The sequence below is a fragment of the Littorina saxatilis genome, linkage group LG17, assembly GCF_037325665.1.
Source record: "Littorina saxatilis isolate snail1 linkage group LG17, US_GU_Lsax_2.0, whole genome shotgun sequence".
NCBI lineage: Eukaryota > Metazoa > Mollusca > Gastropoda > Littorinimorpha > Littorinidae > Littorina > Littorina saxatilis.
Genome location: NC_090261.1, coordinates 63283852 through 63420536, shown reverse-complemented (window position 1 = coordinate 63420536; position 136685 = coordinate 63283852). Strand labels below are relative to the sequence as shown.

Below are 136685 nucleotides of genomic sequence, written 5' to 3'. Positions count from 1 at the left end.
CATTAACTTCAGTTCATTGCTAAGATATTGAAGTAGTACTCGACCCTGGTAAGGGGGGAAGTAACTCCCTAAGAAAAACAATCCGTAGTCAAGGACGGGAGTCACCTCCCCTACCGGTAACCCGCACATGCGCGGTCCTGCTACCGGCCTTCATTCCCCCACGGAAACACACACCTGTAACACATATAATGTTAGCGGGGATGGATGGGAGGGTATAAACGATGTGAGTTGAGTAAGTATATTAATTAAATGAAAATTTAGTTTTGAAATTTTCGATTCAATCACATATTCTTACCTCAACTCACATAAATGGCAGATTGCACATAAAGGCGGTGGGATACTCACATTAAACTCTTGGAAGTATCTGGCCTGCGGCAACCATGGCTGGGAGGCAGTTGGTACCGTCCGGGTGAGTGCTGGCAATGTCCCGGAGGTAGTAGCTGAGGAAGACATCTTGAGACGTCCAGTATGCAGCTTTGAGGACGTCTGACATCCTACCAGACTTGAGGACAGCTAAGGAAGTTGCCCACGCTCGAGCCTCGTGAGTCCGAGGTGATCGAAGAGGAAGGGCTGACTGCCCCCCCCCTTGTGTCTGCCACCACTGATAGGCATGCCTTATAAGTGTGGAAGACCATCTGGTAAGCGTGGTTTTTGCAATGTCTTTATTTCGGGCTGTATTAATCGAAATAAACAGCAACTTCTGAGCTGATGCTCGAATCGGAGCGGTACGCAACAAGTAAGCCTTAAGCGCGCGTACCGGACAGTTAGAAAGATCCGGATCGCCGGGGGCTAAAATGTCCCGAAGAGGCCGAATGGAAATGATCGGTGAAAGTTGGTCAGGTTTTTGATTTTTGGCGAGAAAATCGGGACGGAAACGCAGTGCAACCGAGCCGTCTCTTTCAAAAGTGATATCACGGTCTAAGCCTGAGAGGCCGTGGATCTCGCTGCCCCTTCGCGCAGAAGCGAGCAGTATGAGCATGAGAGTTTTGCGCGTAAGGTCAGAAAGACTAGCGTCTTGTAAAGGTTCAAAAGCACTAGAACGGAGAAATTCGAGTACTAGCAGAACGTCCCAAGCCGGAACAGAAGTTCTCTCCGTTGCAGAACTGAGGGCCGCGCCCTTTAGCACACTCGCGATGACTCCCCCGAGGGAGATGGAGCGACCAAGCTGCTTGAGAGTAACCGAGATGGCTGAGCGGCGAACGCGCAAAGTGGACGCGGCGCGTCCCTGAGCGGAGAGCCATGCCAAGTGGTTTGCGACCTGCATTGACCGCGGGGCGACCGGGACAACATTGTTAGCTGCACACCATCGAGTCCAAGCTAGCCAGTGCGATGAATAAACAGAGGAGGTGGAACGCCTGTGAGCCTTCTGGACTAAGTCCAAAGTAAGATCTGAGGCGCCTGAGCGCTTCAGTGATCGCCGAACAGTCGCCAGGCGTGAAGATCCAGGAACTCGGGACGATCGTGAAGAATGCCCGTCCTGGGCTGTAGAAGCTCCCCTCGCCGGAGGCTGAGCGGAATTGGCGGGCCGCTGGCGAGCCGCAGGAGGTCCGGGAACCAATGCTGACTGGGCCAGCGCGGTGCCACGAGAAGAAGACGAGGCCGCTCTAAGTCGGCTTTCCGCAGGACCCTTCCGATGAGTGGAGTGGGAGGGAAGGCGTAAGCCACTAGACCTGTCCAGCTGATCGTCATCGCGTCGATCTTCCACGCTTCCGGGTCCGGAAACGGGGAGACAAAGATCGGAAGGCGACGCGAAAACCTCGTGGCAAAGAGGTCGACCATCGGTCGCTCTACCTGAGCCCAAAGGCGGAGGAGCGCCTGATGTGCGATGGTCCACTCTGTGTGGAGGATCTGAGAGGACCGGCTGAGTGCGTCGGCCAGGACGTTCAGGCAGCCGGGTAGGTAGCGAGCCGAGACCAGAATCTGATGGCGAGCGCACCAAGAAAGGATCTCGCATGCTCGGCTGGACAACAGTTGAGACCGGGAACCGCCCTGTTTGTTGAGGTAGGCAGCAACTGTCGTGTTGTCGGTATGAATCAACACATGGGTGCCCTGAAGGGCGGAGAGAAAATGCTGAAGCCCCAGAAAGACTGCCTCGAGCTCGAGGCGATTGATGTGCCAAAGCCGCTGCTCTTGTGACCACCGACCGGACGTCGTGTGTGTGTCCACGTGAGCCCCCCAACCCTTCTGGGACGCGTCCGAAAAGAGATGCGTGGAGGGAGGAGGAAGCGCTATGGGCACTCCCTGCAGAAGCCAAGGGGTGTTCATCCACTGAAGCGTGGTCTGCTGAAACCAGACCCCGAGCGGGACTGAAACGTCCCAGCCTTGTGAAGTCGGATTCCAGACTGAACTGAGCGCCGCCTGAAACGGGCGCTTGTGGGATCTGCCTAGCGGAATAAGGGACGACATGGACTCCATCTGGCCCTGTACAGACGCAAGCGTCCGGGCTGGAGCTGACAGAAGCCCTAACAGGGAAGACAGAAGAGCCTGCAATTTGTCCACCCGGCGTTGAGTGGGACGGACTGTCCACTCCCGTGAATCGAACGCCATGCCCAGGTAAGTAAAGGTCTGCGACGGAGTCAGCTCGGACTTGGTATGGTTGACTCGGAAGCCGAGATCCTGAGCCTGGGCAAGGACAAACTGGGTATGCTGAAGGCAGAGCGCTTCCCGCTGATGAAGGATCAGCCAGTCGTCTAAGTATGCCCTGAGCCGAACCCCGTGCTGCCGAACGAGGGCACAAAGTTGGCGCACCACCATGGTGAATACCCAGGGAGCAAGTGACAGCCCGAAGGGAAGGGCTCGAAACTGGAAGATTCGGTCCCCCCACAGAAAACGCAACCACTTCCGGTCCGCCTCGTGCATGAGGATGTGGAAGTAGGCGTCCGTCAGGTCGACGGACGTCACCCAGTCGCCCGGGCGAAGCGCCTCCCTGACGGTCGCCGGCGTTTCCATAGTGAACCGAATTTTGCGCAAAAAGCGGTTCAGTGGAGAGAGGTCTAAGACTGGCCGCCACCCCCCGGAAGCCTTGGGAACAACGAAGATTCTTCCGTAAAAACCCAAGGAGGAGTGGTCGAGAACCTCCTCTATAGCCTGCTTCTGCAGCAAGAGAAGGATTTCCGCCTGAATTGCCTCCCGAGCGTCGAGGCTGGCCGGAAACCGGAAATTGGCCGGCGCTCTGGACAAAGGGGCCTTGCCTTCCTGCCAAGGGAGGCGGAACCCCGATCGAATCACCCCCATGATCCATAGGCTGCTTGTCCGAGACAGCCACACTGGAAGGGCCCGGGAGAGGCCGCCTGCTACCGAAAGGGTAGAGGCTGGGGGGGTGACTGGATCGGGGGGGTCTCATTGGGGGTTGGGCTTGCGCCCAGACCCCCGCTTCCCAAAGGAAGGTTTACGCTGGTAAGGGCGGGAACGTGAACCACCCCTACCTGCCTGAGACGACTTCTGCCCCGAGGACTTGCCTGCAGCTGGTGCAGAACTCCGTGGTTTGTTACCGTGCTGCTTAAGAGCGAGTTCCGTCAGTTGCACCACATGATGGTCACGAGCCTCCTCCGTTTGCTGCCGGAGGGCATCCAAAGAGCGTGATCCCAGCAACGCACCCTCTGAGAAGGGAGAGACTCTCAAAGAGTCTATGGTGGCCTTATCCGTCAGGCGTGAGCCGTTAAGAAAAGCCTCGCGCCTCCAAAACACAACCTGAGAGTAGAGCCGAGCAGCAAGAGTCATCTGACTGTCAGTGACCTTCGCGAGGGCCGCCAAGAGCATGGCAGCATCAGCCTCAATGGCATCGTCACGGAACCTAAAAGGTTCGATGGACGAAGCGATGGCTCTCGTGAGAGACCGGATGAGCGTTTCCGCTAAAGAGGTCAGTTCGAGGGAAGAACGCCCGCTCTCCTCCAGCCCGAGTAGACTCTGTTCCGTACACACGGCAGTCCTATCTCGGCTATAACCGTCCTGCCGTAAGCGAGCCAGTTCCGGAGTCACCGGAAGTGGAGCTGTGGGCAGTGAAAACGAGGAGAGAAGAGAATGTGGCCTGCTAGGCAGCCGCGATCTTCTTGAATTAGCTGGGAGGCCGCCGCCTGCCTGAGCCGAGGCTAACCAAGGCTGAGCAGACGGGGGGGCTTCCCCATGAGCAGCCAGGAGAGGGTAGGGTGTGTTAGCGTCCGCCAACACCTGAGCCATCACAAAAGGGACGGAAGGAGATTCCATGAACCGGAACTTCGCCTTCGTGTCCCCCGCGCCCGCAAAATCTGCCAAAGCAGAAGGAGGGGGTGCGACCACAGTAGAATCGGCGGAGACACCCTCAGGGAAATACCGTGAGGTTATCTCCGCAGCCAACTCCAGAGTAGGGCCCAGTTTATTGGGAATCCGTAAGGGGGTAGCAGATTCAGAGCAATCCTCATCCCCTTCCTGTTCCTCTCCAAAACCTTCCTGATCTCCATCAGAAGGAGGGTCCGGCAAACCGGAAACCCACCCGTCCACGGAAGCGGAAGTGGCTAGAGTCGGTTGAACAATAGACGGAAGCGCCGCAAACTGTCCACCAACAGCACCGCCGACAACCGGAACCGCCGCGGCGGAACCGGAAGTCGGGGCCGGAAGTCGATGCGTAACCAGGGACGGGATAGCAGGGACACTGCCACCGGAACCACTAGCCCGCTGTCCTCCACCGGAAGTGCCTGCCACAGCACAACCGGAAGTCGAGGACGACAATCCGCGGGCAGGCCCGACCGGAAGCCCCGAGGGGCAACCAGAGGAGCCTACCCCCTGCGAACTCCAACCAGGAACGGCGGCAGCCGAACCAAGAGCTACAGGTCGATGACCGCCGACAGAATCTTGTAGGCCAGAGCTGGGCAAACAAGACGCTGCTGCCTGCCCCCCAGAGGCCGGGACAGCCGAAACTGATCCCAGGGGGGGCAGGCTGGCGCGCTACGCCGCTCCCTAGCGCACCCGCCACGTGATGGACGGTGTACTGCCGGGGAGGAGCCGTCTGCGAACCCGGCGACGCAAGAGCGTAACCCGGGCCCGCAGGCAAGTGTGAGCCCCCAAAAAGATGGGGACTCCCACAAACGCCGCCCAACGCCGAAGCGCTGGAACCGGGCGGCGCTAAGGACGCGAACCCCCCTGAAAAGGCAGGGGAATCCGCGACCGAACCAGAAAAATCCGGCCCGAGATCAGCCGACGTGATCGTCGCGGACGGCCGCAGCCTAGAAAGAGAAGCCACCCCCCCCACGCCAGGCGGGAGGGGAGCGACAAGCCTTTCTGCCGAATGCAAGGCAACTAGGTCATGTTTCAGAGTTGCAAACATAGCCAGAATTTCTTCCCGCGACACGGACTCGCTAGACCGTGGCGTCTGCGAGCGCGAGAGAGGAGAAGTAGAACGTTCCCGCGTAGGGAAAACCGGTGACGGTGACGTAGAGTTGAGCGACACCCGTTCTGTCTTCTTAGTCGCCGGGTCAGTGACCAGAATTAAAGAAGTAGGCTGTGAAGAAGACACAGAGGCACGCGCCTTTGATTTAGACTTGGGCTTGTCTTTATCCTTCTCTTTTCCCGGTGAAGAGAGTAGGGAAACAAGTTTGCCCTTGCTTTTTGAGTTTTTGTCCGCCATTTGCAATATCGAACACGCGCACGTGGAGATGAATTACAACAGCGAAAATACTCAAACGAACGAAAAAAAAACTCGAACGAAAGCAGCGAAGAGATTGAAACGATCTTACCTAAAGATAGCAACGCGAAAACCAGGGTCAAATGGCCTTCCACAAAGGCCAAGGCAAAAAAAATATGCCGGAGTACAACAACACGTCTGTGCAGTAGTGTTGAAGTGGGTGGAATGAAGGCCGGTAGCAGGACCGCGCATGTGCGGGTTACCGGTAGGGGAGGTGACTCCCGTCCTTGACTACGGATTGTTTTTCTTAGGGAGTTACTTCCCCCCTTACCAGGGTCGAGTACTACTTCAATATCTTAGCAATGAACTGAAGTTAATGCCATTTATGTGAGTTGAGGTAAGAATATGTGATTGAATCCATGTCAGAGTTTAGTGGGTTATAGAAACACGAAAATAACCAGCATGCTTCCCCCGAAATCGGCGTATGCTGCCTAAATGGCGGGGTAAAAAACGGTCATACACGTAAAATTCCACTCGTGCAAAAAAAAAACCACACACGAGTGTACGTGGGAGTTTCAGCCCACGAACGCAGAAGAAGAAGAAGAAGAAGAAGTCTCTCTATTAGTGGTTTTTTTTTTATCTGACTAGGTTTAGTATGTGACCCGCATCGGCTTGAAATACTTGCGGGATGTCGCTTTTTGGGCTCACAAACTGATCAAAATGAAGAAATGATAAGCAACGGTATCATGTTATGGCTTTTCTGTATCATAAGTTTGTTCTATAGTTTCTTGCTGCTATGCTGATGCATTTTCCTGAACCTGCTTTAAGGCGTTGAGGCAAGAGAAGTAAAACCAAAACCCATGTCAGTCGAGTTTCGTTCCGCGCTGGACACCCATGTGTTCCGAGCTGGGACATCATATCACTTCTTAGATGAGATTCGCATTTCTTGTAGCCAATTTTAACGCGTTTTGAGGGATTTTCTCTACAGATGGAGCTGTCAGCTGCTACCCTGGATAGCTTTCTGAATATCAGCAGTGAAGTAGAGGTTGCCTCAAGCACAAGTGCTGGTCTGCCACTGACGTCAACCCCTAAGCGGTCACAGCCGGAACGTACTGGCCATCTTTGTCCGCATTGTGGAAAGAGCTACGGTAACACCAGAGCTTTAACAAGACATACAAGACTGCACCATGAAGACAATTGTTGTGTTGAGTGCCAAATCTGCCACAAGCGCTTCAGAGAAGCGAGTAATTTGCACTCACATACAAACTCTGTCCACCTAAACACCAAGCCATACTCTTGTTTTCAGTGCAACAAGAAATTTGCTGACAAGCGTAATGTCAACCCCAAGAGGCACAGGTGCACAGCTATAGATGCTCGGACCGCTTGTGAACATTGTTCCAAGACCTACAGCAGCAGAAAAAGCCTGCATGATCATGAAAAGCGCGTGCACTTTAATCTGGGGTATTCTTGTGCCAAATGTTCGGCACAGTTCAAGTTTAGAGCACAGCTGTCGCGTCATGCCAGGAAATGCACGATCTGACCTTGTGTGCTAAGATGCCGTGATTCTTAACTTGACTCTATTCCGTGTGTGTGGAGGAGGGATGGTTACACTTTTTTATGGCAGAAATACTATGATCTGATTGGGAAACATTCTTTATTCCCTGGTAAAGAAATAGAAAAATGCTTTTACGTGAGTTACATGTTGCAATTACAGAAGAGTTCATTCAGTTGCTGTCCAAATGTGGTCGATAATTAAACATTTTTTCGTGTGTTTTTTTCTCCCTGTTGTTGTGTTTTATTCTCTACATTTTTGAACAACTTGATGCTACAATGACTAGATATCGCAATAATTGATCACTTATGTCAAAAAGTGGAGATTTTTGTGCATTTTCGTGGTTATGCTCGATACAGACCAAAACAGACCATCCACACCCTAATGGGGAGCTGAAGCAATGCAAAAGCAATGTTTTGGCGTCAACAAAAATTTCAGATTGCTCCTAGATTTCTCTCAAAATTAATTAACTCGTTTAATCGATGTGGCAGCTCTGAGCAATAGCGAAATGGGTGGAGCTTAGGCTTGTTCCAGCTCTGACGCGATTCGCAAAACGGACAAAATAAGGCCCGTAAAGATGAAATATGTACTCGTGCTGATAGAATAGCATATATATGTATATATTTAACACTTCCTAACAGTGGATGCATTCAAAGTGGTGAAATCTGCATGTTATGCGGCAAAACCAAAATGTTCCAGCTCTGAGGTGTTTGATCGGCAAAATGTTCTAGCTCTGAGCACATGTTGAAAATGTTCCGGCTCTGAGCTTTTTTTTTCGACTGCTCTGTAACTGAGCATTGTGAAAGATGTAAATGCAAAATCAAGATAGAACATTTCATATACTTCGTAATGAGGTATTCCTTAAACTTTTAATGTACGTTGCTGTTTTAAAGCAATTTCCAATTGTTCTTTACAGTATGTTGCATCCTCTCAATTTGAAATATTCCGTTCAATACCAAGTCAAGTCAAGTCAAGTCAAGTATTTTATTGTTTTGGGCCCTGAGGGCTTTGAAACAAAGATATAACTTTAGGTAACAAATTAGACAGTTAATATATGTATACAGCTTGAGCGGACAAATACAACAATACTATACAACCAAAATAAATTGGCAATATACACTTCCGTACATATGTTCTGCGCGAACTTAGAATCCGGTTTCATTCTAGAATGGACCGGGTCCAGGTTGGAATTCTAACCCTGCGCAAGTACAGGGGTGCCATTCTAGAATGAAACCCTTGAATAAAGGAGGCCGTAATGTTTGTAGGTAAGACAGAGTTGTCTTCCCTTGAATTATCTCCACCTGCACCTTCCCTTTGATAAAAATGGGGCTGATTTGTCTACCCCTGAAAAAAATCCTTTGGCGATCTTGCGATGTCATGTCATGTCAAGAAAGTTGACACTCCTGAGTACGCAATAAACAAAGGCAGACCATAGCAAGGGGGACTACCAGGGCGGTAATGTTTGCAGGGCAGTTGTTTTTGTGATGAGAGCCGGTTGCGGCCGCTTGCAATGTCAGCGCTGTCTCCCTCTCGGAAATGTCCGGTTTTTTGACAATTTTTTTGACAGACAGACAGACAGACGGTCAGACCGACTAACCGACAGACAGACCAACAGAATCACAGAGTGAGTTATAGAGCTGTTGTCACAGGTTTAAAAAAAAGTTGACATTATATCTTCACAATTCAGAAGACCAACTTCATGTATATGAATAAGATTAAAAGTTACAAGCGAGATCGGCAAAACACTGTCAGTCCGGAAATTTCCGTTCGTAGCGATCAGTGCTGAGTGTCTCTCAAAATCGTAATCACTTTCAGAACATCACAATCCCAATTCACGATGTCTTTGAGTAAAGTGTAAAAAACCCGAAAAAAAACCCAACCAAACACACAAAAAACAAAAACAAACAGAAAATCCACATTTGTGGCTTTGGCTGTGTGATAGTCTGACTGAAACTGATGACTATTCCAACTTGGACCCAAATTCCAACCTTGCGCACGGCCGATTCTAGAATGGACCAGCAACAAGGGTTTCATTCTAGAATGGCACCCCTGTACTTGCGCAGGGTTAGAATTCCAACCTGGACCCGGTCCATTCTAGAATGAAACCGGATTCTAAGTTCGCGCAGAACACATACAATCAAAAATAAAAGAAAAATAGGTTTAACAAAATCAGGTAAGAGATCAGACAGATAATATGTATACATGAAGCGGACAACGATAATATACAGCCGAAATAAATTGGCAATACCATCATGCCATGCATCTTTAGTAAAAACACAAAACAAAACCTAAGCATGTATTACATACATATACATACCAATAAAGAAACTAGATGTAACGCTAACATGCTAAAATCATAACGTGGGCTACAAATCTTGCTAGCTTCATTAGTTTTATCTTAGATTTACAATTCATTAACTGTTCATATTTTAAACAATTGGGGTGAGATCGGTAATAAGGACTAATTAATTTTCTTCTTTCAGACACTTTACTTTCGTCGGTACAAATGAACAAATGTATACACCTAATTCATTTTTATCGCACATATCACACAATCTTTCATTTCTAGGAGCATTAAAAAATCTGTGCTGATGTATTGGCAACTTATGATTGCTTGTTCTAAATTTTGCTAATTTAACTTGGAATTTCCGAGGCAACCAAAGCAAATACCTTTCCAGACAAAAATCCTTTTTATATATTCTGTAATTAAAACACAGGCTGTTGGCATTCACGTCAGTGTTCCATTCCTGCACGAATTGATCTCTTAGCCTTTGTTTTACAACGTTTTTAAAACCTGAGACGGCAAGACTCTGAGTTGTCCATAAATATGATAGACCCAACTTATTTAACATAGTATTGACATGCGACAACCAGGGCAATTTAACGTTTTGTACATGGTACAACTTCAAATGTAGTTTTAACATTAAACAAGACATCTTATTCGCACCATCGTTCATTTCTTTCATCAGTTTATACCAATAAACCAGTAACTGACATTGTACCTCAATTCTAATTGGATAACGACCAAGCTCTCCGTAAACCATACAGGTGGGTGTAGTTTTATATACATCAAGAAGCATTTTTAAAAATCGCAATTGAAACCTTGATAATATGTCTAATGAATCATATCCCCACACCTCACAACCATACAGCAAAATTGGATGTATACACTTCTCAAAAAGACCCAATTGCACATCAATTGGCAAATTTAGTTTTCTACATCTTCGACTGAATTAACGAGAACATTGCACGGTTACCAATCAAACATTGACGTTTCATGGCATTATGAAATTTGTTATTATAGTTAAATAGTACACCTAAGTACACATAGTCCCAAACTACTTGGACAGGCACTCCATTCAAGACAAAATTTGGGATATTCCGTATTTTCCACAGGATGTATTCCGTATTTTCTGCCAGATTTGCTTGACATGACCTCATTTACATGATATACACACGTGTGATTTGAACGATTATTATCTCACGGGTGTCTCTCTCACGTATGTAGGATAATGCCAAGTTCCACATACCCCAATGGGAAAGGCTAATTACACACCGGTGACACTGTGACGGTTCCCCTACGCTTTGTGTTCGGTGCCCTGACCCTTTGTGTTCGGTTCCCACTCGGTTCCCACACGCCAAAATTCGCGGACAAAACATCCATTTATGGTAGTATTACGCAATGTTGCTCTCTGAGAATGGTCTTGTTAGATCTGTGAGTGTTTACACTACATGCCTAGGTGCTGTTGGATTGAAGGTTTTGGATATTTTAGCCGTTATTAGGTAGAATGCCTTCCACTTTACTGCAAAACTGCATAATTCGTAGCATCGGCAAGAAATATCCTACCAAAAAATGCCTGCTTGGAACTGTCGTTGGTCCAGCAAAAAGTTCAACATGTCTGTAGCAGACAGCCCAAGTTTCAAGATTGTAGGGCCATCCAAACAGCCGTAATAATAAAAACAACAAAAGTAGTCAGTGAAATTGGCTGTGTTCGGTCCCCACACAGTTTTGTGACGTAGGCGTGACGGTTCCCATAATTCATTGTGTCGGTCCCCACTTTCTGTGTCGGACCCCACTTTCGACCTAATTTCTCTGTGACGGACCCCACAACCAGCCTATTTTGTGTCGGTCCCCACACCTTCTTGGATTTATGACTTGCCGGTTACTTGTATCATTGTATTCATTGAATCTAATTGTCTCGGAGTTATTTTTCAGCAAAAACCGGCAAGGCAGCACCTTTTGTGATACCAAGTAAGTCAGATGACATCAGTATGTGTGTGTGTGTGTGTGTGTGTGTGTGTGTGTGTGTGTGTGTGTGTGTGTGTGTGTGTGTGTGTGTGTGTGTGAGAGAGAGAGAGAGATTGAGAGAGAGAGAGAGAGAGAGAGAGAGATTGACACCTTTCCAGATCACTCGGGTTATGCGACACTACCGCGAGCGTCACTACCGCGTGTCACACTACGGCGAGTACGACACTACCGCGTGTAACACTACCGCGTGTCACACTACCGCGAGTACGACACTACCGCGAGTATAACACTGCCGCGTGTCACACTACCGCGCGTACCACAACCGCGAGTACCATAACCGTAGAGAGAACGCATGCAAACTTACTTCTTGTGAGTTTGTGTTCTAACGGCTTTGATTGGAAGCAACCCATTCTATATGTATTCTGATAGTGTGTTCTGATCGTTTTGAGTTCTTGGTTAGCATGACAAACATTGAATTAGTGTTCAGAGAACAGACCAGGGCTCGTATTCTTGAAACAGCTGCAACTCATATACCGGCCTGTAAAACCACTTCCGCTCGATAAGTCCGCTAAGTGTTATTCATGAAACTCCGGGAAAGACTTACCTGGGTGTCTCCGAGCTGTAAAGTTGGAGGACCCATCCCCCTCCTCTAAAACCGTCAATTTTGAATAAATCTTGTTAAAATATTGTTTGTAGATTTATGTCCCTCACTGGACACACATTGGTGTCATTTAAGCACCAATGCATTGCGGACAAATACGAGATACCGCTCGCGAAAGATTTCAACCGATGCTCGATCATACCGGCTTGTGGTGAAAGCGTGCTAGCGTCTTCTTTAATGCATTACAGTGTCCGGTTATTTTCAACTGTTTCCGTGGTCGAACGGTTCTCTCGTTCGCCTGATGCGTAATTGAGTCGAGTTCAAATCTCCAAGTGCCCGTAATTTTTGGCTCACGTAAGTGTAGCCTATGCGATCGTAACTTTGTCTGTCTGTGCGTGCGTGCGTGCGTGCGTCTGTGCGTGTGTATGTCTGTGGTAGAAACTCTAACATTTGAAGACGTCACATTACATTGACGTCACATTATGACGTAAGAGGGTTAGACGTCACGCGAAGGAAGTACTGACAGTCTCGGTCATTATTATTTTGAGCGCGCCGAGACTAGTTGGCAGTCGTGTAGGCTACAGTCATGCAGACAGACAGATCTAGATCTAGTGTCTCGCTTTCTTGCACAGTTTCACCTATGCTGAAACTATGCTCTTTCTGTGTGTGTGTGTGTGTGTGTGTGTGTGTGTGTGTGTGTGTGTGTGTGTGTGTGTGTGTGTGTGTGTGTGTGTGATTGAGTTTGTGTTACTGTTTGTCGATTTCTTACGTGAGCCTTGATGGCTTCGCCTCTTGTTTTTTTTATTCTTTGGTTTTTTTGTTTTTTGTTTATTTTCTTCATGTGCAAAAGAGTACGTTATAATAGCAAAATTGATTTAAAAAAATTTTTTTTAGGCTGCAATGTTGTTGTTTTTTAAAATCTTTGGTTGACATGATATTCGTTTATTGATAAAGTTTGTTAACTTTAACATGTAAACATTTGGATTAAAAAATTTAAATAAATAACCATGAAGAAGGATGCTTCCCGCTTAAAAAAACAAAGGTGAGAGAGAAAAAAAAACCACCTAAAATGCGGTAGCAGCCACCTGCATGCAACTGAGATTAAAAACAAAAAAATAAAAAATAAATAAAAAGGGTCTCCCTGTGTTTTTATTTCATTCAGTTTGTTTGGGTAGTTGCTATTGACTTTGAAACTGACACGCTGGCTAAAAAGCTGCAACATTGTGTCCTTCAAAGTCAAACTGTCGTTTAACTACCGCCCGGTATTTATTTTTACTGCCCAGTAATTATTTATTTTTCCCCGGTATTCATGTGTGTCTAGCGGAAGGTCGGCAGCTACCAGTTGGTTATTTTTAGAATTGAAGATTCCCGATGCTTGCTCTTCTCTGCGCACGCGTTACCGGCGTTTTCGCCGGTGTGTCAGTTTCAAAGTCAATAGCAACAACCCAAACAAACTGAATGAAATAAAAACACGGGGAGATTTTATTTTTATTTTTTTTATAAACCTCAGTTGCATGCAGGTGTACATGGTATAGTACCTAGTAAACGCCCACCCCCCAGTTTCGACCAGTGGACTAGTAGACAAGGAAAATAAATAAAGATTATTCAGTCTGCTGTTATTGTTGTTTTTCAATTGTTTCCTTTCCTTAGACATGCTTCGGGGATTGGACAGAAAAAGGTTTCTGGAGTGGCTAGAGAATCGCAATACATTTTTGACTGGGAGGAAAAAGAAGAAACGAAAGCTTCATAAGTTTATTTCAACAAATGTTACAATCATGACATGTATACAAAAGACACAGGTAACAGCAACAAGCTAGAAGCTTATAGTGGTGTTCCTGCATGGATATTATAACGTAAGGCGGTAACGGCTGAACAATTTGTCTAAATAAACCAAATTGGAAATCCAAAGCATCATCATTATAATCATCCTCATCTGATTAATCATCCAAAATTATCATAACATAATAAACGTTGCATAATCATTATAAAGAAAGACAGTAAGAGGAAGGAAGGAGGGGAAGAAAAGGAATAAAAAGAAGAGGGATGGGTAGGAGTTGTGCAGAAATTAAAGTTGTTGTCCGGCTTGTGGAGCATTGATTCTGGTTTGCCCAAAGCGGCCTGAACGTTCAATGAACGAGTGTACTCTTGAAAAAATGTTCCTGTTCAAATCTAGAGAATACTGTCTGTCTCCATTTAGAAGGTGGGGGAGGTGAATACTGTGGTTAGGGAGAGTATGTATGGTTTCTTGACGTGCTTCGCGATAATTTGGACAATCCAATAGGAAGTGTTTTACGGTTTCGGACGGAAATCCGCAGTCACAAGTTGCATCTGTAGCAACGTGTCGTCTCACTAGATCGTTATTAAGATGACTTATACATAGCCTAAGCTTACAGTGAATTGTTTGTGATATGCGATCTCCAGAATACCAATAACACGGCAGACTTAAATCGTTTTTTGACAAAAAGTGCTTGAGGGACTTACTAAGTTTTATGTAGTCTGGTAAAGAATTCCAGAGTTGTGTTGTAGATGGGAGAAATAAGTTTTTGTATAATTCAGTGTTAAACGATGGAACTTTCCTATCTAAAGGTCTGCGCTGGCGATACGGATTATTAGTTGATATTAATGGTGGCAATATCGCAAGTAAGTAGTTTGGCACCTTACGGTGTACAATCTTGTGAAATAATACCAATTTTGAACGTTTACGCCTCTCTTAAAGTGAAATAAAGCCTGACTCGTCGTACAGTTGTTGATGGCTTGTACCGCGGACTGCTCCAACAATGGTCTTCATCTTCAAAGCTTCATCTTTGGCGGGAAGTGATGTCTGAAGAGGTTGATTTTGTGTGTTAGTGTTAGTGTTAGTCTGTGTGTGTGTGTGTGTGTGTGTGTGTGTGTGTGTGGGGGGGGGGGGGAGTTTTGTGCTATAACGCATCCTTTGAACACTTCTATGACAAATGACCAAAATATCGTTTTTCTAGCTAAGGACCCGCTCCTGCCAAGGGTATAGTACCTAGTAAACGCCCACCCCCCACTTTTGGGCAAAACTGGTACATAGGGTGGGTGGGCGTATACAAGGTAGTTAACGGTAATATCATGTTAACCATCAATTTTTAAAAAAAACTCATTCTCGCCTAAAATTAATTTTTTAAATCCATTTTGATATTACAACGTACTCTTATGAACACGAAGAAAATAAACAAAAACAAACAAAATTAACGACAAAGAGTAAAAAAAGAAAAAAGTAAGGCCTGATGGCGATTCGTACTCGACTCAATTGCGCATCAAGCGAATTCGACAACCGTTCGGCTACGGAATCAGACACCAAATGCTCGCCACTGTAATGCATTAAACAAGACGCAAGCACGCTTTTGCAACACGCCGTTATGATCGAGCATCGGTTGAAATCTTTCGCGAGCAGAAGCTCGTATTTGACCGCAATGCATCGGTGCTTAAATGACACCAATGTGTGTCCATGAGGGACATAAATCTACAAACAATATTTGAACAAGATTTATTCGAACTTGACGGTTTTAATGGACAGTGTTGGTGAAGTTACTGACAGGTAGCGACTTTACAGGAGGGGGAGGGGTCCTCTAACTTTACAGCTCGGAGACAACCCGGTAAGGACTTACCGGTGTTTCAAAAATAACACTTAGCAGTTGAGTTTTACAGGCCAGTATATGAGTTGCAGCTTTTTCAAGAATAAATCTTGTTCAAATATTGTTTGTAGAGAGGAGCAAGCATGAGGAATCTCCAATTCTAAAAATAACCAATTCTGGTAGCTGCCGACCTTCCGCCAGACACACATTAATACCGGGGAAAAATAAATAATTACTGGGCAGTAAAAATAAATACCGGACGGTAGTTAAACGACAGTTTGACTTTAAAGGACACAATTTTGCAGCTTTTTCAAGAATACGAGCCCAGGCCTTTTTGTTTTATATTTCAAGGAAACATTTCAACCTTTGCCTTCAGCCATGGAAGTCATAAAATGACACGCGGTAATGTTATACTCGCGGTAGTGTGACACGCGGTAGTGTTATACTCGCGGTAGTGTCGTACTCGCGGTAGTGTCGTACTCGCGGTAAGTTCTGTTTCCGTACCCGCGACAGCGGCAGCGACAAAAGAAAACGCGCGCAAACGCGTGACGTGTTTCCGTACTTGCGTTTTAAACATGCGGTAAAATCTGTAAACTCCCGCGTTGCCGCGCGACAACGCGAAAAAATCGCTCCAGGACCCTTTCAAAAAAATCGCGTCGCTTGCCGCTTGTCGCGCCGCTAACGCGTCGCGCGTGTGGAAACACTCCTGGTCATTTTCTATGTGCTTGATTTTCGTCGCACCGCTGGAAAAACGCTATCGCGGGTACGGAAACACAACTTTAGTGTGAGACGCGGTAGTGGTACTCGCGGTAGTGACGCTCGCGGTAGTGACCAGCACCCGATCACTCCACATAAACGCTGGTTCTGGTTGCATTGTGCCGCTGACATACAGCTAATAGGATTTTTACACCCCCGGTATAGGGGTGTGTATAGGTTTCACTCGATGTGTTTGTGTTCGCAAGTAGATCTCAAGAATGAACGGACCGATCGTCACCAAACTTGGTGAACAGGTTCTATACATTTCTGAGACGGTCCTTACAAAAATTGGGACCAGTCAAACACACGGTTAGGGAGTTATTGGTGGATTAAAATTATACAAGGCCTGGTATAGACGGACCCCCCCCCCCCCCCCCCCCCCCCCCGTTGGTCAAAGGGAAATAACCATTCTCACTGCCACCAACTGAGAAGGTTATTTCCCTTTGACGGGGGTGTAGTTCCTATCGGAGGAATTTCTTGTTTTAATCCTTTTGTGGTATTGCTGATGATGCTGAACATGTATTTTACTAGTTTACCAATATGTATCTTTGACCCTGATAGCCTACGAAAACGGAGCAATCATGGCCCAACATTGGCCCAATGCTGAATTTATTGGCGCGGTGTTGAGCCTTAGTCGGGCCGTTGTCGTAGGCTGTCAGGGTTTATGTAGCCTTGTTCCATTGTATTCTGACTGTCATAAAGTAATTAATTTTAAGAGAAAGCAGTCATGAACACAAGGAGCTGGGAAAAGTTGCCTCTTACAACAAGCGTGGATAAAGACACATACTTGACACAGGCAAGTACTCTTTTTTTTTCAATCACCACTAGAAGTCCCTGGGCAGCATTTTGCTCTGAAAACTGAATCTCACATACGATAGGTGGATCTTTTATTTTAAAAATGTGCCAAATTGCATATCTCCAAGGCCGTAAGACTAAGAGTAGATATTGGGAAGGCCAGTTCAAGAAGGTGTGGGTGGATCAACACATAATTTGCTGGTATACTGGGAACCGTCCCAGAGATAAATAATGTTATATATTATTTGTGGCATAAACTAATAAAGTTAGTCTCTCTCTCTCTCTCTCTCTCTCTCTCTCTCTCTCTCTCTCTCTCTCTCTCTCTCTCTCTCACACACACATACACACACATACTGATGTCATCTGACTTACTTGGTATCACAAAAGGTGCTGCCTTGCCGGTTTTTGCTGAAAAATAACTCCGAGACAATTAGATTCAATGAATACAATGATACAAATAACCGGCAAGTCATAAATCCAAGAAGGTGTGGGGACCGACACAAAATAGGCTGGTTGTGGGGTCCGTCACAGAGAAATTAGGTCGAAAGTGGGGTCCGACACAGAAAGTGGGGACCGACACAATGAATTATGGGAACCGTCACGCCTACGTCACAAAAGTGTGTGGGGACCGAACACAGCCAATTTCACTGACTACTTTTGTTGTTTTTATTATTACGGCTGTTTGGATGGCCCTACAATCTTGAAACTTGGGCTGTCTGCTACAGACATGTTGAACTTTTTGCTGGACCAACGACAGTTCCAAGCAGGCATTTTTTGGTAGGATATTTCTTGCCGATGCTACGAATTATGCAGTTTTGCAGTAAAGTGGAAGGCATTCTACCTAATAACGGCTAAAATATCAAAAACCTTCAATCCAACAGCACCTAGGCATGTAGTGTAAACACTCACAGATCTAACAAGACCATTCTCAGAGAGCAACATTGCGTAATACTACCATAAATGGATGTTTTGTCCGCGAATTTTGGCGTGTGGGAACCGAGTGGGAACCGAAAACAAAGGGTCAGGGCACCGAACACAAAGCGTAGGGGAACCGTCACAGTGTCACCGGTGTGAATTACTACATTATTTTATGAGCGAATGTCACGTGTTTGATATATATGTGAGCATGATATCAAATGAAAGTGCTGGGTCTTAAGAACACAACGGGTACCATTCTACCAACATTAAGACTGAGCATGACCGACAAGGTCAACCTCCCCACACTTCGAACGGCCGAATCCCCGCACTGTCTTTGTACCATCTACACACAGTTTGTACGATTTGTCAGTGTGTTGTGCTCTGAAATTGTCAAGATTCAACAACATTAGACCCGGTTTTTGGCACTCAGCTTTTTCAGTCTGTAAAAACTTTGCAACATCTGAACGTCAGTGCATGCACAAATGATGACGTCACCACATGTCATCGCAGCTTCACAGACATCTGTATTATTCTGGTTAGTGTGTAACTTTGTATCCACCCATGTTATACAGAAACATCTCATGGAAGAGTTTATAACCAGCGGTCTAAAATTTCATCATGGTTGATTTGAACTCCAGATTATACCATCGTACAGTATCAAGGAAGAGTTTGTAAAAAATGATGTCAAGTGCAAATGAATCGCAGTAGACATTTCTCAAAAACTTGACACACGCATCAGCATCACCTTTTTGATTTAAAACCGAATGTACCTTTTGTAGGATACTAACCAACTCGTCAATCAAATCATTTTGTTCTGTATGTAGAGAAGATGGTTGTGGCTCAACAGCCGACCCTGATAATTATAGAGGAATCAGTGTACTAAGTTGTTTTGGAAAACTTTTTACAAGTGTGATAAATAAAAGATTGCATGCATTTCTGGATGACAATTCTGTGATCGGCAACGAACAAGCTGGATTCCGAAAAGGCCACTCTACTGTAGACCACATTTTTGCACTACATTGCCTTATTGATATATTTTTACAACAAAAGAAAAAGTTATATTGTGCTTTCATTGATCTGCGTAAGGCTTTTGATTCTGTGCAACGCAGTCTCCTGTGGCAGAAGCTGATGCAACGGAATATTAATGGTAAGGTATTGAATGTAATTAAGGACATGTATGATAAGGCAAAATTGTGCGTGAAGGTGAATAGTGTATTCTCCGAGGCGTTCACCTTAAACATCGGGCTTCTTCAGGGCGAAAATCTATCACCGATTCTTTTCTCACTATTTTTAAACGACCTGAAGCAGTTTTTGGTTGAATATGATGTCAGCCTAGAGTTGCCCCTGAAAAGAGCCCAAGAAATAGATGTTGAACGCATTAATGACTATATGTATTTGTTCCTGTTAATATATGCTGATGATACTGCTATACTCGCCGAAACACATGGAGAAATGCAAAAAGCCCTGGATGGACTAGATCGTTATTGTAAAAATTGAAAAGACAAAAATAGTTGTTTTTTCGCGGGGGAAAATACGGAATAGCCTATCCCAAATTTTGTCTTGAATGGAGTACCTGTCCAAGTAGTTTGGGACTATGTGTACTTAGGTGTACTATTTAATTATAATAACAAATTTCATAATGCCATGAAACGTCAATGTTTGATTGGTAACCGTGCAATGTTCTCGTTAATTCGAAAATGTAGAAAACTAAATTTACCAATTGATGTGCAATTGGATCTTTTTGAGAAGTGTGTACATCCAATTTTGCTGTATGGTTGTGAGGTGTGGGGATATGATTCATTAGACATATTGTCAAGGTTTCAATTGCGATTTAAAAAAATGCCTCTTGATGTATATAAAACTGACTACACCCTCTTGTATGGTTTACGGAGAGCTTGGTCGTTACCCAATTAGAATTGTTTGTTTGTTTGTTTGCTTAACGCCCAGCCGACCACGAAGGGCCATATCAGGGCGGTGCTGCTTTGACATTTAACGTGCACACACAAGACAGAAGTCGCAGCACAGGCTTCATGTCTCACCCAGTCACATTATTCTGACACCGGACCAACCAGTCATAGCACTAACCCCATAATGCCAGACGCCAGGCGGAGCAGCCACTAGATTGCCAATTTTAAAGTCTTAGGTATGACCCGGCCGGGGTTCGAACCCACGACCTCCCGATCACGGGGCAGACTCCGCCTTACCACTAGGCCAACCGTGCCGGTCCAATTAGAATTGAGGTACAATGTCAGTTACTGGTTTATTGGTATAAACTGATGAAGAAATGAACGATGGTGCGAATAAGATGTCTTGTTTAATGTTAAAACTACATTTGAGGTTGTACCATGTACAAAACGTTAAATTGCCCTGGTTGTCGCATGTCAATACTGTGTTAAATAAGTTGGGTCTGTCATATTTATGGACAACTCGGAGTCTTGCCGTCTCAGGTTTTAAAAACGTTGTAAAACAAAGGCTAAGAGATCAATTCGTGCAGGAATGGAACACTGACGTGAATGCCAACAGCCTGTGTTTTAATTACAGAATATATATACTGTTCAAAAAAAGAAACGCATAGCTTGTAATATTTGGTTAATTTAGTTATATGGCTACAAGGATATCCACCAAACTGCAGAAAATGTTTATCTGGTCGTCGACCTTTCGTCCATTGCCACAAGTGAGCTCTGCACGTGACGCATGCGTTATCAGTGGCTACAATGTCAAAATTGCTCATTTGGCATGACCACTCGTCATGCTTCAGTGTAATCTCGTGAAACTCGGGGAATATTGAGCTCTCACCATGTCTTCCAAAACCCATAAAAGCGGATTGTTCGCCACAAAGAAATCAGACGACAATTCAGCGACGAAAGATGGTCCGATTGAGCAGAGAAGACCGCCAAATTGCATTGGGTCGTTTACAAGCAGGCCAAAGTCAAAGTGCAATCGCCAGGCACTTCCACGTGTCCCAGAGCACCATCAGTAGACTGTGGGTCAGGTTTCAAGCCACTGGCTCCGTTGCTGACTTGCCACGAGCGGGAAGACCAAGGGCGACAACTGCTGCTCACGACCGCTTCATACGGCTCCGCCACCTCCGGAATCGTTTCCTGTCGGCCTCATCTTCTGTCCAGGCTCTCCCCGGGCCACACCGATTATCGGACCAGACCGTGCGGAACCGCCTGCATGAAGCTGGTTTGAGAGCTCGCAGACCTCACAGAGGAGCTGTCCTCACCCGCCGCCATCGCCAGAACCGAGTGCAGTGGGACAACCAGCACCTTCGCTGGACCGTCCGGAATCACTGGAGACACGTGTGGTTCAGCGACGAGTCCTACTTCCTGCTCCAGCGACTTGATGGTCGGAGGAGGGTCTACCGGAGAGTAAACGAACGTTACGCGCCCAACTGTGTGGATGAGGCACCCGTTCATGGTGGTGGAGGCGTCATGGTGTGGGGGGCGATCAATACCGCTGGAAGGAGCACCCTGGTGCACGTCCAAGGGCGCATAACTGCCCAGCGATACGCGGAGGAAATTCTGTGCCCACACGCCCTTCCTCTTCTGGCTGACCAGGATGCCATATTCCAGCAGGACAACGCTCGCCCGCACACAGCACGACTCACCACCCAGTTCCTCACCGACCACCATGTCCAGGTGCTTCCCTGGCCATCCATGTCGCCAGACATGAACCCGATAGAACACCTCTGGGATGAATTGGACAGACGTGTGCGCAGGCGAGAAGAAGCGCCGGCAAATCACCGCGATCTATTGCAGGCACTTCAGGAGGAGTGGGACACCATCCCACAGCAAGATATCCGGCATCTGATCCAGTCCATGCCCAGAAGGTGCCGGGCAGTTGTTGCTGCTCAAGGCAGTCACACCCCCTACTGACTTGACAGCCTCGGCACCCAATCGTATTGATTGACTGATTGATTTGAAGATGCAAATGAACTGTGTGTGCATTCAACTGTGTCCATACCAAATTTCAAACAAATAATCTAAATATTGGATTTTCTGTTAATTTTTTCGAAAAATAAAACAAATTTGGCAAGTAGCAACTATGCGTTTCTTTTTTTGAACAGTATAAAAAGGATTTTTGTCTGGAAAGGTATTTGCTTTGGTTGCCTCGGAAATTCCAAGTTAAATTAGCAAAATTTAGAACAAGCAATCATAAGTTGCGAATACATCAGCACAGATTTTTTAATGCTCATAGAAATGAAAGATTGTGTGATATGTGCGATAAAAATGAATTAGGTGATGAGTTTCACTATTTGTTCATTTGTACCGACGAAAGTATAGTGTCTGAAAGAAGAAAATTAATTAGTCCTTATTACCGATCTCACCCAAATTGTATAAAATATGAACAGTTAATGAATTGTAAATCTAAGATATAACTAATGAAGCTAGCAAGATTTGTAGCCCATGTTATGATTTTACTATGTTAGCGTTACATCTAGTTTCTTTATTGGTATGTATATGTATATGTAATACATGCTTTTGTTTTGTTTTGTGTTTTTACAAAAGATGCATGGCATAATGGTATTGCCAATTTATTTCCGCTGTATATTATCGTTGTCCGCTTAATGTATACATATTATCTGTCTGATTTCTTACCTGATGTTGTTAAACCTATTTTTCTTTTCTTTTTGTTTGTATGTATGGAAGTGTATATTGCCAATTTATTTTGGTTGTATAGTATTGTTGTATTTGTCCGCTCAATTTGTATACATATATTAACTGTCTGATTTGTTTCCTGGTTATGCAACCCTCAGCATCAAAATCAACATTTTCTACCCTTTTGTCTGGTTTGACTTGATATTGACAATTACGAAGGTGGTCCCTCCTTTTGCCTTCATTTTGACTAAGAAAAGGTTTGTACACTTTAACAGTTTCTCCTGGGTGTTCTTTTTGACAATGTAAGGACGCATTAATGATGCTGTCTTCTCGTTTCTAGCAGTTTCCACATCTCACATATTGCATATTCCATTTTGTGTGTGCATTTAGCTGAAAAAAGAAACCATATTACTTAAACTCTATATGGGTGAAACAACATATCATCAAAAAGGTAATGGGGAAAGAACTAAATTTTAAAATAAATTGGGTCCCAAATGTTAACTGACTTAGAGGCGCCAACAAACCTATCAGCAACTGTTTTGAACTCGCTATTTCTTTATTACTTTCTATATTTATTTTGTTGTTTTTAAAAATGTATTTCCAATGCAGTATGAGATACACCTGGTAATATTTGCTCAGAGCTGGAACATTTTTTCAACATATGCTCAGAGCTAGAACATTTTGCCGATCAAACACCTAGAGCTGGGACATTTCGTTTTTGCCGCATAACATGCAGATTTCACCACTTTGATGCCATTCACTGATACGAAGTGTTAAATTAATATATGCTATTATATTAGCACGAGTACCATCCTGAACTCAGGTCTTCTTCTTCTTCGGCGTTCCAGGATTTTTGGCCTCGAACTCAGGTCAAAATGAGCCTGGTTCGGCTCATTCTCTCCCTGACCGGACGCTGTACAGTCCAACGCGAATCTATCAAAACAAAAATACAGAGTTATCTCCCATATGGTTTTCGCGAGCACTGATCTAAATTTGAGATCAGACGGTGTTCGCGAGACGAAAATGATTGCAGATTGGCCGACTTCGACAGTACGTGATCTCCGTTCTGTTCTTCACAGTTATGATAAAGACATCGTTCTAAGGTCAAAACAAGTCAACATTTTGGGACTGCTGCCGGAAGGAGACCGTAATAGGCTTATATGGTTTCATCACTGTCAACTGGTTACAGAAAAATCGTCTGCTCCAGTTAGCTCCGAAACCAAACGGTGGATTATCACGTGACACTTTTGCCATATTTAGAGTTGTTTGCACAGTAAATACAGCCGCGAAAAATAGCTCGCTTGAAACTGTCTTACATATCAATTCTTTTGTAATTTTAAAATTACAAAACACCATGAAAAATCATTATCGACGATCGCGAATCTGCTTATACAGTATCAATAATACATTACAAAAAGCTCTAAATATGTTATAAAAAAAACCTCAAGGCATCCTGTCAGGGAGAGAATGAGCCGAACTCATTTTGACCTGAGTTCAGGATGCACGAGTAGGCTACATATTTCATCTTTACGGGCTTTATTTTGTGTGTTTTGCGAATCGCGTCAGAGTTGGAACAAACCTAAGCTCCGCCCATTTCGCTACTGCTCAGACCTGGTGTATCGATTAAACGAGTTGATTAATGTTGAGATAAATCTAGGAGCAATCTGATTTTTTTTGGGACGCCAAAACATTGCTTTTGCATTGCTTCAGCTCCCCATTAGGGTTTCGATGATCTGTGTTAGTCTGTATTGAGCATAACCACGTAAATGCACAAAAATCTCCACTTTTTGACATAAATGATCAATTATTGCGATATCTAGTCATTGTAGAATCAAGTTGCCTACATTTGATAATACCCAATGCATTTGTGAACGTTACAAACCAAAAATTATAGTGGAACTCTGCCTTAGACACCTACATTTGTGATCGATCTGAGCCGACTGCGAAAAAGTGGCGCATCAGAGCTGGAACACTTCCGCCTCAGAGCTTTTTACGCATGGAACGTCTCCCACACCGTGGGAACGACACTCTCTTTATGCCCTTTACAGTTAGGGTATACAGTTCACCACGAAGAACCGATAAGGATCATCCCTATATTGAATGTAGGGCTATATTGGCAACTCACCACTAAGAACCGATAAGGATCATCCCTATATTGAATGTAGGGCTATATTGGCAACTCACCACTAAGAACCGATAAGGATCTTCCCTATATTGAATGTAGGGCTATATTGGCAACTCACCACTAAGAACCGATAAGGATCATCCCTATATTGAATGTAGGGCTATATTGGCAACTCACCTCTAAGAACCGATAAAGATCTTCCCTATATTGAATGTAGGGCTATATTGGCAACTCACCACTAAGAACCGATAAGGATCTTCCCAATATTGAATGTAGGGCTATATTGGCAACTCACCACTAAGAACCGATAAAGATCTTCCCTATATTGAATGTAGGGCTATATTGGCAACTCACCACTAAGAACCGATAAGGATCTTCCCTATATTGAATGTAGGGCTATATTGGCAACTCACCACTAAGAACCGATAAAGATCTTCCCTATATTGAATGTAGGGCTATATTGGCAACTCACTACGAAGAACAGATAACTTGAGAATCTTCCCTTTATCAAATGTAGGGCTATAAATATAGTTCATCACGAAGAACGGATAAGGATCTTCCCTTTATTCAATTTAGGGATAAACAGTTCACCGCGAAAACCTCAGGACTGATCTTCCCCATATTAAAGTTCGGGGAATACACTGAGCCAGTTTCACCACGAAGAATGGATCTAGGGTCTCTGCCACCGTTCACTGGACACGTGAGATGTGTGGGACTGAGTCTTTGTGTGCCTGGCGGGGTGTGGAGTGGACACGGCTACAGGTGAGAGATGTGGGACTGAGTCTTTGTGTGTCTGGCGGGGTGTGGAGTGGACACGGCTACACTGAGGTGAGAGATGTGGGACTGAGTCTTTGTGTGTCTGCGGCGGGGTGTGGAGTGGACACGGCTACAGGTGAGAGATGTGGGACTGAGTCTTTGTGTGTCTGGCGGGGTGTGGAGTGGACACGGCTACAGGTGAGAGATGTGGGACTGAGTCTTTGTGTGTCTGGCGGGGTGTGGAGTGGACACGGCTACAGGTGAGAGATGTGGGACTGAGTCTTTGGTGTCTGGCGGGGTGTGGAGTGGACACGGCTACAGGTGAGAGATGTAGGACTGAGTCTTTGTGTGTCTGGCGGGGTGTCGAGTGGACACGGCTACAGGTGAGAGATGTGGGACTGAGTCTTTGTGTGTCTGGCGGGGTGTGGAGTGGACACGGCTACAGGTGAGAGATGTGGTACTGAGTCTTTGTGTGTCTGGCGGGGTGTCGAGTGGACACGGCTACAGGTGAGAGATGTGGGACTGAGTCTTTGTGTGTCTGGCGGGGTGTGGAGTGGACACGGCTACAGGTGAGAGATGTGGGACTGAGTCTTTGTGTGTCTGGCGGGGTGTGGAGTGGACACGGCTACAGGTGAGATGTGTGGGACTGAGTCTTTGGTGTCTGGCGGGGTGTGGAGTGGACACGGCTACAGGTGAGAGATGTGGGACTGAGTCTTTGTGTGTCTGGCGGGGTGTGGAGTGGACGCGGCTACAGGTGAGAGATGTGGGATTGAGTCTTTGTGTGTCTGGCGGGGTGTGGGGTGGACACGGCTACAGGTGAGAGATGTGGGACTGAGTCTTTGGTGTCTGGCGGGGTGTGGAGTGGACACGGCTACAGGTGAGAGATGTAGGACTGAGTCTTTGTGTGTCTGGCGGGGTGTGGAGTGGACACGGCTACAGGTGAGATGTGTGGGACTGAGTCTTTGTGTGTCTGGCGGGGTGTGGAGTGGACACGGCTACAGGTGAGATGTGTGGGACTGAGTCTTTGTGTGTCTGGCGGGGTGTGGGGTGGACACGGCTTCAGGTGAGATGTGTGGGACTGAGTCTGTGTGTCTTGCGGGGTGTGGAGTGGACACGGCTACAGGTGAGATGTGTGGGACTGAGTCTTTGTGTGTCTGGCGGGGTGTGGAGTGGACACGGCTACAGGTGAGAGATGTGGGACTGAGTCTTTGTGTGTCTGGCGGGGTGTGGGGTGGACATGGCTACAGGTGAGATGTGTGGGACTGAGTCTGTGTGTCTGGCGGGGTGTGGAGTGGACACGGCTACTGGTGAGATGTGTGGGACTGAGTCTTTGTGTGTCTGGCGGGGTGTGGGGTGGACATGGCTACAAGTGAGATGTGTGGGACTGAGTCTGTGTGTCTGGCGGGGTGTGGAGTGGACACGGCTACAGGTGAGATGTGTGGGACTGAGTCTTTGTGTGTCTGGCGGGGTGTGGAGTGGACACGGCTACAGGTGAGATGTGTGGGACTGAGTCTTTGTGTGTCTGGCGGGGTGTGGAGTGGACACGGCTACAGGTGAGAGATGTGGGACTGAGTCTTTGTGTGCCTGGCGGGGTGTGGGGTGGACAGCAAGCTGGAGTCAGTTTGGCCAGGGACTTGGGGGAGGTGTCAGAGAAGCGGTATTGTGACCGTCGGGCTCTGTCACGGGCAGCAATGGCCGCCTCTGCCTCGCGCATGCGCTGCTCGTGTCGGGCCTGCACGCGGACGATGGTCATGACGGCGTGGTGACTGCGCCGCGCGATGTTCGCTGTCCCGGGAAACGGGCCGTACACTGCTGTCCTGGGCACGCCGCGCGACTTACCCCTGCAGGAGGTGGTAGCGGTCGGCAAGGCAGCTGAAGCATCCAGACATCCGGAGTGTGTACTAACTGTGTATGTTCCAGCAGTGTGTGTTCCAGCAGTGTGTGTTCCAGCCGTGTGTGTTCCAGCAGTGTGTGTTCCAGTGGTGTGTGCTCCAGCAGTGTGGGTTCCAGTGGTATGTATTCCAGCGGTGTGTGTTCCAGCGGTGTGTGTTCCAGCAGTGTGTGTGCCAGCCATTTGTGTTCCAGCGGTGTGTGTTCCAGCAGTGTGTGTGCCAGCCATTTGTGTTCCAGCGGTGTGTGTTCCAGCAGTGTGTGTGCCAGCCATTTGTGTTCCAGCGGTGTGTGTTCCAGCAGTGTGGGTTCCAGCAGTGTGTGTGCCAGCCATTTGTGTTCCAGCGGTGTGTGTTCCAGCGGTGTGTGTGCCAGCCATTTGTGTTCCAGCGGTGTGTGTTCCGGCGGTGTGTGTTCCAGCAGTGTGTGTGCCAGCCGTTTGTGTTCCAGCGGTGTGTGTGCCAACCATTTGTGTTCCAGCGGTGTGTGTTCCAGCGGTGTGTGTTCCAGCAGTGTGTGTGCCAGCCATTTGTGTTCCAGCGGTGTGGGTTCCAGCAGTGTGGGTTCCAGCAGTGTGTGTGCCAGCCATTTGTGTTCCAGCGGTGTGTGTTCCAGCAGTGTGGGTTCCAGCCGTTTGTGTTCCAGCGGTGTGTGTGCCAACCATTTGTGTTCCAGCGGTGTGTGTTCCAGCGGTGTGTGTGCCAGCAGTGTGTGTGCCAGCCATTTGTGTTCCAGCCGTGTGTGTTCCAGCAGTGTGTGTGCCAGCCGTTTGTGTTCCAGCGGTGTGTGTTCCAGCGGTGTGTGTTCCAGCAGTGTGTATGCCAGCCGTTTGTGTTCCAGCGGTGTGTGTTCCAGCGGTGTGTGTTCCAGCGGTGTGTGTTCCAGCAGTGTGTGTTCCAGCGGTGTGTGTTCCAGCAGTGTGTGTGCCAGCCGTTTGTGTTCCAGCGGTGTGTTGAGACTGGACAACCCGCCCATACCTGTCAGCACGCGCCACAGATCTCACGTGCGGGGTCAGCCTGTGTTTGATGACTCCTCTCTGGGTGATGTCGGCCCCAGTCCTTGCTTCGTGCGACTTCTGTGAGCTGTGCCCCACACCTCGGGTTGCTGGTGTCTTGCCGTGTCTGCTTTGCACACTTTCTTCACTAGTCCCTTCGGCGTTCAACAGCCCGTTCTTAGAGACCTCTAGGTCTGCGAGCGGCATCTCGCCATTTGCCCCGACATCAGTGCACGGTGAAGGAGAATGGCTCCTGTCAACAGAGGTGGCTGATGGCTGGGACGAGTTCTCCGAAAACACAGCGAGTCTCAATCTGTCTGGCTGGATCCCCGTGGTGCTGTCTTTCACAGTGTGGACAGGGGAGTGAGAGTGTGAGGGGTGGTGAGGACCGTGCTTGTGTTGATGAGGGCTGTGTCTGTGTTCCCGCAGCGTCCTGTGGAAGGCGGGCGTTCTCTGCACGATGGTCTTCAGCTCTCGCCGCACTCTGCCCTGCTCCCAGGACGCCCGCTTCCAGCTCACCGCCTTGGCCTGCTGCAGTTGCTCCCCTTGTTGACGCAGGAGGCGTTCCTCACGCGCGTTGACCTCACGCGCCTTCATGCGCTCACGTGCCTCCATCGCCCCGCCCGTCAGCCCCCCCCGCCCCCCAGTGACTGTCGTGGTACAGGTGGCTGACGTCACCGTTCATCTTGTGCTGAGGATGGGGACTCTTCGCCGCCTGGCTTTATGCTGGATAAGTCTCCAGTTGTCGTGGCGGATGTCGGAATACAGCTGAGAGGTCGGGCGGGTCAGGCAGGGGGAGCTCTCCGCCAGACACTGCACAACAAAAAGCGTACGGTCAACAGTCTCTGTATATACTGACGGCAATATCAATCTGGGATGATGTCAACTATTTTAAAGTGCCGCCAAACCTTAAATGTAAAAAAAAAAAAAAGTTTTTAAATCCACAGTGCAAAGGGAGAATAGGGCAAAATAGTTTGTCGAAAACCAAGCACGAAAGCCATGATATGGGGCCCGCTTATCTCGGGTTATGATCTGTAGATATTTGTGTAAAGTGTGTCTGCGTACGTTGGCCAGACTGTCGTCACGGTGCAAGTGTGGGAGGTGTTATTCCAGACCCATAGGTCTCATTTGATTGTTTTGTTTGTTTATATGTCTCACAATCGTGCTCTTCCAACTTCAAAACAAATGAGTGTAGCGGCTTTGTTGTTTCTTTCATGCACAACAAAATAAGAACACCCAGAGACTTCGTATAAATACCCCCCACACACACACACACACACGCACACACATACACACCCCCCCACACACACACACACAAATACCAAATTATGAACATAGACACGCACAAACGACTAAATGTATCAGTTGCTGACTACTTAGTGTTACAGTGCTCACCGTTGTGTCCCCCTGGCTGTTTGCTGACACTGATCGCTGTGATCTCACAGAGTGGCGTTCAGTGTCCGTAGCACGAGGACCGAAGCAGCACGTGGTGACGATGCGACTGCAGTCACATTATATTCACATAAAGTCTAGTCGCGTGTTGTGCAAGGAACTGCTAAGAGCTGATCGTCTCTCGCTAACTGAAGCGTGAAGGTATCACTTTAACAAAATAAATAACCAACCACTGAACTTATAACAAGCTGTCTATGTCCGTGTTCAGCCTTTACAATGAACTGCTGTGTTCCGAAGAAATGTCCTTATGGCCGCACCGAAGGCGCCCTGGCTTGGACCCTTGAAAAGCAAAGGTACTGAGAACTGGGGTAGCCAAGCACGAAAGAATGGCGTTAGGACTTAGTCCGGCCCCTATATATCACAGTTTTATTGCCCATTAAGTTTGAAGAGTGCCCAGCTGTCTTCGCTGTGCGCTGAGCTACAGAGATCTATGTTCTACTAGTGCGAGTCGCAGACACAGCGGTATAAGCGTCAAGAAGAAGGTCCCACTCAGCGACACAGCAATGCATTTGACAAGCAGGAAGAGGTCCGCCACCCTTCCATATCACGAATAGCCCTCCACCGCTGGATGAAGACGTACAGGTTGGCTTCTTGCAGAGACACGGAGTAAGCCCTGCAAACACACTCACGTCAAACACATCACTGGGAACGGCAAGGTAAGAGCGAATTGCTCACACTTCAACACTCTGAGCTGTCTTCACCGAGTGTTTGTGATTTATGGCGGGCAGAATGGTTCCCCATTACAGCCAGGCCCTCGGTGCCTGCAGTTTACGATCGGTTTGTCAGCACGTGAACAATAGGGTTAGGCCCTATAATACTAAGTGCAGGCCGCTAAATCAATGCAAGACGAAAGAGCTGAGGTTTGCTCCTACCTTGCCGCCATTGTCAGCATCTCTACTCTCCTCCTCACTCCACATTGACTTCACGCACATGAGACAGAGGACCATAATGGACGTGACCGGCAATGCAGGTATCAATGTTGTCCCAACAAAAAACTGTAAACCGGTCACTATAACACCATTGTCCTCGAGAAGAAAAAACACAGTAAACGTTACTATGACAACATGGTCCTCGAGAAGAATAAACAAGTCGCGTAAGGCGAAAATACAACATTTAGTCAAGCTGTCGAACTCACAGAATGAAACTGAACGCACTGCATTTTTCACGGAGACCGTATACTCGTAGCATCGTCAGTCCACCGCTCGTGGCAAAGGCAGTGAAATTGACAATCCAGAATAGCGCGCGGTAGTGGTTGCGCTGAGCAGGATAGCACGCTTTTCTGTATCTCTATTCTTTTTAACTTTCTGAGCGTGTTTTTAATCCAAAAATATCATATCTATATGGGGTTTTTTTAATCAGGAACCGACAAAGAATAAGATGAAATTGTTTTTAAATCGATTTCGAAAATTTAATTTTAATCATAATTTTTATATTTGTAATTTTTAGAGTTTGTGTTTAATCCGAATATAATATATTTATATGTTTTTGGAATCAGAAAATTATGAAGAATAAGATGAAATTGTTTTTGGATCGTTTTATACGAAAATAATTTTAATTACAATTTTCTGATTTTTAATGACCAAAGTCATCAATTTAACTTTTAAGCCTTCAAGCTGAAATGCAATACAAAAGTCTTGCCTTTGTTGAAGATTGCTTGGTCAAAATTTCAATCAATTTCATTGAGAAAAAAAAGCCGGATATGACGTCATCAAAGACATTTATCGAAAAAAAAATGAAAAAATCATCTGGGGATATCATTCCCAGGAACTCTCATGTAAAATTTCATAAAGATCGGTTTAGTAGTTTACTCTGAATCGCTCTACGCACACACACACACAGACACACACAAAGACACACATACACCACGACCCTCGTCTCGATTCCCCCTCTATGTTAAAACATTTAGTCAAAACTTGATTAAATGTAAAAACAGTAAACGTTACTATAACAACATGGTCCTCGAGAACCCAAAAAAACAGTAAACGTTATTATAACAACATGGTCCTAAAGAAGAAAAAAACACCACAGTAAACGGTCCTCGAGAAAGAACAAAAAACAGTAAACGTTACTATAACATGGTCCTCAAGAAGAAAAAACACCCAGTAAAAGGTACTATAACAACATGGTCCTCGCGAAAGAAAAATACAGTAAACGTTACTGTAACAACATTTTCCTCGAGAAAAATTAACCCCAGTAAACGTCACTATTAGAACACGGTCCTCGGGAATAAAAACCACCAGTAAACGTTACCATAAAAACATGTTCCTCGAGAAAAACCACCAGTAAATGTTACCATAAAAACATGTTCCTCGAGAGAAAAAAAACACCAGCAAACGTTACCATAAAAACATGTTCCTCGAGAAAAAACACACACCAGTAAACGTTACCATAAAAACATGTTCCTCGAGAAAAAACACACACCAGTAAACGTTACCATAAAAACATGGTCCTCGAGAAAAAACACACACCAGTAAACGTTACCATAAAAACATGGTCCTCGAGAAAAAACACACACCAGTAAACGATACCATAAACACATGTTCCTCGAGAAAAAACACACACCAGCAAACGTTACCATAAAAACATGTTCCTCGAGAAAAAACACACACCAGTAAACGTTACCATAAAAACATGGTCCTCGAGAAAAAACACACACCAGTAAACGTTACCATAAAAACATGGTCCTCGAGAAAAAACACACACCAGTAAACGTTACCATAAAAACATGGTCCTCGAGAAAAAACACACACCAGTAAACGTTACCATAAAAACATGGTCCTCGAGAAAAAACACACACCAGTAAACGTTACCATAAAAACATGGTCCTCGAGAAAAAAACCACCAGTAAACGTTACCATAAAAACATGGTCCTCGAGAAAAAAACACACACCAGTAAACGTTACCATAAAAACATGGTCCTCCAGAAAAAAACACCAGTAAACGTTACCATAAAAACATGGTCCTCGAGAAAAAAAAACACCAGTAAACGTCACAATATCAACATGGTCCTAGGGACAAAAAACACAGTTAGCATCACCATAACAACATGGTCCCAGAGATAAAAACAACAACAACAGTAAACGTCACTATGTCTACAAGGTCCTAGCGAGAAAAACAGCAGAAAACGTCACTTTAACAACATGGTCCTAGAGAACAATGGTAAACGTTAGTGCGTGACATCGTGGTCCTATAGAACAACACCTTAAACGTTAATATTGTCCTAAAGAACAGCAGAAAATAGTAAACTTGGCCAAAAAATTATTGCAACAATTTTCGCACGCTAAGAAAAGCATTAACACGCGCAATTTATTTTAGTTGAACGTTATATGCCCCAAAAGGTAATTTCCTGTTCAGAACATTTGTTGTATGCACCTGACTTCTCAAGTCTTTATGTAGCCTTTTGTCAAAGGCGGTATGTGTCAACCGTTTCAGAGGCCAAAAAGGCACGTTTTGCGGCCATTTTTGAGGGGGTCCTCCACCCAAAGAGCCATATCTGCTCAAGTTCTCAATGATTCGCTTTGGAAAGTTCAGAAGTTATGACCAATAGGCTGACCAAAATGTGTGTTGCGTTTTGCGAATGTGTATACTTAGCGTGTCGTATTACGTAACTTTTCCGAAAGAACTAAACAAATATTCATATTAATTCAGGGTTTTAGGTTAAAAAAAATCGTGACTTTGCATGCTAAGCAAAAAATGAATGAGGCAATAGGTGCCAAAGTTTGAGGCAGATCCGAGTGCTGGTTTACATTTGCTGGAGATGGGAACACGCATGAAAAATTATCAATCACCGTCAGTGGTACTAAGTACGTGGGCCTGTGCTTACTATCCTGTTCCGGCGCGCTGTGCTCGGTGAGTTGCGCTTTTGTGACCCGCAGCGAAGGAAGCACAGGCCAAGGTCAGTTTATCTCCACAGCTACTGTACGCATTACCAAGGACGGTGATCGATAAATTTTCTTGCGCGTTCCCATCTCCAGCAAATGTAAACCAGCACTCGGATCTGCCTCAAACTTTGGCACCTATTGCCTCATCCATTTTTTGCTTAGCAGGCAAAGTCACGATTTTTTAACCTAAAACCCTGAATTAATATGAATATTTGTTTAGTTTTTTCGGAAAATGTACGTAATACAACACGCTTATTATACACATTCGCAAAAGTAAACACCGATTTAGGTCAGCCTATTGGTCATAACTTCTGAAATTTCCAAAGCAAATCATCAGATATGGCCGCAAAACGTGCCTTTTTGGGCCTCTGAAACGGTTAACACCTACCGCCTTTGACAAAAGGCTACATAAAGACTTCAGAAGTCAGGTGCATAAAACAAAATATTCTGAACAGGAAATTGAATGGCCTTTCCAATGGTTGTCACAAGTGTTTGGTTTGTGCATATTCTGATTTTTTGCAGATTTTAAAATACGGGGCTATGGTTTTTGTCAGGTCGATGTTAGGGGTGACCTTGTTTGACAGGCTGTCACGGGATGCCTATACAAAGTACCACCAATCGGACAAATGATATGTACAGCTGATATAATTACCTTTTCCAGCATATAAAGTTTAACTAAAATGAATTGCGTTTTAATGCTTTTCCTAGCGTGCGAAAATTGTTGCAATAATGTTTTTGCCAAGTTTATTATGACAACGTGGTCCTAAAAACAAATCAAAACGTCACTTTGACGACGCGGTCCAAAAGAAAACCAGTAAATATGTAAAGGTAAAAATAATATAACAGCACTTGTGAATGCTCACTCTATTGCCTCCCAACAGTCAAAGTGAGTGGTCAGGGGTCAGGTGGAAAGCAAACTGCAAGACCGCCACGAATACACGTGGACTGTTCCGAGTGGAAGGTGTGTGAGAATGTTGCAGAAAAACGGTGACCATGCTCATTCTTTGCTCTTTTCATCTCTCTTTTTACATTTAGTCAAGTTTTGACTAAATGTTTTAACATAGAGGGGGAATCGAGACGAGGGTCGTGGTGTATGTGTGTGTGTGTGTGTGTGTGTCTGTGTGTCTGTGTGTCTGTCTGTGCGTGTGTGTGTGTAGAGCGATTCAAAGTAAACTACTGGACCGATCTTTATGAAATTTTACATGAGAGTTCCTGGGTATGATATCCCCAGACGTTTTTTTCTTTTTTTCGATAAATGTCTTTTATGACGTCATATCCGGCTTTTTGTAAAAGTTGAGGCGGCACTGTCACACCTTCATTTTTCAATCAAATTGATTGAAATTTTGGCCAAGCAATCTTCGACGAAGGCCGGACTTCGGTATTGCATTTCAGCATGGAGGCTTAAAAATTAATTGATGACTTTGGTCATTAAAAATCTGAAAATTGTAATTAAAATTATTTTTTTATAAAACGATCCAAAATTACTTTTATTTTATTCTTTATCATGTTCTGATTCCAAAAACATATAAATATGTTATATTCGGATTAAAAACAAGCTCTGAAAATTAAAAATATAAAAATTATGATTAAAATTAAATTTCCGAAATCGTTTTAAAAACAATTTCATCTTATTCCTTGTCGGTTCCTGATTCCAAAAACATATAGATATGATATGTTTGGATTAAAAACACGCTCAGAAAGTTAAAACGAAGAGAGGTACAGTAAAGCGTGCTATGCAGCGCAGCGCAACCGCTACCGCGTTAAACAGGCTCGTCACTTTCACTGCCTTTTGCACTAGCGGCGGACTACGGTCATTGTGAAAAAATGCAGTGCGTTCACTTTCATTCTGTGAGTTCCACAGCTTGACTAAATGTAGTAATTTCGCCTTACGCGACTTGTTTTTTTTTTAAGGGGGGGGGGGGTAACACAGGGTGCGGGCAGGGGTCTAAAACAGCAGTGACTTCGGCTCTAGGGCTGATGTGCACCAGAAAGGTACTAGCTGGGTGGGAACCAGAGTGGGAACCAGCCACGTAAAGTGTGAAGCGAACACCAGAAAGGTACTAGCTGGGTGGGAACCAGCCACGTAGTGTGAAGCGAACACCAGTTTATGTGAGTGTTTGCTTTCATCGTTGCGGTGTCTTCACAAACTGTACTGTATTATCATGTATCATGTGAAATGTTTTTCAATTTCGCCAGATGAAAGTAGCGCTTATGGCTGTGACACGGTTATTTGACAACAAACAGCGACACTGACATCAGTTACAGGTAAAACAAGACTGTTGGGCTCTGCAGGCAGTGTATCTTGCATGTTTCAAGTCAAACGCACACATAGACACAGACATGCACACACACTGTCACAGACGCACACAGGCATTAACGCAGACACAGACAAATACGCAGACACTTAATAGAGAGACAAAGAGCAGTACATTTTTACCACAATTTATTTCTGTCAAGTCTTAGAAAGTATATTCCACTGCCGTGCCCAACACACACAATTATTAATGCTGCCACAGTATGAAGTACCGGAAGCCACTTGCTGCCACAGTGTTCACGTTGAACAATGCAAAAGAATACATTGACTTGCACACATGTATGAGGATTATTATGATGTACTGGAAGCCACTTGCCCTCGTACTATGCAATTCTGTCTTTTCCTCACTCTACATACAATTCTGTCTTTTCCTCACTCTACATACAACTCTGTCTTTTCCTCACCCTACATACAATTCTGTCTTTTCCTCACTCTACATACAATTCTATCTTTTCCTCACCCTACATACAACTCTGTCTTTTCCTCACCCTACATACAACTCTGTCTTTTCCTCACTCTACATACAACTCTGTCTTTTCCTCACTCTACATACAATTCTGTCTTTTCCTCACTCTACATACAATTCTGTCTTTTCCTCACTCTACATACAATTCTGTCTTTTCCTCACCCTACATACAACTGTCTTTTCCTCACCCTACATACAATTCTGTCTTTTCCTCACTCTACATACAATTCTGTCTTTTCCTCACTCTACATACAATTCTGTCTTTTCCTCACATACAATTCTGTCTTTTCCTTGTCTTTTCCTCACTCTACATACAACTCTGTCTTTTCCTCACTCTACATACAACTCTGTCTTTTCCTCACTCTACATACAACTGTCTTTTCCTCACCCTACATACAACTCTGTCTTTTCCTCACTCTACATACAACTCTGTCTTTTCCTCACCCTACATACAATTCTGTCTTTTCCTCACCCTACATACAACTCTGTCTTTTCCTCACTCTACATACAACTCTGTCTTTTCCTCACCCTACATACAACTCTGTCTTTTCCTCACTCTACATACAACTCTGTCTTTTCTTCACCCTACATACAACTCTGTCTTTTCCTCACCCTACATATACTGTTCAAAAAAAGAAACGCATAGCTTGTAATATTTGGTTAATTTAGTTATATGGCTACAAGGATATCCACCAAACTGCAGAAAATGTTTATCTGGTCGTCGACCTTTCGTCTATTGCCACAAGTGAGCTCTGCACGTGACGCATGCGTTATCAGTGGCTACAATGTCAAAATTGCTCATTTGGCATGACCACTCGTCATGCTTCAGTGTAATCTCGTGAAACTCGGGGAATATTGAGCTCTCACCATGTCTTCCAAAACCCATAAAAGCGGATTGTTCGCCACAAAGAAATCAGACGACAATTCAGCGACGAAAGATGGCCCGATTGAGCAGAGAAGACCGCCAAATTGCATTGGGTCGTTTACAAGCAGGCCAAAGTCAAAGTGCAATCGCCAGGCACTTCCACGTGTCCCAGAGCACCATCAGTAGACTGTGGGTCAGGTTTCAAGCCCCTGGCTCCGTTGCTGACTTGCCACGAGCGGGAAGACCAAGGGCGACAACTGCTGCTCACGACCGCTTCATACGGCTCCGCCACCTCCGGAATCGTTTCCTGTCGGCCTCATCTTCTGTCCAGGCTCTCCCCGGGCCACACCGATTATCGGACCAGACCGTGCGGAACCGCCTGCATGAAGCTGGTTTGAGAGCTCGCAGACCTCACAGAGGAGCTGTCCTCACCCGCCGCCATCGCCAGAACCGAGTGCAGTGGGGCAACCAGCACCTTCGCTGGACAGTCCGGAATCACTGGAGACACGTGTGGTTCAGCGACGAGTCCTACTTCCTGCTCCAGCGACATGATGGTCGGAGGAGGGTCTACCGGAGAGTAAACGAACGTTACGCGCCCAACTGTGTGGATGAGGCACCCGTTCATGGTGGTGGAGGCGTCATGGTGTGGGGGGCGATCAATACCGCTGGAAGGAGCACCCTGGTGCACGTCCAAGGGCGCATAACTGCCCAGCGATACGTGGAGGAAATTCTGCGCCCACACGCCCTTCCTCTTCTGGCTGACCAGGATGCCATATTCCAGCAGGACAACGCTCGCCCGCACACAGCACGACTCACCACCCAGTTCCTCACCGACCACCATGTCCAGGTGCTTCCCTGGCCATCCATGTCGCCAGACATGAACCCGATAGAACACCTCTGGGATGAATTGGACAGACGTGTGCGCAGGCGAGAAGAAGCGCCGGCAAATCACCGCGATCTATTGCAGGCACTTCAGGAGGAGTGGGACACCATCCCACAGCAAGATATCCGGCATCTGATCCAGTCCATGCCCAGAAGGTGCCGGGCAGTTGTTGCTGCTCAAGGCAGTCACACCCCCTACTGACTTGACAGCCTCGGCACCCAATCGTATTGATTGACTGATTGATTTGAAGATGCAAATGAACTGTGTGTGCATTCAACTGTGTCCATACCAAATTTCAAACAAATAATCTAAATATTGGATTTTCTGTTAATTTTTTCGAAAAATAAAACAAATTTGGCAAGTAGCAACTATGCGTTTCTTTTTTTGAACAGTATACAACTCTGTCTTTTCCTCACTCTACATACAATTCTGTCTTTTCCTCACCCTACATACAACTCTGTCTTTTCCTCACTCTACATACAACTCTGTCTTTTCCTCACTCTACATACAATTCTGTCTTTTCCTCACTCTACATACAACTCTGTCTTTTCCTCACCCTACATACAACTCTGTCTTTTCCTCACTCTACATGCAATTCTGTTTTTTCCTCACTCGACAATCTGCCAAGTTAACCCACCAACCACACAAACCATCCATCAGTCAATACATCATTCAACCAATCAATACATCATTCAATCAATCATTCAATCAATCATTCAATCAATCATTCAATCAATCATTCAACCAATCACTCAATACATCATTCAACCAATCAGTCAATACATCAGTCAATCACTCAATACATCAATCAATCAATCAATCAATCAATACATCATTCAATCAATCGATCACTCAATACATCATTCAATCAATCATTCAATACATCACTCAATACATCATTCAACCAATCAATCAATACATCATTCAATTAATCAATACATCATTCAATCAATCGATCACTCAATACATCATTCAACCAATCAATACATCATTCAATCAATCATTCAATACATCATTCAACCAATCACTCAATACATCATTCAAACAATCAGTGAATACATCAGTATCACTCAATACATCATTCAATCACTCAATACATCAGTCAATCAATCAGTACATCATTCAATCACTCAATCAATTCAATCACTCAGTACATCATTAACTAACCAGGACATCCATCAATCAGTCAATACATCATTCAATCAATCAATGAATGTGTTTGACGGCACACAGCAATGTCACACTAAGACAGGTAATCCTATGCATGCAGTAAAAATCATTCACGTTTAACGAAGCACACACTGACAGATGTCACCTACAGTATACAACAGGACTGACTAACAGTAACACACACACACACACACACACACACACACACACACACACACACACACACACACACACACACACACACTCACGGAGTAACAACCCACTCCTCGTCCTACACCTAGCAACTCTTTGTCAACCTTAACAACAATGGCAATTTACTCCATACACACACTCTTTAATTTGCAATACGAGGCAGGCAGATTGAGAGGACAGCCTTGCTCACAATTCACTGATCACTTCACTCGCTCACCACCGCAAGGTTTCCATTTTTCTCAGTATAAATAACTTGACGTCACTCATTGTGCAGGGTAGAGTAAAGACACCATGCCACAAGCTGGTGATAGTGATAGCCAACACACCAAACCTTGTCACCTTTTTTTTAGGCATCTGTGTGTGTGTGTCACTGTGTGTGTGTGTGTGTGTGTACTGTGTGTGTGTACTGTGTGTGTGTGTGTGTGTTTGTTGGAGCATGCTTGCATGTGTGAGAAAGGCTAGGTGCTCAACAAGTGATTGTGTCTGGTTTTGTTCCTTCAGACCTACATCCACACCGATGTGACCTGGATACCATACTGCTCTGTGCAGACAGATGCCTGGATACCTCATTGCTCTGTGCAGACAGATGCCTGGATACCTCATTGCTCTGTGCAGACAGATGCCTGGATACCTCATTGCTCTGTGCAGACAGATGCCTGGATACCTCATTGCTCTGTGTAGACAGATGCCGGGATACCTCATTGCTCTGTGCAGACAGATGCCTGGATACCTCATTGCTCTGTGCAGACAGATGCCTGGATACCTCATTGCTCTGTGCAGACAGATGCCTGGATACCTCATTGCTCTGTGCAGACAGATGCCTGGATACCTCATTGCTCTGTGCAGACAGATGCCTGGATACCTCATTGCTCTGTGTAGACAGGAGGGCCATGACGTTGCTTGTTGTGCTGTGGCTCCTCCTAGAGTCCCCCAATCCACATCGTTACATCATTGTGGCTGGTACCTCTCCTCCCATCACAGTCTTGACTGTTGCAGCCCAATGACATGACTGACAAAGCAGTCACCTCAGGTGCTATCAACGGGTCAGTGTTGTCGGTCAAGCTCCTCTCAACAAGTCTAAATACCTTGCTGTTCACAGTTCACAGAGGTATGATCTTAAGAAAGTAACCACCGAGTCTCCATAGATAGCTGCCTGCACACAGTCACACTTCACTGAGACAAGGATTTGATAGAGAAACCCCTGTGTAAGCTGTCATACCCAGAGTGACCACACTGGCAATGTACAGACAGCCCCGCCTCAATGTTCTGTAAACAGCCCTGGTAGTGTGTTGACAGGCACACCGTGACCATTCTATAATCCATCACAAGGCTCCGAGGCCCCTGTCAGTGGTTAGAGAGGTGTGCCACCAGCATGTCGATCTTGCTGGCCAGGTTTCGACCCTCCAGTTTCTCCAGGTTGATCTCGCTAAAGGCCCCGCCCAGCTCAAACCAGCGGCTGTCCGTCACGGCGGGAGAGGGGTGGGCGTCCGCCTGGCTGTGGACGCTCTTGACCATCAGACGCTGACCGCTGGTCGGACCGCTGCGGAATGAGATTACCCTGCAACACACGGCAACCCTTGTCGTGACAACTGGACACATTATGTCAGCAACCATGGGCTTTCAACACACAAGCTCACACAAAATCTCTGTCACAACTCATGTAAAAAAACCACAAAAAAACACTCTCTCTCTATCTCTCTATCTCTCGCGATTGCTTTTTTTGCGGAAATGTGTAAGAGAATGAACACCACCTTTTATTACACTCTCCATTGTATTCTGATTTGAGAATGAGATTTCTTAATAGTTTTGGAAATATGCCACTCTCTTCAGTATTAAGATGTAGAGACTCCATACGGTGTAGATCCCTTGCAAAATGTATATATTATGCAATCAGACGAAGACAATTGTTTTCTTAGGTATATTGTGAATGAATATGTTGATGTTTAATGTTTCAGAAGTTCAAGTAGCAGCAATGTTTTCCATGTATTTATTTCATGGTTGTTGTTGTTGTTGTTGTTGTTGTTTAGTTGTTGTGTTGTTTCTGTTTTTGTTCTTCCCCCATCCCCCTTGGTTTGTATATGGGTCTGTGGCCTTAGTACAATACACCATTCTGAGCCCCCCCCCCCCCCCCCCCCCCCCCCCCCTGGTTTGTATATGGGTCTGTGGCCTTAGTACAATAAACCGTTCTGAGTTCCCCTTGGTTTGTATATGGGTCTGTGGCCTGAGTACAATAAACCGTTCCCCTTGGTTTGTATATGGGTCTGTGGCCTTAGTACAATAAACTGTTCCCCTTGGTTTGTATATGGGTCTGTGGCGTTAGTACAATAAACCGTTCCCCTTGGTTTGTATATGGGTCTGTGGCGTTAGTACAATAAACTGTTCCCCTTGGTTTGTATATGGGTCTGTGGCCTTAGTACAATACACCATTCCCCTTGGTTTGTATATGGGTCTGTGGCCTGAGTACAATACACCGTTCCCCTTGGTTTGTAAATGGGTCTGTGGCCTGAGTACAATACACCGTTCCCCTTGGTTTGTAAATGGGTCTGTGGCCTGAGTACAATACACCGTTCCCCTTGGTTTGTAAATGGGTCTGTGGCCTGAGTACAATACACCGTTCCCCTTGGTTTGTATATGGGTCTGTGGCCTTAGTACAATAAACCGTTCTGAGTTCCCCTTGGTTTGTGGTCTGTGACCCATATGGGTCTGTGGCCTTAGTACAATAAACCGTTCTGAGTTCCCCTTGGTTTGTGGTCTGTGACCCATATGGGTCTGTGGCCTTAGTACAATAAACCGTTCCCCTTGGTTTGTATATGGGTCTGTGGCCTTAGTACAATAAACCGTTCTGAGTTCTGAGTTCTATCTCTGGCTTTTGCAGAACTTGTGACCACAACCACCACCAGTAGCACACTATTCACAATTCACTGTGAGGGGAACAAAAGACAAAGACAAAGCTGAACACTCACTTGTCTCCCTTGGGTGAGGCGATGGTGATGGCAGACGACGTGGCGAAGGACTCAGCGTCCCCGCTGCCGATGGAACTGTTGGCCGTTAATACCTGCCAGCCCTGGTAACGAGCGATCTGCTGTACCACTGACGTGTGGTGTTGTGCGATCTGTAACACACACTGAACTGTTAGATACACAACGCTAGTGATCGATCTGCTGTACCACTGACGTGTGGTGTGCAATCTGTAACACACACTGAACTGTTAGATACACAACGCTAGTGATCGATCTGCTGTACTACTGACGTGTGGTGTTGTGCCATCTGTAACACACACAGAACTGTTAGATACACAACGCTAGTTATCGATCTGCTGTACCACTGACGTGTGGTGTTGTGCGATCTGTAACACACACTGAACTGTTAGATACACAACGCTAGTGATCGATCTGCTGTACTACTGACGTGTGGTGTTGTGCCATCTGTAACACACACAGAACTGTTGGATACACAACGCTAGTTATCGATCTGCTGTACCACTGACGTGTGGTGTTGTGCGATCTGTAACACACACAGAACTGTTAGATACACAACGCTAGTGATCGATCTGCTGTACCACTGACGTGTGGTGTTGTGCGATCTGTAACACACACTGAACTGTTAGATACACAACGCTAGTGATCGATCTGCTGTACTACTGACGTGTGGTGTTGTGCCATCTGTAACACACACAGAACTGTTAGATACACAACGCTAGTTATCGATCTGCTGTACCACTGACGTGTGGTGTTGTGCGATCTGTAACACACACTGAACTGTTAGATACACAACGCTAGTGATCGATCTGCTGTACTACTGACGTGTGGTGTTGTGCCATCTGTAACACACACAGAACTGTTGGATACACAACGCTAGTTATCGATCTGCTGTACCACTGACGTGTGGTGTTGTGCCATCTGTAACACCCACTGAACTGTTAGATACACAACGCTAGTGATCGATCTGCTGTACTACTGACGTGTGGTGTTGTGCCATCTGTAACACACACAGAACTGTTAGATACACAACGCTAGTGATCGATCTGTTGCACCACTGACGTGTGGTGTTGTGCCATCTGTAACACACACAACGCTAGTGATCGATCTGTTGCACCACCGACATATGGTGCTGTGCAATCTGAAGACACAAGTACACACATAGTCACAAGCAAACACACTGAAAGACTAACACACACACACACTGACCTGCCACAACAAGAGGTCCTGTAGTTCCTTGTCCTCAAAAGACAGCTGACAGGTACGGCCGTCTTTCATCACCACACGTATGGTGTCCACGCCGATCAGAAGAACAATCGACGTGCGGGATAGGGTGCTGCAACAGTCAATAATTATACACTGAATATACCCAGATAATTATGGCCAGGGGAGGTAACTGCTGACAGTAAGCGGTGCGTTGGAGCACACACAGTGTATGGAAGATACATGTAGATGGAAGATACATGTAGATGGAAGATACATGTAGATTCTTCTTCTTCTTCGTTCATGGGCTTAGACTCCCACGTTCACTCATGTTTTAAGCACGAGTGGATTTTTACGTGTATGACCGTTTTTACCCCGCCATTCAGGCAGCATACGCCGATTTCGGGGGAGGCATGCTGGGTATTTTCATGTTTCTATAACCCACCGAACTCTGACATGGATTACAGGATCTTTTCCGTGCGCACTTGGTCTTGTGCTTGCGTGTACACACGAAGGGGGTTAAGTCACTAGCAGGTCTGCACATAAGTTGACCTGGGAGATCGGAAAAATCTCCACTCTTAACCCACCAGGCGGCAGCGACCGGGATTCGAACTCACGACCTCCCGATTAGGAGGCCGACGTCTTACCACCACGCCACTGCGCCCGTCGTACATGTAGATGAATCGTCTGTGAACTTGCCAAAATCTGATCAGTTCAACTTGGCTGTCTGGGTTCTGTGTCCCATTTTTTCTTAAATAATTTTTTCTCCAACATGAATGTCCGTATTTTGAATATATTTGATCAATTATAATGAAAAACCTTGCACGAGTGTATTAAGTCTTTTACAACAGAGCTCATTCCCCTGTCCACATCTTTAATTCCCCCCCCCCCCCCCCCTCACACCCACTTCCCCTCCCACACTTAACGACAGGTAAAGGAGCCACAAAGTGACCACAACTGACTTGAGGCTTTCATATCCGGCGGATGTGATGAAGATCCTGACGGATGACTGGAGGGCGCTGTTGAGGCATCCCCAGTGGGCGGTAATCTGCGGGTCCTGGATGGACACCGCCATCTGGTCGATGACGTGCATGCACCGGATCCTCAGCACCGCGTGCTTCGTCTGCTTGATGATCTGCGACAGCAGCGACTCGCTGGGAGAAAACACACACAGACACATAATTACTGAGTGATTAGCATGATATCTAGTTAATGATCCGCGACAGCAGCGACTCGCTGGGAGAAAACACACACAGACACATAATTACTGAGTGATTAGCATGATATCTAGTTAATGATCCGCGACAGCAGCGACTCGCTGGGAGAAAACACACACAGACACATAATTACTGAGTGATTAGCATGATATCTAGTTAATGATCCGCGACAGCAGCGACTCGCTGGGAGAAAACACACACACACACATAATTACTGAGTGATTAGCATGATATCTAGTTAATGATCCGCGACAGCAGTAAATTGCCGAAGGAAAACACACACACACACATCCTGACTAATAGGCATAATATCAGTGCACGTCTGTAATACTGGTTAACAGTTACAAAATCAGTGAGTGACTAACTTTGCTGCTCTATGAATTTGCTCTCACAAAGCGTTGGACTCAGTTGATGGTTTCATGTGATGTACGACAACTTTGTCTGATGAAATAAAACGTGTTTGCCAAAAAAGTGTTTGTGAATTTTTTAAATATGTTTGTTTATTGAAGTATGGTCTCAAAATGGCGCTTGAAAATGGGACATGAACAAGCTTCTCACTTCTACGCACTGGTGTTTTTGTTAAAAACACCAAAGATCATTTGTTGGGGCACATGATTTTAGGTTAGGACACATTTTTCCAATAAAAACACAGAAAATAATATAACACTTGGTTATTTCAAATTTAGATGGAATTGAAAAAAGCCTTGTCGTAAGTTACTTTTGTTTCCATAAACGCTTTTTTTGTATGCTGGATTATAACTTACTTAATTAATTGAGCAATAGATCTTTCAAAAATGTCAATGATCGGCGGTAAACACTGACGATTTTCCGATCTCACCTGGTTTCGTTTTATTCTGTAATGTAGGCAAAGCACACTAACTGAGTTCACGCAGTCGACCCCACCCAATCGTCAATGTGTTGTGACGAAATAGATGCTCGAGAACCTTCCATTTTTTGTCCTTGGAAGATCTGATTGAAAACAGGTCTTTTGAATGTGGACAAGCCTGTTGAAGTTTGATTATGGACACTTTTTGTCACAGTGCTCATGGCCCCTAACTGTTACCCAGTATCATGTCCCCTAACTGTTACCCAGTATCATGTCCCATAACTGTTACCCAGTATCATGTCCCATAACTGTTACCCAGTATCATGTCCCCTAACTGTTACCCAGTATCATGTCCCATAACTGTTACCCAGTATCATGTCCCATAACTGTTACCCAGTATCATGTCCCATAACTGTTACCCAGTATCATGTCCCCTAACTGTTACCCAGTATCATGTCCCATAACTGTTACCCAGTATCATGTCCCCTAACTGTTACCCAGTGGACGTGCACATCTATTTGTTCATACATATGTCACAGTAAAGCCAGTGACATACAAACACTCTCCCATCCCCCATAAATCATATTACCTCCACCAGAAGTGAGTGACTGAACACAGCACACACACACTTGTTTACTGACAGAAACCAAATGCCTTCATACAGTGACAACTGTCTTACGCACACAAACTCAATGATAACAACACAAGTAGTGATGTACTGACACAAGTCATTTAATCTGCAGCAGCAATGACTGACTGCAAGCACATACATCTAACCATGGAGTAGAGACACACACAGACAGAGAGTCAGAAAGACAAGAGTCAGAAAGACAGTGTCACTGGTGTCATTGGAGTGGCCACAAAAGACAGACCTAGTCTACCCATTGCACACAGTAAACCAAGCGACACACAGTAAACCAAGCGACACACAGTAAACCAAGCGACACACAGTAAACCAAGCGACACACTGTAAACCAAGCGACACACAGTAAACCAAGCGACACACAGTAAACCAAGCGACACACAGTAAACCAAGCGACACACAGTAAACCAAGCGACACACAGTAAACCAAGCGACACACAGTAAACCAAGCGACACACAGTAAACCAAGCGACACACAGTAAACCAAGCGACACACAGTAAACCAAGCGACACACTGTAAACCAAGCGACACACTGTAAACCAAGCGACACACTGTAAACCAAGCGACACACAGTAAACCAAGCGACACACAGTAAACCAAGCGACACACAGTAAACCAAGCGACACACTGTAAACCAAGCGACACACAGTAAACCAAGCGACACACAGTAAACCAAGCGACACACTGTAAACCAAGCGACACACAGTAAACCCACACAGTAAACCAAGCGACACACAGTAAACCAAGCGACACACAGTAAACCAAGCGACACACAGTAAACCAAGCGACACACAGTAAACCAAGCGACACACAGTAAACCAAGCGACACACTGTAAACCAAGCGACACACAGTAAACCAAGCGACACACAGTAAACCAAGCGACACACTGTAAACCAAGCGACACACTGTAAACCAAGCGACACACAGTAAACCAAGCGACACACTGTAAACCAAGCGACACACTGTAAACCAAGCGACACACAGTAAACCCACACAGTAAACCAAACGACACACAGTAAACCAAGCGACACACAGTAAACCAAGCGACACACAGTAAACCAAGCGACACACTGTAAACCACGCGACACACAGTAAACCAAGCGACACACTGTAAACCAAGCGACACACAGAAAACCAAGCGACACACAGTAAACCAGGCGACACACAGTAAACCAAGCGACACACAGTAAACCAAGCGACACACAGTAAACCAAGCGACACACAGTAAACCAAGCGACACACAGTAAACCAAGCGACACACAGGAAACCAAACGACACAGTAAACCAAGCGACACACTGTAAACCAAGCGACACACTGTAAACCAAGCGACACACTGTAAACCAAGCGACACACTGTAAACCAAGCGACACACAGTAAACCAAGCGACACACAGTAAACCAAGCGACACACAGTAAACCAAGCGACACACAGTAAACCAAGCGACACACAGTAAACCAAGCGACACACAGTAAACCAAGCGACACACTGTAAACCAAGCGACACACTGTAAACCAAGCGACACACTGTAAGCCAGACATGTCCTCTCACCTGTCGGCCATGTGGATCATATCCTGGCGGGTGAGAGCGGCCGGGCCAGCAATGCGCCGTCGCTTGGTCATGCCGTAGGTAGCGTTGACAGGGTGCGGGGCGTCGATACGCACGTTGCGGTGGTGAACCTCATGCAGCAGTTGATGGAGAGAATGTTCCAACACGTGGTTGTGTTCCAGCTTGGTGTTGGAGGGGGGAACCTGGCAACACAAATACAGACATCTATCACCATGTACACAGTATTGAGACATCTACATGTACCTTCCTGACAACACAGTATTGAGACACCTACATGTACCTTCCTGACAACACAGTATTGAGACGCCTACATGTACCTTCCTGACAACACAGTATTGAGACATCTACATGTACCTTCCTGACAACACAGTATTGAGACATCTACATGTACCTTCCTGACAACACAGTATTGAGACGCCTACATGTACCTTCCTGACAACACAGTATTGAGACATCTACATGTACCTTCCTGACAACACAGTATTGAGACACCTACATGTACCTTCCTGACAACACAGTATTGAGACATCTACATGTACCTTCCTGACAACACAGTATTGAGACACCTACATGTACCTTCCTGACAACACAGTATTGAGACGCCTACATGTACCTTCCTGACAACACAGTATTGAGACATCTACATGTACCTTCCTGACAACACAGTATTGAGACACCTACATGTACCTTCCTGACAACACAGTATTGAGACGCCTACATGTACCTTCCTGACAACACAGTATTGAGACATCTACATGTACCTTCCTGACAACACAGTATTGAGACACCTACATGTACCTTCCTGACAACACAGTATTGAGACATCTACATGTACCTTCCTGACAACACAGTATTGAGACACCTACATGTACCTTCCTGACAACACAGTATTGAGACACCTACATGTACCTTCCTGACAACACAGTATTGAGACACCTACATGTACCTTCCTGACAACACAGTATTGAGACACCTACATGTACCTTCCTGACAACACAGTATTGAGACACCTACATGTACCTTCCTGACAACACAGTATTGAGACACCTACATGTACCTTCCTAACAACACAGTATTGAGACATCTACATGTACCTTCCTGACAACACAGTATTGAGACACCTACATGTACCTTCCTAACAACACAGTATTGAGACATCTACATGTACCTTCCTGACAACACAGTATTGAGACACCTACATGTACCTTCCTGACAACACAGTATTGAGACGCCTACATGTACCTTCCTGACAACACAGTATTGAGACATCTACATGTACCTTCCTGACAACACAGTATTGAGACATCTACATGTACCTTCCTAACAACACAGTATTGAGACATCTACATGTACCTTCTTGACAACACAGTATTGAGACATCTACATGTACCTTCCTGACAACACAGTATTGAGACACCTACATGTACCTTCCTGACAACACAGTATTGAGACGCCTACATGTACCTTCCTGACAACACAGTATTGAGACATCTACATGTACCTTCCTGACAACACAGTATTGAGACACCTACATGTATCTGTGTCAAGTGTCAGGCTGAGAGGGATGATGAATGGACTAGGCTGAGTGTTACTCCCAACACAATCTGTCACATGCTACATTCCTTCAGCATAGTGTTTGTCTGGCTTATTGTCTGAGCACATGAAGAGTTTCAGTACAAAACACATGTACAACATCTATGTCATTTTGACAAAAGCGACAACAACCAAGCAACCTTCTGAGTGAATACAAGTTAAGGGTGGCAGTGAACCTTCTGAGTGAAGACAAGTTAAGGGTGGCAGTGAACCTTCTGAGTGAAGACAAGTTAAGGGTGGCAGTGAACCTTTTGAGTGAAGACAAGTTAAGGGTGGCAGTGAACCTTCTGAGTGAAGACAAGTTAAGGGTGGCAGTGAACCTTCTGAGTGAAGACAAGTTAAGGGTGGCAGTGAACCTTCTGAGTGAAGACAAGTTAAGGGTGGCAGTGAACCTTCTGAGTGAAGACAAGTTAAGGGTGGCAGTGTATACGTGCCTACTCATTATTCAGACAACCAACAGTGTAGACCACTTCTCACCCCCCCCCCCCCACACACACACACGAGTGACCACTCACCCTTTTCTCCTTGCCAGTGAGGTGACACAGCACGATGGACAGCTGATGACCTGGAAACACCTTTAACCCCCCCCCCCCCACACCAGTGACCACTCACCCTTTTTTCCTTGCCAGTGTAGTGACACAGGACAATGGACAGCTGATGACCTGGGAACACCTGTAGCATCACACAGAGAAAGGTAACCACGTTATTACTCAAAGCATTTGCACAACTTAATACAACACTGTCATGACTCCTTGGCATGTCACTAACGTAATTTCTCCAAGCCATTTGCACAACTTGATACACCACTGTCATGTTTTCCTGGCATTTCACTAACTTAAATCGAAAATTTTAATAATAAATTTTCATTTGATTAATATACTTACCCAATTCACATATATAGCAATTTACTTCAGTTTAGTGCTAGAACGCTGAAACTACGCTCCACCCTGGTAGGGGGGAAGTAACCCTAAAAATAGAACAGCCTTGACGGTCACATGACAACGCCAGGTCAAGGTTACCTCCCAACATGCATTGCGCACGCGTGCTCTCGCCGCCATGTTTTATTCATTCGCTCGAAGCGCCCTTTTAATTTTAGGGAATCTAAAGCGGGGTAGGCGGGAGGGACTTTAATGTGAATTGGGTAAGTATATTAATTAATCAAATGAAAATTTATTATTAAAATTTTCGATTAAATTACATATCTTATCCCAATTTACATATTATAGCAGATTGCTAATTAAGGTGGTGGGGTGCTCACCTATGAGCTAAGCAACAATTGCCCTGCTGCTCCCTCGCTGGTAGCGCCTTGGTACCATCCTGTCGCGCACTGGAAATGTCGCGCAGGTAATAGTTGATGAAAACATCCTCTGATCTCCAGTAGGCAGAATGGAGGACCTCGGATAATCTTCCTGATCTTAGCACAGCTAAGGAGGATGCCCAGGATCTTGCCTCGTGCGTCCTTGCCGATGTTAGAGGGAGAACTGACTGCCCCCCCCCCCTTCTTTTTGCGCCACCACTCATACGCTTGTTTGATCAGCGTTGAGACCCATTTAGCAAAAGTTACCTTAGATATGTCTTTGTCTCTAGCAGTGTTCAGAGATAAGAAAAGAAGCTTCTGCTGTTTAGCTCTGCTAGGAGCCGTGCGGGACAGATAACTGCTAAGAGCTCGAACTGGGCAGTTAGACAAATCGGGATGTGCGGATGTTAAAAAGGAGGACTGTTTGGATGTGCGGATGTTAAAAAGGAGGACTGTTTGGATGTGCGGATGTTAAAAAGGAGGACTGTTTGGATGTGCGGATGTTAAAAAGGAGGACTGTTTGGATGTGCGGATGTTAAAAAGGAGTACTGTTTGGATGTGCGGATGTTAAAAAGGAGGACTGTTTGGATGTGCGGATGTTAAAAAGGAGGACTGTTTGGATGTGCGGATGTTAAAAAGGGGGACTGTTTGGATGTGCGGATGTTAAAAAGGAGGACTGTTTGGATGTGCGGATGTTAGAAAGGAGGACTGTTTGGATGTGCGGATGTTAAAAAGGAGGACTGTTTGGATGTGCGGATGTTAAAACGGAGGACTGTTTGGATGTGCGGATGTTAAAAAGGGTTCCACTGTAGCAAACAAGTGGACGACTCACGTTGGTGATGATCTGGTTGCCGATGACCATGTGAGGTGTGGCCGACTTGACCTGTACCGCCTCCCTGGCCAGCTGCACACACACCACACATACATCAAGGTCTTGACACACACCACACACATACATCAAGGTCTTGACACACACCACACACATACATCAAGGTCTTGACACACACCACACACATACATCAAAGTCTTGACACACACCACACATACATCAAGGTCTTGACACACACCACACACATACATCAAGGTCTTGACACACACCACACATACATCAAGGTCTTGACACACACCACACACATACATCAAGGTCTTGACACACACCACACATACATCAAGGTCTTGACACACACTACACACATACATCAAGGTCTTGACACACACCACACACATACATCAAGGTCTTGACACACACCACTCACATACATCAAGGTCTTGACACACACCACACACATACATCAAGGTCTTGACACACCCTACACACATACATCAAGGTCTAGACACACACCACACCCATACATCGAGGTCTTGACACACACCACACACATACATCAAGGTCTTGACACACACCACACACATACATCGAGGTCTTGACACACACCACACACGTACATCAAGGTCTTGACACACACTACACACATACATCAAGGTCTTGACACACACACCACACTACATCAAGGTCTTGACACACACCACACACATACATCAAGGTCTTGACACACCACACACATACATCAAGGTCTTGACACACACTCTACACATACATCAAGGTCTTGACACACACCACACACATACATCAAGGTCTTGACACACACTACACACATACATCAAGGTCTTGACACACACCACACCCATACATCGAGGTTTTGACACACACCACACACATACATCAAGGTCTTGACACACCACACACATACATCAAGGTCTTGACACACACACCACACTACATCAAGGTCTTGACACACACCACACACATACATCAAGGTCTTGACACACACCACACACATACATCAAGGTCTTGACATACACTACACACATACATCAAGGTCTTGACACACACACCACACTACAATCAATCAATCAATCAATATGAGGCTTATATAGCGTATTCCGTGGGTACAGTTCTAAGCGCAGTGATTTTTTTATTTTTTAAATTTTTTTAATGCAATTTATATCGCGCACATATTCAAGGCGCAGGGATTTATTTATGCCGTGTGAGATGGAATTTTTTTACACAATACATCACGCATTCACATCGGCCAGCAGATCGCAGCCATTTCGGCGCATATCCTACTTTTCACGGCCTATTATTCCAAGTCACATGGGTATTTTGGTGGACATTTTTATCTATGCCTATACAATTTTGCCAGGAAAGACCCTTTTGTCAATCGTGGGATCTTTAACGTGCACACCCCAATGTAGTGTACACGAAGGGACCTCGGTTTTTCGTCTCATCCGAAAGACTAGCACTTGAACCCACCACCTAGGTTAGGAAAGGGGGGAGAAAATTGCTAACGCCCTGACCCAGGGTCGAACTCGCAACCTCTCGCTTCCGAGCGCAAGTGCGTTACCACTCGCCCACCCAGTCCACTACACCAAGGTCTTGACACACACCACACACATACATCAAGGTCTTGATAAACACCACACACATACATCAAGGTCTTGACACACACCACACACATACATCAAAGTCTTGACACACACCACACATACATCGAGGTCTTGACACACACCACACACATACATCAAGGTCTTGACACACACCACACATACATCAAGGTCTTGACACACACCACACACATACATCAAGGTCTTGACACACACCACAAATACATCAAGGTCTTGACACACACCACACACATACATCAAGGTCTTGACACACACCACTCACATACATCAAGGTCTTGACACACACCACACACATACATCAAGGTCTTGACACACACTACACACATACATCAAGGTCTAGACACACACCACACCCATACATCGAGGTCTTGACACACACCACACACTACATCAAGGTCTTGACACACACCACACACATACATCAAGGTCTTGACACACACCACACACATACATCAAGGTCTTGACACACACTACACACATACATCAAGGTCTTGACACACACACCACACTACATCAAGGTCTTGACACACACCACACACATACATCAAGGTCTTGACACACCACACACATACATCAAGGTCTTGACACACACCACACACATACATCAAGGTCTTGACACACACCACACACATACATCAAGGTCTTGACACACACTACACACATACATCAAGGTCTTGACACACACCACACCCATACATCGAGGTTTTGACACACACCACACACATACATCAAGGTCTTGACACACCACACACATACATCAAGGTCTTGACACACACACCACACTACATCAAGGTCTTGACACACACCACACACATACATCAAGGTCTTGACACACACCACACACATACATCAAGGTCTTGACATACACTACACACATACATCAAGGTCTTGACACACACACCACACTACAATCAATCAATCAATCAATATGAGGCTTATATAGCGTATTCCGTGGGTACAGTTCTAAGCGCAGTGATTTTTTTATTTTTTAAATTTTTTTAATGCAATTCATATCGCGCACATATTCAAGGCGCAGGGATTTATTTATGCCGTGTGAGATGGAATTTTTTTTACACAATACATCACGCATTCACATCGGCCAGCAGATCGCAGCCATTTCGGCGCATATCCTACTTTTCACGGCCTATTATTCCAAGTCACATGGGTATTTTGGTGGACATTTTTATCTATGCCTATACAATTTTGCCAGGAAAGACCCTTTTGTCAATCGTGGGATCTTTAACGTGCACACCCCAATGTAGTGTACACGAAGGGACCTCGGTTTTTCGTCTCATCCGAAAGACTAGCACTTGAACCCACCACCTAGGTTAGGAAAGGGGGGAGAAAATTGCTAACGCCCTGACCCAGGGTCGAACTCGCAACCTCTCGCTTCCGAGCGCAAGTGCGTTACCACTCGCCCACCCAGTCCACTACACCAAGGTCTTGACACACACCACACACATACATCAAGGTCTTGATAAACACCACACACATACATCAAGGTCTTGACACACACCACACACATACATCAAGGTCTTGACACACACCACTCACACACATCAAGGTCTTGACACACACACCACACACATACATCAAGGTCTTGACACACACACCACACATACATCAAGGTCTTGACACACACCACTCCATCAGCCACAACACACAACAAAGTCTTAACACACACACAACACATCCAGTCAGTCGGACACACACATGCACACACAAACAATCTTGCAACTTCCAGCAAGTTCTAATTATTTATCAGCCACAAACACTGGTGCAGCAGACCAACCCCACACATAATAATAATAATAATAATAACTTGATATTTTTAAGTGCCTAACCCTATGGCTCTAGGCCCTTTACAGAATGCTGTGTGAGATGGAATTTTTTGGGCCAGTAGATCGCTGCCATTTCGGGGCATATTTACCTTTCAAGGGCCTATTATTCCAAGTCACACGGGTATTTGGTGGACATTTTTATCTTAAGCGAAAGACACAGACATGTTATCTTAAGCCTAAACAATTTTGCCAGGAAAGACCCTTTTGTCAATCGTGGGATCTTTAACGTGCACACCCCAATGTAGTGTACACGAAGGGACCTCGGTTTTTCGTCTCATCCGAAAGACTAGCACTTGAACCCACCACCTAGGTTAGGAAAGGGGGAAGAAAATTGCTAACGCCCTGACCCAGGGTCGAACTTGCAACCTCTCGCTTCCGAGGCAAGTGCGCTTACCACTCGGCCACCCAGACCATGTTACATCCTGCATGTTACATCAAAAACTGCCTTTAATTTTTTTTATTATCTATCACACATGAGTGAAGGATAAATCAAACAAACAAAACCTTATATTCCAGTAACCTTCGATTTCCTTAATCCTTCAACTGAACACCACAGAGGAATAGCACTAGCACCAGACAGAAAAGCAAAACAGTTTGTTGACCCCCTTATCCATGAATAAGCTACAGCAACTTGGTGTGCTAGCAAGCAACCAACCTGTGCGAAGAGCTCCTTGCAGAAGAGGACGTTCTGAGCGGACTCTAGCTTGGACTGCCAGTAAGCGTTGGTCGGCACAGCGCTCAGGCCTGGGGGCATCTTTAGCGCTGAGCTGGTTAGGTCCATCATGTCTGTACATACACACAATTCACAGTTAGATTAACAGCACTCAGATACATCATGTCTGTACACACACACCATGAACATCATGTCTGTACACACACACCATTAATAGATTAGCAGCAGTACTTCTAGCTCCGGGTCACAAAAACGTGGCAACATACATTTAACAGTTTTTGGTATAAAGGAACATATGTACATGGCACACACACACACGTACAGAGAGACACACACAGGTAGCAACCTACCTGGGACAGAGACACACACAGGTAGCAACCTACCCGGGACAGAGACACACACAGGTAGCAACCTACCTGGGACAGAGACACACACAGGTAGCAACCTACCTGGGACAGAGACACACACAGGTAGCAACCTACCTGGGACAGACACACACAGGTAGCAACCTACCTGGGACAGACACACACAGGTAGCAACCTACCTGGGACAGAGACACACAGGTAGCAACCTACCTGGGACAGAGACACACACAGGTAGCAACCTACCTGGGACAGAGACACACACAGGTAGCAACCTACCTGGGACAGACACACACAGGTAGCAACCTACCTGGGACAGAGACACACACAGGTAGCAACCTACCTGGGACAGACACACATGTAGCAACCTACCTGGGACAGACACACACACAGGTAGCAACCTACCTGGGACAGAGACACACACAGGTAGCAACCTACCTGGGACAGAGACACACACAGGTAGCAACCTACCTGGGACAGAGACACACACAGGTAGCAACCTACCTGGGACAGAGACACACACAGGTAGCAACCTACCTGGGACAGAGACACACACAGGTAGCAACCTACCTGGGACAGAGACACACACAGGTAGCAACCTACCTGGGACAGACACACACACAGGTAGCAACCTACCTGGGACAGAGACACACACAGGTAGCAACCTACCTGGGACAGAGACACACACAGGTAGCAACCTACCTGGGACAGAGACACACACAGGTAGCAACCTACCTGGGACAGAGACACACACAGGTAGCAACCTACCTGGGACAGAGACACACACAGGTAGCAACCTACCTGGGACAGAGACACACACAGGTAGCAACCTACCTGGGACAGAGACACACACAGGTAGCAACCTACCTGGGACAGAGACACACACAGGTAGCAACCTACATGGGACAGAGACACACACAGGTAGCAACCTACCTGGGACAGAGACACACACAGATAGCAACCTACCTGGGACAGACACACACAGGTAGCAACCTACCTGGGACAGAGACACACAGGTAGCAACCTACCTGGGACAGACACACATGTAGCAACCTACCTGGGACAGAGACACACACAGGTAGCAACCTACCTGGGACAGAGACACACACAGGTAGCAACCTACCTGGGACAGAGACACACAGGTAGCAACCTACCTGGGACAGAGACACACAGGTAGCAACCTACCTGGGACAGACACACACAGGTAGCAACCTACCTGGGACAGAGACACACACAGGTAGCAACCTACCTGGGACAGAGACACACACAGGTAGCAACCTACCTGGGACAGAGACACACAGGTAGCAACCTACCTGGGACAGAGACACACAGGTAGCAACCTACCTGGGACAGAGACACACACAGGTAGCAACCTACCTGGGACAGAGACACACACAGGTAGCAAACTACCTGGGACAGAGACACACACAGGTAGCAACCTACCTGGGACAGAGACACACACAGGTAGCAACCTACCTGGGACAGACACACATGTAGCAACCTACCTGGGACAGAGACACACACAGGTAGCAACCTACCTGGGACAGACACACACACAGGTAGCAACCTACCGGGGACAGAGACACACACAGGTAGCAACCTACCTGGGACAGACACACACAGGTAGCAACCTACCTGGGACAGAGACACACACAGGTAGCAACCTACCTGGGACAGAGACACACACAGGTAGCAACCTACCTGGGACAGAGACACACACAGGTAGCAACCTACCTGGGACAGAGACACACACAGGTAGCAACCTACCTGGGACAGACACACACAGGTAGCAACCTACCTGGGACAGAGACACACACAGGTAGCAACCTACGTGGGACAGAGACACACACAGGTAGCAACCTACCTGGGACAGAGACACACACAGGTAGCAACCTACCTGGGACAGAGACACACAGGTAGCAACCTACCTGGGACAGACACACACACAGGTAGCAACCTACCTGGGACAGAGACACACACAGGTAGCAACCTACCGGGGACAGAGACACACACAGGTAGCAACCTACCTGGGACAGAGACACACACAGGTAGCAACCTACGTGGGACAGAGACACACACAGGTAGCAACCTACCTGGGACAGAGACACACAGGTAGCAACCTACCTGGGACAGAGACACACAGGTAGCAACCTACCTGGGACAGACACACACAGGTAGCAACCTACCTGGGACAGACACACACACAGGTAGCAACCTACCTGGGACAGAGACACACACAGGTAGCAACCTACCTGGGACAGAGACACACACAGGTAGCAACCTACCTGGGACAGTCTTGACCTCCACCTGTATGTAGGCCACCCCCTCCAGTTCGCTGGGCACGGTCACCTCCAGACTGGTGGCTCTGGCCGCTCCCCCCTCCCCCTCCGTCTCGGCCTGCTCCCCCTCCACACTCTTTCGCACCTCAAAGGAGCCGCCCTGCCAGAAGCGGGACCCAGCTGCACACAATGAAGACGGGGCTTAACATGCAGCGTCTACACAACTGGCTTTTAGCACCATTATTACTGACAGACTACTCAGCCTGTCCTTAATTGAGCGAAGTCGACTTCATGAAGCGCAAGGTTTGCTTCCATTTGAGTACTTTACGTCACCAATTGACGCAAGTTTAATTGAAACACAAAGTTCTTTGTTCTATTTTGGCCCGTCACGTGAATACTGGGATTTCAAGTTTGATTCGACATGTCAAAGCGTTGCAGCATGAAATAATACCGGTAGATGGTTAGTTTAGGCACTTAGGGTCAACCAAAACCAATAAACACATCCTTCACTTGGGTTTGGAGTGTGATTTCTACGTCCATCTTGAATCAAAAAGGCACTCTTCTGACAAAAAGAACAACTTCGCCGCAGAGCTACGGCATAGCTTCGCATGTCAAAACTTGCGAAGCGAAGTAGGGGACGAAGTACTTCGCCATAGCTGCAGGTTTTTGGTATGAAGACTTGAAGAAGACAGGCTTTAAGGTATGAAGACTTGAAGAAGACAGGCTTTAAGGTATGAAGACTTGAAGAAGACAGGCTTTAAGGTATGAAGACTTGAAGAAGACAGGCTTTAAGGTATGAAGACTTGAAGAAGACAGGCTTTAAGGTATGAAGACTTGAAGAAGACAGGCTTTAAGGTATGAAGACTTCAAGAAGACAGGCTTTAAGGTTTAACATCCTCTTAGACCAGTTGACATGTACTATGACAAGTATTGCTAATGCGCTGATGATATGGTGTAATAAATTGACTCCAACAAGCTAACGTGACTGTCTTCTTCAACACACAGGCATTGAGCTTGGCACGTCAAAGTATCGAGGTAGGATCATGATACGGAGAGATGAGAGATTATTATGCATGTGTATCTTTGTGTTTTCCAAGCCCTGAGACTTTCACTGTGAACTTGGGATCTTTTTCGCGCACACACTAGGGAGTTCCGACACCGAAGAGAGTCTGCACAGAGTTGACAAGTGACACTTTAGAATGCACTCAGAATAGTTTTTTTCAGGCTAACTAGTGACACTTTACAATGCGACAAGAACAGTATTTTCAAGACGACTAGTGACATTTGAGAACTCAAGAAGCAGAGAGGTGACACTGTGCCAGGGTGCAGACTGTATTGACACCACATTGACCTGACCCACCTGATCGGTAGCTGAGGTCGCCCACGATGTTGGTGCTGACTTTCTTGAGACGCCAGATCTTGCGTAGTGTCGACAGCTCTGTGTGGAAGTCGTTCGTCTTCTTGCTGGCCTCGCAGTGAGACTTCTTCAGCCTCTCCGCTCCGGACAGTAACACCGAGGATGCTGCCACCAGGCTCTGGGGGATACACAGTGGTAGATGGATGGATTAACAAGGTAGCTCTGGGGGATACACAGTGGTAGATGGATGGATTAACAAGGTAGCTCTGGGAGATATAGATAGACCAATGAATAGCTAGACAGACAGATACGAGGCAGAAATAAAATCATTGTGAGTCTTGTAACACTATCACAGTATCAGACAGCCACAAGGATCACAACAGAAAATTAAATGTGCTAATAAGTCCACCATTCTACAATCTGCATGACACACTGGAATGGAACAAGCAGAGAAGTGAAGTGAAGGGAAGTGAATGGGGTGTGCACTTCAAACCGGGACCACTGCAATACCCTAGACAATACCACTGCAATACCCTAGACAATACCACTGCAATACCCAAGACAATACCACTGCAATACCCAAGACAATACCACTGCAATACCCTAGACAATACCACTGCAACACCCTGGACAATACCACTGCAATACCCTAGACAATACCACTGCAACACCCTGGACAAAACCACTGCAATACCCTAGATAATACCACTGCAATACCCTTGACAATAACTTTAGCTTTCAGTTGAACAGGAGCGCCCTGGTGTGGCACACGACCAATGCCGACGGCACAGTGTTAACTTGCGTCTGCCAACAACCCGCACAAAGGACCATGCACTGGCCACTGAGGGCACTCTCTTCTTGTGTGTAAGTGTGTGTTCAGAAAGGACAGTTATTCTGAGGCCACAGGAAAATGTAACCCTCATAATATGCTTCTTAACTCTTCTGTGGTTCTGTGGGAAATGGACCACAGAAACAATGACCTTGATCATCCTAACCTGTCAGGTGGATGGGGGACAACTGAAGGACTTACCTTTTTCTTGGCCAGGAGCTGCACAGCGGGGCGGGTGTCGGGAGTGTCCTGAGACGCTGGGTCAGCCACCAGGTATTGTTTCTCCTTCACCAGGTTCAACACGTCTAGCAACACGCTCATCTCCGTCAGACCACACCTGTACACACACACAACACACACAGCCCACCTGAACACACACAGTGACACTGACACACACATAACACATGGGTACACACACAACATACCTATTTACACCTGTACACACACACAACAGATAGGTGTATGGAGCATCCTGTGACATCCATGTCACACAATCACCACCACAGAAAGAAACATCCAATAGCTCCTCTCAAAATCGCAGCAACAGGAGAACATCAACTTGACACAATTGCTTGCAACAAAACAGAATCACTGACAACAACAACAACATCAGCAAGAAGATGAGACTGACTTGAGGTGGTTCCTGACGGTGTCCCACGGCCACAGCGACGGCATGAAGGGGGCAAGCTGTTTGTCCTCCGCCACCTCTTTCTCCCCCTCCGACGCCGGCTTGCCCTTGCCGTCCGACTCGTCCTTGAAGAAGTCGATCTTGTGCGCCAGCTTGGTGAGGTTCTCCGACATGGACAGCTGCCTGCAACACCAAGCACCTCACCATCAGCCTTTTCACAATCATCAGCTGCCTGCTTCTTTACTCATTTTCTTCTTTCTTTTATCTCTCTCAATGCATTGGTCAACGACAAGAAGAAGAATCTCTCTCAATGCATTGGCCAACGACAAGAAGAAGAATCTCTCTCAATGCATTGGCCAACGACAAGAAGAAGAATCTCTCTCAATGCATTGGTCAACGACAAGAAGAAGAATCTCTCTCAATGCATTGGCCAACGACAAGAAGAAGAATCTCTCTCAATGCATTGGCCAACGACAAGAAGAATCTCTCTCAATGCATTGGCCAACGACAAGAAGAAGAATCTCTCTCAATGCATTGGCCAACAACAAGAAGAAGAATCTCTCTCAATGCATTGGCCAACGACAAGAAGAATCTCTCTCAATGCATTGGCCAACGACAAGAAGAATCTCTCTCAATGCATTGGCCAACGACAAGAAGAATCTCTCTCAATGCATTGGCCAACGACAAGAAGAAGAATCTCTCTCAATGCATTGGCCAACGACAAGAAGAAGAATCTCTCTCAATTTTTAGTATTTTAGCTGACGAAGACATACGTCAAAACCGGTCCTTAGTCGTATTTTTATTGTTTGTTTTTCCGGTGAGTACATCTTCATTATTATCTTGTTCAAGATGTCTTAGTCAAGGCATTTGGACCAAAACATGATTTTAATCCAGGTGGAACTGACTATTGTTCTCTGTATCAGGAAAGAACAGTGCACATGTACCTGTGTGAGCAGAGTGGCACCTGTAAACATCACTTACTGTAAAAAGCTATGGAAAGTACAAACATCACTTACTGTAAAAAGCTATGGAAAGAACAAACATCACTTACTGTAAAAAGCTATGGAAAGTACAAACATCACTTACTGTAAAAAGCTATGGAAAGAACAAACATTCAGGCAATGCGTACTTCAGGCACTACATACGTAAGCAAGTTGAAGTAACACAAAAATACAATGACTGAAGTTTGATATTTTTCACCATATACAGCTGTTGCCTTAGTGCTTGTAAAGTTGTCTTCATTCAAAATATCCCCCTTAGTCACTACAGTTCTGCCAGAACCGTCGGTTCCCCCTTTGTAGTAAACAAGTTTTGAGGTAACAGATGTTAGCCTTTTAGAGCCTTCATTTGACAGAGATAGACTTTATTTATGTGATTTGTAAATAATTTAGTTTTAAACACAAAGACTGTCGTTTCTGGTGCTACTTAAAACCTACAAAAACCAATCTACTTTAACTAAATCTATCTTCAAAGTTAAGTTTTTGACATGTCCGTGAGAAGTTATGCCTGCTTCATGCTACATGCACCCTTATTTTTGTGTTTAGAGCCGGATTTCAACAAAATCGATGCATCAATTTCAATGCAAGGGAGGTAACTCTTGTTACTCTAAAGCACAAGTATTGATGTCATACACACATGGAAACATAAATGCGCGTGCATGCAAATAGATATTCATCAGTGATAAAACAAAAGATTCTCTTTTTATTCTGTCGAAAACCATGTTCAAATCATAAATGGAAACAGCAATGACGCTCACATTGTCTGTTTTCAGTGTTTTCATGCATTAGATTTTACTTCCTTCAATTACTTCCGCTCCTTCGTAAATCCTCACACAAACACAAAGCCATGGACGGTGAAAGTTGTAGAAAATTCAAACATGTCAACAAAACACGATCTAAGGACAAATTTTCCTTAATTTCTGAGGATGTTTTCAGGGCTTATCGGAGGTTTTTGGAGACAAGTAGTACCGGCCGTGTCAACTGAGGAAGAAAACGAACTTGCATCGGTGCCACATCCGTGGAAGGGACGTTTAAAACCAACTACCAACCAACCCTTTGTAGTAGTACTGTACCCTTCCTGTCTTATTAAAAATAAGTTAAGGTTATCTCGTGCAACGATGAATCCTTGCCCCATGTGAGGAGGCCTTTGGGAAGCTGAAGGAAATGTTGAATAAATCCAACAGCGCCTCGGTCTAAGTCTTACAAGTAACATGAAATTAAGGGCCGCAATCGGTCGGCTACGTATATATATATGACGGCAAGGAGCAGCTGGTAGTGGTAAATTTACCGACACAGCAAGTGAGCAACACGCCTGCTGCCTTCATACGAGTTCTCTTGATGCGCTCATGTGACTGTGGTGTGTTTCGCCCATTCATTTTCTGCATTTTCCACTAAATAATGACACTGACAGAGTGGACGAAACGGACAGAAAAAGAGCCAAAAGCTTATCAAACCCGCACATCAATGTACAACGCTTCCATGCTACAGTGCATACATGTATAAAATACTCACTGAACGTAGATTTCTTGTCCATCAAGGGTTACTTCTTGAATCTGATGCTCTTGAAGAGCCTCGACGCTTACTTTGACGCTTGAGCCAGCCATTTTGTTTCCTCCGTAGCTTTCAGGGGTGATCTGTAGTTTCGAATAAAAAGAAAATATGATTCACATTTGTACCAAATGTCATTTTGTTGTTGTAAATAGATTACAGATGGATTTCGTACTTTTGTAAGATATTTTTAATGCTTTTATATCGAAATTTGACCGAGAGTAAAGTCGAAACTAATAAAGCTACAGCATAAATGCCTCGAGTACAATGGCTTCTGCTTGCCTGAGAGATCTCTGGCATCGATACAGACAGACGACACGGCCAGAAAATCAGTCATACTTCTTCAGATAAAATGGCAGTAAGTAGACTAGATGAACAATCTAATAGTGTTCGGAGAATCTTTGTTTTTGAATGATAATGATGATAAGGGAAAAAAAACAAATCTTCCAAATTTTATAGCAGACCATTTCATAGTGACTGTGGGTCACGAAATGACCTAAAATTAGTGAAACTATGTGTGTTCTATGTTGAACAGTAAAACAAAGACAGACAGTGATTAGCTACAGAATGTGATTTGTTGAACATATCTGAAAGATATAAGAGAGATACGTTTTGAATGTGAATTGAAACACCAAATCGATGAGGACTGTTTTCACGTTTTAATAGCAGGATCTGATTGTTTTTGTTGTTGTTGTTAGGGCAAGAAAGGTTAATGAAAGTACCGTCGTTGTATTATCTTCCCGGCATTTCATTGTCTTTTTTTCCTTGATGAAAGTATCTTCTAGCCTTAAGCCCTATGGTACAGCTGATGGGTAATCAATAATTGGCTTGGCGCTCCTGGCAGTCTTGAGACCCCTTTGTGCCTTTCTTTCAGCAGGAGTTTTCTGGGTCAGGCAGAACTAGGCCAGTCAGTCAGTAGCCCACCTCAGGAGAGCGGTATAAAGCAGCAGCAGCAGCTGAGGAGGAAGCAGTGTTCCACTTTGTCTGCTGGTCATCATGGGTGGTGGAGTGCCGCTGCTCAACGAATACAAACAGGAGTTTGTGTGGAAGAGACTGCCACAAACCATCTTTGGTGGGCCCAAGCTGAAGATTGGTTATGATGCACCAGCCTACGTCTACTGCACACAGGTAGGTTTTACCTGACACTTTCATTAATGTCACACTACCACCAACATCTTTTAGTCTGGTAGTATTTGTACAGGTGCAGCAAGACTTTAATCTGGTTATAAATATTAATATTTAAATGATGACCAGTGCTGTACTAGCTACTCGGGAAAAGACTCCATGATTGGAGAACATGGGCTTCGTTTGACCCCCAGTGTGTGTGCGTGTGGGTATGAGTGGTATACAGGGAGGCAAAAATACACTTGCCAGGGATGGCCAGATGTCAAAAACTTAACTTGCCAGCCAAACCAGTAACTTCAAGAAAGTCACTAGCCCGCCATCTTTTTCACAAGCTCAGTACATACCACACAAACAAATTATAACAGTGTTTGTATGTGTGATGGGGTGGAAGGATGTGGATAATATTGATTGTTGACTCTTGATGTAGTAGTTGGGTGAATGTAGTCACCTAGTAGAACTTAGAAGTAAACCCCGAAGTTCAGGAGTACACCATGTGGGTGCCTCTTTAGTGTCTTGCACTGAACGAACATCACTTGCTCTCGTAATGGACTTTCACTCACATGTAGAGAATGATAGACAAGAGTTCACTGGCACAGACCGACGAATCACTTGATGCAACATGAAACTCTGGAAAACCATGTCTGTCGATTCACATTTCTCTTTATTTTCTCTTCTTCTCTTCTCCTCACCAACCCAGCTCCCAGCCCGAAGGCCGGGAGGCCACACCAATACAGCAGTCCCTCTCATGAACGGACACCCTTGGGCCATAGCAAAACTGTCCGTACATTGCAGGTGTCCGGTCACGGGAGGGGTGACCACACCACCCCCTCCCCCATACACACACAGAGACACACAAACAACAGCATTGAGTCTATAGATGCTAATCACTTCTTGTGGCTGCTAAACAATAAACTCCTAATACTTCTTTAAACGTTCTGTAAAAATGATTTGTATGAAAAGTGTTGAAAAGAAGAGATAAAATAAATCCTCAAGGCAGTGAACACACTCACCATGCACTGACATACGAAAGCAGCCACACAAACACAGCACAGAGGAGCGTGTGCAGATGCCTTGCAAGAATAAGCTTGAAGACCAGTTTGAATAAATAGCAGCAGATAGAGCTGCATGTCATAATCATGTAATTTATTTTCATCTTGTCTGGCTTTATTGACTGCATGCCGATCATGTGGCATGGCAGTGACTTTTCACTCTTCAGTCGGAAATACACTGTACATAACACAGCTCTCACTCTCCCTCACTAAATGCCTACCCCAAGCCGTGACAACTGATGCTTGGAAATTGTGTGGAAGAGTACACCTCTCTATTTCTCTCCAATGCTCTTCCTGCTGACATGCAGTGACACCGGACACCCCACCGAGTTTAGCCAGCTACCCCTCCATCCCCCCCCGCCTCCCTCCCTCTCTCTCTCACTCCCTCCAGCCATGTACTGTTTGGGGCTGTGGCCAGAGAGGTCAGCTCCAACTGTTCACTCAGAGCAAAACCAGTTGACTGTGTCGTAACTTTTGACAAAGCAAGACAACTGAAGGGTTCACAGATTAGGCAACCGACTCATGGTCAAGGCTGAGGGGAAACAAGAGTATCTTGTCAATGAAAGAGGTTACACACAGACACACGATGCTGAGAACTGTGGCCGGTTTTTCACTCTCTTTCGCTCAGGACCTTCATCGACTGTGGTTTCTGTTGTTTACGTCAACAGACAAGAATAATGAGCACAGTGCAGTTTCATGTTGGCATCTTCGCATGTACTCCACTTCTGACCAAAACTACCCCCCCTCCTGATGGGTACAGGTGCACTCAAGTTACCAGTGACTGTCGTCACGCCATTGTGGCTGTGATCTTTGTACCAAGAGCCGGACTGCTCTGTTATCGATTTTGTTGTGGTGAAAATTTGACGATGGTCTGTCCGTACATTGGAGGTATGACCTGCTGTTGGGACCGAAAATGAGTGTCCGCGTCCACGTTTTGCAGGTGTCCGTTTAAGGGGGGGCAAATATAGAAGGAAAACACTCCGTGCCGAGCAAATGTGTCCGTACATGTCAGGTGTCCGCTCACGCCGGGGGCCGTACATTGCAGGGACTGCTGTAGTACAATGCAATCTACATCAGTATGTCTCCATGATAACAAAGTACAAAAACAAGTACGTCCTCTCTCTCCGAGATAGTTCTCAGTTCTCTCTCAAAATCTCAAATGCTATCAGGTACATGGGGATGGGTGGCGTCAAAAGCCACCAATCAAGAGTTAGCTAACAAAACTGACATCACTTCTCATTGGTCAGTAAAGACAAGGAAAGGGGGGGGGGGGGGGTAAGAGACTAAAACCTCCAAGCCACCTGACATCTTCTATGATCTACCCTGTCAAAAGAAATGACACCCACTTGACAAAACGCCGAGTCCAACAATACCCAGACAGGCTGGCGGCACATTGCATAACGACCACCTGGGGCCCAAGGTACCCAGGCGTCTCTCTCTGGGAGGGCGGCTTGACGTCAAAGGAAAACATATTATGTTCCCTTGTGGATACAGCCGACTGAGCGAGTTTACGACCTCCAGGTGTCTGAGCATATCAAAATTTAACTTAGAACAGATAATGACATTACACAAAACATAAAGCGATGGGCAAAACTTACACAAGACAGGAATGACATAAAAACATTATAACGAATTAGTAGCCAGTTTAGCACTTGGCTACATATGAATGACTGTAAGATTTATTTATACACACAAAAAAGTGTGATACTATCAACAACTTAGCCGCAGTCAACGATGAAAATGCTTTCTCAGCTAACAGTAACATCTTGTCTGTTTTTCATTGACAAAAGTTGCACAATTTGTGCTATCTTCGTTTTGTTTCAAGGAGAGCAATGTAGTTCCAAAAAAGACTGCGTTATTTTTTGGGGGGTCTTTCTGTGGTTTTGAAAATTTTCAACAAAATAAAGGTTTTAAAACCCACCGTTGTCTTCCCATCCAACTTGAACATGCCACTCTCATCTCCATTATCAGCAATCACTCGCCAGTGTTCTTTGAATGGTCGATCTCTTCTGTTAACTCTTGACATTTACTTCCCATGTCATAAGAACTGCACCGGATTAGGAGACAGTGTTATGTATATGGTAGGCAAAGGGTTGATTAAAAACTGAGTGCAATAACCATGTTACAAGTTCTCTTAGAATTGATCTAAAAAGAGTTAAAAGTAAAACTAGCTAGTGAAAGATACAAAGCAAAACAACTTGTGTTTATTTCTTTGCCTGTTCAATGTTCAAACTTAAAAATGTGAACAGTTTTTACTTTTCTATCTTTTTAAAAGGCAAAGATAGTGTCAACTTTCTGTTTTGTTTTATTGGGAATTTACTGCAAACAGTAACAGTGTCTTTTGACATTTCTGTTAAAGAAAATCATGCCTTTTTACAGGTGTTAAAGAGAAAAGAAAATCCTGACTTTTTACAGGTGTTCAATGTTCAAAACTTAAAAATGTGAACAGTTTTTACTTTTCAATCTTTTTAAAAGGTAAAGATATTGTCAACTTTCGTTTTTGTTTTATTTGTAATATTATTTACTGCTAACAGTAACAGTGTCTTTTGACTTTTGACATTTCTGTTAAAGAAAATCATGCCTTGTTTCAGGTTTTAAAGAGAATCGTGACTTGTTACAGGTTTTGCTGTGGGCGTTGCCATGGATACTCGGTGGCATCTTCACGCTGGTGCTGGAGCTGGCGTACAGCAGCGGAGAGACCACGGACTACCTGCTGCTGTACTGCTGCCTGTACGGCGCATGCATCACCATCTTTGTGGTGGTGGTGCAGACCATCAGCACCGTGGTGCACATCAAAGAGAAAGAGAACACCAAGGTCATCACTAAGAAGAACTTTCTGGCCGAGGAGGACGAGGTCGACTTCCAGAGCTGTTGCGGGGCAGAGACCATCGAGTTTGTCGTCCCCCCCAAGCGCTTCAAGCTGAACATCCTGGTGCACGGCTTGATATCGGGTGGGATGTGCGGTGTGACTCTGTGGTACCTGTTGCCGTGGACGCTCAACAGTCTTTATGGTGACGATGCCGGGGCCACGGCGGTGCTGTTTTTGTTTGGCTGGTTCACGCTCAGCATCGCCCAGTATTCCCTGACAGCGGCAGCGCCCCCTGAACCGGCCATCTTCCGCACCATGGACGTGTACGAGATGTCGCCGCTCAGCCGCCCCTTCTACGTCCTCGTCTGTCTCGCCTTCCACATCCTGCACTGGTGAGTGACGCACCACGCTCTGTCTCGCCTTCCACGGTTGGCCTAGTGGTAAGGCGTCTGCCCCGTGATCGGGAGGTCGTGGGTTTGAACCCCGGCTGGGTCATACCTAAGACTTTAAAATTGGCAATCTAGTGGCTGCTCCGCCTGGCGTCTGGCATTATGGGGTTAGTGCTAGGACTGGTTGGTCCGGTGTCAGAATAATGTGACTGGGTGAGACATGAAGCATGTGCTGCGACTTCTGTCTTATGTGTGGCGCACGTTAAATGTCAAAGCAGCACCGCCCTGATATGGCTCTTCGTGGTCGGCTGGGCGTTAAGCAAAAAAAAAAAAAAAAAAAAAAAGTCTAGCTTTATGATGTCATTCACTGGTTGCTAGACCAGTCTAGCTTTATGATGTCATTCACTAGTTGCTAGACCAGTCTAGCTTTATGATGTCATTCACTAGTTGCTAGGCCAGTCTAGCTTTATGATGTCATTCACTGGTTGCCAGACCAGTCCGGCTGTATGACTTTTGACATGTGGTTTTATTTTACAGGAACCTGGAGGAATTCAAGGGAACTAATCAGGCTCTGCACATTGTGTTTGCCTGCCTGCCGCTGCTGTGGCTGTTGGGGGTGTTACCTCCCCTGGAGGCCCTCTTGCTGTGGGTGGCTGAACAGGTGCACGTCTTCATGCTGGGTGGATCTCCCATGGCCTCAAACCTCAGGTACTCCAGTGGTAGATGTGTGTGTGGCTGGGAGTGTAGTGCTTGGGGGAGGGGAGGGGGGAACAGGTGCACGTCTTCATGCTGGGTGGATCTCCCATGGCCTCAAACCTCAGGTACACCAGTGGTAGATGTGTGAGTGTGAGTGAAGTGCTTGGGGGAGGGGAGGGGGGAACAGGTGCACGTCTTCATGCTGGGTGGATCTCCCATGGCCTCAAACCTCAGGTACACCAGTGGTAGATGTGTGAGTGTGAGTGAAGTGCTTGGGGGAGGGGAGGGGGGAACAGGTGCACATCTTCATGCTGGGTGGATCTCCCATGGCCTCCAATCTCAGGTACTCCAATAGACATTCTTCACGTTCCTGTCAGGGTGACATAAGGGGGTGGAAATAGTATACATGTGCGAGTGTCATGCTGTGGGTTTGGGGTGGAAGGGAGAAACGGCTGCTTGTGACTGTGGTGTGTTTCAAACTGGTACTGTTGGTAGTTTGATGCATGTGACTGGTGTGTTTCAGACTGGTGCTGTCGGTAGTTTGATGCATGTGACTGGTGTGTTTCAGACTGGTGCTGTCGGTAGTTTGATGCATGTGACTGGTGTGTTTCAGACAGGTGCTGTCGGTAGTTTGATGCATGTGACTGGTGTGTTTCAGACTGGTACTGTCGGTAGTTTGATGCATGTGACTGTGGTGTGTTTCAGACTGGTGCTGTCGGTAGTTTGATGCATGTGACCGTGGTGTGTTTCAGACTGGTACTGTCGGTAGTTTGATGCATGTGACTGGTGTGTTTCAGACTGGTGCTGTCGGTAGTTTGATGCATGTGACTGTGGTGTGTTTCAGACTGGTGCTGTCGGTAGTTTGATGCATGTGACTGTGGTGTGTTTCAGACTGGTGCTGTCGGTAGTTTGATGCATGTGACTGTGGTGTGTTTCAGACTGGTGCTGTCGGTAGTTTGATGCATGTGACTGTGGTGTGTTTCAGACTGGTACTGTCGGTAGTTTGATGCATGTGACTGTGGTGTGTTTCAGACTGGTACTGTCGGTAGTTTGATGCATGTGACTATTGTGTGTTTCAGACTGGTGCTGTCGGTAGTTTGATGCATGTAACTGTGGTGTGTTTCAGACTGGTACTGTCGGTAGTTTGATGCATGTGACTGTGGTGTGATTCAGACTGGTACTGTTGGTAGTTTGATGTATGTGACTGTGGTGTGTTTCAGACTGGTGCTGTCGGTAGTTTGATGCATGTGACTGTGGTGTGTTTCAGACTGGTGCTGTCGGTAGTTTGATGCATGTGACTGGTGTGTTTCAGACTGGTACTGTCGGTAGTTTGATGCATGTGACTGTGGTGTGTTTCAGACTGGTGCTGTCGGTAGTTTGATGCATGTGACTGGTGTGTTTCAGACTGGTGCTGTCGGTAGTTTGATGCATGTGACTGTGGTGTGTTTCAGACTGGTACTGTCGGTAGTTTGATGCATGTGACTGTGGTGTGTTTCAGACTGGTGCTGTCGGTAGTTTGATGCATGTGACTGTGGTGTGTTTCAGACTGGTGCTGTCGGTAGTTTGATGCATGTGACTGGTGTGTTTCAGACTGGTGCTGTCGGTAGTTTGATGCATGTGACTGTGGTGTTTCAGACTGGTGCTGTTGGTAATTTGATGCATGTGACTGGTGTGTTTCAGACTGGTGTTGTCGGTAGTTTGATGCATGTGACTGTGGTGTGTTTCAGACTGGTGCTGTCGGTAGTTTGATGCATGTGACTGTGGTGTGTTTCAGACTGGTACTGTCGGTAGTTTGATGCATGTGACTGTGGTGTGTTTCAGACTGGTGCTGTCGGTAGTTTGATGCATGTGACTGTGGTGTGTTTCAGACTGGTGCTGTTGGTAGTTTGATGCATGTGACTGTGGTGTGTTTCAGACTGGCGCTGTCAGTGACGGCGTCAACGTGTGTGTTTCTGGGTGCCTACTACATTCCCGTGTGTTTCGGCACGGTGCTGCTGTCAGCCGCCATGGGCTACGTGCTGAGCTGCGACCTGTCCCTGCTGTGCAGCGCCGTGCTGCAGGCGTGCCGTGCCAACAAGGTGTCCAGCAGTCAGTTCCTGCACGACTCCACGCAGCTCAGACTGCAGCAGGGGTTCGGCTGGACGTGGGGGGCCCCCACCCTGCTGTACCACCTGGCAGTCCTCTGCGTCACCGTGGCAACAGCTGCCGCCGTCAACTACAAACATGACAGTGTGGACGGGGCGGTGGTGGGATGGGTGGTGGTGGGGCTGTGTGTGGCCGAGAAGTGCCTCAGAGACGTGCAGAGCGTCTTCATCGTCTTCGGTCTCTTCAGGAACTATCTCTTCCCTCACGCCTGTCTCCATAGCAACAGACCCTACACCAGGAGAAAAAGGCAGCTAGCTGTGCTGGGGATCATACGTCGCATCATCTTTAACTGGGGTGAGTGTCACGTCTGTAAGGGTCAACATTGACAGTGGGGAAAGCAATGAGAGTGGCCTTTGTAACACATTATCTGTGGCTGCTATTTGCTCCTGTAGGAAACTAGCCGTGCCAGATAAGACTACGAGAAAGTTTTTAGTTTTATTTTGGGTTTGTGGTTGGCTGAAGGTTAGGGTGAAGTTGGCTGAAGGTTAGGGTGAGGTTGGCTGAAGGTTAGGGTGAGGTTGAGTGAAGGTTAGGGTGAGGTTGGCTGAAGGTTAGGGTGAGGTTGAGTGAAGGTTAGGGTGAAGGTTAGGGTGAGGTTGGCTGAAGGTTAGGGTGAGGTTGAGTGAAGGTTAGGGTGAGGTTGAGTGAAGGTTAGGGTGAGGTTGAGTGAATGGGACAAGTCAAGCATGACTGACGTGTGTTTCTTTTGATGTACGCTGTTAAGTGTGACTGTTGAACTTCTCTATCTGAGTGTGACTGTTGAACTTCTCTGTCTGAGTGTGACTGTTGAACTTCTCTATCTGAGTGTGACTGTTGAACTTCTCTATCTGAGTGTGACTGTTGAACTTCTCTATCTGAGTGTGACTGTAGAACTTCTCTATCTGAGTGTGACTGTTGAACTTCTCTATCTGAGTGTGACTGTTGAACTTCTCTATCTGAGTGTGACTGTTGAACTTCCCTGTCTGAGTGTGACTGTTGAACTTCCCTATCTGAGTGTGACTTTTGAACTTCCCTATCTGAGTGTGACTGTTGAACTAACTTCTCTATCTGAGTGTGACTGTTGAACTAACTTCTCTATCTGAGTGTGACTGTTGAACTAACTTCTCTATCTGAGTGTGACTGTTGAACTTCTCTATCTGAGTGTGACTGTTGAACTAACTTCTCTATCTGAGTGTGACTGTTGAACTAACTTCTCTATCTGAGTGTGACTGTTGAACTAACTTCTCTATCTGAGTGTGACTGTTGAACTTCTCTATCTGAGTGTGACTGTTGAACTAACTTCTCTATCTGAGTGTGACTGTTGAACTTCTCTATCTGAGTGTGACTGTTGAACTTCTCTATCTGAGTGTGACTGTTGAACTAACTTCTCTATCTGAGTGTGACTGTTGAACTTCTCTATCTGAGTGTGACTGTTGAACTTCTCTATCTGAGTGTGACTGTTGAACTAACTTCTCTATCTGAGTGTGACTGTTGAACTAGCTTCTCTATCTGAGTGTGACTGTTGAACTAACTTCTCTATCTGAGTGTGACTGTTGAACTTCTCTATCTGAGTGTGACTGTTGAACTTCTCTATCTGAGTGTGACTGTTGAACTAACTTCTCTATCTGAGTGTGACTGTTGAACTAATTTCTCTATCTGAGTGTGACTGTTGAACTTCTCTATCTGAGTGTGACTGTTGAACTTCCCTATCCGAGTGTGACTGTTGAACTTCTCTGTCTGAGTGTGACTGTTGAACTTCTCTATCTGAGTGTGACTGTTGAACTAACTTCTCTATCTGAGTGTGACTGTTGAACTAACTTCTCTATCTGAGTGTGACTGTTGAACTTCTCTATCTGAGTGTGACTGTTGAACTAACTTCTCTATCTGAGTGTGACTGTTGAACTAACTTCTCTATCTGAGTGTGACTGTTGAACTAACTTCTCTATCTGAGTGTGACTGTTGAACTTCTCTATCTGAGTGTGACTGTTGAACTAACTTCCCTATCTGAGTGTGACTGTTGAACTAACTTCTCTATCTGAGTGTGACTGTTGAACTAACTTCTCTATCTGAGTGTGACTGTTGAACTTCTCTATCTGAGTGTGACTGTTGAACTTCTCTATCTGAGTGTGACTGTTGAACTTCTCTATCTGAGTGTGACTGTTGAACTTCTCTATCTGAGTGTGACTGTAGAACTTCTCTATCTGAGTGTGACTGTAGAACTAACTTCTCTATCTGAGTGTGACTGTTGAACTAGCTTCTCTATCTGAGTGTGACTGTTGAACTAACTTCTCTATCTGAGTGTGACTGTTGAACTTCTCTATCTGAGTGTGACTGTTGAACTAACTTCTCTATCTGAGTGTGACTGTTGAACTAATTTCTCTATCTGAGTGTGACTGTTGAACTTCTCTATCTGAGTGTGACTGTTGAACTTCCCTATCCGAGTGTGACTGTTGAACTTCTCTGTCTGAGTGTGACTGTTGAACTTCTCTATCTGAGTGTGACTGTTGAACTAACTTCTCTATCTGAGTGTGACTGTTGAACTAACTTCTCTATCTGAGTGTGACTGTTGAACTTCTCTATCTGAGTGTGACTGTTGAACTAACTTCTCTATCTGAGTGTGACTGTTGAACTAACTTCTCTATCTGAGTGTGACTGTTGAACTAACTTCTCTATCTGAGTGTGACTGTTGAACTTCTCTATCTGAGTGTGACTGTTGAACTAACTTCTCTATCTGAGTGTGACTGTTGAACTAACTTCTCTATCTGAGTGTGACTGTTGAACTTCTCTATCTGAGTGTGACTGTTGAACTTCCCTATCCGAGTGTGACTGTTGAACTTCTCTGTCTGAGTGTGACTGTTGAACTTCCCTATCCGAGTGTGACTGTTGAACTTCTCTATCTGAGTGTGACTGTTGAACTTCTCTATCTGAGTGTGACTGTTGAACTTCCCTATCCGAGTGTGACTGTTGAACTTCTCTGTCTGAGTGTGACTGTTGAACTTCTCTATCTGAGTGTGACTGTTGAACTTCTCTATCTGAGTGTGACTGTTGAACTTCCCTATCCGAGTGTGACTGTTGAACTTCTCTATCTGAGTGTGACTGTTGAACTAACTTCTCTATCTGAGTGTGACTGTTGAACTAACTTCTCTATCTGAGTGTGACTGTTGAACTAACTTCTCTATCTGAGTGTGACTGTTGAACTTCTCTATCTGAGTGTGACTGTTGAACTAACTTCTCTATCTGAGTGTGACTGTTGAACTAACTTCTCTATCTGAGTGTGACTGTTGAACTTCTCTATCTGAGTGTGACTGTTGAACTTCTCTATCTGAGTGTGACTGTTGAACTTCTCTGTCTGAGTGTGACTGTTGAACTTCCCTATCTGAGTGTGACTGTAGAACTTCTCTATCTGAGTGTGACTGTTGAACTTCTCTATCTGAGTGTGACTGTTAAACTTCTCTATCTGAGTGTGACTGTTGAACTTCTCTATCTGAGTGTGACTGTAGAACTTCTCTATCTGAGTGTGACTGTTGAACTTCTCTATCTGAGTGTGACTGTAGAACTTCTCTATCTGAGTGTGACTGTTGAACTTCTCTATCTGAGTGTGACTGTAGAACTTCTCTATCTGAGTGTGACTGTTGAACTTCTCTATCTGAGTGTGACTGTTGAACTTCTCTATCTGAGTGTGACTGTTGAACTTCCCTATCTGAGTGTGACTTTTGAACTTCCCTATCTGAGTGTGACTGTTGAACTAACTTCTCTATCTGAGTGTGACTTTTGAACTTCCCTATCTGAGTGTGACTGTTGAACTAACTTCTCTATCTGAGTGTGACTGTTGAACTAACTTCTCTATCTGAGTGTGACTGTTGAACTTCTCTATCTGAGTGTGACTGTAGAACTTCTCTATCTGAGTGTGACTGTAGAACTTCTCTATCTGAGTGTGACTGTACACGGCTGCATCGTAGCTGACACAGAGTTTCTGTGCCTGCCAGCGCTGAGCGCGCCAGTGCAGAGAGCTTTTCCCGCAGAGCCAGTTGCCTCCATAAATAACACAGCTGTGGACAGCGATAAGTCCCTGGCGGATACGCTCCCGCTCAAAACCCATAAAGAATGATAAGTTTTGTGTTTCACTATTTGTGCTCGGCGCGTTCATCACATCGTAGTAAAATACACATAACTGGAAAGTACACACTCTGGCCTACATGCACATATGCATTTTAATAGCATTGACTGGATATGTGTTTGTCAAGATGCATGTGAATAAAGGTACGCACCGAACCAAGCATTGCGTTTTTCATTGTTTATGAAAATTCGGTCAAGTTCCATCACTCCTCGACAGCGCATCGCAGTTCGTACATCAAGGAAATAACACACACTTTAAGTTCAACATGCCTAGAACAAGTTCAGCTTGCCACATTGCTCAAGCGGTGAAGGGGGTGACAGCAGGAGGGTGGGGAATGCAGCCAGTAAAGCTGACGCGTCGCGGCTTGTACTCCATTGAAACTACATTGTTTTGGCTGCGCGCGCTGTCCGTGCGGGCAGTAAACAGCGCAGGGAGAAAGACACAACACAGTTCGGACAGGCCTACACAGTATGTCACTAGAATGAGTAATCTTGCTGCTGATACTCCACCTCACCTATTTTGTCACTGACACAAGCGCGATCTGTATGATTTGCTGGCTACAAAATAGTCCTTGTCAAAACAAAGATATAAAGTGAATCAATCACTGTTTGGGTACATACTGATACACCTCACACTTAGACGTGGCTGCGTAAGTGTGAAACATACTGTTATTATGGAGCATAAATTGTTTCAAAAACACAGAAAGTTTGCAGTCACATTTCAAGAATCCGATGCAAAGCATTGAATTCTCGCATCGGTTTTGCGATAACATAATACATTATATCCGAGGCAGTTACACACACAGTTTGTGTCAGTGTCATCTAACACGCACACGGGTCCGAGCCTTGTGATGCATTTTTTCCGATTTTGTTTGTTCGTTCATGGGCTGAAACTCCCACGGCTTTTACGTGTATGACCGTTTTTACCCTGCCATTTAGGCAGCCATACATTATATCCGAGGCAGTTACACACACAGTTTGTGTCAGTGTCATCTAACACGCACACGGGTCCGAGCATTGTGTTGCATTTTTTCCGATGAAGGCATTGCCTCGATTCTTTTCATCCGTCTATAACAGCTCCTGCACATTCTTTTTGAATGTTTTGTGTCAACATCTTCTTCAATGTTCAATCCATGAACCTGCTTGATAACACGTGTGTGATAGCAACATTTCATTGAGGCAGATGCGGCTTCATCCCTTTTAATAGATGTTCTGCCACACACTCTACAAAGAGAATGTAGTCTCTGTTCATGTAACTGTTCTGTATGCACTTGGTCCGCTTTATTTGCCATTACACGGGTGGTTACTCACTTCACTAAACCGCGTAACATTTCACTACACGCTGATAGCAGTCTTCATGAGACACAGAGAATGAGAAAAGAAATAAAACATACGCAATCAAAATCATGTGTGCCACCTGAGATACTGACACTAGCATCGGATTAACACTGCTGGCTTAGCGGAGGTCAAATCAAACACCGAGTCACTTTTGAGTCAATAAGAAACATTATGAAGCAGTCATCACATATTCTGGTTTTACTTTTATTCAGAATACATGCCCAGTGAACAACGTCCACGATGGAAGTGATATCGTTAGCGGGCCGGATGCGCCGCTTTTTACTTAAAAACAATTTACATTCCAGAGATAAACTCTGGCCCCTGCAGAGACAAGCGAGCTGACGAGACTATAAACATTAGCCGAGGTGCGCGGCGCCACGTTGACCCTTTATCGCACCTCCCTATCAACACCCTTTCACCGCTTGGGAAAATAATGAGGCTGTGCTTGTTCTACACATGCTATGCTTTGCGGGGGTGTACACATTTTAATTGTGTTTTTTGTGATGCGATGTCCACGGACGATGGAAGTTGATGATATTTTCAGAAAACGAAGAAAACACAACACGGTCGCAAACATTTACCTTTATTCAAATGCAAGCTTACGCACACAACCATGGTCAATTCTTATAAATTTTATATGAGCGTGTAGGGCAAAGGGTGTACTTTAAGATTATGAATGTTTTAGTACTGATTAATAAACGCATAGAGCAACACAAGTGAAAAACAAAGCCAATCAGTTTATTCACAAAGACAGCGGGAGATTGCCTGTAGCATTAACGCAGCATGACTCATCACAGTGCGTGCCTCCAGCCGCGTAGAGACTGGCACACAGCGCAGCATACAGACACGGCTCGGCTGTGACTGTTTGAGATAGTTGTGTCATTTAACTCCTTGCTGTTTACAGGAGCGCCCGTCACCATGGTGATGTACCTGGCGGTCAAGATCTCCCAGCCGGACGTGATGGACCAGGCGGCCACACATGGCCTCAACACCGCTCAGGCCGTCTGGTACACGCTGGGCGTGGTCAGGGCTTTCAGGGGGGTGAGTGTCACTGACTGGTGTGTGTTGTGTATCTGACAGGTGTGTTACGTCTGACTAACGGGTGTGTATAATGTGGGACGTACAGGTGGTTTATATGTGAATGACAGGTCTATATAACATTTATACTTGTGACTGACAGGTTTGTGGATTGTGTTACAGGTGTGGCAGAGCACGGTGCACTCGTTGCTGGAGGTGTCGGTGGTGCACGTGGTGGTGACGGTGATGGGGGACAACTCCACGGTCCAGTGGCTTGGCGTGCCCACCTTGTTGTTGATGGCGGGTGTGGTGCGTGACCGCGGCGCTCAGCTGGCCAACAAGCTCTACTTGTTCCTCGCGCTCCTGGTCTCCTCCTGGACCGACAAGAAGCAACGCCGGGGCTCCACTGCACTCACCCTCTTCCTCTCCCTCGTCCTCTTCCCCCTGGTGCTGGTCGTCATGATCACAGCCGCCCTCCTCTCCGCCCCCCTCCTGCCCCTCTTCACCCTCCCCGTCTTCTTCATCGCCTTCCCGCGACCACAGCGCTTCTGGCCCGAGCCCGTCGGTGCGTCCGCCAACGTGTGCGGTGACACAGTGTACTACCGACAGCTGGCTCCCATGTTGGCCACATCTCTCAGGGCCAGCTTTGCTGCTGGCAGTCTGGGTGAGTGTGTGTGTGTGTGCGGGGTGTGTGGAGAAGGGGGGGGGGGAGGACACAGTGTACTACCAACAGCTGCCTCCCATGTCAGCCACGTCTTTCAGGGCCGGCTTAGCTGCTGGTAATCTGGGTGAGTGTGGGGGTGGGGGGGCGAATGTCGGTGCATTTTTAGGTCAATCCAATTGTCATTGGTCCATTTGGTGAAGATAGTCTTTAATGTTTTGATCTGACACTTCTCAAGACGTTTGCTCACTTGAGGTGAAAGCATTTGGCAGCTTTGTGTCTCCTCAGTCTCTCTGTTCTGTTGACTGCCAGGCAGTGTCCACGAGGCGGTGGTCTGGGCCTTGCATGTCTCTCCCTGTACCACAGGGGAGCACAACCCCACCAACCACTGCCAGTGTGCCATCACGACTGCTTAGTGTGGCTCATCTTGTTAGAGTCTTACCTGATCTCACCTGTCATACCTGTGTTTACCTGTGCCTACAGGTGAGCCGCACCCGGGTAACCACTACCTGGTGCGCTACCAGGACCGGCTGGTGTGGGTGGTGGTGTTGGAGCGCGGCAACGCGTACGTCACGCTGGGCATCAAGGGGCTGGAGCTGCAGGAGACGTCTTGTCACACGGCCGAGGCCGCTCGCCTCGACGACATCTTTGAGACGGCCTTTCAGAACGAGAACGGCGTGTCGTGCTGCGAGGTCAACCAGTACCCCATGCACTCCCTCACCCCCGTGGACGTGTGCCGGGTCAAGACGTATTCCGACGCCCGCAACGTCTTGACGGGTGTGATCGATCAGCCCGGGGCGGTGGACATGACGCTCAAGTTCTTCGTCAAGAGTTTGGTCTGGCTGGTCCTGCACCACGTCAACAAGGTCAAGGTCAGGGAGGAGGCCCAGCGGCTGCAGAAAGAGAAGCAAAAGAGGGAGGAGAAGGCGTCCACCAAGAAGTCGCTGTCGGCGGCGGTGGTGACCAGGTCTGAGTCACAGGGCAGTGGGGGGAGGGGGAAGGGTGGGGGGAACAAGATGGAGATCAACCACAATCACCGTGTGTCCAACTTCAACTCTGGGGCTGCCCTCAACAACAACGCCGCCTCCTCCCTGCCACCTCCCCCCTCCCTCCCCCCAATCAGGGACAGCAACTCCCTGACCCCCATCTCCGTGGACACGAGGGCCAAGAACACTTTTGCCTTCCCTCCCCTGGAGGAGGCCACGCAGCCTGTGGGCCGGTCCATGGAGAAGACGCGCAAGTCGTCCTGGAGCTCCTCCATCAACAGCTTCACCGACAGCCTCTGGTCCGACGACGACCTTGACAAGCCCAAGGGCAAGAAGAAGTCGCTGAAGCCGGCCAAGGTGGGCCACTCCGCGGCGCAGCACCTCACTCCCTCCGTCACTCCCGTGGTGCCCAAGTTCCAGCACGCCAGAGAGAAGACCGACTACGACGAATTTCTGGACGACTTTGACTTTGGGCTGCCAATGGCGGACGTGAACCGTCCCAAGCCCAACACAGCGGGTTCCCGCGGGGGGTTCCTGGCCAACCCCCTGCACTCGTCCAGCCGGGTCAACGGGAACCACATCTACAAGCCGGTCACCAACCTGGCGGGGTCGCCGGACTTCAAGTGTCAGTACTCATCACACATGAGCCTGCCGGCCAAGTGGCGCGAGCTGCCCATCGAGCACTCCCAGCTGTCGCGCCACATGGCCGCCTTCCCCGCCGACTGGTACCGCCACGTGCTGTCGCTGCTCGACTGGTCCGCCACCGGCCTGCCGGGGGAGAAAGTCGCCATCGATGTTGGGGCTGATGATGCTCTCACCAACTGCTACTCTCAGCTCATCATGGCGTGCTACTCGGCATTCGACACACCAGGTCAGTTGTTTGTCTCTCTGTGACACGTCTTGAGCTCATTCTCTGTCAACTTTATATCTGTTGAAACGTCTTGAGCTCATTCTCTGTCAACTTTATATCTGTTGACACGTCTTGAGCTCATTCTCTGTCAACTTTATATCTGTTGACACGTCTTGAGCTCATTCTCTGTCAACTTTATATCTGTTGTTCAGATGGTGGTATTGAGGTTTGTAGATTTTGCGTCAATTCTACTCAGTAAAGATATATGTTGACTTTGTTGTATTACCAGACCTGATGCACACAAACAAAGATTCTTTTTACGAATGACATGACTATTTCTAGGAATACTGACCTCAATTTAACTAATAGGAGTGAGCTTACCTACCGGTGCTAGACTGAGAACATGAGGTAACTCCAGTAGTTAAATTGAGGTCATGTATTTGAAAGAGATACCAGTTAGTAACACAGGTGTGTTGTATGTGCAGACAAGATGTTCGGGCCGAGCTACCTGTACAAGGCGTATAACGGAGACGTGCCGTGGAACGCAATGCTGGACTGGCTGTCGGAGGACAAGGAGCTCTTTGCCATCGTCACCAAGGCTTTCAGGTTGGTACATGTCTGTCGGGGAATTTTCTCTATTGGGTTGGGACTCGGCTGTTGTGTTGGTGTCTGGTGTGCGAGTCATGGCCTAAAGTCTCTCTTGCTCAGTCAGCTACATACTCAAGTACACATAGTTACTGACAGACGTGCTTGGGGAGGGATGTTTTGCTCCAATGGGACAGTCAGATGATGTCTGTGCACTATCAGTAGAGCGGTAGCGCCATTGTCACCAATGCTTTCAGGCTGGTACCTGGCTGGCTGCACTCTAAGTGTTGTAGGTGATGTCTGTGCACTATCAGTAGAGCGGTAGCACCATTGTCACCAATGCTTTCAGGCTGGTACCTGGCTGGCTGCACTCTAAGTGTTGTAGGTGATGTCTGTGCACTATCAGTAGAGCGGTAGCACCATTGTCACCAATGCTTTCAGGCTGGTACCTGGCTGGCTGCACTCTAAGTGTTGTAGGTGATGTCTGTGCACTATCAGTAGAGCGGTAGCACCATTGTCACCAATGCTTTCAGGCTGGTACCTGGCTGGCTGCACTCTAAGTGTTGTAGGTGATGTCTGTGCACTATCAGTAGAGCGGTAGCACCATTGTCACCAATGCTTTCAGGCTGGTACCTGGCTGGCTGCACTCTAAGTGTTGTAGGTGATGTCTGTGCACTATCAGTAGAGCGGTAGCACCATTGTCACCAATGCTTTCAGGCTGGTACCTGGCTGGCTGCACTCTAAGTGTTGTAGGTGATGTCTGTGCACTATCAGTAGAGCGGTAGCACCATTGTCACCAATGCTTTCAGGCTGGTACCTGGCTGGCTGCACTCTAAGTGTTATGCTGACTGTTGTAGGTGATGTCTGTGCACTATCAGTAGAGCGGTAGCACCATTGTCACCAATGCTTTCAGGCTGGTACCTGGCTGGCTGCACTCTAAGTGTTATGCTGACTGTTGTAGGTGATGTCTGTGCACTATCAGTAGAGCGGTAGCACCATTGTCACCAATGCTTTCAGGCTGGTACCTGGCTGTCTTGCTGACTGTTGTTGCTCAGATATGAGAATAGAGTTGACGCGTGATAAAGATTGGAAGTTGATGCTGTGCTCTGTACATAGCTGTTGATAAGCCAGCTGACCTTGACCTTGACCTGTGTGCAGACTGGGGTTCAAGCTGATGCTGGACGCGGCGTTGCTAGGCGACATCGAGGAGCATGAGGAGCTGGAGGAGAGCCTGCGTGAGTTCGACAGCCAGTGGTACGTGGGGATGGAGGGCGATGCCCACTGGAAGGCCGCTGTGCTGGAAAACCGTGCCAACCTCTTCTCTCTGGGTCACAACAACGTACAGGTGAGACATGCACTGTGGCCTGACCCTTAAACTAACACTAGTGTCTGTGGTCTTGTACCCCTTAAACTAACACTAGTGTCTGTGGTCTTTTACCCCTTAAACTAACACTAGTGTCTATGGTCTTGTACCCCTTAAACTAACACTAGTGTCTGTGGCCTGACCCTAAATCTAACACTAGTGTCTGTGGCCTGACCCTTAAACTAACACTAGTGTCTGTGGCCTGACCCTTAAACTAACACTTGTGTCTATGGCCTGACCCTTAAACTAACACTTGTGTCTATGGTCTTGTACCCCTTACACTAGTGTCTGTGGTCTTGTACCCCTTGATCTAACACTAGTGTCTGTGGTCTTGTACCCCTTAAACTAACACTAGTGTCTGTGGTCTTGTACCCCTTAAACTAACACTAGTGTCTGTGGTCTTGTACCCCTTAAACTAACACTAGTGTCTGTGGTCTTGTACCCCTTAAACTAACACTAGTGTCTGTGGTCTTGTACCCCTTGATCTAACACTAGTGTCTGTGGTCTTGTACCCCTTAAACTAACACTAGTGTCTGTGGTCTTGTACCCCTTAAACTAACACTAGTGTCTGTTGTCTTGTACCCCTTAAACTAACACTAGTATCTGTGGTCTTGTACCCCTTAAACTAACACTAGTGTCTGTGGTCTTGTACCCCTTAAACTAACACTAGTGTCTGTGGTCTTGTACCCCTTAAACTAACACTAGTATCTGTGGTCTTGTACCCGTCCTAAGTTTAACACACATGCCTTGTTTTATTTTGACCTGAAGAAGTTTCTTTGCAGTGAGCTCAGAAAGTAGGTGATGCACTTTCCCCTGGCCATGAACTCCTGTTTTAGGATCACGTTGTCTTACCACATTCTTAAAGTTTAGTTTCTGCCTTTTCGTTACCCTCATCATGGGAATGTTTGGTCAAAGGAAATATATTTTCCAAGAAAGTGTCAGTCATATCGCTGTGTCTGCCGAGTGCTTACACCACTCATAATTGAGCGTCATTATGTCCACTTACTATGTACACCAATTGTATGGCGGTGTTGCTATGTCAGCCATGTAAATGAATTCACAGAGCATGTACACCAATGGAATGAGAGCGTCATTATGTCCACTTGCTATGTACACCACTTGTGTGACAATGTTGCTATGTCAACCACTTGTATGTCAACCCTGTAAATGAATGCACACGACACGTGCACCACTGATGCCATGTGTTTGTGTGTGTACAGAGCACGTACACGAGTCGCACGCTGACGATGCAGGACGTTGCGGTGAGCGTGGGGCGACTGAACACAGAGGCTGTGCGCGGCCAGTGGGCCAACCTCAGTCTGGAGCTGCTCTTCATGACCAACGACGACGAGGAGCGATACTCCATCCAGGCTCACCCCACCGTCCTGAGGAACCTGACAGTGCAGGCCGCTGACCCCCCTCTCGGCTACCCCATCTTCTCCTCTCAGCCCATCTCTGTGCCCACCCTGTAAGAAAGACACCCACGACAGTGCATTCACGTGTGGCAGTGATACAGGACTCCAGAGAGAGTGCATTGTGTGCGTTGAACCAAGGTTGGCAGTGATACAAGACTCCAGAGAGAGTGCAGTGTGTGCGTTGAACCAAGGTTGGCAGTGATACAAGACTCCAGAGAGAGTGCAGTGTGTGCGTTGAACCAAGGTTGGCAGTGATACAGGACTCCAGAGAGAGTGCAGTGTGTGCGTTGAACCAAGGTTGGCAGTGATACAGGACTCCAGAGAGAGTGCAGTGTGTGCGTTGAACCAAGGTTGGCAGTGATACAGGACTCCAGAGAGAGTGCAGTGTGTGCGTTGAACCAAGGTTGGCAGTGATACAGGACTCCAGAGAGAGTGCAGTGTGTGCGTTGAACCAAGGTTGGAAGTGATACAGGACTCCAGAGAGAGTGCAGTGTGTGCGTTGAACCAAGGTTGGCAGTGATACAGAACTCCAGAGAGAGTGCAGTGTGTGCGTTGAACCAAAGTTGGCAGTGATACAGGACTCCAGAGAGAGTGCAGTGTGTGCGTTGAACCAAGGTTGGCAGTGACACAGGACTCCAGAGAGAGTGCAGTGTGTGCGTTGAACCAAGGTTGGCAGTGATACAGGACTCCAGAGAGAGTGCAGTGTGTGCGTTGAACCAAGGTTGGCAGGACTCCAGAGAGAGTGCAGTGTGTGCGTTGAACCAAGGTTGGCAGGACTCCAGAGAGAGTGCAGTGTGTGCGTTGAACCAAGGTTGGCAGTGATACAGGACTCCAGAGAGAGTGCAGTGTGTGCGTTGAACCAAGGTTGGCGGTGAGGCCAAGATCTGTGTTGAGAGCTGAAACAAAACTCAGTGTGTCCCCACCTTGGTTCTGCGTATAGCTCCCATGCAGCTGTGGTGATTACACTGACGTTCACACTGATTTCATCTGTCGTTATTATCACTCACCAAATGAGTGTTGGTGGGATCAGAAGTTACAAACGATGGCTTCAGCTTTCAGTGTGAGTAATCAACAGCATGTTAACAGGAAAAGAAGCTATTGGTCATCATTTTAGCCTGTTGCACAAGTTATTTTGTGGAAGGGGGGGGGGGGGTTCATTGGAATGTCACAAGTGAGATTTTGTGGGTGACATTTTGTGGGTGACACATTTTGTGGGTGACACATTTTTTTTAACAAATGTCACAAGTTACATTTTGTTGTTTAATTTTTTTTAAAGTTTGTTATGGCTGGTTAAATGCGTTCATGGCTTTATTGTTGTTTTATTGTTTGGTTTACCTTTATGTTTGATGAGGGACTCACTAGAGATATTTTGTTAAAACAATATGCATTCCATTTGCAGATATTGCATGGTGACTGACAGTCACGTGTGTTTGATGTTGACAATTCACAGTATTCAGTCAGAGATACCTGACTGACAGACTGTGTCAGTGATGTCGTCGGAATCTCATGTTGTCTGGTTTCTCATGTTGTCTTGTTTTCACCATTCTACTCAAACCCCGTGCAGCCTTTTTGTGCAGTTTTTGTGGGGAGGTTTTTATCTGAGGCAGGCGGTTTTGTAAAATGGAAGCTGGTGAGATATGATTCCAGCAAGAACAAAAGTAAATCAGTGAAATATCATTGGAACAAGATCTGTTGTGGGTGTTTTCTGTAAAATATCATTGGAACAACATCAGTTGTGGGTGTTTTCTGTAAAATATCATTGGAACAACATCAGTTGTGGGTGTTTTCTGTAAAATATCATTGGAACAACATCAGTTGTGGGTGTTTTCTGTAAAATATCATTGGAACAACATCAGTTGTGGGTGTTTTCTGTAAAATATCATTGGAACAACATCAGTTGTGGGGGTTTTCTGTAAAATATCATTGGAACAACATCAGTTGTGGGTGTTTCCTATTCATGAGAAGCGTTCTGCTGACAGTCTCATGGAACGTTTTCCATCACAGCACAGTGTTTGCTTTCTGTTTCATAGATCTGATGTAATCTTATTGCTTCCTCTCTAATACTCTCATTTATATATTTATTATGTATTTATTTATCATTACTGCACAAGTTTTTTGACAGTGCGAAGATGTTGCCGTCCGATACCGAGTTGCCAGCTGTTGCTGCTGACTTTTGAGTGGAGTTTGTTTTATGTTGGTTACCTTGGCGACACAACTATGGGAGTTTGTTTATGTTGGTTACCATGGCAAAGCAGAATAGTGGACTTGATGTGACGGAGTAGGTTGGTATGCTGTGTGTATTTGAGCATCATGGTCACCATGGTTTTAGTTGCCTGTTCTGGATATATTTTCTTGTTCATTCTGATTTCACCTTTGTGCTTTGCAGAGCACTTGAAGAACAAAGCATTGCATGTGTTTCATGTGTTGTGTATTGTGCGTTTCATGTGTTGTGTATTGTGCGTTTCATGTGTTGTGTATTGTGCGTTTTATGTGTGGTGGCATTATGTGTTTCCATGACAATGTTACCGACAGCTATCCATTAATTCAACAAAACGACACTGAACAATGTTATCCATTAATTGATCAAAACGACACTGGAATCACACATTGAAGTATGTCAAAAGCTACTGATCACGATGACAAGTATATATCAAAGATTCTATTAAAGTGCCGCACAAATATCAAAATTATTATCATATTTAAAATTGATTGTAAGGCGCTTAGAACAATTTTAGGATTTGCGCCCTATAAATACCCTTATTATTATTATTATTATTATTAAAATAATATGAGTGTATTGGAGGGCTGTTTTTCTTTATAGCTGAGACTTTATTTCTTTCATCATATTCTGTCCGGTTGTTTAGAGCCAGCATAAAACCCATATCATGGGACTAGGGCATTTCACATTTTATTTTAATGCTATTGACGGTATATATTTTCAAAAAAGTGTGTAACATTGACGGCAGGATGGCAGTCTTGTTTGGTGACTGTCACATCAGAGGCTACGGCATTGTTATTGTAGAGGTGGGGGGTCTTGTAAGGAAAAGCGACTGTGATGTTTTGTGTTTGTCCCATGTTAATGATGTTTTGTGTTTGTCCCATGTTAATGATGTTTTGTGTTTGTCCCATGTTAATGATGTTTTGCTGTGGACACTTTATACTGTCCTGTGCATTGCTTGCTGTGCTGATGTATCTGTCTTGCTGGTCTACTGGTCTGTCCTAGGCTTAGTGTCGTTGATGTGACAATGTATTTCCAGACCTATCTCTAGTGTTGTTCATGTGACAATGTATCTGTCTATTGGTCTGTCCTAGGCTTAGTATTGTTGATGTGACGACATAGTTCCATACCTATTTCTAGTGTTGTTGATGTGACGACATAGTTCCATACCTATTTCTAGTGTTGTTGATGTGACGATATAGTTCCATACCTATTTCTAGTGTTGTTGATGTGACGACATAGTTCCATACCTATTTCTAGTGTTGTTGATGTGACGACATAGTTCCATACCTATTTGAGATGGTTGGCTGATAGACACCTGGTTGCCATGTGGTCAATGTCTGTTTGCCATGTGGTCAATGTCTGTTTGCCATGTGGTCAATGTCTGTTTGCCATGTGGTCAATGTCTGTTTCTGTGTCCTGTTTTTACATTGGTCGTGTTTATTGTGACGTTGCCTTGAAGCTATGAGGCTGTGAATGTGTGTTTGCGTGTCGGTTCTTTCACCCTAGTGAGAAGTGTCCTGATGCGTGTAATGATGAATGATAAAATGACATGTTTGCGCAACTTTGTGAAAGTTTGTCTGTGTAAATAAAGTTGTGTTGTTTTTGTAATGGACCAAGTGTTATGAATGGTTCATGTTTTTAAAAGATAAATGAAAAGATAATTGAAATCAAACTGATCTTGTTTTGCTTTATCTGTGGCCCTGTCAATAATTCTTCATGATTTCATGTTGTTGGCTTGTGGTCAGAACGTGTGGTATGGATGTTGTTGGCTTGTGGTCAGAACGTGTGGTATTGATGTTGTTGGCTTGTGGTCAGAACGTGTGGTATTGATGTTGTTGGCTTGTGGTCAGAACGTGTGGTCTGAGTGTGGTCCACTCCCATCATCACTGGCGGTCAGTCGCACCAAACACGCCTCGTTGTCACTGGCTCTCTTTCCTCTCTGCTTGTGTCATGTGACCACTGTCCCCTTTTCCTCTCTGCTTGTGTCATGTGACCACTGTCCCCTTTTCCTCTCTGCTTGTGTCATGTGACCACTGTCTCTCTTTCCTCTCTGCTTGTGTCATGTGACCACTGTCTCTCTTTCCTCTCTGCTTGTGTCATGTGACCACTGGCTCTCTTTCCTCTCTGCTTGTGTCATGTGACCACTGTCTCTTTCCTCTCTGCTTGTGTCATGTGACCACTGTCTCTCTTTCCTCTCTGCTTGTGTCATGTGACCACTGGCTCTCTTTTCTCTCTGCTTGTGTCATGTGACCACTGTCCCCTTTTCCTCTCTGCTTGTGTCATGTGACCACTGTCCCCTTTTCCTCTCTGCTTGTGTCATGTGACCACTGTCTCTCTTTCCTCTCTGCTTGTGTCATGTGACCACTGGCTCTCCTCTCTGCTTGTGTCATGTGACCACTGTCTCTTTCCTCTCTGCTTGTGTCATGTGACCACTGGCTCTCTTTCCTCTCTGCTTGTGTCATGTGACCACTGGCTCTCTTTCCTCTCTGCTTGTGTCATGTGACCACTGGCTCTCCTCTCTGCTTGTGTCATGTGACCACTGTCTCTCTTTCCTCTCTGCTTGTGTCATGTGACCACTGTCTCTCTTTCCTCTCTGCTTGTGTCATGTGACCACTGTCTCTCTTTCCTCTCTGCTTGTGTCATGTGACCACTGTCTCTTTCCTCTCTGCTTGTGTCATGTGACCACTGTCTCTCTTTCCTCTCTGCTTGTGTCATGTGACCACTGTCTCTCTTTCCTCTCTGCTTGTGTCATGTGACCACTGGCTCTCTTTCCTCTCTGCTTGTGTCATGTGACCACTGGCTCTCTTTCCTCTCTGCTTGTGTCATGTGACCACTGGCTCTCTTTCCTCTCTGCTTGTGTCATGTGACCACTGGCTCTCTTTCCTCTCTGCTTGTGTCATGTGACCACTGGCTCTCTTTCCTCTCTGCTTGTGTCATGTGACCACTGTCTCTCTTTCCTCTCTGCTTGTGTCATGTGACCACTGGCTCTCTTTTCTCTCTGCATGTGTCATGTGACCACTGTCTCCCTTTCCTCTCTGCTTGTGTCATGTGACCACTGGCTCTCTTTCCTCTCTGCTTGTGTCATGTGACCACTGTCTCTCTTTCCTCTCTGCTTGTGTCATGTGACCACTGGCTCTCTTTCCTCTCTGCTTGTGTCATGTGACCACTGGCTCTCTTTCCTCTCTGCTTGTGTCATGTGACCACTGGCTCTCTTTCCTCTCTGCTTGTGTCATGTGACCACTGGCTCTCTTTCCTCTCTGCTTGTGTCATGTGACCACTGTCTCCCTCTCCTCTCTGCTTGTGCCATGTGACCACTGGCTCTCTTTCCTCTCTGCTTGTGTCATGTGACCACTGGCTCTCTTTCCTCTCTGCTTGTGTCATGTGACCACTGGCTCTCTTTCCTCTCTGCTTGTGTCATGTGACCACTGTCTCTCTTTCCTCTCTGCTTGTGTCATGTGACCACTGTCTCTCTTTCCTCTCTGCTTGTGTCATGTGACCACTGTCTCTCTTTCCTCTCTGCTTGTGTCATGTGACCACTGTCTCTCTTTCCTCTCTGCTTGTGTCATGTGACCACTGTCTCTCTTTCCTCTCTGCTTGTGTCATGTGACCACTGGCTCTCTTTCCTCTCTGCTTGTGTCATGTGACCACTGTCTCTCTTTCCTCTCTGCTTGTGTCATGTGACCACTGTCTCTCTTTCCTCTCTGCTTGTGTCATGTGACCACTGTCTCTCTTTCCTCTCTGCTTGTGTCATGTGACCACTGGCTCTCTTTCCTCTCTGCTTGTGTCATGTGACCACTGTCTCTCTTTCCTCTCTGCTTGTGTCATGTGACCACTGGCTCTCTTTCCTCTCTGCTTGTGTCATGTGACCACTGGCTCTCTTTCCTCTCTGCTTGTGTCATGTGACCACTGGCTCTCTTTCCTCTCTGCTTGTGTCATGTGACCACTGTCTCCCTTTCCTCTCTGCTTGTGTCATGTGACCATTGGCTCTCTTTCCTCTCTGCTTGTCATGTGAACACTGTCTCCCTTTCCTCTCTGCTTGTGTCATGTGACCACTGGCTCTCTTTCCTCTCTGCTTGTGTCATGTGACCACTGTCTCTCTTTCCTCTCTGCTTGTGTCATGTGACCACTGTCTCTCTTTCCTCTCTGCTTGTGTCATGTGACCACTGTCTCTCTTTCCTCTCTGCTTGTGTCATGTGACCACTGTCTCTCTTTCCTCTCTGCTTGTGTCATGTGACCACTGTCTCTCTTTCCTCTCTGCTTGTGTCATGTGACCACTGTCTCTCTTTCCTCTCTGCTTGTGTCATGTGACCACTGTCTCCCTTTCCTCTCTGCTTGTGTCATGTGACCACTGTCTCTCTTTCCTCTCTGCTTGTGTCATGTGACCACTGTCTCTCTTTCCTCTCTGCTTGTGTCATGTGACCACTGTCTCTCTTTCCTCTCTGCTTGTGTCATGTGACCACTGGCTCTCTTTCCTCTCTGCTTGTGTCATGTGACCACTGTCTCTCTTTCCTCTCTGCTTGTGTCATGTGACCACTGTCTCTCTTTCCTCTCTGCTTGTGTCATGTGACCACTGGCTCTCTTTCCTCTCTGCTTGTGTCATGTGACCACTGGCTCTCTTTCCTCTCTGCTTGTGTCATGTGACCACTGGCTCTCTTTCCTCTCTGCTTGTGTCATGTGACCACTGGCTCTCTTTCCTCTCTGCTTGTGTCATGTGACCACTGGCTCTCTTTCCTCTCTGCTTGTGTCATGTGACCACTGGCTCTCTTTCCTCTCTGCTTGTGTCATGTGACCACTGTCTCTCTTTCCTCTCTGCTTGTGTCATGTGACCACTGGCTCTCTTTCCTCTCTGCTTGTGCCATGTGACCACTGGCTCTCTTTCCTCTCTGCTTGTGTCATGTGACCACTGGCTCTCTTTCCTCTCTGCTTGTGTCATGTGACCACTGGCTCTCTTTCCTCTCTGCTTGTGTCATGTGACCACTGTCTCTCTTTCCTCTCTGCTTGTGTCATGTGACCACTGGCTCTCCTCTCTGCTTGTGTCATGTGACCACTGGCTCTCTTTCCTCTCTGCTTGTGTCATGTGACCACTGTCTCTCTTTCCTCTCTGCTTGTGTCATGTGACCACTGGCTCTCCTCTCTGCTTGTGTCATGTGACCACTGTCTCTCTTTCCTCTCTGCTTGTGTCATGTGACCACTGTCTCTCTTTCCTCTCTGCTTGTGTCATGTGACCACTGTCTCTCTTTCCTCTCTGCTTGTGTCATGTGACCACTGTCTCTCTTTCCTCTCTGCTTGTGTCATGTGACCACTGTCTCTCTTTCCTCTCTGCTTGTGTCATGTGACCACTGTCTCTCTTTCCTCTCTGCTTGTGTCATGTGACCACTGTCTCTCTTTCCTCTCTGCTTGTGTCATGTGACCACTGTCTCTCTTTCCTCTCTGCTTGTGTCATGTGACCACTGGCTCTCTTTCCTCTCTGCTTGTGCCATGTGACCACTGGCTCTCTTTCCTCTCTGCTTGTCATGTGACCACTGTCTCTCTTTCCTCTCTGCTTGTGTCATGTGACCACTGTCTCTCTTTCCTCTCTGCTTGTGTCATGTGACCACTGGCTCTCTTTCCTCTCTGCTTGTGTCATGTGACCACTGTCTCTCTTTCCTCTCTGCTTGTGTCATGTGACCACTGGCTCCCTTTCCTCTCTGCTTGTGCCATTTCCCTATCACACCGCTTATCTTGCGACTCCAGCTTTCACCCACAACAAAGCTGAGTACTGAACGTTTAGAGCTGAAGTCAAGATCATCAGCACTAGGACTATCGCAGTGAAATACACTCTCCCAAAGCCTTTTGATGTTTAATGTCTGAAACACTTTTCTGTATCATCACACTGTCTTTTGTCCATTTCAACAGTAATCATGGGAAATCCTTTGAAATTGATGTCCAAGACTTCCCCCCAAAAATGGTCCTACTCTTGTGCAAAACATGAGTGTACTTGGGAGTTACAGCATATGAGCAGGGAAGAAGAGGAAGGAAAATGTCCCAAACTATATCCTATGACATCACAAATACCGTCTTTTTTCCAACTTATAACTTCCTCATTGTTAAGCTTTCTTGCCACTTTCAGTTGGTATAGATCTAATATTCCCGCTCGCACCTCCTCGTAGCTCATGTCCAAGTAACTCCTTCACCATCACTCTGACACCCAGTGTGTTAGCCTGGAACTAGAGTAGCTCAGTCCAAGTAACTCCTTCACCATCAAGTTATCCATTAGTGATCAACCACAAACACTTTGTGCCTTTGTAGGGAAGTGCTAGTCTTGAGGAAGTGTCAGTCTGTGGGAAGTGTCAGTCTGCGGGAAGTGTCAGTCTGTGGGAACTGTCAGTCTGGGGGAAGTGTCTGGGGGGAAGTGTTGGTTTTAGTCTTAGAACCTTTGCTGTGGGACATTGAGACCAGGGGAGGGATTGGTGTTTTTCAACCACAGTCATTATTTGGTGTGTTATACAGTGTGTTAGGTTGTGGGCTAAACTCTTCCTTAGAAGTGACAGTTTGAGGGACAGTGTGTTAGGTTGTGGGCTAAACACTTCCTTAGAAGTGACAGTTTGAGGGACAGTGTGTTAGGTTGTGGGCTAAACACTTCCTTAGAAGTGACAGTTTGAGGGGAGTTGTAAGGTATTTGTGATTTGATTTGATAACTATGAAAATGTCATGAAGTTGTTACATGTGAAATGCTTTGGTTAAGATACCGATCTTGATGTTCTTTTCTATTGTTGGAGTGACTACCTGATATATTATGCAGTATGTTTTTACTGTGTGGACTTGCATTAAACACTGCATGTGTCCAGATCTTGGTGTTGCTGTACTTGCTGTGAATGTTGATGATTCTCTGTTTCTCGTCCTTGCCATGTTCTTGTGCTCTCCCAAGGTTTGTGAACCGAAATTAACTTTGTTCTTGACTCCGTTCTTCAGTGTTCATGGAGACGTTGAGATGGCAACAATTTCAAGATACAGACAGGATCATTTACACAGCAGGTTGTCTGATGATGATTTGCTTGCTTGCAGAGATGTGGGGTAAAGGAAGACTATGCCTTTATACCACAACTTTCGTGACGATGATTGGAACACTCAATAGTCGACATTTTAGATAAGCTGCTTGCACGGTAGGACATCAGACAAAAAATGGCTTTTGATGAATTGGTAATGATTAGCTTCTTGAGTGGAAAACGGCGACTTGTTTTCGTGTCTTTCTGGTTTGATTGTTGGTGTTGGTTTGGATCTGTATCTCTAGACAAAGGAAGATTTATCATTTCCTGACAAGGTGTGTTTACATGGACACGTCAGTGGGTTGGGCATTGTGTACTGATTTTCTTAAGCTTAATTGTGTGTGTGCATCACTGTCTTTCTTTCATTTGTCGTGTTTGTGTCCATGCTGTATGTCAGTGGTTCATAGTCCTGTGGTGTTTGTGTCCATGCTGTATGTCAGTGGTTCATAGTCCTGTGGTGTTTGTGTCCATGCTGTATGTCAGTGGTTCATAGTCCTGTGGTGTTTGTGTCCATGCTGTATGTCAGTGGTTCATAGTCCTGTGGTGTTTGTGTCCATGCTGTATGTCAGTGGTTCATAGTCCTGTGGTGTTTGTGTTCATGCTGTATGTCAGTGGTTCATAGTCCTGTGGTGTTTGTGTCCATGCTGTATGTCAGTGGTTCATAGTCCTGTGGTGTTTGTGTCCATGCTGTATGTCAGTGGTTCATAGTCCTGTGGTGTTTGTGTCCATGCTGTATGTCAGTGGTTCATAGTCCTGTGGTGGAGGTTTGTCATGCTTCAATATCCCCTTGCCTGACATACCAGACACTATGTCTACATAGGGCTGATTGGACAGCCAAGTGGTCTCTGCCTTCAGCTTTGTCTTGGTTCTTGACACTGACAGAGCGTTGAAGATTAATGACGGAATATGATCACTTGATCAAGTCCAACACTCTATAACACTCTATGCTAGGTAAGGTAAATGCTGCACAGCAAACACTGAAACAAGGTTGTCTTTGTAAAACACTGGGCATTAAAAGATGACCACACAGTTTGCCACTGTGGGAACTCCTCTGTTGTACTTTTTGTCCTATTAGAGCGTAGAACCAAAGACGGTTGTTTTATTAAGTTGATGTTGAACACAGAGAGTTGTTAGCGTCCGTGACACCATGGCTCCATGTGTGGTAAGGCTTAGCCTCTAGCAGTCAAGTAACTTAGTTATGTCCGATACCAACGTTTGCTGTAAGTTTGCTATTGATCTTTTTCTTTCTTACTAAAACAAGCTTTCCCTGATGACTGTCTCTTTGTGTTCTTGCCTGTGTACATGACGCCCGTGTGTATAACTGTCAACTATCAGTATTGTGTGTGAGAGAGGAAACAGCATTTCACTTGCTAGCTGGAAGTGCACCTGATTTAACTGTCACCAGGCACACCCACCAGTAGACCCTGAAAAAGGGGGGAGGGGGGGGGTGAGAACTGAGGAGCCAGCCACTGGTGTATGAATCAAATACCTGTGTATGTATATTTTGTGTGAGTGCCAGCCACTGGTGTATGAATCAAATACCTGTGTATGTATATTTTGTGTGAGTGCTTTTTCTTCACTGTCATGCCATGTTTCTTTCCACAGTTCCAACATGTCTGTGTTTCAGTCAAGATAATTAAAATGCAAAGCTCGTATCAGAACTGTGTGTGTGTGTACATGTGTGTGGGTGGGTGTGTGTTTGCATGTGCGCAGTGTATGTTTATGTGAGAGTGTGTATGTGTGTGGTGTGTGAGAGTTTGTGTGTATGTGTGTGTGTGTGTGTGCAAGTGAGCAACAAAAAGTCTTTGTGACCCAGTAAAAAACAGTCAAACACAGCATGAAAAGTTCCCTGTTTATTGGTTACATCTGCACCATATCAAACAAGCAAATATGCCGAGACAAAAGCAGTAAACATGGAAGGACTAGTCAACTAGTTTTTCAACAAGCTCTGATGGAAGGACTAGTCAACTAGTTTTTCAACAAGCTCTGATGGAAAGAATCACAGTTGAGCCGCAGTACATGCTGTGTGCACGTGATTGCATTTGACAGTGCAAGCCATGTCGGTGTAACACAGTACACATCCTGTCACGCACAGCATAACACAGACAAGCCAACATCACAGGTAAACATCTGACAGTGCAACACACAATACATGAGTGAACACAGGTAAATACCTGACTGCTGCACACACAATATATTATATATGATCACAGGTAAACACACGACGAATGTGTGTGAGCGCTGTCATGTTATGTGTTTACCAATCGCCCGCCACCACAATCATACACAATACACGTGTGGTCACAGGTAAGCACAAGACTGCGTCACACACAACACATGCTATACTTCGGCATCTGCACACAGTGCTACCAGAACGCGCTCACAAATCAAACGTCACACACACACATTCACACAAAGGCAATGCATGAACAAAAACAACAACGATTAACTGTCAATTATTTTTCTTCACCAGCTGCAGTGATTCACACAGTTTAATTGCTCAAAATCCATTGATTCCTTCATCCACTCATCCACTGGTTCGTTCATTCATTCATTCCCTGATGTTCACTACAGACTCATTTAAAGCTACAATACTTGTTTCCCCTTCCCACCATTTCATTTCAGTTAAATAAAAAATAATGTTCTGCAGTGGAATAAAAATGCTGTGCCAAACAAAAATAAAAAGTCTGCACACAAAAATGACAGTAAAACTAGATTATAGCTATTCATTTTTTTCTTTATCATTGAGATAAAAGCACACCCAGTACCAGTGACCCCCCACCATTCACGCGCCCGTAACCAGAGAATACATCTGTACAACTTGCTTCCATCTATCTTCATCATCATCGTCATCATCATCACATCTGTACAACTTGCTTCCATCTATCATCATCATCGTCATCGTCATCATCATCACATCTGTACAACTTGCTTCCATCTATCTTCATCATCATCGTCATCGTCATCATCATCACATCTGTACAACTTGCTTCCATCCAATGTGCAGAGAAGACGAACAGCCACAGGCAAGCTTCAACACCAGTCTTGGATCCGGGAAACAGCTCAATTTCCCATAGTAACCATCACTTGACAAACCCATAGCAACCATCACTTGACAAACCCATAGTAACCATCACTTGACAAACCCATAGTAACCATCACTTGACAAACCCATAGTAACCATCACTTGACAAACCCATAGTAACCATCACTTGACAAACCCATAGTAACCATCACTTGACAAACAATATTATGTGCAGCTGCACACTGTAAGATAGGGTAAGACAGGGTAAGGGTCCAGTGTTTAGGGTCACACCTGTGTGCACAGCTGAAGCACCTGCTTCCCAAGTTATAAAAAACTTAAAACTCATCCTTTTCCTGACCTGCAAAACCATTAACTATGCAACCAAATTGGACAAGCACTAATAGATCCGTTGGAACAGGTAATCCTCAATTATCGCTAGCTCTGTGGGAACATGACTGCTAGCAAGTATCTTCCTGCGCATCACTACTGTAGACATGGAGCCACGATAGCGCATGGGTACCATACTTGTGGACAAAGGGAAACAACTACATAACAGAGCTGACCATTATAATCACCATCTCCAGGCCAAACCCAAAACACGAACAGGAAACAATTTGGAAAAGAACAACCAGCATGAAGCTAAACAAGACAATGACACACGCATGCACAGACAAGATGTGGAAGACAGGGTGACATGTCTGACTATAGTGCACAATGGTTTTTTCATTACATATGAAAACACCTGCATTTACCAAATAAGAGGTGTATTCATCCAATTCAGACAACTTTTGTAATAGATGACCATGACTAACGTCATTTTTATTTCATTTTTCTTTTCTTTATTTGGTGTTTAACGTCGTTTTCAACCACGAAGGGTTATATCGCGACGGGGAAAGGGGGAAGATGGGATAGAGCCACTTGTCAATTGTTTCTTGTTCACAAAAGCACTAATCAAAAATTTGCTCCAGGGGCTTGCAACGTAGTACAATATATTACCTTACTGGGAGAATGCAAGTTTCCAGTACAAAGGACTTAACATTTTTTACATACTGCTTGACTAAAATCTTTACAAAAATTGACTATATTCTATACAAGAAACACTTAACAAGGGTAAAAGGAGAAACAAAATCCGTTAGTCGCCTCTTACGACATGATGGGGAGCATCGGGTAAATTCTTCCCCCTAACCCGCGGGGGGTTTATTTCATTTTAATGTTCTTCAAAGCTTGTTGGGGATACTTACATGTACATGCGACCTTCCCCCCTGCAATTAAAAACCAGTTCATGTAGAGCTGTAATAGGGATTTAAATACTTGACCGATACAGCTGTCCGAGTCATTTCCCAAATAATGCACCCACAGTACTATTGATGATAACAACTTTGATGGTGACGTCGTGAATTCTCGTATCCGACTCATTATCAGCCACCGAAGCCTCAAATCCAACTTCTTAATATTCAGCAGACGTAGCCTCAAATCTAACTTCTTAATATTCAGCAGACGTAGCCTGGTTTCAGGTCAGCAAGGACACTCTAGGTTCGGGTTACTAGTGACAACAGGAATACATCTGGATTTTGTTACTGATGAGATCTTGGGATGCAATATAAACCATTACAAGCAAAACCTAGACCCTGATTCCAAACAGACATGTTGGTTAAATCATTAAAATTGTTTTGGACTTCTTAGTGATCATAACATCTATTCACTGGATGGAGCAGAAAACGATACATGGTACGTACTATCAAAATGGCAGTGATTATGAACTTGATTCATATTTTGTGAAGCATTTCGGTACATATAGCGTTAAAGATGGCAGTGACATGGAAGACATCCACACAGCTATGGCCCTGAAGGACAGCAGTGGATTTGTAATCAACATTGCTACACTACATTTTTTCTTCAGAGAACTTTTAATTCTGAACTGCATTTACATGCATGTGCACCATTGTGAATAATCTGAACACTGCCATATTAACTTTTGCCTTTTGACAAGACCTTGTTTAGCAAACAAACAACAAAAAGTACAGGAAGACGCGAGTATTGCCCTATCTTGCTGAACGATACTATACAGGTAGTTCTGTAATGAACAGTTTTACTTCTGCAGAACTTTGATAAAAACATTGGTGACAATTTTTTTCTTTTTTTGTCCTTTTTGATACGCTATGAGTTCATGCAAACATAGCCACAAGCAACAACGTTAATTTGTGTGGTCAAGTTTTCACAAAACAAAAAGCACTTTAGGTAAAGGAATCTTTCACAAATTTTATGAGAATAAAAAAACATGCATGGCAGTGAATGTACATGAGAATCACAGAACACTTGCACAATTACAGAGTTGTAGACTAGTGGCTTGTACAGCATCAGCTACAGCAGAAGAGAAAAACAAAAAAATTAACTTCATGTCAACAGGAAGGTAAGCTGCAATCCATACATACAGCTTTCTCACCAATCAAAGAAATCAATAATGTATGTCGTGAACAACAATTTGGATCACGCAATCATACAAACAATTTAAAAAATGCATGAAACATTATTAACCACTTCCCTAAATTGGGTATATTCATTTCAAGTGTAAACCCTAGAATTGGCATAATTATTTCCATTTTAAGTCCTTGAGTTGATATAATTATATCCAGTGTAAATTATTTCCAGTGTAAAAATCACATGACTATACAGGGAATCCAAGTTCAACAGGTTATGACTTGAATGAAGCGTGCACAATGCTGACACTGCAACACTCGTTATATCTTTCCCTCTGAAAGTGACCACGTCTCGTGACCACGTCAAAACAGTGTGTTAACTCGGGGTAACAAACACAAACCATAGAGGTTACTCTTTCTCCCATAAGTAATTAAGTGACCACGTCAAAACAGTGCGTTAACTCGGGGTAACAAACACAAACCATAGAGGTTACTCTTTCTCCCATAAGTAATTAAGTGACCACGTCAAAACAGTGCGTTAATTGTGGGATAACAAGTACAAACAATAAGCGTAACAGTAACATGGACACTGCAAGGTTAAACCTTTCAGCGTTGTCACAAGTACAAACAATAAGCGTAACAGTAACATGGACACTGCAAGGTTAAACCTTTCAGCGTTGTCACAAGTACAAACAATAAGCGTAACAGTAACATGGACACTGCAAGGTTAAACCTTTCAGCGTTGTCACAAGTACAAACAATAAGCGTAACAGTAACATGGACACTGCAAGGTTAAACCTTTCAGCGTTGTCACAAGTACAAACAATAAGCGTAACAGTAACATGGACACTGCAAGATTAAACCTTTCAGCGTTGTCACAAGTACAAACAATAAGCGTAACAGTAACATGGACACTGCAAGGTTAAACCTTTCAGCGTTGTCACAAGTACAAACAATAAGCGTAACAGTAACATGGACACTGCAAGGTTAAACCTTTCAGCGTTGTCACAAGTACAAACAATAAGCGTAACAGTAACATGGACACTGCAAGGTTAAACCTTTCAGCGTTGTCACAAGTACAAACAATAAGCGTAACAGTAACATGGACACTGCAAGGTTAAACCTTTCAGCGTTGTCAGAAGTTTGGGTCAGTTGAGACAAAAAGTCAAAAGGGACTTTAAAAATAAAGTCTTACTTGAAAAAAATAACAAGTGGACTAGCTGGCTAGACAAAAACTATTTGCGTAAAACATTTCCTGCAATTCAATTTACTTGCTACACATTTCCTTTAACAAAAATCACTTTTCAATCCCTGGTTCACACAAAAACAGCACATGATTAAAATGGAGGCTGTTGAAACATGTTAACAATGAACATGGACTGCAGCGTTCACAGTAGCTGCATGATGGCAGCGCGGCCACAACAAAAACAAGAATGCATGACGCATCTCAAAGAACTAACTTATATGGCCTCAAGTATCTATCAAGCTCTTTGGATTCAGCTATTTTCAAAGACTAAGGGCCCTAGATGCTAAGACGGCTTAGAACGAAGACAGATCTATGAGACAGAACAAAAGGCCCCCCCTCCCCCTTCCCACCCCCAACACCTTCCCTCGAATCCCTTTCTCTTGCCCTTGACTAGAGATGTGAATGCACAGTATTGACAATCTACAATGACAGCTGTTACCCTGACACTCTCACTCAGCTTCAGCAACAGTTCAACACAAAGCCGTCACGCCTCGCGCACACTTCATTGCTACTCTTGTGTTGTCAGTACCTGAATATGATACGCACTATATCACACATTGTACGGTACAAACCAAATCACACATTTCATGTTACTCTGGTGTAGTCAGGACCGGAGTATGAAACAAACTTATCACCAACACTGCATGCTAGCTAGGATTACGGAAAAAAACACTGGCCCTTTTTTGTTGCATAGCTGTGACCTGTGACCTGTGACTGGGTGGCCGAGTGGTAACGCACTTGCGCTCGGAAGCGAGAGGTTGCGAGTTCGACCCTGGGTCAGGGCGTTAGCAATTTTCTCCCCCCTTTCCTAACCCAGGTGGTGGGTTCAAGTGCTAGTCTTTCGGATGAGACGAAAAACCGAGGTCCCTTCCGTATACACTACATTTGGGTGTGCACGTTAAAGATCCCACGATTGACAAAAGGGTCTTTCCTGGCAAAATTGTATAGGCATAGATAAAAATGTCCACCAAAATACCCGTGTGACTTGGAATAATAGGCCGTGAAAAGTAGGATATGCGCCGAAATGGCTGCGATCTGCTGGCCGATGTGAATGCGTGATGTATTGTGTAAAAAAAATCCATCTCACACGGCATAAATAAATCCCTGCGCCTTGAATATGTGCGCGATATAAATTGCATAAAAAAGAAGAAAAAAATCCCTGCGCTTAGAACTGTACCCACGGAATACGCGCGATATAAGCCTCATATTGATTGATTGATTGATTTTAAGGAAAAAGACACTTATGGCACCACTCCCTTACGCTTTTGATTTTCTCACCATCCTCAGACATTGCATGTGTGACAAAATCAGATACGGCAGAAGCGACACTATCACAGTGTGTGTGTCACAGCATGCCTGAGACACGTCATGTTGTGTCATGTCATTCATTGTGATTCATGTCAACAGTTGCATCAGTCCTATCTAAAAAAAAAATACTTTTTTTTTTTTTTTTGAGCCAGCAGTATACATCCTACCAGTTTTGACATTAGCAGTCTAATACCACCCAGTACATGCAGTAAGGCATCCGCTTTAGACAACGCCTCTATCTGTTTCAGCCAGCAGTTCATATCCTACCAGTGTTGACATTAGCAGTCTAATACCACCCAGTACATGCAGTAAGGCATCCGCTTTAGACAACGCCTCTATCTGTTTCAGCCAGCAGTTCATATCCTACCAGTGTTGACATTAGCAGTCTAATACCACCCAGTACATGCAGTAAGACATCCGCTTTAGACAACGCCTCCATCTGTTTCAGCCAGCAGTTCATATCCTACCAGTGTTGACATTAGCAGTCTAATACCACCCAGTACATGCAGTAAGGCATCCGCTTTAGACAACGCCTCCATCTGTTTCAGCCAGCAGTTCATATCCTACCAGTGTTGACATTAGCAGTCTAATACCACCCAGTACATGCAGTAAGTCATCCGCTTTAGACAACGCCTCCATCTGTTTCAGCCAGCAGTTCATATCCTACCAGTGTTGACATTAGCAGTCTAATACCACCCAGTACATGCAGTAAGGCATCCGCTTTAGACAACGCCTCCATCTGTTTCAGCCAGCAGTTCATATCCTACCAGTGTTGACATTAGCAGTCTAATACCACCCAGTACATGCAGTAAGGCATCCGCTTTAGACAACGCCTCCATCTGTTTCAGCCAGCAGTTCATATCCTACCAGTGTTGACATTAGCAGTCTAATACCACCCAGTACATGCAGTAAGGCATCCGCTTTAGACAACGCCTCCATCTGTTTCAGCCAGCAGTTCATATCCTACCAGTTTTGACATTAGCAGTCTAATACCACCCAGTACATGCAGTAAGGCATCCGCTTTAGACAACGCCTCCATCTGTTTCAGCCAGCAGTTCATATCCTACCAGTTTTGACATTAGCAGTCTAATACCACCCAGTACATGCAGTAAGACATCCGCTTTAGACAACGCCTCTATCTGTTTCAGCCAGCAGTTCATATCCTACCAGTGTTGACATTAGCAGTCTAATACCACCCAGTACATGCAGTAAGGCATCCGCTTTAGACAACGCCTCCATCTGTTTCAGCCAGCAGTTCATATCCTACCAGTGTTGACATTAGCAGTCTAATACCACCCAGTACATGCAGTAAGGCATCCGCTTTAAACAACGCCTCCATCTGTTTCAGCCAGCAGTTCATATCCTACCAGTGTTGACATTAGCAGTCTAATACCACCCAGTACATGCAGTAAGGCATCCGCTTTAGACAACGCCTCTATCTGTTTCAGCCAGCAGTTCATATCCTACCAGTGTTGACATTAGCAGTCTAATACCACCCAGTACATGCAGTAAGGCATCCGCTTTAGACAACGCCTCCATCTGTTTCAGCCAGCAGTTCATATCCTACCAGTTTTGACATTAGCAGTCTAATACCACCCAGTACATGCAGTAAGGCATCCGCTTTAAACAACGCCTCTATCTGTTTCAGCCAGCAGTTCATATCCTACCAGTTTTGACATTAGCAGTCTAATACCACCCAGTACATGCAGTAAGGCATCCGCTTTAGACAACGCCTCCATCTGTTTCAGCCAGCAGTTCATATCCTACCAGTTTTGACATTAGCAGTCTAATACCACCCAGTACATGCAGTAAGACATCCGCTTTAAACAACGCCCCTATCTGTTTCAGCCAGCAGTTCATATCCTACCAGTGTTGACATTAGCAGTCTAATACCACCCAGTACATGCAGTAAGGCATCCGCTTTAAACAACGCCCCTATCTGTTTCAGCCAGCAGTTCATATCCTACCAGTTTTGACATTAGCAGTCTAATACCACCCAGTACATGCAGTAAGGCATCCGCTTTAGACAACGCCTCCATCTGTTTCAGCCAGCAGTTCATATCCTACCAGTGTTGACATTAGCAGTCTAATACCACCCAGTACATGCAGTAAGGCATCCGCTTTAGACAACGCCTCCATCTGTTTCAGCCAGCAGTTCATATCCTACCAGTGTTGACATTAGCAGTCTAATACCACCCAGTACATGCAGTAAGGCATCCGCTTTAGACAACGCCTCCATCTGTTTCAGCCAGCAGTTCATATCCTACCAGTTTTGACATTAGCAGTCTAATACCACCCAGTACATGCAGTAAGGCATCCGCTTTAGACAACGCCTCCATCTGTTTCAGCCAGCAGTTCATATCCTACCAGTGTTGACATTAGCAGTCTAATACCACCCAGTACATGCAGTAAGGCATCCGCTTTAGACAACGCCCCTATCAGCACCTTGCACGTTGGTCACCAGGAAACAAAATCACCTCACACAATCTTCTTTTCTTAAACAAGTTGAGTCAGAGAACACACAAAGCTAGATGGAGAACAACTGAGTTGAGTCAGACAACACACATGCATATTATTGCCTCATGATTTCCTGATGTCTACAGGCTTACATAACAGCAAGGCGTGAATAACAATTACATAATGTAACTCAACTGTCATCACAAGCATCTGACATCACAAACATGTGACATCACAAACATGTGACATCACAAACCTCTGACATCACAAACATGTGACATCACAAACATGTGACATCACAAACCTCTGACATCACAAACAATAGGTGTAACAGCAGCAGTGTCTTTTAGGAGTGGTTTTTGGCAAAACGGTTTCCACTTGTACATGCCAGGGATAAAAACATCATAACTAAACGGTTTCCACTTGTACATGCCAGGGATAAAAACATCATAACTAAACGGTTTCCACTTGTACATGCCAGGGATAAAAACATCATAACTAAACGGTTTCCACTTCTACATGCCAGGGATAAAAACATCATAACTAAACGGTTTCCACTTGTACATGCCAGGGATAAAAACATCATAACTAAACGGTTTCCACTTGTACATGCCAGGGATAAAAACATCATAACTAAACGGTTTCCACTTCTACACGCCAGGGATAAAAACATCATAACTAAACGGTTTCCACTTCTACATGCCAGGGATAAAAACATCATAACTAAACGGTTTCCACTTCTACATGCCAGGGATAAAAACATCATAACTAAACGGAACTGCACCTCATCACACTCTGGGACAGTCATCTGAATTTTAAGTCTGACAGTTTTATATTTTGTGTCTGTTTGAAATTCCTGTTATTATTTGTCCAAAAAAACCAGTGTAATGCTTCATTCACAGTACAATATTTTGCGTCTGTTTGAAAGTCCTGTCGTTATTGTCCCCCCCCCCCCCCCCCCAAAAAAAAAAAAGAGACTGTGATGTTTTTTGACAGTACAATATATTGTGACTTTTGAATAGTGGTGTGAGCTGTATGAAAGGAGACAGTGTTATGTATCTCTGGTTGACAAAGTCCTCAAAGTCCTCAAAGTCCCATTTACTGGACAACATCTTATTTCATTTTAGCACTGCTAAGGGTCGGGGTGTTACGTTTTGTTGAGAGAGAACGACCATCGCTGTGTGTGCGACTGGCTGTTACGTTTTGTTGAGAGAGAACGACCATCGCTGTGTGTGCGACTGGCTGTTACGTTTTGTTGAGAGAGAACGACCATCGCTGTGTGTGCGACTGGCTGTTACGTTTTGTTGAGAGAGAACGACCATCGCTGTGTGTGCGACTGGCTGTTACGTTTTGTTGAGAGAGAACGACCATCGCTGTGTGTGCGACTGGCTGTTACGTTTTGTTGAGAGAGAACGACCATCGCTGTGTGTGTGACTGGCTGTTACGTTTTGTTGAGAGAGAACGACCATCGCTGTGTGTGCGACTGGCTGTTACGTTTTGTTGAGAGAGAACGACCATCGCTGTGTGTGTGACTGGCTGTTACGTTTTGTTGAGAGAGAACGACCATCGTTGTGTGTGTGACTGGCTGTTACAGGTGCTGACAGTCAGGCCGATTGTCTGAGCCTCCGCGCTGTCGATACACAGGTTGTACTGCTTGTGCTTCAGCATGGTCTTGCCCTCAATCTGCTCCCAGTGCTGAAACACCACACACACAATTATATGATACAGCCGTCTCAATTACAACAACAACAAAAGACAGTTACCCATTAAAAAGTGTTTTGAGGATTAAATAACTGTGTTACGAATAAATAAATTCCAACCGCGATACTTCTTAATGACAAAAAGATATGAAAGGGAAGTAACCCAGCTGTCAAGTTACAATTCTCAACATGAAATACATGTACAAACATGACATGCAGGATAAAATTTGGCAATCTTTGTAATCAGTGAAACATAGCCGCTATGCAAAACTGCCAGAGGTTTTCCAGCCTTTCTGCTTGATTGTTTAAAAAATAGAATATCAATCAGAAAGTTATATACATCATTTCATGAAATGCCTGTCCTTCTTATGTAGATTTTCATCCCCTTGATGTCTATCATTTTAGGATGGGAGTGTGTGTGTGTGTGTGTGTGTGTGTGTGTGTGTGTGTGTGTGTGTGTGTGTGTGTGTGTGTGTGTGTGTGTGTGTGTGTGTGTGTGTGTGTGTGTGGCGTGAGTGCATGCGTGCATGAGTGTGTGAGTGTGTGTGGCGTGAGTGCGTGCATGAGTGTGTGAGTGTGTGTGTGGCTTGAGTGCGTGCGTGCATGAGTGTGTGAGTGTGGTGAGTGTGTGTGTGGCGTGAGTGCGTGCGTGAGTGTGTGAGTGTGTGTGTGGCGTGAGTGCATGCGTGCATGAGTGTGTGAGTGCGTGTGTGTGTGTGACGTGAGTGCGTGCGTGCATGAGTGTGTGTGTGTGTGTGTGTGTGTGTGGCGAGAGTGCGTGCGTGCATGAGTGTGTGAGTGTGTGAGTGTTATGTGTGACGGTTACCTGCAGGTAGTTGTCAGAGCGACACTGGAAGAGTTTGAGTTGAGAGCCGCTGGTGGTGGCGGTCGCCGTGATACACAGGTCTAGGTGCTGGATGCTGCCGTCCTGCGTCAGTGAGAACTCCTGCAACAGTCAGCGACAGTGTGTCACCCCAATGCTATCATCACATCACAGTCAGCGACAGTGTGTGTCACCCCAATGCTATCGTCACATCACAGTCAGCGACAGTGTGAGTCACCCCAATGCTATTGTCACATCACAGTCAGTGACAGTGTGAGTCACCCCAATGCTATCGTCACATCACAGTCAGTGACAGTGTGAGTCACCCCAATGCTATCGTCACATCACAGTCAGCGACAGTGTGTGTCACCCCAATGCTATCGTCACATCACAGTCAGCGACAGTGTGAGTCACCCCAATGATATCGTTACATCACGGTCAGTGACAGTGTGAGTCACCCCAATGCTATCGTCACATCACAGTCAGTGACAGTGTGAGTCACCCCAATGCTATCGTCACATCACAGTCAGCGACAGTGTGTGTCACCCCAATGATATCATCACATCACAGTCAGTGACTTCCACTCTCACAGGGTCCATGTTATCCCTGGTGGATGATGACAATATTAGCTTTTATTGCGACATTTTCCTTAGCATTTTCAGTCTTCCTGTGGAATTAATTCATGCTGTGGAAAAACAGCTTTGCTGCCAAAATACCAAAATGAAAAATGCTGCATTAATGGACTTGTCCAGATCTACCTAATTATTGAAGGCTCAGTTTGAGCAACTGGGGTCACACATCACCCAGGGGTTTTTGCACCCAGGGATGGCCAAATTCACCGCCCGGTCGCCAGGGGCGAATACAAAATATACCTGGTTGCCGCCGGCGTTGTGACAGGGGTAGAGGCCGAGATGACCATCAGCAAAGTGACCCATGGTGTCCATGCACTGACCGTCCTGCTGGATGCTGCCAAACGCCAACGCCCCGTTGCTGGGCACCCTGGGACACACATCATCCATATATTGTAGCACAAAGTACTAACATCCACCGCCCCGCTGCTGGGCACCCTGTCACCACCACACAGCACACAGCATGTCACACAAAGCAGCAACATCCTGTCACCACCACACAGCACACAGCATGTCACACAAAGCAGCAACACCCTGTCACCACCACACAGCACACAGCATGTCACACAAAGCAGCAACATCCTGTCACCACCACACAGCACACAGCATGTCACACAAAGCAGCAACACCCTGTCATCACCACACACCTCACAGCATGTCACACAAAGCAGCAACACCCAGTCACCACCACACATCACACAGCATGTCACACAAAGCAGCAACACCCTGTCACCACCACACACCACACAGCATGTCACACAAAGCAGCAACATCCTGTCACCACCACACACCACACAGCATGTCACACAAAGCAGCAACACCCTGTCACCACCACACAGCACACAGCATGTCACACAAAGCAGCAACACCCTGTCACCACCACACAGCATGTCACACAAAGCAGCAACATCCTGTCACCACCACACACCACACAGCATGTCACACAAAGCAGCAACACTCTGTCACCACCACACAGCATGTCACACAAAGCAGCAACATCCTGTCACCACCACACAGCATGTCACACAAAGCAGCAACATCCTGTCACCACCACACAGCATGTCACACAAAGCAGCAACACTCTGTCACCACCACACAGCATGTCACACAAAGCAGCAACACCCTGTCACCACCACACACCACACAGCATGTCACACAAAGCAGCAACATCCTGTCACCACCACACAGCATGTCACACAAAGCAGCAACACCCTGTCACCACCACACACCACACAGCATGTCACACAAAGCAGCAACATCCTGTCACCACCACACACCACACAGCATGTCACACAAAACAGCAACACCCTGTCACCACCACACAGCATGTCACACAAAGCAGCAACACCCTGTCACCACCACACACCACACAGCATGTCACACAAAGCAGCAACATCCTGTCACCACCACACAGCATGTCACACAAAGCAGCAACACCCTGTCACCACCACACAGCATGTCACACAAAGCAGCAACACCCTGTCACCACCACACAGCATGTCACACAAAGCAGCAACATCCTGTCACCACCACACAGCACACAGCATGTCACACAAAGCAGCAACACCCTGTCACCACCACACAGCACACAGCATGTCACACAAAGCAGCAACATCCTGTCACCACCACACAGCATGTCACACAAAGCAGCAACACCCTGTCACCACCACACAGCATGTCACACAAAGCAGCAACATCGTGTCACCACCACACAGCATGTCACACAAAGCAGCAACACCCTGTTACCACCACACAGAATGTCACACAAAGCAGCAACACCCTGTCACCACCACGTCACACAAAGCAGCAACATCCTGTCACCACCACACAGCATGTCACACAAAGCAGCAACACCCTGTCACCACCACACAGCATGTCACACAAAGCAGCAACATCCTGTCACCACCACACAGCATGTCACACAAAGCAGCAACACCCTGTCACCACCACACACCACACAGCATGTCACACAAAGCAGCAACACCCTGTCACCACCACACATCATGTCACACAAAGCAGCAACACCCTGTCACCACCACACACCATGTCACACAAAGCAGCAACACCCTGTCACCACCACACAGCATGTCACACAAAGCAGCAACACCCTGTCACCACCACACAGCATGTCACACAAAGCAGCAACACCCAGTCACCACCACACAGCATGTCACACAAAGCAGCAACACCCCAGTCATCTCATAACACATATCATGCACACTTTTCATTGTTGAACGTAACAGGAAACAGAAACATAGAAGTTGCCTTTCCAGCCAAAGTAGTTAGATTAAATTAAAAAACAAAACAAGAACGCCATGGGACAAAATGTTGCGCTGCTACCTCGAGCCATTTGTACATAATTCCGCTGACATAATGTTGAGCATGAATCCTGCCTCTGCAGTTGTGAATGCTGATCTGCTGTAAAGATCGATGACATGATGGAACAGTGTATCATACCAGAGACATACAGAGAGCACTCACTTGAGCTCTGGGTAGACGTTCTCCAGGAACCATTTGAACGGCTTGCACTTCAAGTCCTCCTTCAGCTTCAGGCGTTTGGAGACACTGCCACACACCATGGTTATATTCATGTGACACGAAAACAGTATCACAGCACTGGCATTAAGAGACACTGCCACACACACACCATGGTTATATTCATGTGACACGAAAACAGTATCACAGCACTGGCATTTAGAGACACTGCCACACACCATGGTTATATTCATGTGACACGAAAACAGTATCACAGCACTGGCATTTAGAGACACTGCCACACACACACCATGGTTATATTCATGTGACACGAAAACAGTATCACAGCACTGGCATTAAGAGACACTGCCACACACACACCATGGTTATATTCATGTGACACGAAAACAGTATCACAGCACTGGCATTTAGAGACACTGCCACATATACGCTCTTGTTAATGTAGTGAAAGTAACAGTATTATAACATGTATATGAGTGTGCTACTACACAAATGCAGACATACCCTGCATACAGTGATACAAAAACTTGGAAGAATCTGCTTCACAAACATAAGTTTTTTAGACTAACATCAAATTAAGCACAGCAATTACTCTGAGAACAGTTACGACTGCATTCACTAGAGAGAAACATTAATTGCCATTGTCCAAGACATACATATATCCTGCAAGACAACAAACAACACCAGGACGCTAACCGGACAAAGGGGTGAGTTTGAAGAACAGAACAGCCTGATACTCACTCTCCGAAGGGGACCATCTTGGCAGACGGCACGGCAGCAAAGTAGAATTGTTTGTAGTCATCCATCCACACCTCTGCCGCTCGCCTTGTGTTCCTGCACATGTCATGTAATCAACATGACACATCAAACTATGGAACCTTGCCCATGTCGTGTTATCAAGTACACCACACATCAAACTATGGAACCTTGCATATGTCGTGTTATCAACATGACACATCAAACTATGGAACCTTGCACATGTCGTATAATCAACACCACACATCAAACTATGGAACCGTGCACATGTCGTGTTATCAACATGACACATCAAACTATGGAACCTTGCACATGTCGATCGTGTTATCAACATGACACATCAAACTATGGAACCTTGCACATCATATTTGTCAGCTGCCACTAATGAACACAGTCCCTCACATAACTTCCAGCACGCATCAGCAAAACCTCCTTCCTACCCCCCTCTTCATCAAACCGATTCTCTATCACACAAACAGCCGTGAGGCAGGCAAACTAAAGGCGTATTATGAACATTCCTGGAGGAAGGCAAACAGTACAAAGCCTCACAGAGAAACAAAACAATCTGAGTTGAACAAACAACAGGTAGTGTGCTGCAGTTCTCAGGTCAGTGTGTCTCAGGTCAGTGTGTCTCAGGTCAGTGTGTCTCAGGTCAGTGTGTCTCAGGTCAGTGTGTCTCAGGTCAGTGTGTCTCAGGTCAGTGTGTCTCAGGTCAGTGTGTCTCAGGTCAGTGTGTCTCAGGTCAGTGTGTCTCAGGTCAGTGTGTCTCAGGTCAGTGTGTCTCAGGTCAGTGTGCTGCAGTTCTCAGGTCAGTGTGTCTCAGGTCAGTGTGTCTCAGGTCAGTGTGTCTCAGGTCAGTGTGTCTCAGGTCAGTGTGTCTCAGGTCAGTGTGTCTCAGGTCAGTGTGTCTCAGGTCAGTGTGCTGCAGTTCTCAGGTCAGTGTGTCTCAGGTCAGTGTGTCTCAGGTCAGTGTGTCTCAGGTCAGTGTGTCTCAGGTCAGTGTGCTGCAGTTCTCAGGTCAGTGTGTCTCAGGTCAGTGTGTCTCAGGTCAGTGTGTCTCAGGTCAGTGTGCTGCAGTTCTCAGGTCAGTGTGTCTCAGGTCAGTGTGTCTCAGGTCAGTGTGTCTCAGGTCAGAGTGTCTCAGGTCAGTGTGTCTCAGGTAGTGTGCTGCAGTTCTCAGGTCAGTGTGTCTCAGGTCAGTGTGTCTCAGGTCAGTGTGTCTCAGGTCAGTGTGTCTCAGGTCAGTGTGTCTCAGGTCAGTGTGTCTCAGGTCAGTGTGTCTCAGGTCAGTGTGTCTCAGGTCAGTGTGTCTCAGGTCAGTGTGTCTCAGGTCAGTGTGTCTCAGGTCAGTGTGTCTCAGGTCAGTGTGTCTCAGGTCAGTGTGTCTCAGGTCAGTGTGAACAGAGAAATGACGGCTTACTTGGCGAAGACGTTGCCGCTGCCCCCTGGGAAGGTGTAGGGGTGCTGCTTGCGGAAGACGTGACCGACCCGACTGCAGGGGATGATCTCCAGTGTCCCGTGACACTGCCACACTCGGAACGAGATCTCTGAAAGGGGAAACACAACAGTATGATGGGACATCTATGCTCAAAGTACAATATGATACAGGGGAACGTCCCTTTTAAGTACAATATGATACAGGGGAACGTCCCTTTTAAGTACAATATGATACAGGGGAACGTCCCTTTTAAGTACAATATGATACAGGGGAACTTCCCTTTTAAGACCAATATGATACATGGGAACGTCCCTTTTAAGTACAATATGATACAGGGGAACTTCCCTTTTAAGACCAATATGATACAGGGGAACGTCCCTTTTAAGTACAATATGATACAGGGGAACTTCCCTTTTAAGACCAATATGATACAGGGGAACGTCCCTTTTAAGTACAATATGATACAGTTTACTTTACTTTTACTTTATTTGGTGTTTAACGTCGTTTTCAACCTTTCAAGGTTATATCGCGACGGGGAAAGGGGGGGGATGGGATAGGGGACCGTCCCTTTTAAGTACAATATAATACAGGGGAACGTCCCTTTTAAGTACTATATGATACAGGGGAACGTCCCTTTTAAGTACAATATGATACAGGGGAACTTCCCTTTTAAGACCAATATGATACAGGGGAACGTCCCTTTTAAGTACAATATGATACAGGGGAACGTCAGGGGAACGTCCCTTTAAGACCAATATCATTATATGATACAGGGGAACGTCAGGGGAACGTCCCTTTAAGACCAATATGATACAGGGGAACGTCCCTTTTAAGACCAATATGATACAGGGGAACGTCAGGGGAACGTCCCTTTTAACCACTTGCCTGCCTTAGGACGGGTATACCCGTCATGCGCTTGTGCAGCCGCAGCGCCTTAGGACGGGTTTACCCGTCTTCTCCGTTCCGGGATTTTCCAAAAATACTATGTCACTGCTGACACACAAATAGCAGCCAATGGCTTGGTAGGATACCTCATTCTCATGAATAAACATAAATGGTGACGCGGTTTTGCGTCTGAAGGCTATTTTCGGCCTTGGCGACAGGGTAGGGGAGAGAAATCTTGACTCGTCAAAATGGCTAACGCGTGACAGTCGACCGGGCCCTAGTAGGGAAAAACAAAGCCGGACTGACGCTACAGGCGGTGCAAATGATTATGGATACTGACAGGGGAAGGAGGAGATCTTCTTTCGGACGATTCGTTGGAAACAGGTAGATGATAGTGATTATAATCCTTTCTTGGAGCAAGCAAAACAGCCACCTGTGTTTGATCCACAGGCACCGGAAGATGCGCCGGACAAATTTTTCAAAAGTTCATATTCAAACATCATTATAAGCCAAACTAATTATTATTTCCATGATTAGACACTAAAAACAGATTCTTGGTTCAATTACCCTTAAAAATAACATGGGTTTTACTTACCTACCTACTGCCAGTTTGGAGCTAGAATTTTTTCTGAATTATTACACCCGGACCTCCAATATTCCCTGGCAGTCAGGAATGCACATACGCAAGTTTTGATTGGCAGCGAAAGGGTTAAGACCAATATGATACAGGGGAACGTCCCTTTAAGACCAATATGATACAGGGGAACGTCAGGGGAACGTCCCTTTAAGACCAATATGAAACAGGGGAACGTCCCTTTAAGACCAATATGATACAGGGGAACGTCAGGGGAACGTCCCTTCAAGACCAATATGATACAGGGGAACGTCCCTTTTAAGACCAATATGATACAGGGGAACGTCCCTTTTAAGTACAATATGATACAGGGGAACGTCAGGGGAACGTCCCTTTAAGACCAATATGATACAGGGGAACGTCAGGGGAACGTCCCTTTAAGACCAATATGATACAGGGGAACGTCCCTTTAAGACCAATATGATACAGGGGAATGTCCCTTTAAGACCAATATGATACAGGGGAACGTCCCTTAGAGACCAATATGATACAGGGGAACGTCAGGGGAACGTCCCTTTTAAGACCAATATGATACAGGGGAACGTCCCTTTAAGACCAATATGATACAGGGGACCGTCCCTTAAAGACCAATATGATACAGGGGAACGTCCCTTAAAGACCAATATGATACAGGGGAACATCCCTTTTAAGACCAATATGATACAGGGGAACGTCCCTTTTAAGACCAATATGATACAGGGGAACGTCAGGGGAACGTCCCTTTTAAGACCAATATGATACAGGGGAACGTCCCTTAAAGACCAATATGATACAGGGGATCGTCAGGGGAACGTCCCTTTAAGACCAATATGATACAGGGGACCATCCCTTTAAGACCAATATGATACAGGGGAACGTCCCTTTAAGACCAATATGATAGAGGGGAACGTCCCTTTTAGACTAATATGATACAGGGGAACGTCCCATTAAGACCCACCCAATTTAAGACTGTCCCCTTTCTAGGACGTGCATGTTTCAGAGTTTCTATTCATAACCTGTGTCAATTTACCTACATTTTAAAACTATTTTCTCTGATTTGTTTGAGGTTTTAAAAAGGAAGTTCCCCTGCACTGAGTGGAGCTGTCCCTAACAATGTTCTGTTCTCTTGAAGCAATCCTCGTACATGTCACTCACATCCTCCAGGCACTCACACTCCATGTTCAAACAATGTTCTGTTCACTTGAAGCAATGCTCGTACATGTCACTCACACCCTCCAGGCACTCACACTCCATGTTCAAACAATGTTCTGTTCTCTTGAAGCAATGCTCGTACATGTCACTCACACCCTCCAGGCACTCACACTCCATGTTCAAACAATGTTCTGTTCTCTCGAAGCAAGGCTCGTACATGTCACTCACACCCTCCAGGCACTCACACTCCATGTTCAAACAATGTTCTGTTCTCTCGAAGCAAGGCTCGTACATGTCACTCACACCCTCCAGGCACTCACACTCCATGTTCAAACAATGTTCTGTTCTCTCGAAGCAAGGCTCGTACATGTCACTCACACCCTCCAGGCACTCACACTCCATGTTCAAACAATGTTCTGTTCTCTCGAAGCAAGGCTCGTACATGTCACTCACATCCTCCAGGCACTCACACTCCATGTTCAAACAATGTTCTGTTCTCTTGAAGCAATGCTCGTACATGTCACTCACACCCTCCAGGCACTCACACTCCATGTTCAAACAATGTTCTGTTCTCTTGAAGCAAGGCTCGTACATGTCACTCACATCCTCCAGGCACTCACACTCCATGTTCAAACAATGTTCTGTTCTCTCGAAGCAAGGCTCGTACATGTCACTCACACCCTCCAGGCACTCACACTCCATGTTCAAACAATGTTCTGTTCTCTCGAAGCAAGGCTCGTACATGTCACTCACACCCTCCAGGCACTCACACTCCATGTTCAAACAATGTTCTGTTCTCTTGAAGCAATGCTCGTACATGTCACTCACACCCTCCAGGCACTCACACTCCATGTTCAAACAATGTTCTGTTCTCTCGAAGCAAGGCTCGTACATGTCACTCACACCCTCCAGGCACTCACACTCCATGTTCAAACAATGTTCTGTTCTCTCGAAGCAAGGCTCATACATGTCACTCACATCCTCCAGGCACTCACACTCCATGTTCAACAAAAACAGAGTGACTAGCAACCAACAGGGTTTCTACAATTCTTGTACACAAAAATACACTTTTTCTGCTTGCTTGTGTAAAATGTTTGTTAATTGAAGACAGCATCAGTTTTCAATATTCTCACTGTATTCTCAGAACTTGATTATCACAGATAACAGAGTAAGACACTAAGAGGTGTGATGTACGTACCCAGGTTCTCCCCGCCCCAGACCTCCATGTCCATGTCATACTGCCCCAGCTCGTCAAACCAGCTCTTCTCGATCACAAACAGTCCGCCAGCGATCATCGGTGTCCTGTACATACACACGACATGTGAACACAGTAACAATATGACTCAGATACCATGTTCTCATGCTGAAAATATGGCAACATCCCTTCCAGTAATCACACCACACAACCGTGTACTCCAGTAATCCCATCATACAACCGTGTACTCCAGTAATCACATGACACAACCGTGTACTCCAGTAATCCCATCATACAACCGTGTACTCCAGTAATCACACCACACAACCGTGTACTCCAGTAATCCCATCATACAACCGTGTACTCCAGTAATCACATGACACAACCGTGTACTCCAGTAATCCCATCATACAACCGTGTACTCCAGGAAGAGTGTTTTCTTTGTGCCCCCCACTCCCTGTTAAAGTGTCAAAATGTTTGTCTGGATTTGGTGTGATGAACTGACTAGTGTGACGTACTGGCATGATGTACAGCTGTGATTTACTGGCGCGACGGTGTGATGTACATACAGGTGTAATGTACTGAATGATGTGGTGTTCTGGTATGACATACTGTAGTGATTTACTGGGGCAAGGAGAGATGGTATTGTTCTGACCTGATGGGTGAGATGGGGTCGGACACTCGCCGGTTGCGTTCCTCGGCCGTCATGTAGTCCCACTTGAACACCAGGTTCCAGTCAAACCCTGACACACAGAGACACCTCCATCATGACACACACAGACATAGCTCTTTCATGACACAGACACATAGCTGTTATGACACACACAGACATAGCTGTCATGACACACACACATAGCTCTGTCATGACACACACACATAGCTCTGTCATGACACACACACATAGCTCTGTCATGACACACACAGACATAGCTCTGTCAGTTAACTTGCTGTCATGATACTCTTATCACAGGGCTGAATTTACACTAGCACACACCCACTCACACATGCATGCATGCACGCACACACTCACACACACACACATATCAACCTCCCCCCCCCCCCCTCTCCAAACATGTGGACACAAAGTGCCTTACCTCCCTTGAGGTCAGCGGAGGCCCCGATGTAGTCAAAGTTGTCCATGCTGATGACGTCAATGATGGGGCTGACCACGTTCCTCCGGTCCTGCAAAACACGGCACAATGTATTACACACGACACAATGCGTCACACACAGCACAATGTATTACACACGGCACAATGCGTCACACACAGCACAATGTATTACACACGGCACAATGCGTCACACACAGCACAATGTATTACACACGGCACAATGCGTCACACACAGCACAATGTATTACACATGGCACAATGCGTCACACACAGCACAATGTATTACACACGGCACAATGCGTCACACACAGCACAATGTGTCACACACAGCACAATGTATTACACACTGCACAATGCGTCACACACAGCACAATGTATTACACATGGCACAATGCGTCACACACAGCACAATGCGTCACACACAGCACAATGCGTCACACACAGCACAATGTATTACACACAGCACAACGCATCACAATCAGCTGAAATTTCTGTCAAACTTTCTGTCAAACTTACAAACTTTCTGTCAAACTTAAAATGACCCAGCAATGCAGACACAGACAGACGCAGACACAGACACACACACACACACAGACAGTGTAAATGATTACCTCGGCCACTCGTTCCAGCAGGGGCTCCAACCAGTTGGCGTTACACTCGCAGTGACTGTCCAGGAAGGTCAGCACTTTGGCTGTCGCAGAGTTAGCTCCCTTCACTCTGGACCGTATCAACCCTGAGACACACAAGCTGTTTTGAGTACCATCCTCACACACAAGAAGCCATATGCCGATACGAGAAACGCCCACTATACACAATTCTACCCTTAAGCCCTATCTGTTTCAATGTCTACCAAGGTTCTTACAAGTTTATAGCAGTTATAATTTCGGAAAAACTTGTAGTGGTTACTTTTCTGTGATTTTTTATAGTCTGAAACTGACAGAGTTACTTCCCATGTCATGGGAGGCAAAGACAAACAGCCAGACTGGGACTGTTGTCGGTGAACAGGTTTTTAAAAACGTCAAGCGTCTCAGACGTACAAGTACAAGATGATTACTAGTGCTCACACTGTTTGTGTGGCTGAATGCTGATGTGTGTGTGTGCAGTGCTGGTATTGTGTTGTAATCTTTGTTCATTCAATATGTGTGATATGTCTTTGAACTGTTATTTGTATGCGATTCTAGCCATGCACAGTTCAACTTATTACTGAGGGCCTGATACTCAACAGCTGACATGTTTACAGGATTAACATTTCAACCTACATTTGAATTAACCCGGTTGACTGCATAATCACTGTGTGTTTCAGTGTGCATGAGTGTGTTTCAGTGTGCATGAGTGTGCATGAGTGTGCATGAGTGAGCATGAGTGCTTTGAGTGAACGAACGAACGAACGAACTTTATTACTCAAGGATGGAGTCTTACAATCTGTCCCTGCTAAACTAAGACATAAAAATAAAGACAATAAAAGGACAATTGTCAATCGCAATCATACAGTATTACTAATTACAACATAATGCATGATAGAACATTGAAATGTACATGTATGTCAATATAATACAAAGGAAAAGAACAGTCGACTCTCACACACACGCGCGCCGCATCCCTGCAATCACGTTCGCACTCAATACAACACACACACTCACACACACACACACACACATACACACACACACACACACACACACACACACACATACACATATGCGCACACACACACACACACACAGACATATACGCACGTACACACACACACACACACACACACACACACACACACACACACACACACACACACACACACACACACACACACACACACACACAACAACAACAACCTTATCATCATTATCATCATGATCATCGTCGACATCATTATCATCAACAAAATATATAGCGGTTAGTGATAGGGACTGGGTGGTCGAGTGGTAACGCACTTGCGCTCGGAAGCGAGAGGTTGCGAGTTCGACCCTGGGTCAGGGCGTTAGCAATTTTCTCCCCCCTTTCCCAACCTAGGTGGTGGGTTCAAGTGCTAGTCTTTCGGATGAGACGAAAAACCGAGGTCCCTTCGTGTACACTACATTGGGGTGTGCACGTTAAAGATCCCACGATTGACAAAAGGGTCTTTCCTGGCAAAATTGTATAGGCATAGATAAAAATGTCCACCAAAATACCCGTGTGACTTGGAATAATAGGCCGTGAAAAGTAGGATATGCGCCGAAATGGCTGCGATCTGCTGGCCGATGTGAATGCGTGATGTATTGTGTGAAAAAAAAAAAAAATTCCATCTCACACGGCATAAATAAATCCCTGCGCCTTGAATAAGTGCGCAATATAAATTGCATAAAATAAAAATAAAATAAAAATTAAAAAAATAAATCCCTGCGCTTAGAACTGTACCCACGGAATACGCGCGATATAAGCCTCATATTGATTGATTGATTGATAGCGGTTAGTGATAGCAATGCATTCTTGCTAGAAACAGCTTTAGAATGTAACTGTTCGTGACATCAGATATTTGCGAAGCTGCGCTTTGAAGTGTTTAATCGTGCTTGACCCCTTTATCTCACATGGTAGCGAATTCCAAATTGTTGAGCCCGAAAACGCTAAACTGGTTTTATATAAATCAATACGGGGTAGCGGGGAAATTAATTTGTTTGAGCCATATCTGTCTGTTGCTTTCTGAAATAATGATTGCATGTACTGTGGGGTCTCGTTTATTTGAACCTTAAACATTAAAAGCGCCTTATTAAATAATAACTGATCTTTAAGTGATAAAAAATTAAGGCTGCTAAGATTTTGATCTGTTGATGTTTGCGGACCCGGCATGATAAGTTTAGCTGCGCGACGGTGAAGAGAATTTACTTTTTTTAAGTGAACATCGCTACAACCATCCCAAAGTGTAGATGCATAATTCAGATGAGGTAAAATATGACCAAAATAAAACAACTTGAGTGCTGAGGTATAAGCGTAATGCTTTAATTTGGAGAGAAGGAACAAGTTTTTAGATAAGGTTTTGGTAACACGGTTGAGGTGGGACTGCCACTTTAATTCAGCGTCTATTGTGACCCCGAGAACACGATGGCTGGTTACTTGCTCAATGGGTGACTCATTTAAACTGAGATGAAGATTCAGAGGAGCGAGTTGGTGTTTCTGTCGTGTTGTGATCACCATGCATTTAGTTTTGCCTGGGTGTATAATCATTGAGTTTTGTTTACACCAATCAAATATGTTGTTGAAACTCGTTTAAAGAGAGGTTTCAATAGATTGTAAACTTTTACCGGACGTGTAAAGAGACGAGTCGTCTGCAAAAAGGTCATTAATAACCGTCTTGTCTGATATATAGAGTGGTAGATCGTTAATGTAAATGCAAAATAAAAGTGGGCCCAAAACTGATCCTTGTGGGACGCCGTGCATTAGCCGTCCTATGGAAGAACGGTTACCATTAAGGGAGACAAACTGCGTTCTGTTCGCTAAATAAGAACGAAAAAAAGGTAAGTAGGATGCGTCGCCTAAATAACAAGATAATTTCTTTAACAGAATTGTGTGATCAACAATATCAAACGCTTTCTTAAAATCAAGGAAGACGGCGCCGACTGTTTCCGAATGGTTAATGGCAGAGAGCCATGTATCACATAGTTTAACGAGAGCTGTGTGACACGAATGTTTAGGGCGAAATCCTGATTGAGATGGAGCGAAAAGACCACGGCTTTCCATGTGCAGAAGCAAGCACTTTTGTACATGTTTTTCTAATGGTTTTGATAGAACAGACAATAGCGAAATTGGCCTAAAATTGTTTATGTCGGTTAAGTCTTTTGTTTTGGGAAGTGGAATTACTTTTGCGGTTTTAAATATGTCTGGAAACACATTTTGGTCAATACATAAGTTGTACGCATACGTAATTGGTTCAACAAGAAAGTGTAACGCTAACTTGAGTAAGGAAGCGGGTATGTTATCGGGTCCCATTGACTTTTTATTACTCAAGTCAGTTATTAGTCGCCCGACTTCGTGGACTGCAATGAATGGGATGTTAAAAGGTTCAACTTCTTTCATTTTGGCCTGGCAAAATAATTGAAGAAACTGTGGGCATTCATACTCGCTTTTGTCATTTTCCCTATAGGTAGACTCCAGAAGCTTACAAGGAAGAGATAAAAAATAATCATTAATCAGAGAGCCATGTATCGCATAGTTTAACGAGAGCTGTGTGACACGAATGTTTAGGGCGAAATCCTGATTGAGATGGAGCGAAAAGACCACGGCTTTCCATGTGCAGAAGCAAGCACTTTTGTACATGTTTTTCTAATGGTTTTGATAGAACAGACAATAGCGAAATAGGCCTAAAATTGTTTATGTCGGTTAAGTCTTTTGTTTTGGGAAGTGGAATTACTTTTGCGGTTTTAAATATGTCTGGAAACACATTTTGGTCAATACATAAGTTGTACGCATACGTAATTGGCTCAACAAGAAAGGGTAACGCTAACTTGAGTAAGGAAGCGGGTATGTTATCGGGTCCCATTGACTTTTTATTACTCAAGTCAGTAAAAGTGAGCATGAGTGAGCATGAGTGCTTTGAGTGCTTTGAGTGAGCCATTTTAACCACAGCAATAAGGCGGACACTGGAGACCGCTGGGCGATAAAGTCTTCAGTACTGTCACAATGTCAATCCTTTTAGCTCTCACTGATTGGTATCCTTCATGTTGAGATCATTCACAGAAAGGTTAGCTATGCTGTGTCCTAACATATGTCTACACCAGTCACATTTGTCATGATCCTAGTCACGATGCATACACATCATCTTCACAAGTCAGAACAACACTCCCCGCTGTCAATATTCCCAGCACACCCTGCGTCCTTCTGTCCGCTCAAAGTGCAGCCATACATTTCCCTGTGACAGAGCCCGACCCTTGCAGCCCTTCCTGTGACAGAGCCCGACCCTTGCAGCCCTTCCTGTGACAGAGCCTGACCCTTGCAGCCCTTCCTGTGACAGAGCCCGACCCTTGCAACCCTTCCTGTGACAGAGCCCGACCCTTGTAGCCCTTCCTGTGACAGAGCCCGACCCTTGCAACCCTTCCTGTGACAGAGCCCGACCCTTGTAGCCCTTCCTGTGACAGAGCCCGACCCTTATAGCCCTTCCTGTGACAGAGCCCGACCCTTGTAGCCATTCCTGTGACAGAGCCCGACCCTTGCAGCCCTTCCTGTGACAGAGCCCGACCCTTGTAGCCCTTTCTGTGACAGAGCCTGACCCTTGTAGCCCTTTCTGTGACAGAGCCCGACCCTTGTAACCCTTCCCATGACAGAGCCCGACCCTTGCAACCCTTCCCATGACAGAGCCTGACCCTTGTAGCCCTCCCTGTGACAGAGCCCGACCCTTGCAGCCCTTCCTGTGACAGAGCCTGACCCTTGTAGCCCTTCCTGTGACAGAGCCCGACCCTTGTAGCCCTTCCTGTGACAGAGCCCGACCCTTGTAGCCCTTCCTGTGACAGAGCCCGACCCTTGCAGCCCTTCCTGTGACAGAGCCCGACCCTTGTAGCCCTTCCTGTGACAGAGCCCGACCCTTGTAGCCATTTCTGTGACAGAGCCCGACCCTTGCAGCCCTTCCTGTGACAGAGCCCGACCCTTGTAGCCCTTTCTGTGACAGAGCCCGACCCTTGTAACCCTTCCCATGACAGAGCCCGACCCTTGCAACCCTTCCCATGACAGAGCCTGACCCTTGTAGCCCTCCCTGTGACAGAGCCCGACCCTTGCAGCCCTTCCTGTGACAGAGCCCGACCCTTGCAACCCTTCCTGTGTGCACACGGTGAGTGTGTCTTCTTTGTTCGCTCAGCGTGTGTCTTACCTTCCCGCTTGTCATTCCTGAGAATTTTGACCCTGTCAATCACCTTCAGCTCCTCCCCATCAGATGCTGCAAACACACAAACAATGTTTGACACCAACAATGTTTGACACCAACAATGTTTCACACCAACAATGTTTCACACCAACAATGTTTTACACCAACAATGTTTCACACCAACAATGTTTCACACAAATAATGTTTCACACAAACAATGTTTCACACAAACAATGTTTCACACAAACAATGTTTCACACAAACAATATATGTTTCACACAAACAATGTTTCACACAAACAATATATGTTTCACACCAATAATGTTTCACACCAACAATGTTTCACACAAACAATGTTTCACATCAATAATGTTTCACACAAACAATGTTTCACACAAACAATGTCTCACACAATCACGCACAAAATGTCTCACACAAACAATGTTTCACACAAATAATGTCTCACACAAACAATGTCTCACACAAACAACGTCTCACACAAACAATGTCTCACACAAACAATGTTTCACACAACTAATGTTTCACACAAACAATGTTAAATGAAACATAATATTTCACACAATCACACAAATAATGTCTCACAAAAATAATGTATCACACAAACAATGACGCTTTCACATAAACACACAAATAATAAGGCTTTCACAAAAATAAAACAGCTTTTGTAAACACGAACAGAAAAATAATTAGTCGTTTCTTTTTTGCTGAACATTCCCACATATTTGTTTTAACGCTGAGGTTGACTAGCTACATGATAGTGATAGAATTAATCTGCACTGTCACACTCACATTCTGATCAGCCCTGGTGCATACAGAACTGAACACACGTAGACACGGTGCATATATACATGTTTACACACGTTGACACAGTGCATATATACATGTTTACACGTAGACACAGTGCATATATACATGTTTACACACGTAGACACAGTGCATATATACATGTTTACACACGTAGACACAGTGCACATACATGTTTACACGTAGACACAGTGCATATATACATGTTTACACACGTAGACACAGTGCATATATACATGTTTACACGTAGACACAGTGCATATATACATGTTTACACACGTAGACACAGTGCATATATACATGTTTACACGTAGACACAGTGCATATATACATGTTTACACACGTAGACACAGTGCACATACATGTTTACACACGTAGACACAGTGCATATATACATGTTTACACACGTAGACACAGTGCATATATAGAGAATACTACATGGCTTGCTGTGTCGTACCAGATTTGCACGAGTTTTGTTTTTTAAAATATTGAACTGCGAGCAAAAGCGAGCTGTCACTATTTGAAAAAGCAACGAGTGTAAATCTGGTACGAAACAGCAAGCCATGTAGTATTCTGTTTATCCTACATACTGTACTTACGTGTATTTTACTGAAAATGTCCTGCAGTCGAGGCAGATAAATTGAAGACGCTTGTTTTGGAACCTCGATCTCTTCTAAAGCCTCGTGCAATATATTACGTCAAAGCAAAGAAACGTCACTCTGAAAGTGTGGCGTGACGTGTTAGTTCTAAAGATTCATCGAGGGTAATTAGCGAGCGCAATTTTTGTTTCTATAATGACGTTTGTCTCGGTGACTTTGGCATCATTAGCAGTGGAAAAACAGGTCCCTGCCAGACTTGCTTGACATGACCTCATTTACATGATATACACACGTGTGATTTGAACGATTATTATCTCACGGGTGTCTCTCTCACGTATGTAGGATATATACATGTTTACACACGTAGACACAGTACATATATACATGTTTACACATGTAGACACAGTACATATATACATGTTTACACACGTAGACACAGTACATATATACATGTTTACACACGTAGACACAGTACATATATACTTGTCATCATTTTCACGAGTTTTCATTCACAAACACCTGGGAAATAAATCTCATGTTCCCCATGCAATAAATCGAGGTGGTGAATGGGTTTGAGCTTTCAGGTGAAACGTGGATTGTCAAAGTAAAAGCCAATCAGGCTGATTGTTTGATGTGTGGAACCATTGCGGCTTTGGATTTGTGTTTCCGAGGACAACGATTGTAAGCATTCACTCTCAAAGACCCAATCAATGTTGATAATTACCGCGGCGACTCATGGTCAATTTGCAACTTATCTCTGTAATCGCAAAATCCACAACGAAAAGTCATAAACACTTAAAACGAAAAGAAATATGCTCAACACTTACTGAACTCACACGTATGATCGCAGCTCTGTACATTTTCAGACTGGAAGAAAAGCGTCAACAAGCTACGTTTGACGTCACATACAAGGTTGACGTGTTATCTCGAGCTACTGTGACGATGCTTTGTGGCCCGGAGTTGGATTAAAAAAATTTGTCTCCCTGTGGGTTATTGTGCATTTTGTTGCACAACCAAAATGATGACAAAAACGATGTTTGGTGGCTTGTCGTCAGACCAGCATTTTGTTGTTGGTCCTCGGGGAGCATATCGCCTTTTGTCTCATATTTATCAACCGCGGCCTTCGGCCTTGGTCGATAAAGATGAAACAAAAGACGATATGGTCCCCTTGGACCAACAAAAAAGCTGGTCTGTCAACAAGCCACCAAACATCTTATAATGTTTACACACGTAGACACAGTGCATATATGAGTTGTTCTTCAGTACTGGTGACAGAAAGGGGGAAAAGTGGTCAAAATTCAAATCTCTAGTTTTGTTTTTTGAAATATTGCTTTTCATAAAGCAGAAATACTGTAGTATCTGTTGTACATAAGAAAAAACCACTGGTTCACATGGTTCCTACATAATCTAACTTGTAAAGCTGGTTCTTGTGTGTCTGTGTGTATGTTTGTATGATGACGATAGGACCCGAAACGGCTGCACGGACTGAGACAGGAATTGCAGAGAATGTAATTCTTTGCCACTCGAGTCCTGTCATAGGGTACTTTTGGAATAGCAAATTTGAAAGGATTCTTCAAAAAACGGCGGAAAACATTATATACCCTGTGAGCTATCGAGGATCCTCCCCATCTGGGCTGTCGAAACATGGTCTTGTTAAAAGACGTTTTCAAATGCGGTTAACGGAGAGATACACTCGAAGCACATTTAGCGAAGTTATGTTGCCAAATCATCAAAGATCAACATTTCACTACACGGATCGATGTGCACAGTCGAAATAGATGTGACTTTCACACGACCGAAGACTACTTACTAGCAGACTAGCAGACGACAAGATCTAAATATTTAGATCAGTCAGAGCAATCCGTTGAAGAACAGTTACTCCGCTTATTTCCCCTGCCATAAGTTCCCTTGCAGATCTGTACTCGCGTAGTGAAATGAACTAGTGTCATCGGAAGATTCTTCTCAGTCATTGATCAAAGCACAGTAAGTTCTATGCTGACAAAAGTCACTTTCGGACAACACGACGATTGACTTAATTTATGAGCCCAAAGGTAACAATATCAACAAGAATGTACGCATTTGACATTAAATGAAACATTCATAGACAGTTTCCAACTCACCAGATCTGCCAAAGAGCCGTCATTCGTGAAAAAAACGATGATTTTAATCAGACAGGTATCGGAAACAAGTCTTGGTCACCTGCGTTATTCCTTCCGAGGCGACGTGACGGCGCCACATTTGTTTGTTTATGGCTGTTTATCGCGAAACAACACAGTTGAAATTTGTGTGTAAAATACCACAAATGTGTGGTGAATCAGTTCGTCATCTGCGTTTCGATGGTAATTCAGTCAGATTGGAGTTACTTTGAATCGAAGGCGAGGGTAACCTGCGTTATTTGTGTGACGGCGTGAACAAATTTGATTGCAATATTTTATACAGAAAGTAAATTTCAATGATTCTGGCTCAGACTTGTAGATCTGTTATGCAGTGTTTTGGTAGTGTATCTGCTTTTCTGCTATGAAGCTCATTTGGAGTAATACGCTGATCGAAGTGGGGTACCCTATGTGGGACATCAGCCGTATTCAGATTACGCCTCAGAACACTCTCGCATTTCACAAAGACAACAATAATTTGCAACATGTCAAGAACTGCATCAGTTTTATTAGATACTATTTCAACAAAAACAGCACAAACACGACTATTATCAACATTGACCGGGAACGTAGAAGAAGTAGAATCAACATTGACAACAACACAGAACGGGAGGTAAGTCTTCAAAGACGCACCAAGTGTGCGTTCCCATTTGTGGACGCCATTTTTGCTACCATTTTCACAGTAAATCTTAATATTTCCATATCTATTGAATGATTTTGGTATTTTCTTTGATTGTGCCGATTCTCCTATCTCTCTGGCATGTACTGGGTGCTTTGTGACCAGTTTCTCCCCTAGACTGTATTGAAAAAATGCGTCCGTGTGAGCTGACCCCCACTTGTGACCAGTAGCAAAGAACAACTCTTATACATGTTTACACACGTAGACACAGTACATATATACATGTTTACACACGTAGACACAGTGCATATATACATGTTTACACACCTAGACACAAACACAGACGTAGACACAGTGCACATACATGTGTGACAGGGCGACCAGTCACCAATTATAGAGTAAAGTTTTTGTCATTGTCCAGTCTAGTGTTTGTAGTTCATATTGCCGATCGCTTTATGTTTTGTGTAATGCCATTATCTGTTCGAAGTTAAATTTTGATGAGATGCACATGTCCAGTCACCTTTAGATCTTAAGCGCGCTTCGCCGTCTGTGTCCATGTTCTGACTAGTCTTTGATCCTTTGAACTTAAGCCGCTCTCCTAGGAAGAGACGTGTAGCCGGGGAGCCTGCAGGTGTTGTTATGTCATATGGCGGCCTGTCTGTCTCTGTATTCCTTGGCTAACGGCATGTAGCAGTGGTTTTAAAGTAGGTGTTAATTCATTTGTCGGATCCGGTGGATCGAATACCAGCTCAGTTGCGTAACTGTTATGACCGACCCGGGGTAGCCGCCGATAACACATGCGTGTGGTAATGTTTGATGCTCTCAGATCAAAGTCTCGTTAAGAGGGTGTGAATTCCTTTGAATTGGATACGGAGAAGCGTGTCAGCTGCGGTTGGAAGGTCTTAATCCCTTACCACCCCCCCCCCCCCTTCTTCTTGTCTTTAACCAATGGAATGGCTTATTATCTTAGAATGTTGTGTTTCTAATCGTTACTAGGATTTTGATTGGATGTTTGTGACTCTAGCTAAAGTTTGATTGTGTAGGTACATGCCAGGGTGTGAGAGACAGGGAGGGTGTGAGAGAGAACTCGGAGAGACGCGGAAGAGCGTGGACGTATTTTGTTGTGCGCTCCACTAACTGACAAGATGTAGTCCACTTTGTATTGTTGTGCGCTCCACTAACTGACAAGATGTAGTCCACTTTGTATTGTTGTGCGCTCCACTAACTGACAAGATGTAGTCCACTTTGTATTGTTGTGCGCTCCACTAACTGACAAGATGTAGTCCACTTTGTATTGTTGTGCGCTCCACTAACTGACAAGATGTAGTCCACTTTGTATTGTTGTGCGCTCCACTAACTGACAAGATGTAGTCCACTTTGTATTGTTGTGCGCTCCACTAACTGACAAGATGTAGTCCACTTTGTATTGTTGTGCGCTCCACTAACTGACAAGATGTAGTCCACTTTGTATTGTTGTGCGCTCCACTAACTGACAAGATGTAGTCCACTTTGTATTGTTGTGCGCTCCACTAACTGACAAGATGTAGTCCACTTTGTATTGTTGTGCGCTCCACTAACTGACAAGATGTAGTCCACTTTGTATTGTTGTGCGCTCCACTAACTGACAAGATGTAGTCCACTTTGTATTGTGGCTTGTAGCCACCGGCTTCGGCTGGGTAGGCGGAATGGAGGAGAGAAGAAGATGTTAAACACAGGAATAAAGTTTGCCATGCCAGTATTCTGCTGTTGTCACAATGTCATATGTTGTGTCCGTGAGTGAGAGTCCAGAAAGAGTCGGTAACACAACAACAAGAAGAAGCAAAACAACATTAGAGTTTCCCCAACCCTTTTACACATGTTGACCTAAACACACAGAGACAAAGTTCATATGCATGTTGACCTAAACACACAGAGACAAAGTTCATATGCATGTTGACCTAAACACACAGAGACAAAGTTCATATGCATGTTGACCTAAACACACAGAGACAAAGTTCATATGCATGTTGACCGAAACACACAGAGACAAAGTTTATATGCATGTTGACCTAAACACACAGAGACAAAGTTCATATGCATGTTGACCTAAACACACAGAGACAAAGTTCATATGCATGTTGACCTAAACACACAGAGACAAAGTTCATATGCATGCTTACCTGCACACAGAGACAAAGTTTATATGCATGTTGACCTAAACACACAGAGACAAAGTTCATATGCATGTTGACCTAAACACACAGAGACAAAGTTCATATGCATGTTGACCTAAACACACAGAGACAAAGTTCATATGCATGTTGACCTAAACACACAGAGACAAAGTTCATATGCATGTTGACCTAAACACACAGAGACAAAGTTCATATGCATGTTGACCTAAACACACAGAGACAAAGTTCATATGCATGTTGACCTAAACACACAGAGACAAAGTTCATATGCATGCTTACCTGCACACAGTGCACATACATGTTCCCCTGTATGGCCTTTCATTATGACACAGAGAAACATGCCTGCCACATTACACCCAGGCACTGAACTATAAAATCTTACAGTGATACAGATCAAACAGACACACACAGACACACACAGACACCAAACAAGATTAAGACATGTAAATACAGGTAATTGTCTTACGGTCTTCGCTGAAGTCGTCCACAAGAATAATTTCCTTGACCAGGTTCTCTGGACTCATGCGGAACACGCTGCACAGAGTAAAGGTGAGCATAGATTAAAGTCATTCAACCTTGAACATCAGTGACTTTGCATAGACTGAAGTCATTCAACCGCGAACATCAGTGACTCTGCATAGACTGAAGTCATTCAACCGTGAGCATCAGTGACTCTGCATAGACTGAAGTCATTCAACCGTGACTACATAGACTGAAGTCATTCAACCGTGAACATCAGTGACCCTGCATAAACTGAAGCCATTGAACCGTGAACATCAGTGACTCGGCATTGACTGACGTCATTCAACCGTGAATATCAGTAACTGAAGTCATTCAACCATGAACATCAGTGACCCTGCATAGACTGAAGTCATTCAACCATGAGCATCAGTGACTCTGCATAGACTGAAGTCATTCAACCGTGAACATCAGTTACTGAAGTCATTCAACCGTGAGCATCAGTGACGCTGTATAGACTGAAGTCATTCAACCGTGAGCATCAGTGACTCTGCATAGACTGAAGTCATTCAACCCTATCAACATCACCGCACATAACACAACACATGTAAAGATGAACATCCTTTTCTGTAGAATATGAAAAGCATGAAATGCCACATCTCTAATGAATTTCATTTGCCATTATACTTGTGTGCATGAACAGCATGAAATGCCACATCTATCATGGATTTCATTTAGCATTAGTTTTGTCCATAAAGTACACAAAGTAAAGTGTTAAATGACGGACTACTTTATGTAACATGCCACAGTGGCATCTTCCACACAATGCAGACTGTACTGTGTGAAAGACAAAGAAGGTAATGACACACAGTGATACACAACGACACAGCAAGGACATGCAATGACACACCAAGACACACAATGACACACAATGACACACAATGACACACAATGACACACAATGACACACAATGACACACAATGACACACAATGACACACAATGACACACAATGACACACCAAGATACACCAAGACACACCAAGACACACAATGACACACCAAGACACACCATGACACACCAAGACACACCATGACACACCAAGACACACCATGACACACCAAGACACACCATGACACACAATGACACACCATGACACACCAAGACACACCATGACACACAATGACACACCATGACACACCAAGACACACCACGACACACCATGACACACCAAGACACACCATGACACACCAAGAAACACCATGACACACCAAGACTCACCTGACGATGGTTCTGAGCAGTGTGGACCTGGCCTCGTTGTGGAAGGTGATGATGACAGAAGTGTCAGGTAAATTCTGCAGCCAGTTCTTGGAGCGACACCTGGTGAAACACAACAATCCACTCTTATAACACTGTGGGTAACTACACTGACAAGACGGGCGCTGTGGCGGGGTGGTAAGACGTCGGCCTCTTAATCGGAAGGTCGAGGGTTCGAATCCCGGTCGCGGCCGCCTGGTGGGTTAAGTGTGGAGATTTTTCCGATCTCCCAGGTCAACTTATGTGCAGACCTGCTAGTGGCTTATCCCCCTTCGTGTGTACACGCAAGCACAAGACCAAGTGCGCACAGAGAAGATCCTGTAATCCATGTCAGAGTTCGGTGGGTTATAGAAACACGAAAATATCCAGCATGCTTTCTCCGAAAGCGGCGTATGGCTGCCTTAATGGCGGGGAAAAAACGGTCATACACGTAAAATTCCACTCGTGCAAAAAACACGTGTACGTGGGAGTTTCAGCCCACGAACGCAGAAGAAGAAGACTACACTGACATGCACATGTATGTCTCAATGTACACACACACACACACACACACACACACACACACACACACACACACACACACACACACACACACACACACATGTTGACTTGAAAAAAATTATTGCAATATAACTATTAAAGCATTTACAGACTGCATGATTGCCAGAGAAACTAACAGGCAAATGGAAAGACAGACAGACAGACAGACAGACAGCTGGACAGCAACAGCTGTGACTGACTTCATGTACAGACAGATAGACAGACAAGTGGACAGCGACACCTGTGACTGACTGCATAGAGACAGACAGAGACAGAGAGAGAGAGAGATAGATAGAGAGACAGAGACAGAGACAGAGAGAGAGAGACAGACAGACAGAAAAGTTGAGACAGAAAAATGTAACATACTGCATGTGCCTGGTGTCTGGGACGGGTCGGTTGGAGGGGATGTCGTCGCTGGCCTGCTGGTTGAATTTGTTGTGAGCGTACGCGTCCTCCCCTGGCTGCAGCTTCTTCTTGTCGATGTAACCGCGCTCGTCAAACTGTTGCCACGACACCTGCTTGGCATGACAGGCAGCCAGGTGAGACAATGATAAAAGAATCATTATCACCGCCTCAACTGCAAAATTCTGACATTTAATAATCACAGGAAATAATCACTGTCAAAATAAGTCAACAGAGAGTAATGTGGAGCCAGTCTCCTGGAACCTGCCAGAATACCAAGCCTTGAATAAAGCCAGAATACCAAGCCTTGAATAAAGCCAGAATACCAAGCCTTGAATAAAGCCACAATACCAAGCCTTAAATAAAGCCAGAATACCAAGCCTTGAATAAAGCCAGAATACCAAGCCTTGAATAAAGCCAGAATACCAAGCCTTGAATAAAGCCACAATACCAAGCCTTAAATAAAGCCAGAATACCAAGCCTTGAATAAAGCCACAATACCAAGCCTTGAATAAAGCCACAATACCAAGCCTTGAACAAAGCCACAATACCAAGACTTGAATAAAGCCACAATACCAAGCCTTGAATAAAGCCACAATACCAAGCCTTGAATAAAGCCACAATACCAAGCCTTGAATAAAGCCACAATACCAAGCCTTGAATAATCAAGACTTTCATTGGCTTTGACAAACTGGTGGCAAACTCACAAACCGGTAGACAGGCAAGATTTAGAAATGTATATAGACAAAATGGTGAGTAGGCAAAAAAGAATGACACGCATACAGAGAGAAAAACACAGACAGGTGACAACACAGACAGGTGACAACACAGACAGGTGACATACCTTGTTGCTAGCGGCAGTTGTGTCGGGTTGTTTCTTGTGCTCAACCTCCCCGCCTCTTCTCCAGGGCGGGGGCAGCACCTCTCTCTCCCCCTCTCTCCCCCTCTCCCCCTCTCTCTCCCCCTCTCTGTGTGGTGGCATGGTGGGCACCGCCATCCTCTCCACCGCCTGCTGTCGCTGCTGGGGGTCATGGTCAAGGTCATTGCTGCGATGAGCGATGACGATGTCACCCTGCACTACCTGTATCCCATCATGCCCTGCGCCCACACTGCCGCCCCTCAGCTTCTCTCCATGCTGCACACACAGACAAGGCCGTCGTCATGGCAATGTAGTCTCACCTACAAATGGCCTATATAATTATATCATCAAGTCACAGTATCATCTATTGAAGAAAATTATCTCTGTACTTCACTCACAGACAAGCCCATTGTCATAGCAACACAAGGTCATCTATAAGCGGATTGCCATTGCAACATAGCAGTCAAGAGAGGTTGCTAGGATCAGGAACTATCCCCATGCTTGTATATCCTTGCAGCAATAAACACAGTAACACAGATACCGCCTTCAACAACATCATCACACATAGTAAACTCAACAAGACAAATCAAAATTCAACAAATTGAACTGTGGCAAGCCAAAGGCCGGCTAGTGAGTCAGGAAAGCACTGTGACATAGGCCTATCGAAGGGAGCTTTCCATTCCCACAACTTTTTCCCACGGCAACATGCTACCAGGAAAACAAAGTCTGATACATCTATAGCAAAGGGGGGGGGGCACTAGGTCCATCGCACTAAGCAACTTAACTTAGGGATCGCGTTATTGTTTCCACAGCGACTAGCTGTGGCTTAGACAGTGTCTGGCAGTATCACACAACTAGCTGTGGCTTAGCCAGTGTCTGGAAGTATCACACGGTTCTCTCCCTGTAGCGGCCAGTGAATGAGCGCACGATCCAGGGAGGATTAGGGGGGCTGGAGCTACGGGCCCGGGGATCAGACAGGTGGGCAGCGGCCAGGAGGGGCGGGGAAGGTAGACAGGTAAAAAGACAGGTAAGGGCCAGGCAATGACCGGCAGGTAAGGACGAGGCAGAGAGTGCAGGGTGCAGACACTGGCACGGACACAAGACCAACACGTTACGGACACGGCCAACATATGACAGGCACGGTGACGCACTCAGCGAATACAGACACACACTGAAGACAGACACAGATACCCACAGAAGACAGGCTCCCACAGAAGGAAGGACAACTTGTTCAGTCATGGGGAAGGGGTGGGGAGGGAAGAGGAAGGGGGTGGGAGAGGGAGAGGAAGGGGGTGGGAGAGGGAGAGGAAGGGGGTGGGAGAGGGAGAGGCGGTGCAAACAAGCGGATGGTGCACTGTATCACAATACTCTGCAGTGTGCGAGCGCCAGACAGCAAAGCAAAGAGCGCAGGCCGCTGGCATAACTAACCGTGTGACCCCTCACCCTCCACACCACACACACTTCCCTGTGTCGGGGCCGGTGAGATCAAAGAGCAGAGTGCAGGTGTCAGGCGCCCCGGTCAGCAATGCGTCGCACGCTGAGACAGACCTTGTGGGGTCAACCGTCTGACTTCCCCGAGTTACATCACCTTAGGGTTAGCACACACAGCGCTCTCCTCCCTGCCTCCCTGCCTCCCTCACTGGCTTACCCTCAGTCTCCTGTCTCCTTGGATGCCTACCCCCCCCCCCCTACTGAAACTCCCACCCCCTTCATCATCAATGTCATTGCTATGCTGTCTCCTGGTTCACCACTGGACAGACACTGTCTCTTGTTATGTCACTAAACCCATGGGATGTCCACCCCCCCCCCCCCCACACACACTGGCCTACCCCTGTACTGATGCCCGTTAGATCATGAAACACAAGGGATGTTCCCCCCCCCCCCCCCCCCTACGCTGGCCTACCCCTGTACTGATGCCCGTTAGATCATGAAACACAAGGGATGTCCCCCCCCCCCCCTACACTGGCCTACCCCTGTACTGATGCCCGTTAGATCATGAAACACGAGGGATGTCCCCCCCCCCCCCCCTACACTGGCCTACCCCTGTACTGATGCCCGTTAGATCATGAAACACAAGGGATGTCCCCCCCCCCTCCCCCTTACAGGGTTCCCTGGCCTACCCCTGTACTGGTGCCCGTTAGATCATCAAACACAAGAAATGTCCCCTCACTCTTATTGTCTCTTGTTTCATCATCAAATATACAGGCACCTCCTTCACGGTCCAGACCAACAGTTGTGCTAGCAGTAGAGATGCTAAACTGATTGTTCTCTGTTCTCGTCCTGACCTCGTCCTGTCCTCGTCGTGTCGCTCCACAAAGCACACGGGATGCCCGCTCCCTTACTTTACTGTCTCATGTTACATCACCAAATACAATCCTCCCCCACTCCTTGTATTACATTATCACATCACCAAATACAATCCCCCACTCCTAGTATTACATTATCACATCACCAAATACAATCCCCCACTCCTAGTATTACATTATCACATCACCAAATACAATCCCCCACTCCGTGTATTATTATATTATCACATCACCAAATACAATCCCCCACTCATTGTATTACATTATCACATCACCAAATACAATCCCCCACTCCTAGTATTACATTATCACATCACCAAATACAATCCCCCACTCCTAGTATTACATTATCACATCACCAAATACAATCCCCCACTCCTAGTATTACATTATCACATCACCAAATACAATCCCCCACTCCTAGTATTACATTATCACATCACCAAATACAATCCCCCACTCCTAGTATTACATTATCACATCACCAAATACAATCCCCCACTCCTAGTATTACATTATCACATCACCAAATACAATCCCCCACTCCGTGTATTATTATATTATCACATCACCAAATACAATCCCCCACTCATTGTATTACATTATCACATCACCAAATACAATCCCCCACTCATTGTATTACATTGTTTTCACTGCCTATATTTTATTCATGTTTTTATTACTTAGTTAGTGGAAGAATTTTTTGTAATGTATGTTTGATTGTGTATGCTTTTAATTAAGCGTTATTGACTATGAATGTAGATCTATGTAAATGCTTGTATAACTGTGTTTTAATTTTAAATGTGTCAAGCGCAAAGAGCATAATTGTAAAGTTATGATGTTGCGCTATATAAATGCTCATTTATTATTATTATTATTATCATCACATCACCAAATACAACCCTCCCCCACTCATTGTATTACATTATCACATCACCAAATACAACCCTCCCCCACTTTATTGTATTACACCTCTCCTGTTTCTTGTAAAAAAAATTAAAAAACGAAAACGAGTTGCGTGTTTTTTCTCTCAGTGTCCGTCCACTACACTGTCTGTTGTGGCATCGCTCATCGTCCACTACACTGTCTGTTGTGGCATCGCTCATCGTCCACTACACTGTCTGTTGTGGCATCGCTCATCGTCCACTACACTGTCTGTTGTGGCATCGCTCATCGTCCACTACACTGTCTGTTGTGGCATCGCTCATCGTCCACTACACTGTCTGTTGTGGCATCGCTCATCGTCCACTACACTGTCTGTTGTGGCATCGCTCATCGTCCACTACACTGTCTGTTGTGGCATCGCTCATCGTCCACTACACTGTCTGTTGTGGCATCGCCCATCGTCCACTACACTGTCTGTTGTGGCATCGCCCATCGTCCACTACACTGTCTGTTGTGGCATCGCTCATCGTCCACTACACTGTCTGTTGTGGCATCGCTCATCGTCCACTACACTGTCTGTTGTGGCATCGCTCATCGTCCACTACACTGTCTGTTGTGGCATCGCTCATCGTCCACTACACTGTCTGTTGTGGCATCGCCCATCGTCCACTACACTGTCTGTTGTGGCATCGCTCATCGTCCACTACACTGTCTGTTGTGGCATCGCTCATCGTCCACTACACT

At 45.5% G+C, this 136685-nt stretch overlaps 3 protein-coding genes and 1 long non-coding RNA gene across 6 annotated transcripts; 2 read left to right on the top strand and 2 right to left on the bottom strand.

Moving 5' to 3' along the window:
* Positions 1-36190: 36190 nt before the first annotated feature.
* Positions 36191-64024, bottom strand: LOC138952086 (mediator of RNA polymerase II transcription subunit 17-like). 2 transcript variants are annotated; one of them, XM_070323675.1, is made up of 13 exons: positions 63924-64024; positions 61417-61596; positions 60987-61122; positions 59960-60134; positions 58606-58779; positions 55941-56071; positions 51811-51882; positions 50294-50353; positions 48071-48270; positions 44796-44987; positions 43840-43966; positions 42616-42764; positions 36191-41210 (listed from the first exon to the last, which is right to left on the bottom strand). In XM_070323675.1, exons 1-13 carry the CDS (start codon positions 64013-64015, stop codon positions 40997-40999), a joined length of 1902 nt encoding a protein of 633 aa, XP_070179776.1. In that variant the 5' UTR covers positions 64016-64024; the 3' UTR covers positions 36191-40996. The 2 variants fall into 2 exon arrangements, with proteins under 2 accessions (XP_070179776.1, XP_070179777.1); XM_070323676.1 differs by lacking the exons at positions 36191-41210; positions 42616-42764 and adding an exon at positions 42787-43393.
* Positions 64025-64211: 187 nt separating this feature from the next.
* Positions 64212-85609, top strand: LOC138952085 (pecanex-like protein 4). Of its 2 annotated transcripts, none has more exons than XM_070323673.1 (11): positions 64212-64317; positions 64834-65087; positions 68754-69334; positions 69869-70039; positions 71943-72466; positions 78510-78646; positions 78806-79286; positions 79767-81140; positions 81605-81725; positions 82863-83049; positions 84288-85609. In XM_070323673.1, the coding sequence occupies exons 2-11, from the start codon at positions 64956-64958 to the stop codon at positions 84537-84539; spliced, it is 3960 nt and encodes a 1319-aa protein (XP_070179774.1). In that variant the 5' UTR covers positions 64212-64317; positions 64834-64955; the 3' UTR covers positions 84540-85609. The 2 variants fall into 2 exon arrangements, with proteins under 2 accessions (XP_070179774.1, XP_070179775.1); XM_070323674.1 differs by having other exon boundaries at positions 64218-64317; positions 64837-65087.
* A 6562-nt stretch (positions 85610-92171) lies between these two features.
* LOC138952079 (uncharacterized) lies at positions 92172-95383 on the top strand. Its single transcript, XR_011451295.1, has 2 exons — positions 92172-93253; positions 93307-95383. It is a non-coding gene; the product is annotated as an uncharacterized lncRNA (long non-coding RNA).
* Positions 95384-103266: 7883 nt separating this feature from the next.
* Positions 103267-133023, bottom strand: LOC138952088 (polypeptide N-acetylgalactosaminyltransferase-like). Its single transcript, XM_070323677.1, has 15 exons — positions 132736-133023; positions 131856-132004; positions 130914-131012; positions 129641-129708; positions 122811-122876; positions 117592-117713; positions 116963-117050; positions 116524-116611; positions 115872-115975; positions 112006-112132; positions 110571-110663; positions 109815-109898; positions 107577-107703; positions 106708-106827; positions 103267-105876 (listed from the first exon to the last, which is right to left on the bottom strand). Exons 1-15 carry the CDS (start codon positions 132886-132888, stop codon positions 105721-105723), a joined length of 1644 nt encoding a protein of 547 aa, XP_070179778.1. The 5' UTR covers positions 132889-133023; the 3' UTR covers positions 103267-105720.
* Positions 133024-136685: the final 3662 nt, after the last annotated feature.

Excerpts from the sequence above, each read along its gene's own strand:
- LOC138952086 (XM_070323675.1), bottom strand. The coding sequence starts at position 64,015 with ATGGCTGGCTCAAGCGTCAAAGTAAGCGTCGAGGCTCTTCAAGAGCAT. Across the intron at positions 56,072-58,605 it reads GGAGGTCAAGACTGTCCCAG|ACATGATGGACCTAACCAGC; the intron begins GTAGGTTGCTAC and ends GTGTATGTACAG. Across the intron at positions 51,883-55,940 it reads GCAAGGAGCTCTTCGCACAG|CTGGCCAGGGAGGCGGTACA; the intron begins GTTGGTTGCTTG and ends GTGTGTGTGCAG.
- LOC138952085 (XM_070323673.1), top strand. The coding sequence starts at position 64,956 with ATGGGTGGTGGAGTGCCGCTGCTCAACGAATACAAACAGGAGTTTGTG. Across the intron at positions 65,088-68,753 it reads CCTACGTCTACTGCACACAG|GTTTTGCTGTGGGCGTTGCC; the intron begins GTAGGTTTTACC and ends GACTTGTTACAG. Across the intron at positions 69,335-69,868 it reads GCCTTCCACATCCTGCACTG|GAACCTGGAGGAATTCAAGG; the intron begins GTGAGTGACGCA and ends TTTATTTTACAG.
- LOC138952088 (XM_070323677.1), bottom strand. The coding sequence starts at position 132,888 with ATGGCGGTGCCCACCATGCCACCACACAGAGAGGGGGAGAGAGAGGGG. Across the intron at positions 131,013-131,855 it reads CCAGACACCAGGCACATGCA|GTGTCGCTCCAAGAACTGGC; the intron begins GTATGTTACATT and ends GTGTTTCACCAG. Across the intron at positions 107,704-109,814 it reads AACGTCTACCCAGAGCTCAA|GGTGCCCAGCAACGGGGCGT; the intron begins GTGAGTGCTCTC and ends TGTGTGTCCCAG.